The 119,937-nt window shown below is 38.8% G+C and overlaps 2 protein-coding genes across 3 annotated transcripts; both read right to left on the reverse strand.

Annotated features, from left to right (window-relative positions):
- Positions 1 to 45,935: 45,935 nt before the first annotated feature.
- MYRFL (myelin regulatory factor like) lies at positions 45,936 to 85,375 on the reverse strand. The gene is made up of 25 exons (XM_018080256.1): positions 85,330 to 85,375; positions 79,832 to 79,922; positions 76,426 to 76,493; positions 76,073 to 76,331; positions 74,854 to 74,945; positions 72,897 to 73,044; positions 69,937 to 70,132; positions 69,081 to 69,157; positions 67,764 to 67,874; positions 67,116 to 67,206; positions 64,128 to 64,328; positions 63,635 to 63,743; positions 63,049 to 63,158; positions 59,640 to 59,803; positions 58,986 to 59,049; positions 57,745 to 57,830; positions 57,319 to 57,390; positions 57,153 to 57,193; positions 56,871 to 57,035; positions 52,452 to 52,526; positions 49,671 to 49,758; positions 49,410 to 49,484; positions 48,349 to 48,457; positions 46,223 to 46,297; positions 45,936 to 46,129 (listed from the first exon to the last, which is right to left on the reverse strand). The coding sequence occupies exons 1-25, from the start codon at positions 85,373 to 85,375 to the stop codon at positions 46,043 to 46,045; spliced, it is 2,700 nt and encodes an 899-aa protein (XP_017935745.1). The 3' UTR covers positions 45,936 to 46,042.
- A 2,150-nt stretch (positions 85,376 to 87,525) lies between these two features.
- On the reverse strand, positions 87,526 to 112,666 carry RAB3IP (RAB3A interacting protein). 2 transcript variants are annotated; one of them, XM_029963451.1, is made up of 10 exons: positions 112,392 to 112,666; positions 111,909 to 112,170; positions 104,888 to 104,983; positions 102,382 to 102,459; positions 101,796 to 101,999; positions 96,947 to 97,075; positions 94,630 to 94,742; positions 91,227 to 91,326; positions 91,051 to 91,120; positions 87,526 to 88,332 (listed from the first exon to the last, which is right to left on the reverse strand). In XM_029963451.1, exons 1-10 carry the CDS (start codon positions 112,640 to 112,642, stop codon positions 88,250 to 88,252), a joined length of 1,386 nt encoding a protein of 461 aa, XP_029819311.1. In that variant the 5' UTR covers positions 112,643 to 112,666; the 3' UTR covers positions 87,526 to 88,249. The 2 variants fall into 2 exon arrangements, with proteins under 2 accessions (XP_029819311.1, XP_029819312.1); XM_029963452.1 differs by lacking the exon at positions 104,888 to 104,983.
- Between the last annotated feature and the right edge of the window lie 7,271 nt (positions 112,667 to 119,937).

A 119,937-nucleotide genomic window follows, 5' to 3' on the forward strand; every position in this document is an offset into this window, starting at 1 on the left:
ACCCAGGACATTGCCCAATATAGAAATCTATTTAAATTCTTTTAATGAGCTTCTTAAAATTCCCCTTAATTTTTAATAATCAAAAGTATTTAGAATCAAAGTTCCTTAGTTCATATAACAGGCACAGCAAGAGGCTATGAGTCTAAGATCTGCTCAGCGTGGGGCCCTAGGTTATTATCTGTGTGGTCATAAAGGGTTATGTGCAACCATATTTCTAATTCTCTAATTCTGATGTACATCAGTGTTTCAAATGGGAGGATATGTGTGAGAAGAAAAGCCTTGCATTTTCAGGAAAAGATGCTTTCAGAGCTTCCTATATGGGTGAAGAGGAGAGAGGAGTTGGGAAGTAGGAAAAAAAGAGAAGTAGGAAGAAAAGTGGGCAGTAGATTTTTCAGATGAGAGAATCTCTTACCTCAATGCCATACTGTGCTCAGATGTGTTAACAGAGGTGGTGGTTAGGACAGTCAGTTTGCTGGGCCAGCGCTGCTCAGAGCAGCAGCCCAGGACACTGCTGCTTCCTGCAGCGTGAGCTGCAAGGCAGGCAGATTTCCTCTTGGGACTGGTTCGTTTTGAGCCCTGCACATCAGCAATTGCCACAACTGCAGACTAACTGGTGGGTGTCCAGTTATTGTGACAGGGTGAAAAAAAAGCCAGGAAACATTCACACTTGGATAGGAACCACCAGAGTGGTTCCCTCCATGCATTCCTCCAGATGACTTTGGATGCACGCACTCAGTAACATATGCTCTCCATCTACACCATATGCCTTTGGGGAAACACAAATACAGACTGACTACAGCCACCTAAAATATGGCCATGAGTCCTACCCTTTAGGTCTTCTCACTGAGTCCTGCTGTGGGCATAGCCAGGCCACACTCTGCAGAATGCTTCACTTCTGCAGCAACCTCAGAAGATGCCAACAGAGGCAGCAAATACTCCTGGTAAGCAGAAAAGAAAGGATTACAGAGGGCAGATGGTCTGAGGCACTTATGTCCTCCCAGGAGCTTCTCAGGGTGCCAGTTTAGGTTTCAGAGTGCTGGGCCATTTCTTGAGTGCCCTCAAGAGTCAATAGCAAGGGAGGCAAATCATCCTCCCCATATATAGGAAGCACCTCTGTTGCAGCACCTACATTTGCTGCCTGACACTGGGTAATGTGAATTCTCTCCCTCTTCATGAACATCCTAATAAGACACCTGACTGCTTACTGTACACAAATTGTCCTCTGCTGTTTAAGCTGTCTCCCCTTATTTCTTTTGTGGTTTTTTTACCTGTGACATTTGTGCCAAGTCCTTCAGATTTATCTTCTTTGAAGAATATGGCCTTGTTGGATTTTACAACACAATTGTGGCACAGGTTATAGGGTTTGAATATGTGTACCCAGGAAGCTAGTGTTGAAAAATTAATTACTTCGTACTGGAAGGAGTTCTGCGCCTCAGGGATCTTCATCAGGATGGATGGAGCAGAGGATTCATTTCAGAAGACAGATGTAACCTGGGTCTTTCAATACAAGTCCTATAGAGCGTCTCTCAAACAGAGGTTTGCCAAATGAACTTCCTTGTGTAAACACCAACTTCATCATATTAATTAAACTGTAAAATTCATATGCACTCACTCAATATTTGCAAATGGTGCTGCAGCAGAATTCTTCTTCTTTTTCTTTCTGAACTGCACATACTCATTTTGTGGCCCATAAGAATGTGTATGCTGAAAAGAAATTTAAATACCAGCTGGCCCAAGCCCATACACAGTTGATGAGAGCACCAGTTTACTCAGCTGAATTCATTTCCCAACAGTATATTTAAGGGTAGAATGTAATTTCAAGGTCTAACAGCTGATAAAGTTAATGTGTACACAGGAGAAACAAAAGGTGCTGTCACTGCTGCAGATGATGCCAGTGCAGATCCACTCACATATATTACTATGCTGAAATGATTCTCCACAAAAACAAGACATACTCAGTCACATTCCACGAGAAGTGCAGGGGCTGCAGGGGGTCCCAGGGGATTCAGTGGAGGGTGGGAAGTACTCAGGGGAGGAGAACAGTGAGTGAAGGAACTGCGAGCCAGTGACAGGGGGACAAGGGGGGCCAATGGGAGAAGAGGGATTTGGGGCAGGAGGTTAAGGCACAGAAAACACACTTTTTACACAACTGGAAAGAGAAGAGACAAGGAGCAGGAGCAGGGGAATGTGAGAAGACAGGGATTAACTGCTGGAGATAGACTGTGGTCCTGTTCCTGCAGTGAGGACAACTCCAGGATGACACACAGTTGACTCTGCTCAGCTTGGAAAGACATGATCACTCAATGGCTTCACTGCACTGAAGCTGTCTTCCCTTCTGAGGGGACCAGTTGGCTCCTCATTGCCAAAACCTGTCTGAAGATCAGTTTAAAAGTGAAGGTCTGAGGTGGTTTGTGTGTGTGTGTGTGTGTGTTTTCTTTCATGAGAACTCCTGTTCTCACTTGTGATTAAAGCTGGGACCTAAGCAGATGTCAAGACAAAACAATGACATTATTACAATATTCTCTTCAAGAGAGCTGGAAAATCACATTTTGGGCTGTTCTAGCCCAAGCATTCCTCATTTTGCTAAGCTGAACTGTGAGAGTTTTCAGAATCGATGGCCAAAGCAAATTTCTTATCTTGGTGTACTTGTCAAGAATGGGAATTTAGTTTATAAAGAGTGGTTCAATTTGGCCTTAGTGCAGAAAATAAGAGCAGCATCGAAACTCCAGGAAAGCCTGCACTTCAGTTTTGAAGAAGCCACAGATGTGAAGGGCCAAACTCATGATGGTATATCAAAACAGATCCTAAAGATCCTGGTGCCTGAAGGGGAATATAGCACCTTAACCCCAAACTCAGATCTGCTCAGCTGAACTCTACAGCACCTTGTCTGCTACCAGAAAGCTCTCCTGCACTCACCATTTATCCCACTGAAGCTATTTCCCCCTATGAAAAAAAATTTTGGTTGCTTACTCTCAGTGGCACAGCCTATGGATGAAAAAGATGCTGTCTGGCTGCCTTCCCCTGCCCAGCCTCCCCAGTGTCCTTGGCAGACATCCCAGTCCCTCCCATAGCCCAGTGCCCACAGTGCCTGGGGGGAGCTTGTAAAGAGACACAAGTTCAGACCCTCTTGGGAGCATGATCAGAGTACCATATGATGAGAGAAGATGCCATCCCATAAAGGAGGAGCATGGCTGTCCCTGCGTGCGAAGAGGGACCACCTCATTGGGAGGGAGCAGCCACTGCAAAGGCATCACCACAGAGCCACCCTTCGCTGCAAATACTCAGTGCTGAGCCTGCAACAGCCTCAGTCAGGGAGCAGGAATGTACAAAAGCTGTGCTGTGCTGCACATCCTCTGCACAGCTCTCTGAGGGAGAAAGTCTCCAAGACCTGCAAAGGTTGTGCTGTACATGCCCCAGGCCAGAGTGGCTGTGTGAAGAGCCTGTCAGAGCCATGAACCATCACATCAGAGAAAAGAATGTTAATCTGTGCTCAGAGAGGGTTTCAAGTGCTGTCAAACAGGCTGGAGGTGGCAGAGCTCCTGTTTAACCTGGGCAGAGAGCAGCTAAGGGGTGGGCTGCTGAGCAAAGAAAGCAGCAGATGCAGACAAAAACACTGGACCAGCAAAATCACAGCAAAATACTGAATGTTTTCTGTGCTGAGCCAGCCACAAAGCCTTGTACTGAAGAAACAAATCAGATCTAAGTAAGAGGAGAAATAAAACACAAAAAGCCAGTGCTACTGATACATAAAGAAAAGTCAGGGTCTGGAACTGTTGGCAGCAAATTCACCTCAGGACCTCCCGATGGGACTGAGAGGTGGAGGTGAATGGGAGTGCTGTCAGCAAGTGCCCTGCACCCAGCAGCACAGACAGGGCTGCCCTGGGCCAAATGGTCAGGTCTAGAGCTGAGAGAGCCCCTTTGCCCTGCCCTCTTGGGGCCCACGGGGAGATGTTTCTAAGCAATTGTCTGTCCCATCAAGAGCCAGAGCTTAAGTCTGGCTGCTCAGCCTCCCAAAGCAGTCCCCTGCAAATCTGGGCTAGTACAACCAGGCACCAGTAACCTGCAGTGTCTGGAAACAGTCACGGAGACAGTGACCTGAGGTCCCCCTCCGAGCACAGGATTTTGGGTAGAGGTCGTGGGGCAGATGACCTGAAGAAAAATGAGCAAAGATTCATTTTTCTCTGCAGAAGCATTTATCATTCATGTAAAAAAGGTTGTGATTAAAATCACATTCATAAATGGGAAAGTGGACAACTTGCTAATCCTCACTCTGAGAGGGAGGGAAAGCAACTGCCAGGGGAAAAAAAAGAAATTAAGTTATAAAACAAGATAGCGGCAGCTGGTGATGGCTTAGGACAGTCTGGAAGTTCATCCGCTCAAAATCCTTCTGTGTAACAGAGATGTCTGCTCGAGCACTCTGGCCTTGATGCTGCACTCAGAGCCACAGGCTGGGTGACAGTGCAGAGACCTTTTTTGCCTGCCTCCCCTCAGGTGCCAGGGGTCTATCTGCTACAGAAGTGAAGTCTTCTCTACCGGGCAGTGTAACTCCTTATTTTTTGAACTCTCCCTTGCACAACCCTGCCTTTGTCTTTCATGGGGTTTCTAACTGCTACAGTCTAAAGAGGAAAAGCACTTATTCTCCACTACTGAGATGCACGATTAGACACTATAATACTACAAACAGTCTAACAGTTGGGGGAGACTGCCTGATTATGCCATAAAAAATGTCATTAAAATGCTAGATTTAAAGGAAAACTCCTTAGCTCTGGAAAAACTCATTAAAAAGTCATTATTAGGTAGGACCACCATAGCAGAAAGAGGTGGGTGTTTGGGTAATGGACCTTGCATATGCACAGAAGGACCTCCTGGTGATGCCATTATGATGCAAGATTACAGTGGCTAAACAATTTCAAAGCCAATCTATGGAGACCCCATTGAGTTACAGAAATGAAGAAAGATTCTGCTGTGCAGAAGTCCCGTTACTTATTACAAAAGAAAAGAAATAGATATATATTGCTATGGTTTTATTTTGCACCGGAGGTAGTCTCATAAAGCAAACCTCCCACCTTTTGCAGAGTTCCTATGTCCCAGCTGTAAGAGGATGTTGCAAATCAGCATGCACGATCAAAGCACACAAAAGCAGCACACCCTGAGCAGGATGGCTGGTTTCAGTAAGGTAAAATACACCTAAATACACCAAGGCATTTTTAGCCTACCATCAGCAAATGAGTAGGTACATAGAAGAAAAACATGTAACATCATATTTTGCTAATAAAAAATGCTTGCCAAATAAATTGATCTGGCTTCACTAGCAAACACTTTTTCTGAGTGTTTGCTGTGGCCTTTACCCTGTCATCACGAGGAGGCATGTACACCTGTTGCACTGCAAGGAGCCTGACTGTAATTCGCCAAAGCAAGGTGGCCCCAAACCCCCACATTTCTTTGCATTGGCCACGGTAGCTCACATCCATCAGAGCCCTGTTGCCAAAGAATGTGCTAAATCTGTTAACTTTTTTTTTTTAAACAAATTGTTCATTGCACACAAAGTCACAGTTGTATTTAGTGTATGTAAAGCCTTTTGGTTTCTCAGCTGAACAACACCATTCAGCTGTGGAGGTTGCTGAAGGGAACGGAGGGCCCTGGAGACCTGCAGTTACGAGGTCAGAATCTCAACCAGTGCGTGATGCTCCCAGCTGTGACCCTGCTGCCTGCTCTGAAAATGCTCTCATTTAAATGAAATAAAACATCTTTGATGAAGGGGTGCAAGTACCTGGTCTCAAAAATTCTCAAATCATTAAAAAATATAACCCTTTTCTTTCCTGCCCTGTGACTGAGGGTGCCCCACTCCATGCAGATGTGGCAGTCCTGGCACAGCAGCGGGAAGCCTGGTGTTGCATGCTGTGTGCACCTGGGATTTTTTTCTGGACAACATCTGCTTCCCATTAGCCTGTAACTTACAGTTTACATCTATTTTACAGGAAACCAGTAACCATACCATTGTGGAAGCTGGAGTAGAGTCTTGTAAGTAATATCCACTTTCAGGTCAAACAGACTGTAGCTTCTTTTGTTTTCTATTTCCATCCAGCTGCAGTCATCAGGAATAAAACTGTGCAAAAGCTCAGGCAGATTTACTATTACATACAGGGGAACTCAGGAAGCCATCCTGAAGTTCACAGGGATATTTTCCTACCCATTTCTAAACCTTCTGACATATTCACAGAAGGGGTTGCCATAAACGGGTTGCTCACCCACCTGGTTGCAGTGACTCTAATCTCTAAGCCCACTGGCAGCCAAGCTGCTGTACTTCTGTGTACACCAGTAACAATTTAGGGTAAAGAACCTCACCTTTTGCTGTGTTTGTATGAGAGAAGCTCCCTCCAGGCTTCAGAAGTGTTTTATGTGGTCACGGAGGCAAACATTGGCTGAGGTAGGAGCTACTAAACTGCACATATACTGCAGGCTGTTGTTCCACTTTTAAACATATTTCTAATACTCCAATAATGGTGTAACTAAATATGTAATTAGAGTGGAGCCAAGTTTCTCAGAGTATAATTTTCCAATTTAGCTTTGACCACAGCCTGAAATAGCTACAAGCAGGCAAAGCACCATTTGAGGAGAAAACCCTTGCTAAGAGCACGTCTGAGAACCGCCCCAACCCAGGTGGCTCAAAGGGAGGGCTGGCCATTTGTCAGGACTTGTCCTATTCTTTGGATTAATTCCCAGAGTAACTTCCTGGACCTTCTGCATTAAAAAAATACCCTTTGCTATAGAAGGTTAAGCCTTAAAATACCCACTGGGGAACAAATCTTGGAGGCAAATGGCATTACAGACCAGCCATCAGTGGAGGAAGAACACTGAATGGCAGTAAGAAATAAAACATCTCCTTGCATTTCCTTGGGCCCCTTTCTTTCCACTTACAATAAACGAACTCATGGTGCTACGTTAAGACAGATCACCTGGGATTTCTCTGCAACATGCATGTTATTTTAGTAAAGTGGCAAGCAAAGGTGTGAACTCAGGTAAAGTTATCAATATGGACAAGCTTTTGACTGACAGCTCTGTGGAGAAGCTATGCTTGGATCTGCAGGGAAGCTAGTTCATATACCACATCTGTAGTGTGAAGCTGGTTGTGTGACCCTGACTGCTGTATCCAGACTAGAAGTACTATGGACTTAAGCTTTTCACCCTGATTTCTTCAGGGAGTGGAGCATCACTGCAGGAAGGCTTTCACTAGGTATGTTAAGACCAATGCCCATCTGTCAAATGAGTCTAATAACACGACTGAGTTGTGTGTATATCCCCACACCTAGAAACTTCAATTACAGCTTCAACTCCCACTGTAATATTTAGCTGCATTAGCTGTTGTTGCTGTTAAACGTTAAAAGAAAATGGAATAAATGGGAACTGCCTTCATGCCCTTAGGGATTCAGGTGTGGAATGGACATGATTAGCACATAAAGCAGATTCAAGATGCAAATGCAGGCCTGTATTTACTTACTGTTATTGTGGAATCCTATATGCCATATGCTATACTTAAAATTGCTAATTTTAAGGATTCAGAAAATCATGCCAGGCATAAAAATATCAGGACACTCTCTTAGAATTAATTACATTGTGGATAAAATTAATTGGTTAAGGGTTTGGTTATTCTCAACTCACGTTTTTAGGCCGTTTTTTGATCCTCTTAATGCAATCCAAGTTGGAGGTCAGGGTGGTGGCTGTAGAGGATGGCTCATGCAGAAACATTGCAGTTATCAGGCGAGAGAAAAAATGTGGATGACAGAGGCCAGGCTTGTGTGCTCAGCACCTCCCATCCAGCATCACTTTCACATGCTCAGGACAGGATTTGGGGCTTGTAGTTTCCGTCAAAGTAGAAAAAAGAAAGTACATTTACATGACAACAAATGCAGGATTCAGCACTTGAAGCCACTCTCTTGTGTCCACACAATCAGGTCCCAGTGACATCAAGGCAGATATACCTGCTGTGAAATAAAACTCTAGTGACACAAAACAATTATATTAGTGGTAAATGAATATCTGGCATATGAACACTCACCATCAGACACTACACAGGAAATAGGCAGTTTAAGCAAGGTTAAAGAGTTTATCAAGACAACCATAACCTGAAGACTAACATTTTCTTTATTCTATTTTTCCCATATTAAAATTATACACGGAATAGGCATGATTTCCACATGTATTCTATTGGTTTGCAAACAGGGGGTCTTGCAGTGCTCTCAACCCCCTTCCTTGCAAAGGCACCTTTTCCAGTTCAGGGTAATTTCACTAAGCTGATGTAGAAGGTGGAACTGTGGTGCTGCAAAATATCATTCTTTAGGGCCAGGCACTGATCCAGCTCTGAGTGAGTGCCACAATCACAGTGATGGGCATTTAATTTTCTTCTGCTGTGAGTAAATCTAGGTGTTCAGAAAAAAGGTTCCTAATTGTTGATTGGTTTTGCTGCATTTGTGGGGTTTGTACCTCTGCTGAAAATTAAAGTCCATCCTCTCAAATACAGTCAACTCCATTGTCATCAATATTGGGCTCAATGCCTGAAAATTTACAAACTAGGGTAATGACAGACTGGAGCATAATACCTTGGTACGTCATTTACCATCACTTGGTTCTTACAGGCCACAAGTGCCTGTCTTATTAGTCCAACAGTTTTATGGGTTTATGCAGTCCTCTATGAGCTGCTAATTATTTGATTGTACTGAATGATTGCAGGCTATGATATTTTGTATAGCACTGCCCAGCAGTGCACTGCTGTGAGCTTTGCAGCACAGCAAAGCCAGGCACCCAGCCACAGCTCATCAGAGCTGCTTGACCAGGTGGCTGCAGCACGAGGTGCCCCCTGGATGCATGCTTTCCATGCAGGGCTCCCACGTACACTGCAGTGCACCGGCGGGAGGCCAGGGCATCTATCATGTCCCTGCTCCAGCATCCATCGATCACAGCCTTCCCCATAAGCCCAATGCAGTCAGAGCAGAGATCTGGCAACTTGCTCTGCCCAGTATGGGGGACAGCATAGAGGCTGTGGTGCTACCAGAGTGCATATCATGACCCTTGCACACACAGGTGGTACATCTGGTTTGCTCAATAGCAGGAGTGCTGCTGGATCCGTGAGGAGGACACGCACACTGATGTGGAGCTGGGCCAGGGCAGGGAGACAGCCAGAGTGGGAAGGATGTGTCCTGGAGAGGAAGGGATTTCTGGGAAAGGTGGGTGGGAGATGCCACAGCACTTGAGTGAGGGTGTCCAACCCGTCCCTATGTACTTGCCCAGCACTGCCTTGTGAGATGTTGATACTATTTCTTTTTGACAGGTTGCATCAATACTGGTAACATCCCAAGGCTATTTCTTACATATATAGTGCTGATCACTCCCCAAACACGTCATACATACACATGAGGTGCCGAACTCAGCATCAAATCTATGACTGCCAATACCTCACCTTCACATGGAGAGGATAGTGGAGAGCCCAGCCCTTCAAATTATATAAAAGCTGCATGGAAAGTTATGATTTTTGATCACCGTTTGCTTTAACCACAGAAACTACTAATAATAAAGAGTTTGTGTTAATGTTACTACTTTCTGGAAAGTGGAAGGCAGAGGTATATTGTCTACACACCAAACTCAGGATTGCTGCTGCGATGCTGCGGCAGAGATAACACCAATAAACTTTGTGCCACCAAGCAAAGTAAAATCAGGGAGACCATCCCATAGAGCAGTTAATGGAATAGAGGGAGTGACAGCCATGCCACTTCTTGGAGGTTTGCATACAACCCATGACTCTTCAGGTGATAGTTTTCAACTTTACTCTCCACCATCTTTCTGATGGAGCTCAGCATGGAGAAATAAGGTTTGGCACACCTCCAGGATCAGCAGGCACCTAGAAATTTTATCTTGCATAGCTCATTGCAGGGGGAAAGTTCCTCAAGAAGAGTAGCAAGGAGTTGCTCCTGCCTCTCACAGAACTGGGGCCTCCCAGAGCATTGGGACCCTTACCAGAGCTAGGGAGGAAGAGGAAGAGTTTCCTTCCATGAGTTCTCCAAGCTCCAGGAGGGACCCAGACCCTCCTGTCCCTACTAGAGGCAAAGCATCGAGGACATCTTGTCCCAGAAAATGCAATAACTTCTAAAACAGTCTGCTCCACAGTGCTGAGGAGGGGTACACACTCCCAATGAATGCCTTATCCCAAATGCAATGCATGACCCCAGACCTGACAGTATATTCTTTTTCAGATTTAAAATAAAGCAGCATCATACTGTGCCACATCCAGACCTCCCTGGAACACTGAACCCTATTCCAGTGAATGCTGGCCCTGTCTGTACAGACATCAACCTCTACAGAAATCAGTTGCAGAAGTTGCATTCTGGGAGGGAAGTAGTAATGAGACAAAAGATGTCTAAAAGGATTGATCCCCTCTGGTCTGTAAACTGACCAAAGATGGTTGCTTAACCCGTAAGACAAGAAGAAAAACTCCATTATTTGGATGACATTTCCTGGAGGCAATTTGCCGTTTTAGGACATGCTTGTGATGTTTACTTAACTTCAGAGTTGCTCAGAATGTGTAATAAGATGCCAGAATACCACAGTCATATGCTAGCTGTTCATGCCACACAGTACAGGACCACAAAGGAAAAGCAGCAAAGCAGCAGTCAAAAAAAAATTGTGTTTGGACCACCATATCCAAGCCTTTGTGCAACCCACGGCTCTTCATGAACATCCTCAAGATTAGGAGAGGATCTACCCATCTATACATCATGAGACATTAATATAAAATGACATTACATGAATTACTTGAAAATAACCTGCTCCTACAGACCTCAAAGCAAGGTGAGCTGCACTTATCATCTATGATTTGTACTTTCATGTTTGGCAACAAGACCCCAGCAGCACTGGCTCCCACTGGAAAACTCCATAGAAAATTCTAACAAACAGCCCAGGAAAATTGTTGTTTGCTGTTTTCCATCGCCACTTGGACACATCCATGGTTATATCAGGCTGTACTGAGGCAGCATGCTATTGCAATATGGAATGCATAAAAACAGCACCAAATGTTTCACTCAAAGGCAGTATGCTGGTTTGTCAACTGCCAACCAAGCACCACCCAGCCCTCATTTAGACCCCTCCATGGGGTGGGTGAGTCAGAAGAGTGAGAGTGAAAAACCTTGCTGGTTGAGAAAAGACAGTTTATTAGGACAGAAAAGGAAGAAAATAATATTTTAATAATAATAAAATGATCAGAATATATAAAATAAGTGCTGCACAATACAATTGCTCATCACCTGCTGACCGATGCTCAGCCAGTCCCTACGCAGTAGCCCCCGGCCAGCTTTGCCCCCAGTTTATATATTATGCATGACGTCTCATGGTCTGGAATATCCCTTTGGCCAGTCTGGGTCAGCTGTCCTAGCTGTGTCCCCTGCCAGTTTCTTGTGCCTCTCCAGCCTTCTTGCAGGCAGGGCATGAGAAACTGAAAAGTCCTTGGTTTAGTACAAGCACTACTTGGCAACAACTAGAAACATCAGTGTGTTATCAGCATTATTCTCATACTAAATCCTAAGCACAGCACTATATCAGTTACTAGAAAGAAAATTAACTCTATCCCACCCTAAAACTACAACAGGCAGTCATTTATAGTATTCTCTTTGAGACAAACAGCTATTTTCTCATTATTTAAATAGGATCCAAACCCTGTAAGAGAAGCTGCAAGTAACAGTCTCCTTATGTCTCTACAAAGGAGGCCTCCCCAGTTGCTGGCACTAAACCAGCTCTTATTATACAGCCACACTATAATTACATCTGGGTCAGGAGGCATAAACTGGCAAGTTTTATTTGGAAACAATAATTGGGAAAAGATGCAATAACTAAGCAGAGCTAATAATCTGGGTCCCATTTGCCCTCCTGAAAATGCTTTTCACAATTCTTATTATCACAGGAATTAATACAAAATGTATTAATACATCCTGACGAGTATTCAAAAGAAACTGTGTTAATAAAATAGGCATAACCAGAAAAATATGTAATGAGTTCTGGATTCCCAGCTGAACATACTGGAGTGGGGATGTGAAGCAGTAGCCTGAGAGCTGCTGTAACAGCTGGGGGATTTGGCCGGTCTGGTAGAAAAGTCAAAGTTCCCTTTTCCAGATCTCTGGGAGACAAGACACCAACCTCATAATCCGTTTTTTGTTGCATTAAGTGCTGATTTCTGAACTGTTTCAAGTTACATTGACTAAGTTATTATACCTTTAAAGTAGCCCATAGTGAAATGCAGTGAGGTGTCCAAGCACTGGCTATCTCACTGCAGACCAGAAGATACTTGTGGAAGGCAGTTTTTCTTCCATGTTTTTGGAACTTCTGTTAGTTCAAGCAGATGCCTGACTGAATTAGATCATCAGTGACTGAGTTGCAGTGACACACATTTATAAAAGCAGTGCCAAGAGGCCAGAAATTATCAGGAAAGATGGTTATAATGATATTACCAACTGTTTGGCTCGACTTCCTGTGTGATGGATGCCAGCCAGTCATTTCAGTGTACAAGCTACTTCTGATACTTGTGCTACAAGATATAAATTTGGTCTAATGAGTAACAAACAGACATGGAACTGAGACCTTCAAGGGAAAAGCTTCAGACTGCCAAGCTTCTCATTCATGCTGGCCATCTGAGCTCTGCACGTGCCTGCTGCAGACCAAGTGTTCTTCCGGTTTTTTTCAGACACGCAACTTGGGGAGAGTGGGCGGTCACACCAGATATGTAAAGCTGAGCAGCGTGATACCTCCTATGTGACCCTGTGGAAAAAAATGTGTCCCAAATAAGTGAGTATGAAGATTGGGTCATCCTGAGTGTGCCACGGAGACCAAGTGCTTCGGTAGATCATATCAGCGAGAAGCCATTCAACATTTGATAAACTGCTAGAAGGTCATGGTGAACACATCCCTGGCTCTGCCCCAGAAGCAAAGTAAGAAACCTTCAAATTCCATGATAAGGAGAGAATATTTACAGAAAATGATGAAGTCTACCATTTCTGAGACCGGTTAGCTTCAGATGTGCTTTGAGAGTTTCCTTTCTGGAGGGGTGTTGCAACACCAGGCATAAGATCCTCTTCCCACTTTGTTAGGGAAGTAGACAAGACATCAGCAGATCAAGAGGGAAGTGGTTGCTCTGTTTCCTTTTGCTGTGGATGTTAAGCTATGCAGTACAGGTTGTATCTGTGAGCCGCAGAGTGGGGTAGCAGCCACTCACCCATGCTGGCTCCTTGCCTGGAAATAGGTCAAGTACCATCACAACAGGGATGGTACTGGGATCAGACAGCAAAGAGCAGAGGAGACTTTTCTCCCCCGTGCTTTCACAAACCCAAGGATAAGGCTCAGCTTGAGGAGAGGCTATCTGGGGAAGGAATAAGAGGAGAGAGGGGATGGGGCTGAGAGGAGAGGAGGTGAACTTGCCTAGGAATGAGGAAGAAGCTATAGATGTATAAAATGTGGAGGGTCATGTAAAGAAAAGGAGAAAGCAGGAAAAGTCTGGACATGGGTGGGCCTGGGGAAGTCAGGGAGAAGAAGCATTTAAGAGCACAAATCAAGTTTATTCCTAGTACAGTCTATTAATGGCAGGTACATTTTGTCTAATGGATTTTAGGTTAAGCAAGATATGTCTAAAACCCATTAAGCAGATGGCATCAGGTGAGCAAACTGCTCTGATACTGCAGCGAAGGTTTAACATCTTTCTAGCATTTGGTCTTGTGTCTCATGAGCAGTTCTTTCGTCTGTTCAGTTCTCCTCCTCTGGGCAGGGCAGGCAAAGATCCTATGAGACTGTGGCCTTGGGGTCTTTCAGATGGGCCATGCTCGGTGCAGAGATGTGTTGAATTTTCAGCTGCTGATACTATTTGGATGCAATTGCCTATGAAATAAGGTAAAGAAACGTATATGTGCATATTTAACAGCCCACATGGAGGAAAACCTTCCCAGGGGAAGAGGACAGCACTTCCAACCATTTGTGATCATATTAAATAAAAAGAAGGTTCATTAATCACCTGTATAATTGGGATTATGAAACCAGATAACATTATTTAAGATCAGTGAGCTAGACTTGGCATCCTTCTCCCATTTTTAAGAGGTTCACAGAGCACTGTGTTCATAGCAAAGCTCTGACACATGCAAAACACCCAGATGTTCCTGAGATGAGAAGGAAACTTCTCATGGTCACAAGTGTGAAGTCAGATCCTGGTACACTGCAGCCTTTTTCACCCTTCCCAATGTTCCTTTCAAAATACTGATATCACTGTGTTCCTAGAAAATATCAAATGGTCAAAACATAAATGCTGCAACAAACAATACCTCTTGTTCCCACACAGTTCTTCCCCCTCCAGAGCTAAAGATAATTTAGTGGGAGAATTGGTTATTTCAAAATGAACTGTTCATTACCATATTTTCATTGACAGTTCAGTGAAACTGTCAGCTCTTCTCTGTCTAATTGCTTTTGATCAACAAAAGAAAAACATGCACTCTTAAAAGAAAAACTATTTTGGCACAGCTGGAACAGCTCCTTGTTTAAAGAGACTGACGTGGAAAAGAGCAAGCAACAGATAATGATGAGAAGAGAAAGGAGAGAAAAATTTGACACATTTTCCCAAACAATCACTTGTTACTTCAGTATTTCTGCAGACAAATGCAGTTACTCCACAGGAAAACTTTCCATGCCTTCCACAACCTCTGTCAGAAGAAGAATTTATTTGAATTGGCTACTGCTAGCACTCAAGAAAAAGCCAATTCTTGAGTATTTATAGAGGAACAAGTTGTTAGCTTGTGTTGCATGAGTCAGGTTTCTCACTGGTGCCATTCAATCAAGCTACAGAGATTAACTTGGACATACAGTCCATTAGAACCTGCCATGGAATACCCATAATTGAATTTTAGTCTACAACTCTAGTCATAACATAAGTAGCAGCTGCATAATCCTAAACTCTAGTGGAAAGTATGATCTGTCAACACTTGGATTTTAACAGATTTCTGTAAAACACCTTGCATAGAAAAGCTTGGTAGCTCATTGCTTGCCCTTGGTAACTCATTAAGCATTAGTATGTCACACAGAAAACTGACTAATAACATGGTCCTTCAAAAATTGAATAGAAATTTCTGTTTATTTTCAGCCCACTTCTCTTTACCAAATCCTGAAATACGGAAGACAGAAAATCAAATCTTGAATTCCAGTTAGATTCTGGGATCAGATTAAAAGGAAGAATTTGCACATATAGAAAAAGCACAGGAATCCCCCAAACACTAAACAGCCATCAGTTGGCATGTTCATCGGACCCTAGAGTGGTCAGGGCTCTGTTCCCCTGCAGGGTGCCCCCTGCCTAAAGCAGGACGGGGATTCAAGGCCAGGTCTCACTTCTCCTACTCACTGGCAGCATTCGCTGCCCAAACATTGCCAGCCCTTCCTGACTCCCCTCCCGGTGCTGCAACCCCCCCACTCACAGCAGTGCCCTGCGGGAGTCCCACCTCAGCCACCAGCCCCATCCTCCCTCCCGCCTCAAGGCACCAGCTCTCTTTCTAGGGCAGAAACATCAGGCTTTGTCTCCAGGAAAAGGCTCTGCCAGAGAGCTGGAGGGAGATTTCCAAGAAGGTGATGCTGGTGAGAGTTACCATTTGGTTCCTAGACGGAAAAGTTAGATCTGGTGTATGAGCTCAGGAAAAATGAAGCAGTTAGACCAACTGTTGAGCACATCTGGGTCAGGTGTCAGCATGCTCTATGGGAAAGACATGTCAGGTTACTCAGTGTGATGCTCCTTTCTTCTAACAAGGGCCTTGATTTCTAAACATGTAAGATTAGAATTGATTCGGTTTGTTTTAAAAAATCCTCTGTGTATGGCATACATTATCTGCTAGCCAAAATGGGCACCCTTGGGATTTCACCAGAATATGTGAACACTCAGCTCTTCCAGGAACTGAATCACTCATATTTATGTACCTAATCATAGACTTAAAAGCTTAACTTCTAACATGCCAGTTTGAAAAGACCAGCCTCCTCCTTCCTGGTTATACAGAGCAGCTGTAGAAAAATCAAAATGACAAAAGATCGTCTCCTAAACTGAAGAAGCTTGTTTTAGCAGCCAAAATAGCATCTCCTGGGAACACAAGAAAGCTATCTGTGTTTAGCTGCAAAAGATGAACTGATTGAAGATCAGATGGAGAGGAAAGGAAGATACCTTGATTTGTCTCGTCAAATCCAAGCTTCATGTGAAATTTCAGTCCCAGTGTAATCCATTGTTTCAAATAGCTGGTACTCAGGCACACCAAAGCTTTTGAAGTTGAACTGCAGACTCCAGGATAGCAGAGGGAAAGCAAGAGTATCTATCACCTCCCTGATAGCCTCTGCCAGCTCCACCTACCTATTTTCATAAAACATCTTCTTCTGGAGAAACGTGCAATTTAGGAAATCACATATTTTCTTCACGACCTTGAAGAAGACAAGATGAAGAACCAGAGGTTACACTGTACCTCTGCAGAACTGCCTTTGCCCAGCCTATAATGATCAAATCAAGAAAGGTTTAGATTGGATATTAAGAAAAATCTCTTCACTGAAAGGGCTGTCAAGAACAGGCTGCCCATGGAATTGGTTGACTTACCATCCCTGGAAGCATTTAAAAGATTTGTGGACATGGTACATGACGACATGGTTCAGTGCTGGACTTGGCCATGCTGGGTTTATCATTGGACTAGATAATCTTAAAAGCCTTTTCCAACCTAAACAGGTCTATGATTCTACAAGCGTAAGACCTGCAGGAACCCACAGAGCCCACATGCTGTATGTAATCCTGCCACAATATGAAACTTTTTTGCTTTCTGATAGTTTAAGGCTTTTTTCCTCCCTCATCTATAAATCCCCTTAGAAACTTCCCAGTCAAGTTTATTCTAATTTTGCCCTTTTTTCTATCAGGTTATTTTTACCCCTGCATTCCTAATGTAGCTTGAAATTAATGCAGCCTTTTTATTTATATATCAGCCTCCTCAATGATGTATGCAGAGTTTGAGGAGAGATATAATAACAGGCTGTTGTGGAAGAGCACAATAGGCTGGTGTCACTACATTCCAGGCAAACTTCAGCTTTGTTTGGAATTTGTGGCATATGGGATTTTATTTTTTTTAAGATGTTTGATCTGAATGTCATTCCTCTAGACCCCATAACAATTTAAATCAGAGCAAGACACAGGCAGTTTCTACTGTTCCAAAATAGTGTATGCAGTGCCTTGGGCAGCATCAGAAATCACAGAAAAAGGGGCTGAGAGAACATGTCCATGCTCCCGAGTGGACAGGGGATTTTGAGCCCAAATAAGGAATAGAAATATTTTGACTAATACTTTAATTAAAAGCACTTCAGACAAACACACCTAAAACCAAGCAATGAAGATACAAAATTAATGAGAAAAACCTAATCCCCTTTGTGGTGACACCACTCTTGGATCTGTAATGTGTTACCAAACCGTGGATAATTCACTTCTTCTCAGAAGAAAATGGTAAACCTTGCACTGATATTTGAGAGAAGAGGTTTGGCTGTGACCCACTGGGACCAGCCATAGCTGAGTATTTCATATAGCGAGGATTGCAAATGAGGAGAAAGCCATGGGACATTTTACCTGGAGGCTCAGACCTGAAGCAGCTGCTAAACAACAATAAAAAGAGGATAAAAAGGTAAGGATTAAAACTTTCTAGTGCCTTTGTAATGGCTTTTTCTGGGGTATCTTACTGTAGGCCATTAATATTTAGATAGAAAAAGCAGTGCTAATAAAATGAATACCCTTTCTTTAAAAAAAAAAAAAAAAGCTCACTTCACCTAATCGAATCCTTTGAGGGCACTGTGATTGAGCTTAATTCTGGCTGGGAAATGTTTTTCTCATGCTATGAAACCCCAGAGTTTCTTAATCTCAGGGTCTTTCCACCACTAAAGAGAAGGTGAATGGAAGCCCACAGCAGGTACCACAGGACAAGGTAGAAGAGCAAAAAAATGCTCAAACTTTCAAAACCTACATTTTATACTAAATAGAGCTCCATCCAGAGATGCCATATATCTTCTCTTTATCAGAGGCACACAGCTGAGGTTTACCCTATGGATCTGTCATTTCTATTCTTGGCTATTTCCCTTGAAGAACACTTGTTGAATCTCCTTAATTCACTCACTGGACAAATGGCATATATAACTGGAATAAAGGCAGGGAAAAATTAAACAATTGCTTATGAAAATGAGATATTTTAATTAAATTTAAATACCATGGCACTTAGTATTATTTAAATAAGGCAGCACTTTTTGTTTAACAATGTTATGAGACTTTTTTTTCCTTAAATAAATTTTGCATTTCAGTCCAGGTACCAAACCAGGACTATTCTGACCATTTTAAGTGAACGGTCTGGTTAGTGGGATATTGCACAACCTTGTGGTCTAAAGACCTTTGCAAGTGTTTAAGTAAATTGGTGAATTGGGATGGCACTTGTCTTACTTAGGTGTAGGCTAGATTAATCTAATCTAATCTAATCTAATCTAATCATGTAGGCTTCCTCCTCCAGCAGAGGGGAAAGAGAGCACCTCCAAATGGCAGATCATCTCCTTAAGTGTTTTAGATTTGCAGGTCAAATAGCCTTCTGTGGGTGCCTCTCTGGCTGCTCTGAGCATGGAGCAGGAACCAGAACAGTACTTTTGACAACTGTACTTACTTCTACATGAACAAAAATAGAGAGATGAGCTCATTCTTCAGTAACCTAATGAAATTAAAGTCAAGCCTTTAATTTATTTGCTTTGGCATGAACTGTTGCACTAATTACTAGGCATATTGCCATATTTCAGAAAAAAAAAACCAGCCAAACAAACATGGAAATAGAACATGCAGCACTTCAAAGAATTACTGTTCCAGGTAAGCACTTTTGTATAAAATGGTAGATCAGAAACCAATTTAAAATGAAAGAGAGGGAAAAAAGTAATGTCTGCAGTCTGTACAATTTCAATCTGATAAGAAGCCAAGTGTATTTGGTTTGGTTCTACTGTGAAGGGTACATAAAAACAACTCAGAGGGAAATCTCATTACACTACAACAACAACAAAAACACTTTTTAGTTGACCAGCAGAGTAATTTTAGAGAAATACCTATGAAGTACTGAAAATAAAAAAAGTGAATGGATTTTGCTTACTTTTACACAAAAACATCACTGGATAAGTTGGGTCAGAAACATAGGGAGCTCTGCAGACCTCTCCATTTATCAGAAGGACCTGTGTCAGCCTGTGTGCTCTCCCACATATTCACCAGTCACCTAGAAAAAACAAAAAAGGTTGGAGATGGACTTTGCTGGATGGCATTGAGAGGCACTGGAAACTGCAGTAACCAAGGGGACACACAGTAAAATGCTTGAGAGTAAAAACCAGGGGTGAGTGACCTCAGATTTGACCCATTCTGCTGATGATGCCAAAACAAGTGCTTCTCAGGTCTGAAGCAAGACTTAGTCCTTTCATATCGCTGCAAAGATCCAAACAATTTCTCTGGTGAATATAAAGAAGAAATGGCCACTGCTTATCAGCCACAGAAACATGAGGGCTGTATCCCTACCCCTGCCATTGCCTTGGCAGATTGGTGGTGTGCCCCATAGCCACTTGTATAAAGTCCCTTTGTTTCTTGAGAGCTGTGTTGCATTTCACCCACATCTCAACCCAAAATCTCTCTGACATGTTTTATTTCTTTTCACTTATAAGGCAGGACAAAAAAAATCTGCTGTGTTCACCCCAAGCTAGCTATCAAACAAATGCAAAATTACATATTTGAAGTGGAGATGGTGAACATTAGGGTATTCTGACTTCAAAACCACCCTACTCTTTACTGAAACCAGTAGTCACCACAACAAAAAAAGCTGTATTTCAATGTGATGTTTTGTAAAATGGTAATACTGTCATGGAGATATGATTACTGCAAAGGCTGTATAATTGGATGATTTAGGATATGCAGAGCTTTTGAAATACATTGGGTTTGTTCCTTTCTGTAAGATTGCTAACAGTTTCCTTTAAGTCACTTTACATTAATGCATTCATTTGACAAAATCCCCTCTTATGCTAGTACTAGAAGGAAATTCAGTTGTGCCAATTTGCTTTCTCTGTTCTGTTTGTTAATGTACATCCTCCCACTCTGCTCTAGCTCTAGCTCTGTATTTCCCAGAGATCTTTTCCTGCTCTTATTAACTTCTATTGTCTGGTCCAGAGCACTCTCTGCTCTGCTAAACAACATGCAAACAACACAGAAAGAAGCCATGTTTCTAGTAAGGTGGACAGCAAATTCCTTGAAAGGAAAAACAATAACCCATGTAACTTTTTTCCACTCAGTCCCTTACACAATCTGGCACTTCAGATGTTATTTTTAAATCACTAAGTACATTGGCTGGAAGTATTTTGTGTTCTGTTGTCAGTCACATCTAGCTTTTTCCCTCCACCTTGCCCGCAAATTAATCAAGCAACCCCTGGGGTAAATTCATTGTTCAAATCATTCCTGTCAGCAGCTTGTGAAGGTCTTGGCTGGCTCACCAGTGCAAATACTGATCCCAGAACTTGTCACTAGGGTGGGGACACAGCTGCTTGGTGCCATGCCAGGCTGAGTCCTGTCCCACAGCGAGGGCCAGGCCACCCCATGGCACAAAGCCACTGTGAATTCTGTCTCTCAGCAAGAGGCAGGCTCAGGGCTTGCTCTCGTTTATCACCCCAGAGGGACAGAAATACTTTTTGACTCCACTGTGTGCTGTAGCCTGAAAGGGTTGTGCTCCCCCTCGCACACAACAAAATGCAAGACCATTAGTTAATTGTGCTTCCCAATCTGCCTGCTCTAAGGGGAAATAGCTCGTGCCAATGAATAATAAATAGATAATTTGCATATTTTCTTTTTTCCTAGTCTTACTTAAATATTTGATGTTGTTTGCCAGCTATGGATTTATTTTTTTACCACTCCTTTTTAAGATTATTAATGTGTTGAGCAAATAACTCCATGGCTCACCTACAGCAGGTGGAAGTGCTGGTCTGCTGAATGGTGCCAGTTTCAAAACCAATTATTTTCTTTCTGTCTTGATTAGGAGAAAAAGGTGGCAAAAGTCTGTTTGCTTTGCCTACTGCCTCCCTGCTTTATTTGAGGTAAGTTATTTCCATAATCCATTCTAGGCATCAGAGCTACTCCATTTAGTGGAGACCCTTCCCTCTGAGCTCACAGCAAGGACACAGCCACAGCTCCTGAGGCTGTGGCTTCAAGCCTTCCCTTGGAAGACTTGAGACTTGGTGACCACTGAGAGATTGGACTCGTTTCAAGCCTCAAAGCACTGACTTTGTGTGACAGAGCCTCAGCGTCCTCACGGGGAAAGCAATCCTGCCAGGCTGGTTGAGTGTAAAACCTGACAGAAAAAACATCCTGGTCAATTTTTTTTTTAGCTGAATACCACTGAGGAAAAGCTCAACTAAACAACATATAGGATTGGCCTCAAGTAACTATGTAGAAAAATTTTCTTTACTGGGATTTTTAGGTTCCAGGAGCTATTTCAGTGCTTTTAGAAGATTGTAAGATACTCCCACCCCACAGGAGACAGCTACCCTTCCTTGCAAGGCTTACAACTTATTTTCTTCTCTCTTAAAAGCTTCTTAAAGGATAATATTTGAGAGTAATTCATTTTCTAGTTTATCTGCAGAGTGCTTCAGTAAAGATAATTGTGTTTTACGGTGCTTAAGAGAATTCAGACAGTAGTTCAATGTCAACTTTTCTGCTGAGGCAATCCAGCCTCACAGATTAAATATCGATAAGCATAAAGAAGGTGCATAGCTCTTGGTAAATGCTAAAGCTCATCATAGTGTAAGTCTAATTTTGATGATGACTACTTTGCCACTAATTCAAAACAATACCTGTCATTGTGTTTGAAGGAGGCGAAGTGCTGAAACGACAGTGCTGGAAGCTGTACTCCTTTATTCAGAGACACCTTACAGAGACACAAGTGCATCATCAACTCCTGCGAACTGGCTCATCTTCATATTTCCACATCTTACTGGAAAGGCTGCGGCTTTCAGAGCATGAAAAGATCCCTCCTTGCTTGTCCCTGGTCACTCTGACAAAAATAGGGACCAGCAGAGTGCTTCTGCAATACCAGCTTTTGCAAGGGGTTCCCTTGACTGGTGGTTGAATAACACAAAGAATAACATCCACGATCCCGTGTCCCATGATTGTGCCAGCTATGGGTGAAAACTTGAACAGGGCAGCAACTTTTGCCCCTAACCTATGCACAGGAAGGTCCATTCACTGCCCTTTCATGCTCTGCCTCTCCAAAATCCTGCTGCTGGACATCCTTGTATCACCTGACACCTTCCTTACCGATACAACTAATTTCTGTTCCTGTTTATAATGTATCAGCCACTGCATGCCTGTCATATTCATCTTGTAATAGACCAATGAGAAGAAAACCAAAAAGTTAACTGTTAACTTGCCTAAGAAAGACATGTCAAAACACATGCACAAAGAACCAGTGGGGTACAGCACCAACTTCCACTGTTTTTCCATTCACACCAAATCAGCCATGGGTTTGCCATGTTCCTTAATGCCACAGTTGATCCTTGTTACAGCCCTGGAAAGAGATGCTCTGGAAGGGTGAGCACAGGAGGGTTCCCCATCTCACACTCATACCCCAAGCATCTGCCCCAGGTAGGGCTCGTGGAGCTATGCACACCCTCGGCTGTCAGCTGGAAGCAGTGTCACTGCACACACCAGCAAACTGCTACGGAGATTTCATTGCTCATGCGATCAACAGTAATTTACTGCTTTATTACATCTCAGCGAGCAGCAGTCTTTCTCCCAACAGAAAATATTACTGATGTCAGATGGGGCCAGCACTGGCAGGGGTGCAGGGAGAGCAGCAGAAATCTATGCTTCAAGTATGACATTAGCAGAGCCAATGGTTTTCCCCTCTTCTATTTTAAGTCATAAATTGTTCTTTAATTAGAATTTAGCAATCACAATACAAGTTTAAATAAAAAGCAACAACCGTTGACTAATTAAAACACCCTTAATTAAAAACATTTGAAGATTGATAACTTTGCAAGTGTTTTATGTTTAATAATTCCTGTTCTACAATATTGTTTGCAAAAATCAATTGGCACTTAATTAACCTTATACGGTAGTCACATTTCAATCAAAACTAAAAGAACTTTGTACATTTGATTCCATCTGTTAACAACCCTATTAAACAAAATAGCCAAGGCCCCAACTATATCTTTGTAATAAAATTTCTTGAGGACAGTTTCTGTCTTCAGCTTCTTGTAAAATGAGAATGAGTTAAAAGAAGACAGATTTATCCTGAGAAATAAAGGATAACCTCTGTCACATGAAACTGCTCCAGGATAGTATGAAGAGATGCTGGTCATCTTTGCTGGCCAGCTATGGTCTCTCTAGAGGTGAACAATGCTCCCCCCAGCCTCTACTGCAGAAAATTAATTCCCTATGGGCCATTATACTCTGTGCACTGAGATGCAAAGCCAAATAACTCCATTTTTAAAAGAAAAACAAACAAACAAACAAAAAACCCAAACAAAAAAAAAGAAATCTGAAGTCAAACAGAAGACGGCCATGACAAGGATATGGCAACTAAGACTGTCTTAGTCTTAGAACTTTGAAATAGCAAATTAAAAATATCTCTGCAACACAAGCAGGCAAACGTAATACCACCTAACAATAATGAAAGATGTAACACCTGAGGCATAATCCCAACACATAAGATCTGGCAATCCTCTGACCTCGTACTTACCTTTGTCTGCTAAAGCACCTGATGGACAATTGAGGTGGTTGGGGGGTCATGACTGAGCTGCTGGTCTGGAGATCTCCTTCATGGCAGACCTCACATTCTTCCCATTCACAGCAGCTGGGGCTGCAGTCTCACCAGAAGCATCTGAAGATGAGGATGTGCAGACCCTCTGCCCACCAGTCAGAAATTGCCCCTCACCCACATGTGAAGGACATTGAGAGTGCTGAGAACCAAGTATCAAGCAATAAGCCTAGTAATAAATGTATGTGGGAAAACAACTTTAAAAAGCACTGTCGGATTTCCAACAAAATGCTAGATGTCAGCCTCGGCTGATTAGCATTACAACTGAAATGTACTTACAGGTATGTCATATTTTCGTAGCGCTCAGAAACCTTAAGAGCATTAGAGTGTCCTCAGAACACCTTCCCTAAAATGCAGCCTACAAAAATGTTCTCAATTTTCTCAACACACAGGAGAAAAAGATGAAAGCTTTATTGGTATTCAGGCATCACACATAAGGTCAAGGGGAATGCATGGGCAACATCATATTATAGAGTTTATGGGCATTTTTCCCAGCAACATTGACCAGCACGGAACATAGGACACTGACCTAGGTGTGGACCAGGGATTATCCTGGAAGGCAGTTCCTATATGTAAAAAACAGTGGCAACAACCCATTACTGAGAATCACTCACAGACATCTGTTAATTATTTTATGACACATGAAGCTGAGGGAGAACAAATACCAGGGCAAGCACTTCCCCAGTGGCCACTTTCAGGTCAGTCTGGGAATGCTGCTGCAATATAGGTCTGACCAGGTGTAGTGGGCTGACCTTGGCTGTATGCCACATGCCCACCAAGGTGCATCACTCCCCTTTGCAGCCAGACAGAGGAGAGAGAATAAGATAGAAAACGACTCGGAGGTCGAGATAAGGCACTTTACTAAAGCAAAAGTCAAAGTTTGCGTGTGCACAAGCATAGAGGAAGATAACAAGGTTTATTCTATACTTCCCATCAGCAAGCAGTCTTCGGCTACTTCCTGGGAAGCAGTGCTTCAGCACGTGTAGCAGTTGGTCTGGAAGGCAATAATGAATGCCCATCCACCCCCCTTTCCTTAGCTTTTATACTTGAGCTGATATCACATGGTATGGAATATCCCTTTGGTTAGTTTGGGTCAGCTGGCCCACTTGTGTCCCCTCCCAGGATCTTGACCAACCCCAGCCCCCTGATTGGGGAGAATGTTGGAGACAGAACAGATGCTGTGCCAGCTCTGCTCAGCAACAGCCAAAACACTGGTGTGTTATCAACACCTTTCTAGCTACCAATGCAATGCACAGCACTGTGAGGGCTGCTGTGGGAAAATGAACTCCAGCTCAGATGGATGCAATACCCCAGGCATTAACCTTGGCCTATTCATTTGATGTATTAGATTTCAGTGTGTTCCTCATCCTGAAGCCAATGTACTGCACAGTGGCACTGAAGTGTAGCTACTGACACCCACGCAGAGGGGAGATGGGAGCACCAAGGCAGAAAGGGCAGACTCAGCCCTCCCCAGGCAGCACGCTCTTATATCTGCTTAAGCACATCAAGGTAGACTTGGAGAAGATGGTTATTCTGAGACTTTGGATGTAAAGGAAAACATGTAGCATTCTCCACACCGATCCGAGCAACCAACTGAATGTGACTTCATTGCTTTTATGATGAAAATTCAACATTACATGAACTTGAAACAAAAGAAATACCATTAAATCACTAAGGACAAGCAGCAAACAAGGGCAGTTGGCTGAGACTTAAATGCCTTGGCTGCCAATGACTTTCAGTGTGTGACTGTGTATACATATTGTCATGTTTTTGTATATAAAGTATATGAGGATACCTGGAGGCAATATTATAAGCAGAGGGAACAAAGCATGCTCAGAAGTCAGACTTGAAAATAGATTTAGTTGTATTTTTCAACTTATTTAATTATCTCATCATCAAAGGTCAAGGTTGGGATGGCTTAGGTTAACTGATCTAAACATTTTCTTCAGTGTGATCCTGTATTTTAAGGACATACTAAGGAAGAACCATCATTAGTGAAGGTTTGGGTAATACATATGATCTAATTATTTATTGAGTCAAAATACGTCTTAAATAACAGTGATTAGGATATCTTTTCCAATTCTTGTTTTCTCTCATCCACAAAATGAGTATAAACACATATCTGTCTCATCTCTGGGGGGGGAGATAAATCTTAATATTTCTCACATGATTCTACCTTTTGAATATCATCTATATTATATATATATAAATAGTCTGTAGCACTATTTATATTATGATTTCTCACCTGACTATTTGTTATTCTTTCAGAGTTATCAAACTCTGCCTGGATGCATGTTTGGTAGTCTCCCTTTTCAAGGGTATACAGATGATTAAAAGTTTATTTCCACAAAATATATGGAGTGGTTATCTCTGCTAAATACCAAAACAGTATTCAATCAGGAGAATTAAGCTTATGAAAGAGATGTTAAGCCAATGTCAAAGATCTTTTAGGAAGACAGAACTTCTGTGCAATAACAACATGGTTGGATTAACTTTACAACAAAAGGAAATTAGACTGGATTTCTACAGAGTCAGTTTTGTTATTCTAACTAACAATATGATTAACATTGAATGAATAGTAAAGGCCTCATTCATGCTTCGCTTAGCCCAAATTAATGTGACTGATTACCCAGCCTCTGTGTACTGGCACAAATTCCTCTGCCTCCTAGGCTCATTTATCCAGAAAGTCTCACTTCTAAGGGGGTTGACCCTAGGCAAAAAAGAACAGTAGCTGAAGCCTTTGAAGTTTTTGCACTTCATTGCCTCTTCCTCTGGACAACCAACTTCATGTTTAAGGTGGTAAAAGTCTACAGCCCTAGGTGTTGTAGAAGTTCAATTGGGCTCCTTTGCAGATATGCAAGTGTTTAACATATAACTACAGTAACCTCAGGAATTGTTCCTTCCTCAGGGTGGTTCATTTTTTCTTAAATTATTCCCATGCTCCACATTGCCAATGACGAGACCATCTTAGACACAGGCTAGTGCTAGGCTTGGGATTAGCTGCTTGCCCTCCTTGAGGAGCATCCCCGACTCCCCAGGGCACCATGAATTAAAGCTGTTGATGAATAACCCCTTTCTGCCAAGCACCTTAGGAACCTGAGAAGACCATATGGGCTGTGAAAACGACAATATGCACATCAAGCGCTGTTTGTGTTTGTGGTGAAAAAACAAGTCAGTGCAGACTGACATCAATGTCAGCATGATAAAGGCTGAAGAAAAAAATGTAAGCTGTAAATTTATCCTAAGAGGCAGCAAACCAGCCAGGAGCAGGTAACTCCCATCCTTCCCACTGCCCCAGCCCCATCATATCAGTAAGAGTGGAGCAACCCACTGCCAAAATGTAATCAACATGAAGAGCCTTGACTTTGCTTTCTCCTCATCCTTACCTAGGTACAACACAGATGAAAATCAGAGGCAGTGGGAACAGTGCCTGTGCAGATGCAGAAGCAGGCAGTTGACTTTCCAAGAGCTGACATGCTCTTTGTGTTAACCCTTGAAACACCTTCCACATTCCACCAGAGAAGCCTGACTTTCATAAATGCACAGGAAGCACCCACAAGACTGAGTGCCTTTTGCGGTTTCAAGGCCTGGTGATGCCTAAACCCAACACCCACCCCCCGCACCAAAAAAGTCTTCAGCTGGATTTATGGAACTAGACTGAATGGTAGACTGAGTCCTGCCTTTATCCTTACACGTTCATGGCTGACTCAAAGAAAAGCCACTAAGGATGTAGTGGCACTGCCAGGGTGCTCCCCAGGGTACTGGCACTGACTAATGGGAATCTTACTGACCACGCTTCAACTTCTGTCTCTTCAATCACCAGAAAAATGACCATACTCTATTAAATGGCATTAATTCTCCAGCTGAACCAAGTGCAAGTCAGACATGGGCTGCACTACTATGAGCACCTTGTGCTTATCACTTAAATGAAAGCCAGTGTGTAAGCCCTGGGAAGACCAGCAGTGCTGCATTAGGGGCAAAGCAGGAGAAGCAGCTGACCTGAGCACAACCTGGAGGGCACAAAATGGGAACAAATGCACTGAGTCAAACCAGCTGCAGCTTACTTCCCTTCTGCTACTACTGGCAAAGTACTGGGAGAGTGGCACTGGAGATGGCTATTGGGAGCCAGAGGAGGACAGGGAAATGTGGGAGGAGGAGGAGGACTGAAGAAGGCTCTGACGGTCTGTGGGTGGGGGAGGAGGACAGCAGGTTGCTCAGAGTGAATATCCAGAGGGAACACTGACATAGATAGTGATGGCCAAATATTGTCACATTGCTTCCATTTTTAAAGGCACTCAAAGAAGGTGAATGCCCTACATAGTATAAGGAAGTTTATCCAAGCTAAAGGATAGTGTATGGATCCTACCATTGATATGCTGCCTTCATCTCCTTTTTCAGTGAAGAAGAGTGCCTGAAAGAAACTAACTCAGGAAACTAATTCAGGTCATTAGGCAAATTACTTCAAATACAATTATTAACACTATATGCTAGGTAAATCTTAACCGCTCTGTTACTTCAGATGGACAAAATCCAAACCCAATCTCATAGCAAAGCTCGACAATAAACCAATTACTGCTGACTGTGAAACATATGCACATCTTGGAGGCCTTTGATCTTTAAGAATGGATGACAGAAGCTTCTCCTTGCTACACACTTCATACTGAAATGATCTGGCTATGGTGCTGTGACTCTGAACACTGGTCCAGACAATTTGACTCAGAAAAAAAAGCTTTATTTCTTCACACTGGTCACTGGTTTGAGCAGTGGAAACCACTATTTTGTTCTGTTTTCACCAACTCGTGTGAGAAAGGAATTAGTGAATGCCTTCTCTAAACTGCATGCAGTCGTCACTACCAGTAGCTCCTACATGACAGTGTTTGAGTCTCCCAAAGGTCTTTCTAGCATCTGCAATGCACATATCAGTGGAAACCAAAACCAAACCAAATCCCCCCTGAGTCCTCTAAGACAAACAAGAGAAGAACAGGAAAGCATCCTAATATTCTTCCCAACAGAACTCTATAGAGGCTTAATTTTTATCACTATCATGTAGACTATGTCTGCAAAAGAAAACAAAAAAAGGAAAGGAAAAAGAAAAAGTTTCTCCAAGAATATGCATGTAATTTTCATAGCAGAGTAAGTCCTTGAGTCCTGCAAAGGACAAAGCTGTGATCAAGCTAAAGTAGTAGCACCACATTTTTCAGCCCTACAAGCTCTTAACATTTCACATCTATCAACACTTGTGTGTACTTCCAAAGGCAAAAATAATGAATTCTTACAGAAATGAGCATTCATACATACACCTAGTACATGTTTGACTCTTGACTAGAAGAAAAAAAGGTTTATACATCAAATTTGAAAGCCCTATAGCACAGAATACGGTTCCAGAATGAAAACAATAAAAGAAAATTTCATTCCAATTGTCATAGTTTGTCCTTAGCTAAAAGTGAATCCATGTTTACTTTTAACAATTTGTCAGTGGGACATACCTATGTAGTAGTCTGAGCAAGAGACAGGAAAAGTGATCAGATTTTGTTACTTGTTCTGTTGTTGCTTTGTTTTCATGGTACTTAATTCATCTACAAATTTAACTATTTGTACAAAAGGTTTTGTTAAGCTTAATGACTTCATGTTTTTGAAGACAATCCTTATACAGCCAGTAATGCAAATCTTTGTTTTGATGATGGCAATGGTGTCGAAAACTAGCAAGATAGCCATTGCCCTTCCTGAAAAAGTACATAGCTTTTATGAACACTTCTAGAAGCAACATATATAACTATAGTAATATGGCATTTCAGCACCAAAAAGGATTTGGGTTTTGGGAGAACAAAGAAAGGACTCAACTCCCGGCAGGACAAACATGGTACCAGAATCCAGGGCAGGATACATATGGGATTGATTATACAACAGGACAAACATCTATAATCATTGATGTCAATGAAATACTATATACACAAATACACATAAGACATCTGCACACTGTGCTGCATACTATCTTTTTTCTAAATCTAGCAAGTTTCCTTGCTCCATCATGCACATACACTTTTCCAGGCCGGCTATTACAAGGACAGAAGTTATTTACGCAAGGTAACTCTGCCAGCAAATCCCTTGGGATGGATGAAAAGCAGGAGCTCTCCAGGTCCTGGAGCCCTTTGATCTCAGCTGCATGTCTCTGCTTGGCAGCAGGCAGGTACGGCACATGACGGCCCTGTGCCAGCCACACTGTGCATCCATGGCTCCTGGCAGAGAAAGTGTGTAATTCCTGGGAAGGAAAACCTCCTCAGGATGCCAGTGGAACAAAATGAAATTACTCCTGGCAGGATGCAGAACAGGGATTTTTCATGCACGGCAGATCTGGGTATCGGTTTGCAGAATGAGAGATTGAAAAACTGACAAGGCAAACACAACTGGTAGGAGTAGGAGGGACAGACAGACAGAGAGATCTCCCCCCTTCTGAGCCAAAGATAAAGCTTTTGGCAAAAACACGATTAAGATTTAATTACTAGATAAGAACAATATTAGAATCCCCAAAGGAAAATCCTCTGTTGCTCACAGCAGGAATAAACCACCAAATTAATTTTTGTCAGCGCGTGCATAATCCAGGCCAAGGTAGAAATAACATTTGACTTAAAATTCCTTGTAGAGCACATCTTTGCCTTATCCTGGCAAGGGTTAAATATCAATGAATATGCTCAGTTGTGGTATCACAAACCGATAGGTTTTCTGGTAAAATAAACACATGGAATAGGTTTTATTGAGCTGATTTCATAAACCAGACCAGGCAGCAAACTCAGAAGGGCTGCCAGTGAACCCAACTTTGCAGCTTCACTCTAAGATGGACAGGGAGACACACTGAATTCCAACTGGGAACATCTGGCTGCCATGATGAGCAAACTCTTCTCCCCAGAGCCTCAATTTCTCCTCCAGAAAGATCTAAGTTAGTACGTTTTCACAGAAGACAAAACAACAGAGTAAGGTAAGTTTGCCAGCTGAACATCTTCTTGGATATCATCACCCAACAACCACTTCATGCTCTATAAGCCCTGGGGTGCAATCACTGAACTTGGGTGAAGTGGTACCACGAGCTGACTTCAAGCTCTGCACTGCTTGAATCTTGAATACCGAGCTGAATGACTAGTCAGACATCTGCTATAACATGCTTGGTTGGTTTCCAAGAAGCAGATAGTTGAGCACAAACACAGTAGACTAAGCAGCAGGAAGACAATCCCATCTTCCTTTAAAACCATGGCACTTTTCTCAACCTCCACTCTTCTACTGTAAAACCAGAAATTATTGCCAGCTTACAGACTGATTTTGAGAAACACAGAGGCTTTCATACAATACTCATGACTAGTGGAAACTTTTGCTGCAGTGCAGTTAAAATATTATTATGAATATCAGCCAGCCTGTTGTCAATGCCAGTAAACTTTCTCAACATATGGTGTGGAGGGCTGGTTTTTAATGCCTTTTTTTCCCTTAGCAGGAGAAACTGAAGTCAGTATAAGAGTAGAAAGCTCGTCACTGGTGAAAACCAATGTGTAAATCCAAAGAAACTAATATCTGGTTATGGGTTTGGAAATTGATTGCAGCAAATTTCCATTATTCACTTAGAGAAGAGAATGCTTGGGAACTCTGGAAGTCTAGGAAATTAGAGATAGTCAAAGTAACTCCTCTGAAAAATTATTTCTTCAGTAACAGCACAGTAAGTTTTGGTGATCATTTTGGCAGCAAATGTCTCATGAAGTCTTACACCATTATTTATTTCTTTTATTCACAAGCAAGCCTTCAGTCCTTCCCTGCATGCAAGTTTTTAGGGCAAGCCAGTTGGTAAAGAGAATCAAGGGAAATGAAGCATTCACTGAAAGTTTGGGAACTGAGTGTTTCTTGTTGGTCTCAGGAGAGGATCATGAAAAAAACTGTAAGCAGGAGCATGAATTGTTCAAAGATCTCAGACTTTCATTAATGAGAACTTCCAGTCAGGACCCCACAACATGTCGAGGATGGAGTAACCAATAATAAGATAATAAGATAATAAGAAAGAAGATATGAAAGCTTCCTCCACCAAGATGCTGTCTTTAGCTGATTGTAATGGCAGCTGGTTCAAACCAAAAACTTCCAACACACTTAAAAGGCAGACAAACTCAGTTGAGGGGCATGCGCCTTCCAAACTCAGGCAAGAGGGACACTGTTCCTGTGCTTCACCATCCCCATCATAAAAAACCTCTTCATTATATCTGAACTAAAGCTCCCCTCTCTTCGTTTAAAACCATTACCACTTGCTCCATCACAACAGGCCCTACTAAACAGTTTGTCCCCATCTTCCCTATAAGCCCCTTTTAAGTATTGAAGAGTCACAGGAAGGCCTCCCCAGAGCCTTCTTTCATCCCAGCTGAACAGCCTCAACTCTCTCAGCCTTTCCTCATAGAAGAGGTGTTTCATCCCTCTAACCATTTTCATTGCCTTGCTCTGGACCTCCTCTAACAGGTCCATATCTAACAGGTCTTGTGCTGGAAGCACCAGAGTTGGATGCAGCACTTCAGGTGGGGTCTCACCAGAGCAGAGTAGAGGGGCAGAATCACCTCCCTCTACCTGCTGGCCACACTCACAGCTTTTGATGCAGCCCAAGGTACAACTGGCTTTCTGGGCTGTGAGTGCACATTGCTGGTTCGTGTTCAGCCTCTCATGCACCAGCATCCCCAAGCCCTTCTCCACAGGGCTGCTCTCAACCCTTCATCGCTCAGCCTGCATTGGTACCCGGGTAATCATGGTAGTCAAATAAATGCGAGCAGCAAAGAATGGAGAAATTTTACAACACTCTGCACACAGATGTAAGCAGGAAGGGACAAAGAAACTTGGGACACCTCATAGTACAAATCTATAAATATTTCACCAGCTGATGCAAGTGAAGCTGCACAATTTTGGCTTGTTTAAGAGCAAAACTGGTTGCCACTGCTTCCAGCCTGGGAATACAAATCCACATCCGTTAGATCAGTTGATACAACTGGAAAATACAGACAATACCTGCCCCAGGCTCCAAGCCTCACCTTGCTCACATTCACCATGACCAAGCCCAACATAGCTCCAAGAACTGGGTACATAGTCCTGCCAGCACTTGCAGAGGAGCCATGGGACCTGGGCAATCCTCACAGCCCACAGTCCTGTGTCTCAGATACCCCACTCCAGAGACAAAATAGCCATGCTAGACTGAGGGTAGCTCTGGACCAAAGCACCATAGCCATTTCTGAGGACCAGGCTCAAAGGATGTGTGTTGGCACACCCCTCCCCAGGACCACACCAGGTTGCTCAGCAGCAGCTTGTCTAGCTCAAGCCTGCTATCTGCACCCTGTGCATGCAAATATGCCCTTTGCAGCTGTGCAGCCCCTCTGGATGTTTCACTGACCTATATTGCCATGTGTACACATCACAGAGCAGCAATGGCGAGTGCGATTTCTTCTGCACATCTCAGCAGTTTTCCACTGTGCCCACCAATCACCTTGTGCACTGCAGAAAGGACCACTTCCAGCATATCCTCAAGCCTCAGATGAAAAAAAAGACCTTTGGCTGAGTATTTAGGCATCACCACAGCTCTGACACGCTCACCAACGGGGTGCGAGAGATTGAGCAGTGCAGCTCGAATCACCAGAGGTACAACTATGTCTGAACAGCAGCAGGGCCAGTATGTCAGACGCAGCAGGAGCTCACTAAACAGGCCTATTAGCCAGAAAAATAGGGCACACTGCCAATTAAATTATTAACCCCCAGGCACATTTACACGCATTGGACATATTTGGCTTTTCCAGCTTTACTTCTTTTGCTCCACTCAGTGACCCATACATGTCACAGCACTATACATGGCTAGGAAAACATCTTTATATCATTTTGTAAGTGAAGAATAGCAGACACTAAGTCCTGCAGAAAATCATGACAGAAGTCAAGGGGAGAGCCAGAAGATACATCTCCTGACTCACCATACAATGTTCCGTTCATCACATCACATTTCAGTGTAGGGACATTGCTGTGTCTGCAACATGTTGATTAAGTTGTGCAAGCGCAAACAAAGGTGGTAAGTACGTAAATTTAAAGTATGTGGGATTTTTACCTAACTGAACAGTCTCTTTGTTTTCAGTTCAACTTCTTACATGGATGAAGTTATATGAACCTTAAAGTCTTTGTGAGCCACGCTATAAAAAGTGCCAAGATCTTGCATTTTGAAATCAGTAAGTATAAAAATAAAAAAGAAGAATCATTCAATTTGCATGGTACTATTTCTCTTTCCTCTCTGCTCTGAACTAAATGCATGCTTCCAATCAATGGCACTCTGAGCTCTGTTGCATGGCGTACATTGCCCTGAAGTCCTATCAAAATGCACAGCAGCAGCAGTAGGACCTGCAGCTGGCTAGATCCCAAAGGCATTGGATCCTCTGACTACATTTACAGTCACAAATTTTTGACGAATTAAAGCTGAAGGAGTGACATTCTTTCATTCCTCAGGTTCAAATAATTCGTTTTTTAAGCATGTCAAAACTTCTAAAAATCACAGTCATGGGTGCTTTTTCCTGAGTCTGAACAGGGAAAGTACTGACATAAGCATGCTGGGGGAAGCTCTGCAGCATAGGAAACTCCTAAGTATAGCTCCCACTGGTTTTCAATGGGAATTACGCCCTTCAGTCTCACAAATGCTTTTCAACATTTACTCCACAACGCACATCTTTCTTTGTAAGCTCCATGCTGAGCAGCTCTGCCTTTTGGCAATGGGAAATGCCTGACTGCTCTCCTGATGCAATTCAAATAGAGAAGTGAAAGAAAGAGACAAAACTGACCTTACTTCAAATCACAGAGCAGGGTTGTCTATAATAATCAGTTCACAATAAGAATACCAAAGAGAGGTTTCCATAAGTTAACATATTTGACAGGGCATTTTGAAAGGCTCAGGGAAGTAGAAACCACTTTTACGTAGCCAGAACAAAAGCAGCAGGCAAAACCAGGTGTTAAAAAGCCTCTAACACTATGGAGTTTCCCTCAGTAGTCTGTTTTGAGTCATATTTTAATTTCACACAGCTGTTAGGTGAACATCATCTTACTCGTATGCTCTAGCACCATCTAGCTTGCGCCTAAGGTAACTAAGGTCCATTACTTTCTTCTCAAGTAGGGAAATCCTTAATTGTGTCATTTCCTCTGAGTGTCAGCGTTTTGGTTATTTTAGTTACTTGGACATAATAATCCAAATGAAAATAAAAACAGTGAGAACAAAGCAGCCTCACTTGTTAAAGAGGCCCCTTTATGGAGCAATTCCTGCAGCTGTATCTTTTTCCATCTTTTGGTTTCTCTGTTCCTTCTTTTCCATGCTTGAATCCTACCAAAAATATGTTATGCGCATTAAACTTTTCTGAAGTTTACATTTCAAATTTTGTTTGCTTAAAAAAGGTTCCTTAGAGGAACTCATTAAGTAAAACAACAAAGAATGGGTCAAAATAATACACCACCGATTATTATTCTTAAGGAAAAATCACCAAACAGTATGGAAAACAGAGTTGCTGCTCCTCACAGTCAAGGCTAATGGTCAGTATTGGGAATGACCTTGCTCACGGGGGATTGAGGTGGCTCCTGGTGTCCCTCATGCCCACAGAAGCCATCTTGATGCACCCTCTGGCTCATAGCTCAGATGCAGGCAAAGCAAGTGAGAAAAAAAAGCCTTCAGCAAACCACTCAGCAATGTGAGAATTCATGTTTAACCTGGATCACCCAGCAAAGTATACAACATGATTCCATTCAATACCTGAGCTGACAAGCTCTCCTGCCCAGATTTCCTAAAGCAAAATCCATAGTTACAGAAACTGTGATAAGAACCTGTGGCAGATGTCAGAAGACCCCTCCTGAGGAGTCAAGAGGGCTGTTCCTCTTCCCCTAATCTTTGGCAGAAATGCCAGGAGCGCTTTTACAAGTTGTGAGGGTTTTCTAGTTATGCCACTGCAGGGTTCATCAGCATTACTTGTAGAGACCTCACCTACATTTTTGGGATGAGCTTCCAGCTGGCTTGCCCACTTCTCCCTGAAAAGCACCACAGAGCTGAACACTCACTCATATGGCACAGGTCTACACTGCAGCAGAGTGTAACAGAGGAGGAAGCTTGCAAACCAACTGTGTGCAATGCCACTGGGGGAGATCACACTGAAGTAGTACTCATGTTGTCTCCATCCTGAACGAGAGCAGACAGGTCTGAAGGCCATGGTGTCTGCAATGCTGGCTCTGGCAGCCCTGGGGTACAGCCTTAGCTCCTCCACTGCAAAGGAGTTTGGCAAAAAGGAGCTGGGGCAGGCAGTGATTTGGGGATTGTTCCCATTTTTTGCTGAGCTGAAGCTCTAGGGAGGAACTCAACTGGTTTGTTTTCCTGACAGCAGCTTCCTGACTAAATCAGCCAGTGATTACAAAGTGGTGCTGCCAAAAGCACAGTAATGCAGGGAGCCTGGTCACAATCAGGTGTATCTAGGCAAAAAGCAAAAACCTATCCTTCTGCCTAAGCTGCAGTATAGCTTTATGTGTTTATGGGAAAAGCCCTTAAGGCTGTCAGTCAGAAGCTTTCAACGTAATTTTGCAAATATGGTAAGTCTCCACGATTTGAGCCTTTTTTATACAAGGTGATGAAAAACACAGAAGCCAGGCTCAGCAGGGACAGTGCCCTTCAGAGCAATTTAGAGATCCTCAGCTCAGCACTAAGCCGGGGTAAACCATTTTCAAAAACCGCATTTTCCTGCCTGCAGGTTACAATATGCTCACAGAGGTAGAAAGCTCATTACTGGCCCTAATCTAAAGGCTGTCCTCCCTGACTTGGTGTCCGCTCGACATGTCCGTGCCACCGTTCCCTGCACAGGGGGCTGGCCCCTCGGAGCGCTCCCACCCCCGGGAGCTCCCGGGGCGGGCAGCCAGGGCCGTGCGCGGTGACAGACCGCGCGTCCACCGGCGGCGTTTGGCAGCACGGCGGGATTTCACAGAGGACGCTCCATCTGTCACTGTGTTCTGCAGCAGAGCTTGACCCCGCTAGCACTAAGGAAGCCCCAGCAGATTAACATTTAATGATGCTTTCAGTTTCAGCCCTTGTAGTTTTTCAGCTCTCAGAGGGCAGACACGAAAAAGAAAAAAAAATCATATATTATGTACAGCATATGGGTCTTCTTGCAACTGTGCCCTTTACTCTGTTTGACAGATTCAGATTTTTTTAATTCTTTCTGCATTGAAAAACAAAATCTACATATATTTTACTCCATCAATTGCCTCTTGTATACAAAGACCATTTTTGTTTTGATTTGTGTAACCATCATACCTAATTCAGTTTAAGTAAATAAACACAAGGGGATATGGGGTTTGGTAGTTGTCTGAACAGAAGCAAGGAAACTAAACCTTGCCAAGACAGATGGATTAAGCAAGATCCTTCGTGTCACTCTTTGTTGCCTTGAAAAACACATCTAACCACATAACTTAATGCAAAAACAAATCCTTAAGGGACAAGTAAGTGAAGCAGAAACACAGAGTTTCCATTCTATTTGTTAAGCACTTCTATCCATCTTTTTTCATTTTCTGCTTGTGAAGCATTCAGTTTGTGCTCCACGCCGAGGAGCATATGTGGACAAAGCACCTGGACATCTACTGTATATTCCCAGAGGAACATCAGTGCTACCTGGAGCATCAGCTGACGTCAGTAAGATTATCTACAAGCACAGAAGACGTTGAAGAAACAACATTATGGTATGAACGTTCATGAAATATATATATGGTGTCGTGGCTGAGCCTCTGATGATTTAGATTAGTATTTGTAGGAAATAGTGACCTGGAAGACAGACTTACATGAGAAAGTAAAGGGACAAATGTGATGGCCCAGAAGGAGGGAGAAACACAAAAGTCAGCAGAGAGATCCCAAGCTGTTGAACATTTCTGGAAGATAAGGATAAGAATTTTAATTTTGGGATAATATTTACCAAAAGACAAGGCAATAGTCAGATCCTTAAAGCAAGTAGATCACAAAGTGGTAAGACAACTCCCAAGAGGATAATTTGTGCTGCTTCAGCAATGGGGCTGTTGGGGGAAGCTAGATGGGAATGCATGGGGGAAAGCATCAACTCAGTACTGGTACTGGTCACTTCAGCAGCCAGAGCCCAGCTGCTATGTGCACAATATTAAGGAAAATACCTGAGATGGTAAAAGTCCAATGAAAGTAAGAGCTGTGCAGTCATGAGGGAAAAAACAAGGCAATTAACCTGTCCACCCAGTAGCCTTTTGGAGTTTGTTTTTTTAAGTAGTGCCCATGAGCCTTCAGCTGCCAGCCACACAATGCTCACTCGTACCCTACCAGCAATGAGGTTACCACAGCAAGCTGCTAGTACAAGCTTCTTTGCCTGAAGAAATCAGAGCTTCAAAAACTATTATCATTGCCTAAAAAACTGACAAAAGTAAATTGGGAAGAGGGTAAGTCAGGACTTTTTTTTGCAGCCAAGATCCTCCAAAGTAAGAAAAAGAAGTTGCTTTTTAAGGATTAAAATTGCAAAATCTTAAGGTTGCAGTAGATTCCAAACCAGCCTAGAAACTGAGAATCATGACTTTTGAGGAAAGGGTGTAAGACCCCAGCACTTGAGCTACGAGCCCACCAAAGGGGTTCTACTTTAAAATATACAAGGCTCCAAAAATACGCCCACTGAATTTCTTAGAAGAGTCTTCAGTTCTTCTAAAACCTTAAGAGAGATCACAAAAGAGAAGACGCTGCACACATTTTCTCAGGAGGTACTTTTACTGATAAACTTTAGAAAATAAGGGAACTTGGCAAAAGTTTAAAGGGCAACATTCGACCAAAATAAAGCATTCCACAAAGCATTGACTTAGCACATGGTAACCCATACAACTTAGCATAATCCAACCCATCCAGTCTCAAGCTACCCAAAATACTAAGAAAGAAGATTAGGAGAAGAAGTAAAGAAAGAGAGAGAAAAAGAGGAAAATTATAGCTACCACCCCTAGATCCAGCATAGATCCAGCTACTGGAATCCAGGAAGGTGGCAGGGTTCAAACAGCATGGACACCACATGTTGCTGCTTTTACTTGCTTTGTCCCCCTGTGGCCATCTGCCCTCTTGCCCCCAGGCAGGACTTCTGGCTCACTGGCCACTCTGGAACTCTGGGGTGGGGTGAGGGGCAGTGCTCCCAGTGTGCCAGCCATTCTGGAGTTGGGTTAGGGAGAAAAGGGGGAGTACTCCCTCGGTTGCTTTTGATTGACAGCTGCCCTGGGGTTGCCCATGGAGGCTCCAACAGGCTGGGGTATGGGACAGGGCATTACCCCACCTTCATGAAATTCAACCTGTCTATTCCCCACACACACATACACACTTGAGTTGGTCTGACTCAGTAATTAATATAATACTTTAGTGTCTCACAAACGGCCCCCTATAAAGGCTTACAACACCCACAGTAAGATAGAGAACAACTCCATTCACAGATAGTCAGAGCTTGTGCTCAACAGTCCAAGTCAGAGCAGATCTGGCTTATAGGAAACTTTCTTCATCTTAGTGTTGCACAAGGCCATGGGTTTAATGCTGCAGGTATTTCACATCTTCATGACCATCTCTGTTCTACTGTGCTGTAGTTAATGCTTCATTTTGTTAACAAGAGAGAACTGAAAAAATACATACTAAGTGATTGCCTAATCATCACATCAAATTAATTTAAAATAAAATTCACTGTGATCAAATAGTTATTTACAAAAAAGCAACACACAGAGCACATTACTTGTTTGGGGTGAATCTCACCCAGTCTGAACAGATAGCCTTTGTGCAAGGAAGGTTTACAGAGGAAGAAAGATCAGAGCTGTGTCCCAGCAGCCTTTGGACTAATTTTAGGAATCAGAGCATCCTTCCTGCTGCTCCATCACATTCCATTTGAGAATTATTCTTGTCCCGTTGCTGTGCATCCTGAGGAACCTCTGATGCCTGAGTCAGTGCTTTCCCTTGCAGAAATACCCTGACCCCCTCCATTCTCCCTTTACCATCAAGGTAAAGGCCATGAGAGTCCACACGAAGACCTTGCACACTCTGTGCCTCCAAAACACAGGATTGACAACAAAAGTCCTCTGTCACCCCCATCCCCTAATGACATCTCTTAATCTAGGTTTTCAGTGAGGAAATGTGCCAGCCAAATGCATAATGCATTATTTGTAAGTAATTTAACCCAAAGAGCTTTGTTCCAAACTCATGTAAAGCTCTGCAGATATAACAAAGCACTCAGGACACAACTTATTTTAGGAGTCAGCAATATGCTTTAAGCAGAAATCTCAACCTGTAAATACTGCGTTCTGGCCCAGCAGATTTCCCTCCTGATAGACCATGACCACTTCATAATTCTAAGGCAAAACCATGAAGATTAATAAAAAGCAGAAAAAGGATTTTAATCAACACAGCCAGCTGGCCTGTGTTTTGGATTATGTTGTGGAAGGCAAAGTGTAACATTGAAATTGAATGAAAAATGCAAAGCACTGATTACCCTGCAGACTATCTACCAGCTAAATTAACATTAAACTCAAATTTGCAAATCCCATGTTTGTATTACTGTGTTATATTTAACATTGTGATATATTTAACATCAACTAGAAATTAAAACATCTGCTTTTAAAATAATGAGTTGTGTTTCAAATCCTGTTCATAAAAGTCATTTTCTGTCTGTTACTAAGAAGATGACCTATTTTAGATCTCATCCTTTAAAAGTAAAGTATTGTGATGAGTTCCTTTTCTGGAAGGAGTAAAGCAGGACACAGGACATCTGGAAAGCAGCTAGTGAGGGATGAGGAGAGGGAGCCTGCTCAAAGCCTGGGAGCAGGAAGATGAAGGCTTTTCCTATATAGGGGCATGCAGCCAAAGGATGCATGCAGCCAAAGGATGGGAGTTATGGTCTGCAGAGGAACAGCTCTGGGTGCCTGGAAGAAGGTGTCTCCTCCAAGACACAGACCCAGAGAGGTGTCGGAGGCTGCAGCCTGGCTGCTGCTCCTGGTCAGCAGATGTAGGCTGCTGCCAGCTGCTGTGGGGTGAAGGGAGAAGGAGGGAAACAAGCTGGTTGGATCCAGGCCAAGGAGCAACAAAAGGCTTGTGTGCCATTGCCACATCACCCTGCCCCGCCAGCCGCCCAGCCTGCAGAGCACCATAGCAACCAGGGTTAAAATTGGGTCAGGATTGCCAGTGCAAAACTTGTTAGGTTTGCACTGAAAATGTTCATTCATGTGCTGTTTTGACAGAAAACATGCTATTTGGTGAAGCTGAAGAGGGGAGAGGAGACTGTGTTTATGTAGAAATCAGTGAGCGAAGTGCTGTGAGTGCATGAATTTTTCTTTTTTTAACCTACACTGTACCTGGACAAGATGCAGTAGTACTAACTAAAGTGCCATAGCATGTCTTGAACCTTACTGAGGTTCCAGGCAGCACCCATAGTGCCCTGGGTGCATCAGCCAGGCTGCTGATACCTGCTACTGACCACCTGCTGGCACTCCCCAAGGCTTGACAGGAGAGGAAGCAAGTCAGTGGACAAATATATGTAATCTAGGACTGGGACATGCTTATGCCTTGGTCTTTCCTTAGAAAGCACTGTCCTTTCAGCTAAACAATTTTAAAGAGCGGGGGTTATAGCCAGCAACTGCCGCTCCAGGTACTATGTGACGGGTTGCAGATGTTATTTCAGTCCATATTAGAAGAATTTAACAAATACTATGCATGCATAAGAGCAGGGGAGGGAGCATGGAATGTAACAGTGAAAACCATTTCTTCCAATTACTTGATTACCACTGTCCAGAAAAAGAAATCATTCATGTTTTTTCTGAAGAAATATTTCTGTAGCCTAACAAGGATTTTGAGTTAATATGCCAAGATAAAAGCATTCAAACTGAAAAGCTAAATCTAGACTTATACTATATACTCCTCACTGGGCCAGCCACCCTGCTCAATGGGACCCAGTGGCGTCGCCCACGCATTTTGAAAGCTGTTTGCCTCGACTTCTCTGTGAGGTCCCTGCTAGTAGCAATGTGCTCAGGGGTTCAAGAAGGCCAATGGCATCCTGGCTCGTATCAGAAATAGTGTGGCCAACAGGACCAGGGAAGTGATTGTCCCTCTGGACTCGGCACTGGTGAGGCTGCACCTCGGGTCCTGTGTTCAGTTTTTGGGCCCCTCACCACAAGGAAGACATTGAGGTGCTGGAGCATGTCCAGAGAAGGGCAACAGAGCTGGGAAAGGGTCTGGAGCACAAGTCATATGAGGACTGGCTGAGGGAGCTGGGGGTGTTTAGCCTGGAGAAAGGAGGCTCAGGGGGGACCTTATCACTCTTTACAAGTACCTGAAAGGAGGTTGTAGCCAGGTGGGGATCGTGCTCTTCTCCCAGACAACTAACAATAGGACAAGAGTTGTACCAGGGAAGGTTCAGGTTGGACACCAGGAAGAATTTCTTCATGGAAAAGATGGGTAAGCATTGGAATGGGTGCCCAGGGAGGTGGTGGAGTCACCAACCCTGGAAGTGTCCAAGACAAGGTGGTGTTCAGTCAAAGGTTGGACTCCATGATCTCAGAGGTCTTTTCCAACCTAAACGATTCTGTGTTTCTGATTTTTCAAAAGTGCTGAGCACACTGCTTTACTAAAACAGGACCTGTTTGATTAGTCCCAAACATATATAATCCTGAAATATCTGAGTATCTCAGTGTGTCTAATACATTTACCCTTATAACACTGACCCATTTCCAGATCCTTTTCTCCTTCATGAAGTATAACAATTAGTGAGGTTTTATTAGTGAGCAATGGAGGCATGAAGGCTTCATCAGTGGCCCCAGGTCCACAGAGGACCGAGAGTGCATGCCAGCCTCCTTGTGTCGCAGATGTTACCCAAAGCTCTGGATCTACAAATTAAAACTTCCCAAACATCCTGTTTCAAAAAGCACCATCTCCCCCAAGAAATCTGGGAGACATTCTTTTGTCTGGAATGAACTAAATCCTGGCTTTAAACAGAACATAAAATTTACAAGGTGATACGATCAGCCTCCCTGTTCTGCTTACTAATATTTTTTAAGGTGTTGACCAATTAGAATCAAATTTGATAGAGGCCCAGTCTTATTATATTTTTACAAGATTCGAGAAAATCTAAAGCCAAGAAATGGAAAAGTTCCAAAACTGGTGCCCATAGAAAGAAACAGACAGGAACAATTTAATGTTTCCAAAGGCAGGTAGGAAATCCCTGTGTGAGAGAGTAGCCAGCTATTCCCCATCAGTATGAGAACAGCTCAAATTAGAGCCAGTCCTGCCTTTTGCCTTGTCCAACGGGTAGGGAACATGGGAGGAAGTAAACATCTTTGGAGGAGCAATCCACAAAAGCCAGCAGAGCAGCTGGGACTTTTGTAGTGGCAGACTGTTAGGACACAAATCTGAAGAAAGTTTTTTCTTTGTAGCACAGTTTAGCTGTGACATTAATAGAATTATTCCAGGATGAAGGTAAGATCAGTAAACGATTCCTATGAGTTTCCATCAGTTGTGTTCAGTGCTTCCAAGTGTACTATAAAAGCATGTCTCCATATAAAGCAACATATCATATAAAGGTTTTACAGCACTGCAATAAATTATGATTAATTTTGTGTATCTTGAAACTAGTTTCTATACCTACAATGAACTGGCTTATTTTAAACACAGTGCAGCACTCAGATCATCAGAAAGAGTAAACCTGACATAAATCAGGTTTTCATTTTGCAGCTGAATTGACTTAGGTTCTATGCAAGAAGTTTGTAATTTAAGAAGTCAGTGACTACTGACTGAGCAAATTCTTGGCCCGTGAGCAGAACAGCAACAGCAAACCTTAATGAAAGTCTTTTTCTGATTCTATAAAGCAAGCTAAAATCCTAGAAAAATGTAGATAAGCAGGACTTAATCAAAAGCTCACCTCCAGATCTCACTTCAGACCTGTGCTGTGCAGGACTCCAAATTCAGCTTTGGGATTGCTAACTTCTCAGGGTGGGCTCACATCATCTCACCAGACAGCCTCCTCACTACCTACCAGGCTTCTGAACTAGAGTCATTTGAACTGAGCTGCAGTCAGAGACCAAAATTCCTGTTTGCTCACAGCTGTCTACAGCCTCAGCTGGGGCTGTGCCTGAAGGCTATCAGCAATTCCGGATGCAGATTCACACCTCAGAACCACTCGTTCTGCTCTTCTGCCTTGTCCTTGGTTTTCATGGGGTGACCATGCAAGATTTTCAGCCTTTAGAGCCTCCTTGCTTAGTGCACTAGCCTTTGAAGTGATCTCAGGCTCTTACTTAAAATGGCGCTGTCACCTCTAGATCAAACTTAGTGAAAGCAAGGTGAGATAATTTGTGTTACAGTCAAGTAAAAATATGAATTGCCACATCATGTTCTTGGTATGTGCAGCATGGTTGAGACCCAGATCACATGGTACTAGATTGCCCTGTTCTATCCCTGCCTTTGCTTCTTTAACAAAGAAAATAGTTGCTATCCCACATGCATCTCATCCAAACTCTTAACTGCAGAAAGCTTTTTGATGACAGGAAGCACTTGGAGCTTATATTCTCCTGCTGCAGTGCTCTGTGCCACTGGAAAGAGTATTACAATCCAGAACAGTGATGAAAACGAGGTGGATCTACAAAGGTACAATTTTTGTTCAAAATGGGATATTACAGAACATGTGGTTTATCCCATAAACACCTCCCAGGAAAAAAATAAAACCAAAACACACACACACACAAAAATCTCGTGTTTAAGATCAAACTAGTGAGTCATTTAAGGAAAAAAAAGCCAGACATTGCAATTAACCCCAACTGAAGCACATACATCTAAAAAAAAATCAGTGAGAAGGATATCCTTAAAGGAAATCCCAAAATAGTGACAAAAGAAATGCCAAATGAAGGCACAGAAACAAATTAAACTCTCTCATCACACTGTCAGACAATAAATATACAAATAAGACACACTGGTGTTTACAAAGACTTTTTTAGACAAGAATTTTTCTTCCTAATGTTTCCCTTTCACTGCTAAATAATTTCAGTCAGAAAACAGTTGTTCAAATGTAACTTTTACATTAAAGATCTTTAAAAGCCTGTAGTCTCCCCATTATATTTACTTTCTCTAATCTATACAAAATGAAGGATTGATCTAAACATACCCCACAACACTATTTATACTGTACTTGATTATTACATCTGATTTCCTTTTGAGCAACGTGAAATTTCATTCAAATAGCTTTTCCTTACAAATGTGTTTCCTAAATATAAACAGAAAGGCTTTTCCCATGCAAGCATGTATCCATATGCAACTTAGAAAGCTATGCAGACAAGCCATTATTCTTTTCAAAATTTCTATTCTTTGATCACACTAACACAAATCACAAACATCAAGAAAAAAAATAACCTGAATTGAAGAATAAATAGTTCATTCCTGCTGTACAGTTTCAGGGGGAAAAAATGTAGCTGAAACAGCTGAAACATACCTCATTCAAACAGCAGTAGCATCATTAAATCACACAACTGTGACAGTAATGATGGGTCTGCTTTCTGAAATGGAAACACACAGACCACTGAATTGACCTGTTGTTCCCTAACTTACAACACTTATTTCGAGGGCATTTGCACAGTGCTACGTTTCTCTTTCAGAGTTTTGGTTGGTTTTGGTTTTGTTAGTGAAAAAGAAATAGATTTATATACATACAAAAGGGCAGCTACTAAAAGAAGGCATATGCCTGTAGGACAGCAGCAGTCTCCTGACTGCAACCAACATTTTATCATCTTCCCATCTTGTGACAACTGGAGTGTATTCTAGCTGAGCAGAGCTCCTACCCATTTGTTCTTGTGTCTATATGTCTGCTATATGTACAATATCATATAACTTCAGTATGATCAATAGGATTATTTTATTTACACATCATGTACCCCATTGCCTCATATCCTTTTAGACACTGTTCCTGGAAATGCAGAGCTGTGGTTGTTGCCAAACGCTTTATTTTTCTACTTTTTCTTTTATTATTTAAAAGTGAAACAAACAAGAAAATGCCATACAACTCAGCAAGAGGTTTAAAAAAATATCCAGGGTCATTCACAAGTCTTTTTTTCATATCAAGAATTTCCTCATCTTTTCCCCAAAGAACAGAATGTTTGGAAACATTTTAGTTACACTGCCGATAAAAGTAGAAGTAGTAATCAGTAAAAAATATTCCAGCAAAATAAGAGTCTGTTGAGCAGCCAGCAAAACCCTGCAGAAGAAAAATGAAGGAGATTCATATAAGATATTCTTTCAGTTGAAATGCTATTTGTCTTTTGCTGTGTTGCCATTTGAAAAGGCTTACCGGTACAGCTACACGGAAATAGTATGCGCTGTCATACAACTTAGCTACAGGGAGAGACCAAATATGGTGACGCCCCTAGAAGATAAATGAGAGAGAGATTAGATAACCTTATTTCCTGAGAAACTGGAGAGAAGGTTAGGCTCTGGAAACATTTCATTGACAAATGCAGTGCCAAGTAATTATGATAACAAGCCTTGGTAGCTATAGTCAAAGTATTTAAAGAGCAAGTGCTGACTTCAAACCCTGCAAATGTGGGTTTGCTCTGATCACCTCTGCACAGGAACTGACAGGCATCTAATTCCCACTGGCACTCAGCTGGCTCTGAATAACTGAACTCCCTCATTTGTTTTCTAAGCAAATCCCAAAATAAATAGGGATTGTTCCTGATTTACCAGGTGGTCTGAGAGCTTCAAGTTGTAACAGCAACAAGTGGCAGTTCTGCTGATTTTGGAATAGCAACTTTAGTAGTCCTCAGAAACAGGAAAGTTCCTCTATAAATTCTAAAGATATAGGTAGTGTCTTCACTCAGTATTTCAAAAACAGATACAGGCAAGGCTTCATGCTGTCTTTCATTACAGGGTTCTGCCATGTACAAATTAAACAATATATTTTGTATCTGAAATGTTTATGATACATTGAATTAAAAAAATTCAATCCTCAGCTCTCCTTAACCTAATGATCCATGGTAACTTCTATTTCATCAGTTTCTAGTGTCTCAACTCCTTCATCTTTCTCTCCTCCCTTCACTTTCTGACACATCCTCTCTGCTGGAGATCATATGTTCATATGATAAAACTTACATGAGACTGCTGAGTCCAAATGACTGCTGTCCTGCCTTTTGGTAGGGAATAAGCCTTCCAATCCCTATGAAAATCCTCTTGAAAGAAACCTCTTCAACTAGGCAGCATTTCTAGTCTGAGCCACGTCAAATCTGAATGCTCACTGCTGGAGATTTGTTAGCTTCAGTCTTTTGAAGTGGATTTCAGGTTGACACAGGAAATCTCTTTGACCAGTTTTGTCACTTAGCTTCAAGGACATTTATGCATGGCAAAACTCTCTATGTCTGACTTAATTTCGGTTCTGTTGGAATTACAGCAAACTTGGTCAAAATGGAAAATTTTGGTTTTCTGATGGTTTTGCCACAGTTGCAGAGAAGCCTGTAACTTTTTGCAAGGGTATATGAAAAGCTGATCAGAACATCAGCTGAAGATTGGAGGTATCTCAACTGCTCTAATTTGACAAAGCACCAAAAAATATTTTAAATCAATTAAGAGTATATTATATATGGCACCATAGATCAGAAAGCTAAAGAAGACTCAGAAATTACTTCCAAATTCAGGGATGTTTCTCTTACAATGTGTTCAGAAATGCTATTATCCTTGCTTATGCCTTTCCTAGTGTTTTAGCCAGAATAAACATTCCCAAGCAAACACTGACAAATGGGGACCTTGAAAGAGTCTTGTATTTCCAGGGAATTGAAGAGAGTTTAAAGCCTTCATCAATTTACTGGAGATGCTCAAAAGTTTGCAAGAGCTGGTCACTAAATATTTTTTTTTTACTGGTAAAAGCTAACATGTTTTAACAGGCTTTATTCCCATTGAAGCAATCCAGAGAATGACATGTAAACTCTTGCTTTTAAAATGAAGAGTTTTCCCTAGAGGGATTTATTGGTAAACTCGTGTTCACACAGAAATAGAGGGGAATACTACCATTGTTTCCAGTAAATTGAAGACTTTAAAAGTGGAATTCATTACCCATAAGATAATAACGGAAACCTAAATTAGATGAGAGTTTGGAGGACTCTGTCTCCTAAAGTTCTGAGTGGTAAGTTATTCCCATTTTTTAAATACCTCTGGAGTTATAATGAGTTATAGTGGTGACTTAGGCTGAAGGAGACTAAAAACTCTCCTTCCAGAGAAACGCTGGATAGATTTTAATAAAAGTCAGTAGAAAAGTGACTCCAACAAAAAGATTTCATGTCATTATGGCCATGCCAAAGCCAGCTATGACTGACAGACTCAAAGCACCACTGGATATCTACTACCTTAACCAAGACCAGAATTTTGCAGCCATTAATTTTATAAAAATGATCCCCACAAGCCAGAGTATTGCTGCAGAAATCTTACCTGTGTGGTTTCTAGGAAATCCTTCCTACTGTTTTGGCTTGAAGAATAATGGGAGCAATAATTTCCAAATGTGACTTTGCAGAGAAATATAATTAATGGCTCTGTGGTGCTTCAAGAAACAGAGAAAAATAAGGATAAAAATTATTTTATTAAAAATAAAATCAGTTCCCCCAAACCACAAACCAATATTCAAAATAAATTTATACTCAGTGAAACTCTGAGTATGATGTATTAATCCCTACATGGGAGGGCTGTACCATTAGTTTATAATGGCATACATTTAAAAGGCAAATCTTCAGCTGTAGAAAACAAGCAGATGCTTCAGGAGTACTGTTATATTTCCTCTTATCTGAAAAAGGCAGATGTTTGCAAGGATAACATTCAAGATCAAAAGACTGGACAAGCCATTCCTTGGAAAGACAGAAGTCATGAAGTGTCAAGGAGATTGTATGGCAGCTGTTCTGGCTATCACTGGCTTTTCTCAGAGAACTCCAAAAGAAAGGACTTGTTACTTTTGGGAGAACCCAGTGGATTTGGGCTTTTGAGGAGAAAATACCTGCTGAGAGGATTAAGTCTGCTACTTGTTCCTGCAGTAAGTCACAATTTTATGTGTTACCACATGTTCCTGCACAAGAATCCCCTTTTACAGGGCTTGGTACAACAGGCCCAAAAAAGGTACTCTCTGGAGGTAATGATGTATGTGCCTAATAATATTTCTCTACACCAAAAAAAAAACCCCAAATCCCTAGGCCAAAGGCCACAATCCTGCCAATATATGCATACACGTCTGCTCAAATGATTATTAGGAAAAAACTTTAAGACTTCTGGATTTTAATATTTGTAACAATGGGTGAAATTGTCATTGGGCTGAGAATGGTATTGGGCCTATGCTACAGCAAGGGATCTACCCAGACATCTACATTAAGAACTTAGTTGTGCATAGATTTATCCCACTCCTCTGAAAAGGACAAATTTGTGTCACAATAAACATCAGGCAAGAATTTCTATCAAATGAGGAACTACTGTTGCTTTTTGTATGTGTTGTCTTTAATTGTACTTACTTTATTTCCAGTGAGATTTCTACATCCATGGGTGTGTATTTGTTAACAGGAATAACAAAGCTGTAATTTCCAGAGCTAAAAAAGGTTGCATTAATACACTTAGGATTTGCATTTAAATTTAAACAGAAAAAAAAAAACACAAAAAGATAGCAAAGACTCCTGCATGCTAGAGTAAGCAACTGTGAGCAGGAGCCAGCAAAGTAACTATGCCACATTAATGGTATTTTATTCCACCACAGCATAATAAAACAATTTACCTACCTGCACTGCAGATTTTTACTGCAATAGCGATTGTCAATCCTTTGCTGAGTTTCCAAAATCTGTATGGAACTGATTGTTGTATCAATCCCTAAAAATATTAACAATAATGGTTTATTCTTGATTATTTCAATAAATAATTTCAAGAAATCTTAGATAAGAGCATAATAAAACTGCAGTTAATACGGTGGCATCTACCCTCTTGATTGCTGCTACAGGACTTGCTGCAGGTCTAAATTAGGACTCATTTAAAAGCCTGTGATTGATTACCGTCATTCTGCCATTATAGGGGAGATAAGATTCTTGCTCAGTTTGCAAGGAAAAATATCCTGGGAACCTAAGATTGTACCATTTTCTTTTGGGCAGACATTGAAGGCAATTTTGATGGCAGCCCAAGTAGAACACAGATGTGTCAATATTCATTTTAATGTACTAGAAACCATGCTCATGCAAGTAATCATTACTTTGAAAAACATTATCTTTGTTGAGAGAAACAATATGGAATGGAAAAAAACTTGTTTCTATTCCTATGTGCAAGAAGACTACCCAACTTTAATGAATATTATAATTGCTTCATAAAATGTTGGCTTGAACTTGCAAAAACTTTTGCTTTTTCAAGAACTTTGTAATATGCTACATATAGGTGAAGAGTATAGCCACAATGATACTGTTTTTTGCCAAGGCAGATTAGCCCTGCAGAGAGTTAGGCAGCAAGTACCAATGTTCTTGCTAACACAGGGGCACAGCTTCTGCTTTCACATCTGGCCCAGGAATCGCTGCAGTGAGCTGCATCCTGAAGGGCTTGTTTCTTCTGAATACATCTATGGCATCCAATCGGTGAATGTCCACAGTTAAACCTGAAGCATCTCAGATCTCTAAGCCAGCCCATTTCAGTTTGAATTTTGGAGGGCCCTTAAACAGAAGGGGCTGAACAGGTTTTATCCCTTTGAGTGGAACTAGGCTGACATGCCAGTGGTTTGGGGAAGGCCCAGGTGTGGAGGGAGAGTGGGAGTCATCAGCAGATCACTGCACTCCAGTTATAGCCTATAGCATCAAGCTGCTGGTATTTTAAATCCTAGAATTATAGAAAATCCTGAGCAGGAAGTGACCCACAAGAATCACAGAGTCCAACTCTAAGCCATGCACAGGACACCATGTGTCTGAGAGTGCTGTCCAAATTCTTCTTGAACTCTGTGAGCCTTGGTGTCATGATCACTTCTCTGGGGAGCCCGTTCCACTGCCTGACCACCCTCTGGGTGAAGAACCTTTTCCTAGTATCTAGCATAAACCTCTCCTGACACAGCTTCAAGCTACTCCCTCAAGTCCTATCTCTGGTCACCGGAGCAAAGAGATCAGTGCCTGCCTCTCCACTTCCCATTGTGAGGAAGCTGTAGACCACTAGGAGGTCTCCCCTCAGTATCCTCTTCTCTAGGCTGAACAAACAAAGTGACCTCAGCCACTCCTTGTAAGGCTTCCCCTCCAGACCCTTCACCAAGTCTTGCAATAGGGTGCAGAAAGCACAAGGAGGACCAGGTTTAGCAGGGCCAAGCCTGTTCTTCACATCACACTGTGCACACTAGTTTTGTGTTTCTGTTCCTCTGTTCTACAGCAATCATTCCCTACTTTGCAGACAAACTTGATGATTAGGCTGACCTATTCTCTGATTATAAAACATTTGTGTGGTAGTATATACTTAACTTGCAGCATGCAAAAATCCACACATATGCTTAAGTGACAAAGGGAAATCGAACATATTCATCTCAAAGAACTAGCACAGAAGAGCATTCCCCTATGACACAACATCTTATTACAACATGTATCATAGTGATGCCTCAGAGGACTTTTTCTGAAGTGTGTACCCATGTAAAAAAAATTAGAAGGGGAATGATTTTTCCCAGATCATCCCACTGGGGCACACCTTTCTTCTGTTCCTCATATGGCCCTGGGTAGCAACCTGCTTTAAGTGCATGCTAGTGTATAGATGTCTTCTCAATTCAAATATTGCCTAATCTTTAATCAAATATTTATTAAAAAAAACCCAATCCTTAAAATGGAGGATACAGATAAACAGAAAAGACATAAGGCATACTCCTGCTCATACTGAATGAATGCCAGAGCATGCTGTTATAACATATGTAATTAGCAGATACTCATTTTTACATAAAAGAATCAATATTTTCAGCCCAGATTGGCACTGACAGCAGTGCAAAGTCACTAAAAGAGGAGCCTGAAATCAAGCTGAAAGTCTTGTGTCTAGGAACTTCATTTCATCTCCTCTGAGGAAGGCAGTGTCAGGATCCTAAGGCAGAGATCGCCCCTTTCAGTAGCTGACACTTTAATCCCTTAAGTGAGATGAGCCAAACTCCAAACACTTCCTTTACACTGTATTATGCATTTCATGCACACAAATATCACACTCATATCCTTAAGCATTTTGCTGTTAAAGGGTTAGCACAGTTGAGCACCTTGTAACTTTTTAGCCCCTGTCAAAGAAATGTCACTTATCATTTTATTGTGTCTGAAGCCAAGCCAACCCTCTAGAGAGGGCAGTCAGAATGTCTATAAAAACCAAATGAAGACATAAGAATAAACTGAAAATTACAGTGAATCACAGGTTTCCTGTGGTTCCCAGGGAACAGCTTCCCAAGTGCTAATTCTCTATAATGATCAGTTATAAATAAAACTCCTCTAAATTCCAGAAGCAGAATTTCAAGCCTAAAAGTAGCTCTTGAAAGTTATACAAGTATACATTTTTACTGCATTTACTTTAAATATAAGACTTACAGTCATTTCCAAGATCAGGTCTTCCGTTACGTTTTTTGACTGGATCTTGTTCAGGTAGTATGCCACTTTTGTTTCCTGTGAAAGGAGGTATGTACAAACATCTCCCAAATTAGCCTTGCACAGTTGTAACAGCAAAGTATGAATACAACACCAGAAGATGTTTTGTTAATTATCTCTTAGATAAAGGTATGCATAACCACAAGAGAAATCTTTAAAATACCAAGCCCCTCTATTCAGAAGATATATACAGTCAAAATAAGTTTGCAGATAACAAGATACAAGCTTTCAAAATCGACAAGATATCTAAAACATTTCCAAAAAATAGTCGCAGAGAAAAGATTTCATCACACACACAGAACATCACCAATTTTTATAATAGAGAGACAAAGTGAAAGTCAGTATGCAGTCAGGTACTTCAGCACAAATCTGATCACAAAGCCACATCTTTTTTATCAGTGAGAAAATTGCATTAGTAATAACAGGCATCTGGCACACAAACATGAACTGATACAACAACTGGTAGAACAACTAAGGTTTTTGAATGAGATGTTAAGATATGGAGGACTGACCCAGTACTTCGGAGAGAGATGCCTAAACAAATTAAATAAACTGATAAACAGCTCTGACAACACAATTACCATGTTCATTGATGTCACCTCTGTAACTTCAAACATTGAACTAGTCTGGGTAATATAAGCTGATGATTTTTTTTAATTGTTATTCTATTAATTTTCTCAAAACTTCTCTAGAAAAGTGAACTTTAAAGGTCTTCTGAATAATCATCACAAAGTACAACCTGGGGAAGGCAAAAAGCCCTTCAAGCGCATGGAAATGGTTCAATGCCATTCCTATGCTTTTACACTAACTGCCAGTCAAGAATCTGTTCAGAGACATGTAGCCAATAAGATGGCACTTGGAAATGTTGATCTTGCCTAAACTAACATGTTTCATCAAATACCATTTCTCAAATACCAAAATACTCCATTCTCCTGTTTTCCAAAGGAAACATTCTGATTTCACAATGGCTGTTTAGAACAAAAATTTCTGTTTCATTATATAAAAATTTATTTTACAGAAAGAAGGATCAGAATGCATTATTACTGAGACAGAAACAAGACAGCTGGATTGACTTTACTGTTTTCTTATTCATGCCAGATTTGGTTTCCATTTCAGTATTGGGAAATAAGAAAATCCAGACTTTTCTCATGCTGTAGGTGACCAAAAGCATGGAAAAATATTAACAACTGGAATCCAAGGGCCCAGAAACAATGTAACACAAAATCATCTTCGGGATTTTAATCTGTTTTGTGTCTTGTTATGATTTTGTCACTGCTGCCAGTTATTCCTTGAATCCATTTTCTATTTACCAGCTCATCGTACAGATCTTCTGGTTCTGCAAGTTTTGGTGGTTACTGCTGCATTTAGTAGTTGCCTGCTGTCCCATTTCATTATACTGTTCCACACACTTGGAAAAATAGCTACTGAACAATCACTTTTACATGTACAATGAGCCTTGAGGCAGATACAGAAAAAGCCTGTTCATTCTCTCATTCCTCCTCCATTTTCTTCTGATTTCTCTTAATAGTCTAGATATGCTAGCAATGCATTAAACGCTGTCATTTTGCATTTTCATTAGCAGAGAACTACTCGGTAGGAAAACCTATATCCCCTCGTAAAGGAAAAATATTGCTCCTTCTAGATAAAATATTTCAGCCATGCAAGTGTTGGTGGGAATATTTATTAAATACTCTGAATTACTAAACTCTTAAAACTGTGATTCTTTTGCAGATGATGGAAGAAAGCATTAAGCGGGCAGCAGAATTTTGTACAAAAACCAGGATAAAGACGGATTTACTTCACTAAGATTTCAACTATTATACTGAGTCAGTAACCAGTATAGAACTTTATTTTTACTTGAGTTTTCACTCGTCATAAAATCACCATTTCATTGCTTCCTTTAAGCTGAAGCAATCTAAATCTGGAGTGCAAGGTGCCAACTGAGATCACCAAGAACCACCAAAATGCACCACAGCAGCCTTCAATAAATTGTGGTAAACTTCCACTCTTTCACATACAGTAACTCTGAGGACTTTCTCAAAGGCCTGTGTGGGGTGTGAGGATCCAATTCAATAACAAATATAAAAGTAAAAGCATACAAGAATGTAATTATCTTCAAATAAGCTTGAGATAAACTCATCCATTAAACATGATATCCATTTTTTTCCCCTCAAACACTTTCTGGTTTTAATTCATGTGAGTGGTAATATTCTATAAGCAGTATGGAAAAAATCTGCTGATGTTTTCTTGTGGTGGTGGTACCTTACTATGAATAAATGTGAATGCATGAGGTTGATCAAAATCCAAGAGGAGCCCTCAGCAACCTTTAATTGTGACAGAAAAGACACTGGGGAGAAACAACACTGTAAGAGAAGGTAAGGACAGCCCCTGGTTATTGGTGACACTTAACTTTAAGGGGAGAGCAATGAGCACTAATGGCATGGAAGTAGAGGGCAGAAAAGGCCCAAATGCTGCAGGGTGTTCACACTCCTTAGTTCCACTGAAATCAAGGGGAGTTTGAAAGCCTAAATCTTCAAGAGAAACTAGTCAAAACAAATAATGTGTAGGGGAGAAAGGTCACATTAAGCTAGACTACATAAGGATATGCTGATTTTTTGTTTGATAAATTTTGTCTTGCTTATGAATGCTTTTATTTCTACATGAACTTTCCTAAACAGCCTTCTTAAGAAATCTGAGATACAAGGGATTAGGAGCTACAATGGATGCACTCACTAGCAGTCTGCAACTACAGAATGCAGCTATCACATTGTAGAACAGCAAAAGGTCTGTTAAATGTGAACTCCTAAAGTAGTATTTAATTCAACTGTAATTTAAAATAGTTTTACCTTTCCACAAATCAGACTAATCAGATGCTTCTAAAATATCCAGTGTTTATCTTGCTTATTCCCCATATTTAACTCTTGGCTTTTTGTGTTGAAAACATTTTCCTTTTCATTTATCTTGGCTGCAGCTACATTAAACAGATTGTTGGTTTTCCCTCTGTTTGGATTTCATATTGACATTGTTACCTTCCATCTGGGGATACATTCAGCTTCATTAAACTCATGCAGAACTGAAATCTTTCAGTTGCTTGTGTACTGTGCTGATTTTTCGCTCTTTGATCCACACTTAATGCTATTTGGAACATAAGACCTTGAGAAGGTAATGCTTTGTGTTTATTCTTATCTTCTTTTTCCACCTAATACCAAAAGCAGTCAGCTAGGGACAGAAGGTTTTCATATTTCATTTTCATCCATCTACAATTCCCTCACTTATAAATGAGATTAATGTCTTTTTGATTAATCAACACTTTCAGGCTTCAGAGCAATACAAATTACTCAGGTATGAGCTCTTGAAAGCACTGTATTGAGATGTATCTGCCACAGGCTTACTGCAGCACTAATCACAAGAATCACAAGGACCACTTACATGCAGCTTGTCTGCTGAATGGCCAGTGGGTGAGTCCCACTGCAACAGTTCATACTAAGTGTCACAGCAATTGGTAATGCCAGCTCTGGCAGACATTTTAACTTCAGAAGCTGAACTGCATCCATCCCCAATTTCACCTCAGTTTGTCAACTGTGGTGCAAGAAATTGTTCCCAAGGCCAAGAAAGGAAGAGTACAATTACTGGTCTAGTAATACTAACATACGCTTCCAGACATTGACAATTTTAAGGACTGGCATAGAGGAACACAGATTCCAACAACTTATGCATACCTCTATGCATTAACTCTTTCTTATAAATATTATAAAAGTTGAAAATGGCACCTTCTCACACATTACACATATAACATCTGGCAGACAATAGCTGAAAGAGAATTTATTTCAGTAAAAGTATTTTATTTTATAGAGCTCTGCCTTCAAATAATGCCACTCAAAAACCCTGCATGAACAATCAGAGTTTTAATTGTAACTTTTATGTTTTCAGGTAGTTGGAATTCTGTCTCTGCCCACAGAAAAGATATCATCATACTGTGATACAATTAAGTATTTTATTTAACATCTGTTAATTCACTCTCTACTACCCTCAATCTACTCCTGTCTAACTGTAGCCAAAGGTTAATTAAAGGGATTAGTGACTTTCCAGTTCACATGAAATCATTTACTATAAATGGCCAGGAAGAACAGTGACACCTGACAAAACATTTTAGGACCCCAAATCTTAAAGGTAACCAGGCCAGATTATTCAAAAACATATTGACTGCAGTGATGATTAGTTATATCAGGATTTTTAAAATCCTCTGGACTAGGCTCTTTTGTAGGAAGCTAACTACCTTTAAAGATTCTTGCCCCTTCCCCCACACTCTCCATACAGTTTCTACTAAAATTGTAAATAACAGAAATTAATTTTTCAACTTACGTTTCTCCTTTGCATTGCTTTTTTCATAACTTAGAGATTTGACTTTTGGTTGATGAATTGGACAACAATAGACCTTGTCACAAGGCAAAATGTCACAGAAGTTCACTTCAGGGATCCTGCTGATGGGCTGTGTGCTCTGAGGAATTGTGCTTTCCATCTGAAACGCTAAAGCAAAAAAAAAAAAAAAAGATTATCAAAAATGCTGTGTGTCTATTGACATTTTATAACAGCACAGGAATTGAAAGTCTGTTACGTGTATGCAGACCAGTAGAGACACAGTACCTGTTGTAGGGGTGGAGGAGAGTAAAACAGAACTTGAGGTACTGCAGATGAAGAAAAATAATTCATTAAGAAATGGACATCAGAGTTGAGGACCAAAACAAATTGGTCCACAACCTATTACTAATTCTACTAATTCGAATTCACTAATGCTAATTTAATTACTTGCCTGTAAACCGGATGTTTTTCAAAACGTCTGTCATGAATGCTAAGTAAATATAGGCTCCATATTGTCAAAGCACTGTAGAAAGAGAATTATTCTGTAGATTTACATCCATCTCTTATGTAACATAATATGAATAATACCTTGGCAGCACCTTGTCCAAATGTCCACTTTCCCTTTTGATGCGCATTCAAGGTGCACCACACAGTGTGACATGGACAGAGATTAGCTGCATATGCAACTAATGCATATTTCACTTTTACAAAATTATTTCAACTCTCCAATATCACCAGGCATATTCACTGTTAATTTTAATACATTGTGTTCTTTGAGCAGGAAGGGTGAAAAGAAGAAAAAGAAGTGCTATCTTCTTTCTGATAAGTAGAAAGGGGAAGGGAGAAACAAGTCAACTTGTTGATAAATAATTGTTACCATAGTGCCATAATAGCAATCAAAGCTACAATAGTCACCCGGAAAATCTTCATGGAGCAAGATTCTTTGGTCTTTGACAAACAAACCTAGAAAAAAAAATAGTTTGCTTAATTTAAGTGGCACACAACTAAGCTACTACTAGTAGATTAAGAAATACTACACTAGTCTGACTTTAAGTCACCTTTCTTTCTTTCATAGGAACATACAAGTCGTCCTTATAGAGTGGTACTCATCTAAGGAGAAAAACTTCAGTAATGAAAGGCTGCCTGAGACTGTGAGTGCACTGTGAACTGTTGATAGTGTGGGGACACAAACATTACAAAGGAAGAAAGATAGTTAAAAATGACAGCTCCTTATCCATTCTTCCTGCCATTTTTCATACTCTTGAAGAATTTCAGAATCAAATTAAGAACTCAGTAAGCAGTGGCCAAAAGTAAAAGCTCAGCAGCTTTCAGTGTGTATTCAGACCATGTTAAATCAGGGCTGGTGTAAATAGAGAAGAAAGGCACTTTACAAACAAGTAAGATGATCTTAGATGATGAAGCATTTGACTGTCATTATGTAACAAAGAATATTTGACCTATTATTTTCTCTTGCTCTTTGGCACTGGCAAAAGCAAGTGCCAAATGAGCATTGGTTCATCTTAAAGAACAGGACTTGGCAGACTAGGAAGATTGTCTTTTAAAAGGTCAACATATATTTCCTAACTCAGCCAATCCCTGTGAAAAGGGGTGTTGTGCTTCTATACCATATGAGCAAGAGGAAGTAATTCAGCAATAGCAATATCATCTTAGCGGGGTCTTAACCACCTGAAAGACATCGTTATCCAGTACAAAACAGGAGCTGATAACTGCAAACCACAGTGAAAAAAACACTCAAGGATGAAAGCTGAGGAAGAATCAGCATCACTGTGCAGAATTCCAAATCAAACTGAGCACTTCTATGTAAGGCTGCACTACACCATATAAGCACAACTACAGGCTGAACATTCCTGTCCTGTTGGTCTCCCTCCTCCTTCACACCATTATGCAGCACGGATCTACTCTCACACAGACTATGTATAGACAAGAAGTGTCTCATTCATAATATCTATCTCAGTACAGTTAATTTTTAAGCTTCTAGCATGACACTAAATAATCCTGGATAAAGAATTTGATTATATTTACAAATATGAAAGCTTTCACCAATATTTCAGCACTTACTTTCTAATAAACATATTTTGTATATTTAATTTCACTCACCTTGCTGGATTTTAGCGGGACTGATTTTTTTGATGGTAAAAAACTAGTAGCTCGACTATACCTGCTGTAAGAGACAAGATCTGTTTAACATTCAAATCCATCAGCAACTAATAAATGAAAATAAGACATTTTCAACAGAGTGTTAATGTCACTTGCTTTTGCAATTTTAACATTTACAAAGAGAAAGGCAGAAGTGTCATCAGACATTTTCAAGCACAAAGGTCTCTAGTTAACTCATTCAGGTGAATGCTATTAAATGCTACATTTGATTTCAAAGAAAAGTTGGGGAAATAGCTTAGAAACAGGAAATGCTCATCATTTCCACTAAAGCACTAATGAAGTTTCTTTCTAGCAGAAGCTCTGCAGATTTGTCTTAGAAGCAATTTCCATATCCAGACCTGTAACTGGATATAGTCTACCCTTGCTTTATGCAACTGCAGCAATTACAAAAATTACTGCAATTTAACAGCTGTTTCGAATATTAATTTTGTCAGTGAGTTAAAAAAATATGAGAAATTCGGGGGGGTTGCACAACTTAAATGTTGGAAATGAGATGAACTCCACTGTCAAGCAAAATTGGTTTTCACTTCTATCACAGAGATCACTTTACCAATTTGTGTGACAGCTATCAGAGAACATCCTAGACAGAGGTACCTGACTTTGCTCTCTTCACTGACTGTTGATTTTAAGCTGCTCATCCGTTTCAGCCTGGCCAGTTTCCTGTTCCACTGTTCCAGTTCTTCTATTCTGACTTCAAGATTGTTCGTTACTTTACAAAGTTGCTTTACAGCACCAACATTCTCCATAAAGATCTGATCCTAAGAAACAAAACAATGACAAAAGTAGACAGAGTATATTCATCAATCAGATATAACAAGCAGAAATGAGTACAGAATTCACATATGTAAGGACACACTGAATACTTAAAATGCAAACACAAGTTCTCACTGTAAATGGGATGCACTATAAAACTCTTTTTCCAGATGTTCAATTGGCAGTAAATTGAAAATGAGAACTTGCAAAAAAATTTGAAGAATATAAAGGGCTTTTTAGACTAAGAATTTAAGCTATATTATACCTTCACACTGTGTTGACTTTTAAACTTTGACACTGTCACAACAGGCATCTGCTATTTGATTTTCAGTGCTGCAGCTGAACAAAGATTTCAGAATCCCCTAGTAAAATGTACATCCAACCATCTACCTACAGGTATTAAGTAGGATCAGACAAGCCAGAGTTTCTATCCATGTTGTATGCATAATGCTAATCACACAGGGATCAATGAGAAGGGAAAAAACCAAAACAGAGCTCAAGACGTGATGGCATAATATTTTGCTCTCCCCTTAAGCCACTCCAGTCTCCTACAGGAGTCCTGTAAGTTTTATTATCACAATTAGCTCTGCAACACAGTTCAAATACCTTCTGAATATTTTACCCAAAAAGTAAAATATTTTACCCGCTCCTGAATATTTTACCCAAAAAGACCGTTCTGTTCTCCTACCCCTGCTTATCATCTAGATATCAATCTGCTGCTAGAGAAGCCCTCAGTACAATCATCCACACAGTTAATATTTTATCCATTTCTGATACAAAAATGGGTACTGACCCACTATAAGAGCATGGTAGCAGCGTACTTTCTCTGCTGTGTTTGAAAGAATGGCTTTCTTATACAAATACACAACCAGACTGATGCCATTAAACCTTGGATGAAGCTATTAGTGCAGCTAATGTTACTAAGTGTTCCAGTCCAGTCAAGTTATGCAGAAGAATGGCAAAAGCAGTTTTGCCTTTCACGTTGCAAATGCCACACACACCTTTTTTTAAAGGTGACTGCATTCCACAAAACCAGACAGTATTTTGTACAAGCAGAATCAGAACACAGTTATAAGTGGTAAGTTGCAAACTTCCCTACTGCCAGAAGACTAACAGCCTGTTAAACTAAAAAGTGATTTCAAAATAATCTTTTGTGCCTAGAACTGTGAAATCATTTATATGGTCACTTGTCCTCATATCAATGATATGCAGAAGCTGCCCTTTCCATTCTCTTCAAACCATGCATGAATCACTTCTAGGTGGCCTCAACTAGCTGAGAAAATAGCTCATATGGTACAATGAAGCAATACTTTCTTGGGGAGAAAAAGGACTGATTAGAGTTTTACTGCCTCACTGGTGACAAAGTACTGAGCACAGCAAGACTGAGAAGAAAAGAAAACATTGTCTCAAAATAGCAAATTTCACACAGTTGAGACATTTCTCTAGAAAGCAGCAGAGCCTGCTACCAATGTGCAATGCAATCAAATAATTTTACAGAGTTCAACAGCTCCAGACAGGTGACTGACAAAGAGACACAACAACAGTAGCCAATATCCCGCTTATCTGGAACTAAACCTGGAATACAAGATAATAAAGTTCAAGGCCTCATCACCTGTCAAACTGAAAGCAAAGATATGGGGCACTATCCATTTGCTACTCAAGGTGTTCAGCTATTCTGGAGTTCGGAGCTCCGGAAATTTAAATCAGATGTTCAACCTGGACAACAGATGTTCCAAATCTCTGAATTCAATATACCTCTTAAAGTGTTAGACACAGATCTCTCCTGCCCCTGTCACCCCAAAGGTCACAGAATTGACATTCACATGCTGTGCCACAGGTGTCAGGAGAAAGAGGACCGAACCATAATAAAACACTGAAGTGTTTGTCAAGTAATTCCAGCTCTGGACAAGTAGTCAAGAAAATGCTAAGCAGCAAATAAGCCACTGCTGTAACAACCCATTCCTGCTTGGGCCACATACACAGCAGAATAACACTCTGCAGGTGTGAAGTAGAAAGTAGGCTCTCTTCATTTGCTAGGTCACATCCCTGGAAGACATCCTGGCAAGCATTATCTAGAGACCCAAGGTACAGAGGAGAAAGGGAACATGATAGGCCCAAACAGCAGCGCTGTGAGGCACTGTTTGAGATGATATTTTGTGTGATATTTCAGAAAAAAAGAGATATAAATCAAAAGCTCAATTATCCAACCTAATATTTTGTCAGAAAAAAAAACAAACTGAGTACCCCAAAGCAATTTTGCGGGGGTTTAAAACTGCAAATGATGCTGCAGCTGTCACACAGTGTAACAGGAAGGGCTAAAGAGCAAAATTAACTTAGTGTCATGATCTGACAGCACTGCTCTTCTCTGACCATCTAGAAATTGTTGGAACCTTGACCAAATTCAGCAATTTTCTAAGTCTCCTTTTCAATAGTATCTCCGGAAAGTGCTCTTTCCACAACTTTATTCAAGGTTATCTTATTCATGCTTCTTTTATATGGAATACAACCTAGAAGCTTTAAGCTATGAATTTAATTTATTTATAGACTGTCAAAAGAAGACTAGTGAAATACAAAATTTTTAATAGGTATTTTCTCCAAGTTTGGTGGTGTAAACTTGTGTTTTCTAGAGAATAATGAAAGAATGCATTATGACAATTAATGCAGGATTGTGTTCATGATATCATCCAGACAAGATAAGGTTACCAATTTTTAAAACTTCCCTCTTCTCACTATCAGCTGTAAGTGGGGAAAAGCTGGGAAGTGGTCCTTGGCCTGCAGTGAACCAGCACTCAACAGAGGGGCCGCTCTGTTCTGGACAAGCACTGTCTGCAGTCCTGTGTGACTAAGGCATTGTTTCCAACCTATGAGCATGGTAATTGCTTTGCGTGCCATAAACATTTCATAGTATATGATTTTGAAGCTATAATAAGGACTTCAGATTGCCAAAAAAACGTGCACACAGAGGTAGCATTTGTATTTGCTATGTAGAGGTTATATCAGGATTAGAGTATGGAAGTTTTTATATAACAAATAGAATGCCATCATTCTTCTGGAAGAAGAATGCTCACTTCTGGAACGCTTTATTAACTGAAACACTTAAACACAAAAAAATATTTTGGAGTCCCACCTGTTGAACTAATGCTATGAAATCGCTCTCCACTTTTATTCAGAAAACTTGGGTTTTTTCCTTTTCTCTTTTATTGTGTGTTTATATAGTATTGTAATCAAGTTTTTTTCTTCAAGACCATACCTTGTCAACCATGAGGAAGTTTTCTATTTTTTCTCCATCATCACAAGCAACATCTCCAACTTCTCTAACAGCTTCAGGTAAAAGCTCCTTCACTTCCTGGGCTATTATTCCTGTTCACGAGATAACAAAAACTTAAGTCAGGAAGCACAGTGGCCTGCCATTGAGTATGATTATATGCTTTCTGTTGACCATCCTAAAAGTTAAAGGCAGAGCCAAAGATGATCTAGAATTTCTCTCTGGTAGAAAAATCCAGGATTTCACTTTTTTTTCTCTGTTCCACAGAAAAAAAACCAGAAACCTTCAGAATTTTTATTATTCTGCAATAAGAACAAAATTGTTCGTAATCACGTACTTCATTCTCATTAAACCTATGGGAAAATAACCTCCTATCTTTAAAAAGTTGAAACAGAAGTTGTAAAATTACCAGAAATACTTGATTTTGGCATTTTTATATCACAAGAGATACACAGCAAAGCATGCAATTGCAGTGTCATAGGAAATGAGGATGAAATAGCGGAGTGTTAAAAGGCACTATGGCACAGTGGATGGACACTAATGAAAAATGGGAACACAGCGGACTGAATACCTGTTTCATGGGTATCTTTTATTCCCATAACAGATGCAAATTCAGGTTTGTAGTCATATTCCACCAGCCTCATTTGTGTTATTCTTCTCAACTGCTCATTTGTATCGACCTAGTTGGACAAAACCAAGATTTATATGTTGAAACACTAAGAATGGCATCTAGGACACCACTGAGATAGCCACTAGCCTGACACAATCATTTGGCTGATCTTCACATTGAAAAATATGGACAATCTTCCCCCTCCCCATTATCAAAGTGCTGTTTGTAGTTGTATTGCCAGTTACCCTTCAGTTTGACAACTCCCAGCTTCCACGCACAGCCTCTTCCCAAGACCATAGGCAGTGGTTCTACAGAGCACAGTGGTACATCTGATTTCTTTAGGCCAGCATTTCAGCACACCCAGGATAAAGAATCTGCTTCACGTGTCAGAACAATGATCCACACATGTGCTGTGGTGCAAACATAAATGCCCTAAATACTCCACAGCCCTCACCTCCCGGATATTCTGTTTTGCTCGGCTGTCAGATGGATGCATGACTCTGCCCATAACTTTTGCATTTCCACAGACAACCAGTGCTTCGTCTGGTGCATCTGTGTTAATTCCTACTCGACCATGATAGACTATCGTCTCTGGAACGTGTCCTCGCTGCCACAGTACATCACTGTCATTCTCAAACTGCCCTGGATTAGATGCCTGGAAGAAAAATTTGTGTTTACAGATATAGTATAGCATGGATGTACTATTGCTTATTCCATTAGAAATTCAGGGAAAACGAAATGCCAAATCTTTAATATTCAAATTGTATTCAAGAGCTTTTCTAACACACCAACATTAAAAAACAGTGAAGTTACTTTTAAGTGTTTCTGCTCACACAGCATTGGCCTCATTGCTTTTTCCTTTGCATTCTACTTTATTATCACCTGAAGCGAAATTGTCAATATCCAAAGCTTTCCAAATTTTATCTTTGACCTTATGCCACATAACCATTCTTTATTTACCAGTAAATTTAGCTGAGACTGGAAATCAGAAAATAGCAAACGAGATAGATATTAAATACATGTGGTTTACAAAATCCCCTGTAATGTTCTAAATTTACTCATATTAGAAATTTAATGTTAAGGAAATGGGGTCTTTCAAAGAACACCAATAAAACAACAGAATGTGTATAACTAGAAAGGGCATTTGATTTCCATAATTAGTTTTGGGTTGGTTTTGATTTTTTTTTTAACTTTGAATTCAGGCTTTAAAATCTGAGTCTGAACAAAAGTATGATCATGATAAAAAGTTTGCAGTCATTTAAAGAAGGGAGGCTTTCACAAGGCTTTGCCATCTACAAGGCATAATGCTGTGAACTCACCACTGTTTGTCACAATCAGAGCATGATCTGATATGCCTGACAACCACTACTCAGCTGATAGTTTTATTGTGTTTTAGTGTATAAAGGGCCAGAACATGAGTTGCTTTCTTTTACAGTGCATTTGTACAGCTTTGCCACTTTAAGGCAGAGCTGACTCACTTTACCCTCCACTGAAGCCCTGTCAGACATCTGGAAAATTACTTTTCTTTCTTTCTAGCTTTCCTGTTGATATTTTCACCACCTCAGATCACAGCCACTTGATCTTCCTGCTTTTCTGCCTTCTCTTTCCTTTGCCATGTTTGCAAAATCTCATTCCATGGATTCCTATTAAAAAACTGTCTCACACACATTGAAGGAGCCCTCTTCCTTGAAATTTCAAAAGAACCTAATATTAAAAATGACAGGAAAATGTAAATTTCTAAATCTTACTTAAAAATATTTATCTTGTAAGGCAAAAAGAATGAGTCAAATGTGAAAATGGAACAGCTTTCTCAAATTAGTAAAGAGGTGATATCTGTGACACTGTAGATCCAGAAAGAGAAATTCGGATCAAAGCAGTATTGTGGAAATTAATGGACAAAAAAAAGGAAAAAAACTATATATGTAGGAATGATGCAAACACAGTGTTTCAGTTTCCTGAAATAAAAAGAACCCAAAGCAATGGCCAGGATGATAAAACTTCTCAGCAGGGTAGAGAACTGCTGAACTCCAGACACTGCTTTCAAAGTCCTTTCACAACTCTGCCCAGAAAGGAGTTCTCAGCCTTATTGCCCTCCAAAAACCTAACCATAACTGCAGATAGAGTGTTCATGGCACAAGAGAATGCTGAGACAAAAAAGGAGCTAGGACTGAAACCATCTGAAAGCCCTCTTCTTCCTTTGGAAATCCCTGTGCAACACCCCACATGCTGGAAATTTGCCCTTTCGCTCTCTCCAAACCCAAATGCTAAACCAGGCCATAATCATAAGCCTAGGGAGATGATGGGCCAAGTAATGGCCTGCAAAAACTGATGCAAGGACTAATAGCTTTTGACAGCCCTCACCTTTCTTTAGGAGCCCCTTCCTAGCCCCACTTAATACACTAGAGCTCTTGGTCTTACTTGACTCTAGAACAAAATGCTTAACCTATTCCACTCTATAACCCAAGGACTAGAAAAAGCCAACACAAAAAGAAGCAGCTTCTCAACTGATCCACAAGAAAAAGTTCACTGAAATGTGATCTTCCAGAGGCCCTCTCCATCCTTTGCAGCCCACCACATGGCACCTACACATTTCCCAGCTTTCTAAGCCCTAAGCGTAATATTCACCCTAGAAATAACCAAACCCCTAGACCATGCCCAGTTCAAATGTTAACACCAGTTACTGATCACATGAAAAAGGGGCTGGGACTGAAAGCTTTCAGCAGCCCCCACCCTTCCTTGGCAGTCCCCTAGCAATCCCACTCATGCTGGGGATCTGTGCTTTCTCTCTCTCCTAACCCTGATCTTCCATTGCTCCCGTTACACCCCAGCTTTGCATTTTTTCTCTTTTCCAGGTCTAACTGTAGACTAAAGCTGAGTACTAAAAGGAAAACTTTATGTGGATCAGGGGACTGAAAAGTAATGGTTATGAGGAAAAGAGACTAATTCTTCCTGTTTCTAATCTGAAACTTATATTACTACCACCAAATTAAGAGGTGGGACTCTCTGGAAGCACACTGGAAAGGGACAGCTGTGCGTCTTAATCTGCCTAGAGCTAGTTGGCCTTCTTTCCTTATATTTTTCTTCCTTATCCTCCTTTGAAAATGAAGCCTCTAGCCAATGAAAGCATTTACCAGATTCCTGGCAAGTGCAGGAAATTGTTTCACCTCAAATAAAAAAAAAATCTGGAAAAATCAACATATTTTGTATTGGAACACAAAACAAGCTTTCTTTTTAAATTCTTCTATAGCTCTACTTTTAACATTTTTAAACTCTGATAATTAAAAAATAAAATACTCATACAACATACAATTTTAATTTTTTTCCCTCGATCTTTTTGAGTCAGTGGTAATTTTATACCCAATAATCATGCCCCCTCAAAATCTCCTGTGAATAGGAAAACAGTTAATACTTTTATATGAAAGCAATATAAATTTATACCTACCCTCACAATGATCTTTTCAGAGACATTTGCAGATAGTAGGTAAAGTTGGTCCTGAGAGACAGCATACAGTCCAACTACCAGCATGAAATATCTAATTTGAAATTGATTTATTGAAGACAATAATTAAAGTAATGCCTTCTCACAGAAAAAAAAATTGTTTTAAATACAGCTGTTATTATAGATACATAAAAAGAGAGTCAGAATGTTTTTTAAAGTGTGTATGTTATAATAGAAAATAAAAAGGTTTTTTTTCACTCTCAAGAAATAATGCTCTTACAATCCCCACAATCACTGAAAATTAACAAAGTTACAGTAATTTTGACAAATTTAAGTAATGAAGATTCAAGGAGGAAAACCTTTCTTTCCTCAGAAGAAAATGATCATTTTTTGGCCTCCTGACTTTGTCACCCATTATTCTGCCTATGATTTCCTGAAACGATCTCTAACCATGAGGATGAGGTTTGGGGGTCTTTTATTCTCAATAATTCTGTAACTCTAGAGAATGAGGCCTTTAAGCAGATACCAAGTAGCACAGAATTTGAAACAAAATTTTATAATACTGAGATTTTTCATAACCATTAGCTTCATTCTAAAGCAGACCTTCTCTTTTCCACTTCCAACACACAGATCAACTAGCTACAGCCATACCTCTGATCAGGATTAGGTTTCCCCTTTTTTCTCATATTATTTGCTGTTGTTTCACTGAAGTGCAGCCTTCCCAGTGTTACTTTAGTCACCTGGTCCCCTGGCAGATCAACTCTAAAATAGAAAAGGAGACAAGATCATGGAGGTAAGCATTTGGACATCTACCTGCTCAAGCCAGATTTCCTCAAACTTATTAAAACAGGTCTAAGAAAAACTGACAAATGAAAAAAAGAGAGGAACCCCAGTAAAAAAGCAGTTTGGTTTCTAAAAACATTAAAAAGAGTGACTACATCTAGGAGATAAGATGAAGCACTAGCAGTGGCAAACTGTTCTTATTACTAAGAGTTTTGTGTTTCTTGGTCTGTTTGTCTTGAATGAAATAAATGTATGTGTTCCATATGATGGCTATTTACTGTTTGCCAAGGTTAATGGCTGCTTGCTTATTATTGGACCTGACTTTCCACATTAAAATTAATAGATTTTACTCCTTGTCCTTTTTCTCATCTGCACCTAATTTGTGTATCTGGAAGTATAAAATACGTAGTGGTGCTGCTCCTGTTAAGTGATAAATAATACAAATAAAGAGTTTGCATGGATAAAACTACAGTCCACCAAACAGTCACATATGAAACAATTTACATACATATTTGTCAGTAAGCAAAAGGAAGAAAAATGTCATGATAGTGATAATTGAGCGAAAATCGAGCTCTTCTCCCAAGCTCAAAGTTGAGCTTCACTAATATTATAGGGCAGCCTTTATCCCAGCACTGTCCTGTCTAACTTGACACTGTTTTATCTCTTTGTGTTATAAGGCTGATTTAATTATTTATAGAGAACAGAACAGCTCCAACAGAAGACGCTTATGCCAGAAGAATAAACATTGATTTTGCCAGTGAGTTAAGATGCTGAAGAATGGTAGAATTCCAGGACGATGCTGCATGAATGTTTCTAGCAGAGCCATTCCCCCTTAAAAGCAGTGCAAATATATCTCATGCCCCTGTAGGACAGGAACGTTACTGACATTTTTTAAGATTCAAAATGCATCTGCCATATAGCTCTAAGCAGCATACAAGAGTGTGCTAGCTGAATATAAACATTTTTGATAGACATACTTAACACATTTGTAAAGCTGCTGAAAATTTTTCTTACTGAAGGGCAACCAGGTATATGCTGTACCCTATCTCTGTACCCAGAATTGAATTTGGATAAAAATCAGAAAACTGGCTTAGAGCTACTATAAGTTTTCAAGAAACAACTACTTCACATTTCAAACCGACCACATACTGAAATAAAATGGAATAATTTCCTCAAAATTCTTACTTAACAGGATGGAAAGTTTTTTTGCTTCGATCTGACTGAGACTGTTCAATAGTAATTGTTTGATTTGGAGCTTCCACCTATAAAGGAAAAATAATTTTCAAAAATTACAAGAATGTTAAATTTTCAAACACATAAAAATGGAAATAGAAATTAATAGGTAAATTTTGTCAGAAATGGTGAAATCTCTCTTGTTTCTAATGGAACTACATAGAAATTAATACAGGAACTGACTCAGGATTGATTGATAATTGACAGCTAGTCTGAAGATCCAAGTCTTTCTGTGTATGTAATTTGAAAGGGAAAAAAAAAAGGAAAGTCATGCATAATTTGCAAAAGAAAAATTGCTTTCTGAATCTGGGCTGTTATTGGCTCATTCTATGCCAAAGCATAAATGCAGATATTCAGCACGAGAACTAAACCTACGTAAGGTAGTTCCATGTTCCATAAGTTATTTTAACATCTATTGCTGTACCTTTCTGGAATGGTGCCAAACAGCACTTTGCTTCAGATGGGAACAGATGACAGAAATATTCGCTAATTTCCTCTGCGTTAGAATGAATTAAGCAAAACTGGGAGTAACTGCCGTGAAAAACAACTACATGAATTTTTTTACTGAATGTTGGTAGTAAGTAAAAAAAAAAACTGGTAAAATCTTTCAGACATTACAATTTCTTACTACTTTCGTATATGCAGGTTTGTGGACCCATACTGGAAATTCTGTTCCACATAGGAGACACTAGTAGCATGAAAGAGTTCTCCTTTGTCAGATCTTGGTCAAAAATTACTCAGAAAACAGTCTTTTACCTCATTATATGGATAACTAAAAGTAATAATCTCAAAGAGGATAAACACTCACCTTAATTCCATAAGCTTTCAAGTAAAACTTTTCTATTGGTTTTCCCCCCAGCTGAGTTTTGACATATTTTGGATGTCCAGTGATTCTAATATGGACTGTGATTTGGAAATGATTCTTCTTCTGGCACACAAAGGCATCATCTGCTGTTGAAAAATTAAATCCTTTATCTGTGACAATGTGATATCCTACAGCAGGTCTACAAAAACAAGAAGAAAGAATAGCAACTTTAAGTACCGACATATTTGAGTCACATCTCGAGTTTCTATTTTTTTATGTGGTCTGAAAATCCATCTGATTTTTAGAGGCAAAATGGGAGCTGAAACACATCCTTACAATCACCAGTTCTACCAGAATTTTCTTCATAGCCTCTCATAGGTGTAAAAATGAAAATGCATATAATGCGTCCTTTAATTCTAATCTGACACATGAAATGTTTGCAAACCAGAGGTGGAGAGGCTTACACAATCCTCACTTACAAATCTGATATAAAGGAAGTCTATGCATCTAAAATCTCAACAAAATCTTTTAGCATATTTAATCATTCATTGTAACACTGCTATAAACAACAGTCTGCAGTCAGTGCTAATGAGCCAGCAAGACTCCTCATTTTGTTCACAGATTCCCACACCAGGCTCTTCTGCAGAAGCTACTGGGATTCAAATAAGGCTTTACTCAAGCCAAAGGAAAGTATCGGTACTGACCCTCTGGCCAGATGACTAAAAAACTCTCCTTTATATGTTGGCCTTCCTACTCAAGTAAGCCTATTTTATTTATTCAAAGGGTTAATTTGTCACTCAAAGAGCAAGAGTACTCTGTCCTTATGACTCACAGTAAACAAGGAAAGGTATCAAAAGATCCTTCTAGAAGAGACAGTGAACTCACCATCCCACAATGTTTCCGGTGCTTTGATTTAAGTGATGGATAATCCTGAAATAACAGGACTACATGGCAAGGTTACTTTATAAAGGCTCTGAGTTTTCTTGCTAATGAAAGTTTGATAATGATGATCTTGTCTTATGCTACTGAGAACCTCTCATTAACTCAATTAGTGAAGACGGCTTTTCATAACTCTTCCTTTCATTTGCATATTATTTGTTGGAAAAAGCAAAAGGTACAGACTTCATAAGAAACATACAGACTTTATTATGTTTTTATAAATTATGAACAAAGTTCCCCTTTCAAACAATCCCTGACTATCTGGGACAAGGGAAAAAGGGAACTATTTCAAAACTACTAAGTCGTATGTTACTTCATATTTAAAATTATAATGAAGTGTCCACCATCTACTCAAACCATTGTTATTAAGGAAGTAAAACTTCTCCAGTTCCTTCCTACAGTGGGTAATTTTTTTATTGATGTAGGAAATGTATGTACTTCATAGTAGGGAAAGGAGTAATTTTTCAGATTTAGGTGTGTAGCAAGTTCATTAACTCATATTCTTAAAGCAATTTCAGACTATTTGCTTGCATGCAGACAAACAGTTTGAGAAGCAAAAATTAAACATTTCCATGGCTCCAAGTTGAAGTGTTTGGAACAATGACTCCCAAAGAGCAATTCTGTGTTATAATTTTCTGAGTATGTCATTTACAGTAATTAAGAGCAAACACATAATTTGTTCTTAGTGCACAAAGAATGGTGAGTCTTACAGTAAATAACTTTTAGGTAGCAAGGGATATCCCTGTCACACAAGCATCCCCTGTTGGAAATATGCTTCGAATTCCTTTTTCTATTCAGAATTTAAGTCTTCAGACAACATCTTTGGAACAGAGCCTCACCGATATGGGGCAAGGGGCCAAGACAGTGCCATCAGACAAAATGCAGGGCATAACTAACGGCAGAGTAACCTTTTCTAATGAATCCACCTTAGCTAATAGCATTTTTGTTGTGAAAATTAAATTACCAAAAGGTTAAAATACTGTATGAATAAAATGGAAAATAATGATTAACCTGAGAAATGCCCCTAAAGAAGGCACAGCAGTTTGAAGGCATAGGATCAATCCATCTACAATGAATAATGATAAGCACATGAGTCTTTTGAGGCTAACAGAATACAGGACCACTACTCAAAAAATCTGTGCAATGTGTTGTAATTACAGTGCATCTTGGAACAATGGCACTGCTGTTGACCTCACACAGTAAAATGTGTTCTGCTCCCATCACAGTGTGCAAACAGGGAACATCAGTGTCCACTAATGACACTGATACAACCTCAACTCCCATGAGAGTTTTCGGCAGGCTAGGCTAGAGGAACATTAAAATTTACTATGCAATATAATTCCTGTGGAGACAGTGACAAATTTTGTGTACCAATCCTGAAGAACTAACCAGATGCTGTAGAAAAGGCTTAATTTGTTAAAAGGGTTCATTCACTAAATATTAGAATGAAGAAAATCAGGGATGTAAAGTGAACTTGGAATGACCTTTCCCAGATCATGTGGCCAAAAAAAGAAAAATATTTACAGTTTGATTTACACAGGAAAACTCTAAACCTTTAACTAAAACAGTTGCATGCCATACATAGGTGTCTATAGTTTTTAAGACTTAGGTTATATGAGCTCAGAAGTAATACAGTTATCTTCTAATTCCATTTTTCTTTAATGTTTTAGGCCTCTAGAAGGAAAGGTGCCAAATGCTTGGTAATTACTTGCCCCAATGAGCTTGACAAAATAAACAAAAAGTTAACTGGTATTTTAACTCACTTTTCTTTAGTCCCTAAATCCCAGAAGGGAAATCAGAAAACCTGCCATGAATTTCAACCAGTGTTTAAAGATCTACTTATCTGATACATCTGCAAGGTCATACTTCATCATGCCTGTTATATTTGCTTCTCTGATCTTATGTCCAGTAAGAACAAAGGATGCCAAATGTATTGTTTATTCCTACAAAACTATGATAACAGGGAAAAAAAAAAGAAAAAACCACAAGGAACCACGTTTTCAGATGCAAACATCAGTGCTTACAATTTTTCGTAATTAGAGTTAAACAAGCTGTTCCACTGAGACGTTTGATATGGTTGCCATGTTAGAGCTTGACAGCATTTTTCCAAAGCTGCATTCTGTCCATCACTGTCATATTCTTGCAGTTCAGCAGCACAGTCCTTAAGAGTTGCTGTAGAGACATAGTGACAATTCAGTTATCACTTTTGGAACTAGCCAAAAGTCCTACATAAACATTTTTATAAATATATTTACATATATACACATACATATAAATCATAAATGCATTGCATAGATATTTTAATCTGATTGTCCTTTGCAGTCATTCCAGAAGATTGCTCTAGAAAATAAATTTTTCAGCTTTCCTGATTTGCAAAATATTACTAGGAAATATTGCAATATTTGCAAAATATTATTAGAAGTAGCACTTCCTATTTTTTATTCTCTCCTTTGGGGAGGGGGAAAAAGGAAAGCTAAGCATTTTACTGTACATCTGCAACACTGCAAGAACCAATTAAGCAAAATAATTACATTTGTTTCTCATTCTCTCTACTACAGATTTAAACTGAAGAACATACAGCAGGAAGCACAGTTTTCCAATAGCAAGCACATTCACCACTACCTCTGGTTGATCTGGTTACTGCTATGATACTATAAATTATAAATTTCTGAGATAGACAGGGTTAACCACAATTCTCTGATACTTACATTTTATGAAGACAGAGGAGAATGTGATGAGACAGATAAATAGAGTGCAGTAAGGATAGGACAAAATATGTCATTGAGCATATAAACTAAGATTTACCCACAGCCAGCAATAGCATAGTAAGATAGAGCCTATAGAATCATTTCAAGCCCAAGCTTCTTTTGCAAGTCCTTGCTTCTGACACACAGCCAAGTAAAGATATATATAGATATATATATAGAGAGAGATATACATAAAATGCCACAGTAAAGAAATTTACACCTTATTTCTACATGATCCCCAAGCCACTTTTACCAATGTCTGTGTTCTTTTTCCAATGCACATGTGAGATTTTATTAACAGTGACACCTAAAGAAAGCCTATTTCAAAGCTATGTCTTTAAGCATTAAAAACAGCAATAGCAATTTTAGATACAGAAGTGTCTGTTTGTCTTCTCTTTCCAGCAGTGGTTGACTGAGAGGACTAGTCACAATCAAGAAACACTGATCAAATAATAGATGCCAAAGGAAAAGTAACCTGCTAAATCCAGTTGCTACTCATTAAAAGTATTCTAAAAGATCGATTTAATGCTGAAAAATAACTTACTCTGAAGGAATAACAAGCAACTCTCAAAATTTTCACTAACAGACATGGGTGAAAATTCCTCAGATAAACTGTTCATTACAAACTGTTCATTTGTAGAGAGCTTCACACTTCACAGAAGCTGATTCATTTCTGTACATGCCTGATAAGCCTTTGTGTATCAATTGCTATAAATTTAGCATTCTTATCTTGATAAAACAATGAACCAAATTAATTTGGGGAAGAGGTGGGAAAGAACATACAGCTTTCACCCAGTTTGTGCATGGATACACTTCATGGAAAAAATATGGAGTGGAGGTGATAAAGGGAAACTGAAATCTCTTTAGTCATTTACCACATTAATTCCTTGTAAAGCTGACCCAAAATGGTTTCTTTGCCCAGTCAATTTAGTGACAGGCAAAGTCAGCAGAGTACGGTATCATCTGTGTATTTCAGGTTCACTCACGCATAGAAAAGGGCAGAATACTCTGTCCAGAGAATCCTCAGGAAACATGAACCTCTAATGCTTCTCCACCAAATATAAATAGGTCCTGGTTTTCCAAATCACTGAAAAGGTAAATTCCTCCAAACCTGGTAGTGGAGTACAGACCAGTAATACCACTACCTTTTCAGAGCCAGCAGGAGCTATGCTCTTAAAAGTATTCAATTGTCTATGGCATAAAACGTTAAATTTCATCTTCACGAATTTCTTACCTTGTCTGGAGTCCTGAGACTGCAGTGGAGAATCAGTGACATCACCCAGTAATTGGGAAAGCTTCCTTTTTTTGCCTGATTCTGCAGAAATACTTTTTTAAAAACACGTTGTATTACTTCTTTATAAGTTTAAATACAGATATTACAGAATCATAACAAGAGAACACCCATGTATTTATGATCCTGTTTTAACTACATTGTCATCCAAATTCTGATTTGCTAAGGGGAGGAAATTATTACTGGCTTTTTAAAACTGAATTATCCCATTTTTTGCTTCCAAAACACAATTTATTTATTTATTATTTCATATGAATAAATAAATTGATCTCTTTTAAAAAATATACACAGTGCATAAGTGGCAGGACTTACTGTTTCCTGGCATCTGCATTAAAATCACAGCTTTTATCTTGAATAATTGTACTGCACTGAGCACGAATGTATTTTTGTTCTTGTACACCAGAAAACACCAGTAGCAGGTAACAGTCTTCCCCTTCCCCAGGGAGTGAGATTTCAAAAAATGCATCCTTGTGCAAAAGGAAAAAAAACTTATTCCAAAGTTTTGATACTAAAGAATGTAAACTAGAATATCCTAACAGATCATTCCTTCTGGATGGGGGATAAAAACAAGCCAAATTCCAAGTCTCAGTCAGGGCCAGTAGGAACTCAAACTAAGGTTTCTCCATGTCAATGCATTCTTACTGGGTATCATGGTTGTATGCCTGCACTGGTAAGTGTATTTTAACAGTTAATGTTAAAATACTGGTGTATTTTAAATAATTAGGCATCCAAAACATACAGGTGAGTTAATATGGCAGATGTTATATGAATACCATTTCACTTGCTTCCATAGGTATGACTTTTTCTTTTCTCTTATGTCACTTGCTAGAATACTTACAAGATACTTATGGACAAATCCCTAAAATGGGTACTGCAAAACACATGAGTATTTCTATCATCCAGTTATAAAGCACACGTCGAACCCTCCTTAGCCTTCTAATGTTTTAAAAATTGAAATCCATTCCTACTTCCAATTCGAACTGCAATCAAGATGTTTTAAAGAACCCTCAACCACAAGCACCTCAAAAATGTCTAAACACTGCCATCCTGTGGAAAACCCTACACCCACAGGGATTTACAACCAGTCTTAAACCATGTCTTCTACCAGCCCTACTTTTTTTCGTATCTGTCTCATCCTTTGCATAAAAGTTTTATCATTTACCCAGAAATATGAGATGCATTAGGTTGAAAGTATGAATAATTAAAACCCAAACAGCTGGAGGATGTAGAATGATTCCAAGGAGTCACAGGATTTTCCATCTTCAGACTGCAGCCTTGGGAGATGGTGCAAGGATGCCCAGTGGCACTGGGGTCAGAGTAAGCCTCCATGAACCTGCAGGGAAGCTTGCTGGGTGCCACAGCAGATGGGCATGGGAGCGGAGGCTGCAGCCCACTGGGCCATGTCGTATCATACCATGGGGCTGCAGGAAATAAATGGACAAGAAAATAAGAACATGGGAGAGGAGCTGGAGACCTTGGTACAAGCTTGGGGGAAACTGAATTCACGTCACCTACTCTGTAGCTGTGGTGGAGAACATGGTTCCGATCCAGAGTCCGGTGGGGAGTCTGGCAGCTGGCTTTGCCTAGGGATGAAAAAGAGATTTTAATTTCTACTGGAGCAAGACGTGGAGGATGACAACAGCCAATGCTGAAAGCAGATGGGTGACCACCAGGCTTCTGACAAGAGTCTTCAGAAAGCACTGCCCACCATCTTATGCTTCAACATCACTTATGCTTCATCAGACCATCTCCTATGGCCCTCCCACCTCCCTGCCATGCCAGGAGGCCCCATCCTTACCTGTTCTTCCCCAAACCCCACCTTCACAGCCTGCTGACTTCAATCCTCCTTCCTCCCCATAAGCAGTTCTTCAGCTACCTCCAGGCTACCAGTAACTCTGAATATCCCTCACAAGGGATTTAAGGCCCATTCTCCTAGACTAAAGGTGAGAGATCTGTCTCCAACAGTCCACTCACCTGCCTGAGATTTGAAAGGTTCTTGATTATTTACTCTCTGGTATATATGCTTGATTATATTGTATCATATGTCCTTGTGATACTTTATTTTGCTTTTACAATGTTTCTCTTATTAGACATTGGTAAAGGATTTCTTTCTTAAAGTGAGACCTGGAACTACACCATAGTTTAAACTAGACCAAGTCCACTGGTCTAGCAACAAGCAGAGGTTCCCACAGTGTGTAGCAAAACCACTTCATTCCTTCTGCAATGAAAACAGGAGCATCCTAAGCCCAACAGCAGACCAGTAGAGCGAACCAGTGGTTCTGTCTTCAGTCAGCTGAGGGCACAGGTCTGTCACACATATTTATTTCAAGTTTTTCAGTCAACAGTGGTGCCTTCATAGCAGCTTAAGGTAGAGAAAATCCTATGCCATCTTGCTGACATTTAAAAAACTACAGAGGATTCCTGTGTTACATTAGAAATAGATGGAGGTTCAAGAAATGGACTGGGTTCTCAACTCTTTCAGGTATTTCTATGAAATGTCAGCTCAAACACTGCTTTGAAGTGCCTGAAAGGCAAGTGCTCAAGATGCATGTTAGGCTAAAAATGCTAAAGCAAAGGAAGGGTGACAGAAATTTACTGAGACACACCTCCTTGGCTAAGGCCCAGTGTTCTGGTAAAAGCTGAAAAAAATAAAATTCCTTAAAGAGAACACTCATATTCATAAAACACATGTTCCCACATACATAGCAAATATTTTCAAGCATCAGTGAAAAATTTGTATCACCCAATTTTTGTCCTACTGTTTCTACTTCAGGTTTTGTATTCCTGAGTTTGGATGACATCAGAGAGAGGCAGTTGCATTTTTGGTTACAGTCTATTACTTTTGACACATGCTTGCATATGTCATAATGGTATTTCTAGTGGTTTTCTAACACATCACATCCACAACCCTGCATTTCGGGTTAGCTTCAACTACATGATTCCTCTTTAAAAATTAATTTTAAAATTCCTTGTTAGAATATTCTTTTATTTCCTTCAAAATAGATTTTCTGGTGCTTTTAAATACCATGACTACACTCTAAACCTTGTTTTCAACTTTGAATAGAGTTAGTAAACATGTAATTCTTTTTTCCTATGGGATACTTGATCCAGAGATACTGAATTCCAATTGTGCCTTTTAAAATTTAAAAAAAGTACACTTATAAAAGTCTAAAACTTCACTTCCACAGACTTCCTGTTCTGGTTTCAAATGCTGTCTTAGGTGCTTGATTTCTGCTTTAAGTTAATGTTTCAGTAAAATACAGACACTTTCTAGGAGAAAGAAAGTATTTATGAAGTACAGCAGTAGTCGGGATATGTCTCCAAGTTAGAACTTTACTGAAACTGATACTGTGCTTTTTTGAGGAAAAAAAATAATCTGTAGTTTAAATTATTGTGTATTACAGCCACAGTGTATCAATTAAATACCTACTTAGGAAAGGACACAGCAACCCTTTTGCTCCTTTCGCTGATGAAGAGGAAGTTATTACTGTAGGAAAAGATGAGGAAATCACATGGTACTTCACATGTGATGCAAGAGAACAATAAATGTAACGCTGATGGTCTGTCTGATGCAAGATGACCTTTAATGGAAATTTCCAGGTGTCCCCAAGACTGTGGTGGTAACAGCACCCTTTTCATTGCACTCTCCATTCAGTATTGTACATGCCAATATGGAGATGTGCATTTTATATGTATATATGAAGGTTTTTAGTATTTTTCTCCTTTGACATGTTTTGGCAAGTTCCCTTATGAGATTCTATTCTGTTTATGCACAAACAGTCTGTAATAGAGACAAATACTTAACAATTTGACTTGTAGAGATCTAACAATTCAGAAAATGTTCTTAATCCCAGAAATAACAAAGTATGACTGTACTATTAGTGTAAACTTCTGTTCAGCCTTCAAACCTATAACAGCTTTACAAATGGTTTTCTTGCATGTAAATACTTTGTAGCTCTGTAACTATAATATCTCACTTACCTAAGCTACATAATAGCATATATATACACATTCATAGCTCTGCTATATTTTGTGTATAAAAGTCAAATAATAACATTTTAAAATTGTCAGACAGGAGTTCAATAATCCAGTTAACCTAAAACATGTTTAGTGACTCTAAAAATAAAGGTTATGGATATTTACACATAAACTCCTCTTCATTCTTTATTTTTATAGCTTGGGCAGAGAGAATAAATTCATTATTCATGATTTAGCACAGGCATAAGCCTATTTAGCCCACTGTAAGTAAACATGTGTACTGCTGAGTGTGTCTAGAATGAAAAATCTCATTTAATTATTTTTAAAACATCTCCTCTTGCTCTGCTTCTTGGCAAATGCAAGTGTCAGTCCATTAGTACATTCACAACAGTCATCTGACCATTGTCTAGATGAAAGATTTGGGTTTTAAGTCTTTGATAGATCATAATCTTTCCACTCTTGACCATAAACCTCTGCACTATGCCTCTTTGAATCTCTTAGTCTCAAAAGAGATTAATTGACAGTTTCTGTCCTGAATTAAGTATCAGGATGAAAACAGTAGCTCTGCTTCCCGCAAACTGGGAGATTTCCATTATTCTCTCAGTGTATTTATACACTAGTCTCACTTTTATCACTTATTCTGTTCACAAACAGTAAACTGGCATTTACAGGGATGTTAAAGTAACAGCTTTGTATTTAATGCCACAATTAGCTTAACAGTTTTGAATCAACTCAGACTTTTATCATTCGTTCTGTTGAACAAGACAACCGTATTTCTATTACTGTCTGTACTTCATTTTTTCCAAATCTTCTTACAGAGCTTCAAGAAACAGTATCAAGAGAGCCACAATCCTCTTGAAACTCAGATTTAATCATGGCACTAATCAAAACAATTTCAGAGATGTGGCTAAGGAGGGGAAGTATCTGTTGCTATAATACTTACAAGGTACCAAACTCTATGTCACTACTAATGAATTCTTCCAACATGCTTGTATCCACCATGGGATTCTCCAAGGCTCCATGGACATCTTGCCCTAAAATTAAAGAAGACAGAAATTCAGAGGGAATCATGTTTCATACTAATTAATGCTGCCCATACTCCTACACAAAGGAAAATCAAATCCATCCTGCCTTATATCTAACAGGTGGGTTTCACTCCTGGTTTAGTCACTCTGGGAAAAAGGATGATGAGAAATGCAGGGGCAGATGCAGATGACAGGGCAGCACCAGGCAAACAGCAGTGCATGTATGGCATTAAGGCTTCAGTGAACTACTACAGCAGGAGGATGAAGGACTCCAATCTGCAACTGGGAAAAGAGGTTTAGAAGATAATTTCCAACTCCTTTACACTGGGGTCAAAACAGTTTGTTGCGCTGAAGCTCAGACATTGTCTCAGATCCACTTTCTGGATTAGTACTGCAAGTGAATTTCTGAAACACTCAATTTAAATATCCACCATCTGAGTTTAAAGAAAGCACAAATAAAGCTTTAGAAATGTTTGGTGGTTTCCTTTTCTCCTACTCAAAAAAACCCCAGCCCACTACCATGTTAAATGTATTAACAAATAGAAAGGTTCAGTACTTTGCCCTTTGTTGCTTGGTAACTGAAGGCTATAAACAGATTTTATGATTATAAAGTTTCCGCACTTCATGACAACTTTCACAGAAAGTCAACCAGAGATCTCTAAAAAACCCAACCAAGCAGTCCTCCTCTGCAGGCTCCACACCTCTCCAGCAAGCCTTCCGCAAATACAGGTGTGCCCAGTCACAGAGGAAACAAGATAAGGACCTTGACATTCCTGCTTGCACTACATGTGGCTCTGTTCCACTTCTGTGCAAGATAAAATGGATCAGCCCACACACGCAGAGCTGTGTGGCTCAGCCCCGTGTCTGACACCAACCCTGTCCCCTCAGCTCTGTGGCAGCATGGGAGAACACAAAAGGTTAATCGCTGCCATTGAGCAGAGGAGCAGTGACTGCCTTTGTTGTGTTTGTTGTCTTCTCACTGTACTAGCTTGTACAGTAAAAAGTCATATCATAATGTATCTTCAGTTGTTTTCTGATGTCTCTGACTGATACAGTTCCTTCAGTGTTTAGAAAAGGACTTAACAAGAAGCAGCACCTAAATATCCACCACCTTGCACAGGAATTTCCTCATGTGTCTGTCAATACATAAATTTACATTGCTAATGAACATTTCCTGAATTGCTTTGTGATCACTGATTAATCTAGGTACTGTTTAGTTATTGCTGCTGCAGGCTTAATTTTTACTGCCTTTCACGGAGGGATAGCAACTTGCAGGTGTGCTACTGATAGATCTCAATATATTGACATTGTATATAAACCTGTCTGCCACACACTAGAGAAGAACAGATTCAATAGGTGCAGCACACCAACTTGCCTCAGAAAAATTGTTAATATGGCAAGTTGTGAAGCAGCAGCACAGCACTTTGCAAAACCAGTTTGAGTATAAAAGAGCCTGGCTTTCCTTAGCAGCCTTCCTCAAACTTGTTGGAGACTCATCTTTTCATTCTTCGTGTCTGAATGCAGGACACTCCCACCCTGAACCACAAACACCTCTCCTTTTACTTATATAGTCCTTGGGAAAATTATTCCATCACCTTCTCCTTATTTTACCCACCTGTTTTCCTGTTCAAATTGCCTAGCCTTCATACCTTTATTACTAACATGAGGCCAGAGGTCATATACAAAGTGTCTTTCCTGTACCACAAAACCGAGAATCTTTTATTTTGACCAAGGTCAGAGACAGGCTCTTCTGAATCAAGGAATACAGCTATGAATCAAACAAGGATAAGGCCTTTCAAATGGGCATCCCACAGTCCAGAGATTAGCTCTGTTGCAAAGTGATGACAACAGCAATATATATTAGTCCTTCTTAATCTCTCCACTTTGCATGAACGGTTAAATAAGAAGAAGGAAAGAACAAGTAATTCAGTGCTGGGAGAAGAAGGAAGCACACCAGGAAGATGATAGTAATGAATGTTCGTGATCCAGGTGCATGGAAGAGCTAGTACATTTTGCTGCCCTGTACAACTTCATTCTTTCTTTCCAAATGTACTTTCCAGGTCATTGGCATTGTGCTTGCACTGGGATCTGTTTCAGCAGAGGAGGAGTTGTCTAAAAATTGTCAGCTCTTCCACTGACTTCTGTTTCTTTGTCCATTCTGGCCTAGCCTGTCCCTAATGCCCAGCTGCAGGCCCCAAAGGAGCAATATGAACGCCAGTCTCCTAATCCGGCAGTTGCTCTTTGGCAGTCATTCCTTCCTTTACTCCAGCCATGAGCCTCTGATCACCTGGCTCCTGAGCTTCACTCTATGGTCCTGTAACCAACAGTCACATCCCCAAAAAACCTGCCATGATTAATTCTCCCAACACTTCTGTGTAGTGCCTTATGTATATCTGCATTTAAATCCATTGCCTCCTTTTCAGTGGTATCTAAATGCAAAGTGAAGGATGGGAGACAGAGAAATAGTATTGACTAAAAACCAATGCTACAATGCTAAACTGATCATTTCCCAACATTAAAAGAGGATGCCAGGAAGTTTCCAGCCATCTGTAGTTAGATTTGTGTAGTAGTATCAGCTACTCTACACAGGGAAGAATCGTTAAATACAGCTCAAGGTGTAAAAATGGCACACAGAACATGGTCAGTGTTCAGTAATACCTGCTTGCTGAACAGACAGGAGCTCTAAATTATGCTCCTGTATGGGTAACATGGAATATAAGTATACAGAGAGGTAGTGATTCCACCAAGAGATTTCTTTAGATCGTGGAGAGTCTGAGACCAAGCACATGCATTTCAGACACCTCAGTGTACCTCACAAGAAGAAAAAAAGAAAAGATTGAGTTTAACACTGTAACTAGGTTGACCTTCCATCAGGTTTCTCAACCCATTGATAACATCAGCAAGGACTACTCTACCACACACAGGCAGAAGAGCTAATCAGGAGCTCTGACCTTCCTTTGACAAATAGGAATTTATTGATTCTAAAATGCAAAATGTTTTAAATACTCATTTCAACAGAAATAATAGAAAAAACCTGCATCAAAGATGAAACCTCTAGTGTGCAAGTGAAACGAAACAGAAAAAAAGAAAAGAACTTCCCAAAACAGCCACATGGCAAGAGAAAAGCCATTTACTTGAATGAGAAAAGGCCAAGGTCAAATCCCAGAGTCATATCAAATCTAAGAGGTCTATGACCTACTGAAAGAAGTGATATCAGGAAAACAATTATCTCACTTTCCTTGAAAAAAAATCTTGCTTCAGACTGTCCCCTCAATATTGCAGATGCACATTTACATTACTAATGAGTGTCAAAACAAACATGCCCTGTAAGGAATTAAAGCAACAGGGTAAATGGGATCCTTTTTGCTCATGAATTTCAAATCATCTTACAAAGCAGATCTATAAATGAGCTTAGCTGCCAGCTACGTTTGTAAGCCAAAACTGAACCACCGATCACCATTCCCCACTTGATACTGCAGGATTCAGCTTTTTCATAGCCTGGAAAGACAGTATTCTAACACTGTTATGACCACTCGCAGAGGTCACCAAATTAGCACTAGCAGTCTGACTCTTGCGTCCTGAGGTGGTGTTATAAAGCCAGCACACAAACTGTAGTGCTAAACTGGAGAGAGGCCATAAGTTAGAGCTGGCTTTGTATTTAGTAAACGTAACCCCTGCTTGAAAAGAGAGCTAACACCACTTTAATTCAGTTTTCTCCCTTTTCAGATTTACCTATGGTTTAACAGCAAGAGTAGTCTATCCCATACTGAATGAATGATTACCTCTTGTAGCCTTGACACATATCTGCGTTCAGAAAACGAACTTCAGCCATCCAACGGCATCCCTGCACACTGTATGGCATTAGCAGGCCTTTGCCACGTTCTAGTGTGACACAGCAGAACCACACGACATCACCAAAGGAACATGACATCCCAAGATGTTTCATTTTTCCTGCAATTAATTGGAATCAACAGGGTTTCTTCCTTTCACACTGGCACAGACTACCAAGCTATCTTCTTAAAAGAGTTAAACTATTAATTATAGAATTAAAAGTAGTAATTCTAGTTAAAGAGCTCATACAGGTAAAATTTCTGCAATACTACCATCGCAGTATCAGTGTCATAAAAGCCAACAGAACCTAGACTACTCCCTAGAAAATCATGTTTTCCAAGTAGGTTCCTAAAAAAAAAATTCTGAGATTTTCTTATATAATTCATGTCCAACACTATTTTGAGCATTTATCAGCTATGCAATGCAGTGGTTGAACAAACAGCCTGGTAAAAAGTATGTTGCTGAAAGCAAACCCAAGAAAGTTTCTTAGTTTTTAACCTCCACAACTTAAACTGAACTTAAGGAACATGGTATGAACTTCCTAACATCTATAAACAACACATTTGCAAGCTAGCAGCCCTAGTTCGTGATTCACTGATTCAAATTTCTTCTCTTAAATACATTTTCTTGATCAATGTTGGAGAATCTTCAATTTCTTAGTTTGAAAATAAAACTTAAAAGTTACAATTGCCATCTCTCACCAAGGCCAACAGAGGGGCAGGGAAAAAAAAAGAAACAAAATCACAACAAGGTAAAGTTTGCCAAGTTACTTTGAGATTAGGATCACATGAATACCCGTACAGGTAACAGAAGAACAAATACAGAAAAAGTTTAGTATAAAAAGGTTAATAAAAAATAAATAAGGGCAAAGTGCAAATGGGAGAAAGGGAAAGAAAATTCTTGATAAAAAATAAAAAGTAAAAGGACTTTGAACAGCCATTTTGGATCACATTATTGCAGAGCCTAAGAAATGCAGTTTTATCATGGAATCCATTAGAAAGTAAATTATGCAGTAACAAAAAGTCAGGAAATTAATGCAACCTACTTGAACAGAAAATGTCTTTGGGAAAAAGTCAGAATGACAGCTGATCCCAGGAAAAAGACAAAAATATCCAAGTTTACCTTCTCAGAAGGATCCTGATACTGCCACAATTACCATTTTACCAATTTCTATAAGGCCATTTCAGAAGAAGGGGAAAGAAAACCCTCTTTAACCTGACAAGACTGAGCAGGGAGCAAGATCTCTAACCTCATGAAAATCACGAAGATTTCAGAAGTGATAACTTGCAAGAAGACCTCATTTACTTCCCAGTTTTTCTTCAAGGCAATTACCATGGCAGTACTGCAGGCTCTGCTGAGTCCACCTGTCTTTTGGTTTCCTGGCCGGAGTACAAAGAAGAAGGCACTGCTGCACATCTGTACCACTTGTACTATTTCATTGCCTTACACAATAGCTTTGTGTAAACAGAGTTTTGGGTTTCAGGGTTCATCTTCCTCCTTCCTTCCTCAGTTACCCCCAAACAATTACTGTGTTTTTGTTGCCACCAAAAATTTTTAAGACTTCCTCTTGAAACTAGACTCTTACCTTCAAAGAACTGCTGTAAGGCCTCATTTTCTCCCACCACATCCATGAAAATCCAGTAGAACTGTTTTGCTTTCCTACCGCTTGAAGAGTTCCCGCTGAGAAAAATGCACTGTTTCTTCTCCAGATGATTACCAACATGCCAAGGAACACTTCATGTTTTTTTCAGAGGTTTCAATGAATTTGTTCCAGCTGATTTCATTCCTCCATAACTAGAGCCACAGTTATACTTAAGCTTTATGTAAAGGACTTAAACTACACGTAAAGGAAAATCTGACAAGCCTTTTGAGGCAAGGTGAAGGTGATGTGTATTCTATCCGGTAAGTAAGTCTAATGTTCTTGCTTCAAGGACCTTTGGTCCCAGTACTAACTATAATTACACATGCGCAAAAAATGCAGCAATAAAAATTACTTATCTTGTCTTTGTACTTTCACACAGGTCATATAATTAATACTACTGACGAAATCAATAGTAATCAAAAATGCAAGAGCAAAGCCATCATTAGTAGGGAAGTAAAATTTCTAATTGTTACTAACAAAATTAAATTACAGAATTACCTGTTTATCTGAGGTAGCATTGAAAAACATATGGGAAAGCTAAACATGGAACAAAGCTCTTTGCTCTTGCTAAGCAGCAAATCCTATTTTCTATTTTCTATTTCATTTTCTCTGATTTCATCTTTGAACACTAAAAATGGCCCATTTTGTCACCCCTAAGCAAACAGGACAAAAATATTCAGATGTTTTGAGTAGGCAACTGAAAGAGGCATTTGGTTATGAACAAAAGTTTCAATGAAGTCAACTCTGGAATTAGGCTATTTTCTGAAGTAATTACATTCACCACACAAGTAACTGTTGTGCAGTTTTTACAAGCCCTGAGCACTCACGGTGACACAGGCTTCTCATGATAAACAGCTCATATTAAAAATATAGAAAAGAATTTCAGAGTAGGGACTTGAAGACAGAAGCAAGCCAGTCAGCATTTACAAGATGTTGATGTAATTGAGCCAAACAGTCATTACCACTGAGATACACAGGGTACATCTTTGTTATCCCTAATACAAGAAAATCACCTCAGCATAATACATTTTAGATACTACCATGTATAGAAAGAACCCTTCTCTCTGCTTGAATGAGCAACAGGACTTAGTTGTTGTAAAGGATATTAAGTCAGAATAGCAACAGCTACTGGCTACCATTTGCCTACTGTCAGTTAATCATGGACACAGTTGCACCTCATTATGTAAACTCAGGATTAACAATCATTTAGGAAGCATTTATGAGTCTAGCATAAAACATAATACCAACAAACACAGCTTGTTTTCTAAGAGTCAGCAAAACCAGACTTCCTTAGCATTATTGAAAGAATAAACAACCCTTTAACAATTTATGGTAGAATTTTTCCAGGTGTCTCCATCAGCAAGTAGTACCCAGGGAGAGGAGATAAATAAAAATATTTCTTCAGTACTGAAACAGCCCAGGTTGGACATACATACTCCATTACTTGTAAAATGTTTAGGTTCAGCTGTTTGTTTTAATTTTAACATTAAAATGCCAGGTTGAAGCCAACACTAGCAAAGTGTTTTCAGGTACATACAAGCAACACAAATATGGTATTAAATTTCACTGCTCATTCTATTACTTTTGTGAAAACGGAGAACATTCCAGTAAGACAGTGATGAATAGCGCTGGTTTTGTTCAGCATCAAAGAGATCTGTATCCACTGACATGCTTCTTGTTAAAAAAACAACTATATAAACTCTCCTTCTAATCTTTGTCTGTTTACTTGCCAGTGCTTTAATCTTAAGTGCAATTGATAAATGGCTGTCAGGATCAAGATCTAACGTTTTTCCTAAAGGGCAAGTCTAGTACATATCCACAACTATGCTCCTGTAACCTCATCAGCTGTCTGCTTTCAGCTTAGACAATGTCCAGGAAAAAAAGGACCACTTGAACTTCAAGTCCTAAAGTAACACTTTAAAATGCATATTTAAGAGGCCATGATCCTTTTTAGGGTTGTCTGACACAATCTGTACATGTGAAAAAACTGATAACATTATGTGGAAGTTATCATCAACATGTTAAAAGAAATCACATCATGGAAATTTCCCACTTTCAAGGGCAGTTGTGGGAAAAATTATGTATAAAGCACTGAAACCCAAAAAAAGGGCAGGATTAAAAAAAAACCAAACAAAAACATTTAAAGGAATGAAAACATTTTAATGACAGAAAATCAGAGGGAATGAGAAAGTTTTTAGCAGTCAGATAGGGGTCAGGACAGATTTCTAACCAAAGTGTCAACAAGATAATTTTATTGTTCCTTGATATTCAAAAAGCATCCTACTTTAAAGAGAAGATACTCAGGTTTATTATGCTGTATATGTTTCTCTTCTTACATGTTTTTAAAAATTAAAAGCATAGGAAAGCAGCACTTCAAAGAATTCCAAGTTCTCTAATTGTCTGTTAACTGTATTGGCATGTATGCAGAGAGAGCTACATATATGTATCTGAACACTACAATGAATAACATGTCAGGCATTTATTCTGTCTTCACAAAATCATCTCATTTTTACATTTTAGAATGTCTTCTCAGGGAGATTCACATTATTCTGCATCACAAACAACAGAAGACAGAGGCTGTTTCAGATTAACACTTTAATCAGAATTTCTGTTTTTAAATGTAAATTACAATCACTAATACACCTGCAAGTGTTTGCCACATTTGTTCAACTAAATATTATATGTACGCATATACAGCATAGGTCAGTTTAAAACAATCACAGTACTTCTTAGTGCCATCTGCAAAAGGAGAAAGATCTTGGACCCACTTTGTGGAAATAAATATCAAGTGACAAAAAAAAGATTCAGCCATTCTAGTTATGTATATTCAATGAAGTTCATGCACGCACACGAGTAATAAGACTTAGAGCTCTTCCTTGTAATAGCCAAGTTTTGCTAGTGACATCTCTCGTCTCAGCTGCATAACTTCCCAGAACATCTGATCCACTAAAAAAAAAACCAGAAATATCATTAAACATACCTAATTCATATTTTATTTCAACTGATGTATTCAGGCTGCTTTACTCTACATGAGTTATGGGGAACTTTGTAACAAACATCCAGTAAAGCCAAAATTAATGTGTAAAGGCTAATTGTGCTTGGTTATGATAAAATCTATTCAAGTATATATTCTAAAAATTGTAAGTGATAGTCCTATAAAAAAATTCCTCAAATTTAGATTTCTTTTTAAAATTGAGAACAACAATACATCAGTATTTCTTATCAGCTTCAATTAATTGCAGTGCCTCATTTTAATTGCCCTGCCCCTTGACTCACCTGTAAAACTAAATAACTACAAAAAGAAAAAAGTAGAACTTGTTGAATAAGAATTGCCTAATCAAATAATCTGTAATTTTGTTATATTTTTTCCATTTATAATCTTCCTTCCTCCCTCTTTTTTTCTACAGGAATCTGCAGCAACAATAAGCTGGGTAGGAAAGGCCTTTTTTTCTTATTTCATCTGTATTTTCCTAAACTTGATGACTCTAGTGCATACTGTAAACTTCTGGACGCCACAAATCAAAATTGAGTATATAATTACAAGACAAAAATAATTTCCATGTAGTCAAGATCCTAACACAGAATGTCTACTAATATAATTAACCTGAACAAAAAGTACAAGGTCTTCCTTACCATATTTCAAAAACCACTTTTGTAAAAGTGAGTTCTGTCTCAAAAATTACATGGTGCATTAGTAGAAATGCACACAGCACATTATGTAGACAATTATTATGAGTGCCTACATTCTTGCAACGGTATTGTTGAAATACTTACACAAAGCTACAAATGCAAATTTCGTATTTTAGTACTAAAGATGATAATGGAGCTGAAACACCAAACTCAATTTTTGTCTGAACTTCTTGTGAAGAATAAATAAATCTGATAATGCTGAAAATATTTCATTATTTGATGTAAAAAAATATTAACTTAGCTTTTCTATCTCAATAGTAAATAAACAATTTTTAGTTGAAACCTCATAGATTCTTTTGGTCAAAGTAAAAGCCTTTTAATTATACATCATATTAAATTTTAAATAAGACATTTTCAAGATCTTTAGCGATGCTGGTACATCAGTAAAAATTACCACCATCTGAAGGTATTGTTAAACATAATTTAGTGTATGAAATAGGTGAATTTCTGGTAAATTCCATGGCCCTTTGACAGTGAAACTAAATAGCATTATTTTTGTAAGGAACAGTCTAGCACTTCAGAAGTACTCAAGGTTAGAGACGGAAACAAAATATTTCGATGTAGCTAAAATCCTGAGCTCTAGAAATTTAGAAACATCAGAAGAGATGACTAGAGGTCAGATAGGAAAGTGGGGCTAATTCCAGCCAAATTCTTGATGAAGCAAATCCACAGAGACTCGAAAACTGGAATAATGAAATGCACAGACATACATAAATATTGCAATGCTGTTTTATTCTACTTTCAAAAATGCAACTGAGCTAAAAAAATTATATTTTCACAGTGAAAGCAAAATTTTTAATTAACTATTGACACAAGGCTAATGACACTTTTTCCGCTATCTGTGCTCAGCATATCTGGGAGCCTAAGTGATATGACCTGTTTCAAAAAAACCTTGGACTGAAGGCTGTTGGGCAATATTCTTTGACCTGGACAGGAAAGACAATTAAATCAACTGTGTGCAGTTTAAACACAATCAAATTATCTTCATTTTCTTTTCTAGTGATAAACAGGTAAAAGGGTCTTGAAAATGAAGACCAGTAACTACAACTCCAACACGCAATATATGTTTAAATTCCAGAATTAAGTAACTAAGTGTACAATCCATACATTTTCACAAACATCCTTTAAATGGACATACTGAAACCAGGTAGCACAGTTAGGCAAATTTCTGCATTGCTCTGCAGACATGGTTTAAATAGAGTTGTTGGGTATGCTATTCTGACAAGAACAAAGAAGCTGGGTAACAATGGTAGAAAAAACTCAAACCCACAGCCTGAAGCAACAGCAGTAAAAAACACATTTCTCTTTTGGGGTGGACAGTAATCAAGCCTTACATTTATAACCAGAGTCCTAATCAAGAGATTTTGTCATGCTACTGCAATGACCTTTCACCTGCACTCAGATGAATCATTACAGTATACAGGTTTTCTGTATATATATAACAGGCTTCCTGTTTACTTTTTACAATTGAACCTAAATATTGTCACTCTTGCCAGCTCCCCCTGAAAAAACAGTATGGCAAGAATTGCTCTCTCAATTCTTAATGTACAAAATGAAAAGACACATAAAAACACCAAGCAAAAGGAAAAAATGGCTCAGATCAAACCAAACTGAAGGTATTTTGGTCTAAAATATCTCCATATTCTGTGAAAGACTTGATTTTTGACTACTTTGTGGAAAAACTGTGACTAACTCCTCTTGTTACAGACTTTTTCATAACATTTCCTACCGAATAATATATAAGGATTTTTTAGATGGACTAAAAATCAATGTGGTTTAATTTGTTGTTGTTGAAAAAAATAACTTTATTGGAAAGTGAAATATCACCACATTCTCAAAATTACAACAATGACTACAAACTGATAGCTTTCCAGTAATGTCAGGTCACAGCTATTGTGCATAGATAAGCAACTCTTAGGCACAGGCACTATTTAAATTTCTGTTCATATACACCAAACACAATTTCCTACTCACCATCTTGCTGCTTCAACAGTCCTTGCTGGATGTATCGAATATATGTAAAGAAGTTACACACAGAAGTGATCTGAACTCATAAAAAAATAATGGTGGTTAATATAATTTTGCATAACGGTATGGAAAAAAAATAAGTAAATAACTACGCAAAATGAAATCACAGTAAACCTACTCACCCTGTAACGACAGAAAGGAGAAATGTAGTAATAACTGCTTGAATCTCCTAATTTGATCCTATGCTTGCATGACTTACTTTGTCCACTGAGAGCACATTTCCTACAAATATAAAGGTCACGTGATTTAATAAACAAATCTGACATTAATGTCAAACACCTGCATGTGTTTACAGTATTAATGGAACTGCTTCACACTGGTGCAGATACACGAGTCTCTATCTTCATTTTACATTACTTTGGCAATTATTTTAATTCCACAAGGACTAATTTCATTCCAGTACTGGTGCATTTTGATGCTTTTTTGAATTTTAAAACTTTCTTCAGCTCTGGGCATGTACTTCATATTCACTAATTCAAGTTTGGCTTGACAATTCTGGAGCATTGGATTTCTTTAACTCTTGATATGTTAAATAAGCATTATTTAAATTATCAGTTGATGTCAACATTTAAACAGATATTTTAAAAATTCCACTCAATATTGTATTTCATCATAAAAAATATCAGCCCTACAGAAGAGCATTCAATTCTCTGAAGCCTCTCTTAAATGCATTCTAAGGCCAGCTTTGCATTTATGGCTAAACTGAAATCATATTTTATATTCAGAGTGTAAAATAATTTGGAACAAAGGAAAATAAGCTGTCTGGCAATAATTCTTTATGTTACCGCTACAAAAAGCAATGGTAAAATAATTAAATTTACTTCTGGTATACTGCAAATATGCAGTATTCTGGAAAGGTCAGTAGTCACCACAAATTCTTCCCCCCAGAAAAAAAAAATTAGGAAAAGACAATGAATTTTTAAAAATTAGGAGAACGTGATTTATTCGGAATGTCTGTACTACAGCATCTCAGATTAACTAGCTTGTCATGGCAACCACTGTTTCATTAATTTTAAAAGCTGCTGACTCTTCTCCCTCCCATTTCTACCTCATGAAATTAGGGAGTCTAAGAACAAACAGCCTTTCAAAAGTGGAACAAAAATTATTAAGTTTTTGTGGTTCTAAACAGTGGCTCACAAGCCTTTTAAACAGCCTGCAGCAGGTCCACAGAACCATGTAAGACAGGAGAAAACTGAAGTGTGTATATGACTTGCCATAACAGTTTATGAGGACTGACAGCAGTGCATTGATATAAGAAATCCTAGAGCAGCTGAAGCAAGCTGATCACAATTTCAGTCTGGCCATTGTCAGAAGACAGACAAACTTTCAGTGCTAGGAAAATAAAACCTTTTTTTCCTTCTGGCTACATAATTACCTTCTATATGTTGTCTTCCATCACACAGGGTTAAATGCTGGCACAATGGTTACTACTGATGACTCAGTTCTGTGCTGTATGGTCCACATGCAGCTTAGTGCTTTTTTACCCATGGGGACAATTATTTGAGTCTTGTGGGGAAACCCAGCTGTCTTTTGTTAAGGCAGCACTTACTGCACACCATCACAGGCACCACTCAGTACCTTCTGTATAGCAAGAACCTTTCTTTACTACTATCATGGCTCTTCACCCTCTACTCCTTACTTTGCTATTGGGCTACTGCCCACTATTTTATGCATCTGTTTCCCCCTGCAACTGTACAACAAAATAACCTTTAAAAACATTACTCTAGTTTTTGTTATTATTTGTCTATATTATGTATTAAAGATGTTTCAATAAAAACAGTGCTATGCACTGTATAATAATAAAAACCTGAAACTGCTACTCTGATTCAATGAAAATTGGAACACCTTTTCCCATACAGTGCCAGTGATCATATACAAGGCAAAGCCCATTTGCTGTCAAACTACACTTAAATACTGCACATTCCTCACCTATTACTTATTTACAAGCAACACCACAGAAGTTTTTGTTGATACATAGGAGCTGGAAAACTGAGAAAGGAATATGCCCAACCTTTTGATATAGCTAAAATAACTACATTACAACTTGTGCACTGTCATATCAAAATGTTAATCTATATATCTAGCCAACTATTTAAGGATTTCATAAGTTCTAATTAAAAAACTATATTACACTGGAGAAAACAGATTAAAAATATGAAGAAATTTCTGAATGATGCAACTGAGTCTCCTGAGTAAGTATTTCATCATGTCAAGATACAGCGAAGTTGTTTGAACCACAGTGACTTTAAATCAATTTGCCAATTGGTTTCTGACACATGACTTGTTTCAGCAGTTTCTGGCTGTCCAGATTCTCTACTGCACTCATGGAACACAGCTCGCTGTGGCAGCTCTTGGACATGAGTTCACTTGAGTAGCTCCATTATTGGTGCGGGCCCTTCTAACGAGGAGCTGTTACAGCTCAAAAAGTGTGTTTTCTAGTAACAGGAATAAGTTGAGGAATATATATGAATGCTTGAATTTTGTAGGCTAGAAAGGATCAAAGACTGTCACAAAAAACAATTTTCATTTTATACAGTTTCTTTAAAGAGAAAGAATTTTGAGATATGTTAATTGTAGTTTCTCTTCCACTCAAAAATAGAGGAAAAACAAGGACTAAAAAGCAATAGCAATGACAAAGAAAAAAATCTTAAAGAGTCAGATGAAACATTTTCATGCAAGACTTCTATCATAAAATTGAGCTCTCTCAAATCAAATATTAGAGAAAAGTCATGTCTTTCTCAAGATCTGGAAGGCTCCGAATTAACACTGACCTTGTTTGCTTACTCTGACATATGCTGAAGCACGCTACAAATCCCTTCCTTCACATCCATCAAAGTCTCAGTGTCTCAGGGCAAGTCCCTCCCACCTAACTTCAACAGCTGTATCAGTACCTGACAACAAGTCTTGCTTCAGATTCCTCTAGGACCACTCCAGAATTTCTAAAACAACCTTACTGTCATTCAAGCATACTTCCTAATTTAGGTTCAAACTCCCACTCACCTTCATTCCTACTTCATTACATTCCTCCTGCTCAAACTCAGAGGATTTACTCTGTATATCTGTCTTCAAATCCTTCAGCTACCTTTGTCAGTGTCTTACATATATCCTAAATTTCTTATGCCACAAATCCTCCAGATGTCAGATATTCAGCCTGTACTACTCCAACACCTATTTCTTTCATGATGCTTTCCAGCTGAGAGCCCCTAGGTCAAAAGCATCTGTTTTAAGTATCAGGATGGTCTTCTCCAAAGAGGCGAATGTTACTTTTGGGGTCAATGCATTGTAAGTGAAGCACACAGCTCTCCCCAAAAGGCACGGTTTGTTTTATGTTAGTCTCTTTTAAAGTTCCATTTCTTAATTGCCTACTTTCCCATAAAATTTTGTAACAACCATCTCGAAGTCTTAGATTTTAGGAAATTAAATTTAAGATACAAATTTGACTGAGGTCATCAGTTGATAGCAGTTTTCTCAAGGCAAGAGATATCTCAAATGAGTCAAGATTACCCCTCTTGTTAGTTTACATACTTTGGTCCCCCACATTCAACTGCAGAAGCTTTCACAAATCGAACAGGTTGCAAACCAACAGGTTCAATGCTCAGAGTGTTGTTTTCAACAGCTTCCAGGACAGCTGAGGCCAACTGCAAGAGAAATTGAGAAAACGGTTAAAAACAGCTCTTCTTTATCCATTGCCTAAAAGCAGTGACATAGTTCTTCTTCTGGAAAGTCAACATAGAAAAAAAAATCAACTCACCAAACAAAAATTCTATTACAAATGAGATTTCGCTTTCATCATTGAACAGGAGGTCCCATTTCCAAGCTCCTGCTTAAATTCTGCCCTCCAAATAACCCTGCCTTCCCTGAGGCAAGGTAACTTCTTTACAGCCAGGAATGTAGTCAAGCATGATTAAAAAGCTAACAGTATCTTCAGCCATTCTTCATATGCCCAAATTGCACATACGTTTGTACACGCCGTGTTCTTGTCAGAGACTTAATATGGCACAAACTTTATTTTAAAAATTGGTCTAATTTTATTGTGTTATATGAAAAATACAAAATTATGCAGCATGTTTCTTTAGCTTGAATAAAACAAGTAAATATGCAACTTTTTCAGCTTTTAGAAAGGTGTACAAACAAGTAAGACTGAAAAATATACAGAAAAGCCAACCTAATATATAGAAAAGCCAGTTGCAACTTTCAAACACTAGTCTAGTTAAAACAAAGTGCAACTTTGCTCAGGTTTTTTTATGTTAATTTTTTATAAACACACAATCACAAGACACTAGAAATGTGATCATTTTGCTTGATTGGACTAAACACTCGCCCAAGACCATTGTTTTAAGTAATAGCTATTACCTGATTTTAAAAAAGGTGCAATTTATGTTATTAATGAAATGATTTTGTACTAAGGCTCCTTCCTACTCAATAATAAAGATGTTTTTTCTATTGTACTTTAAATATTTTTTAAAACAGAATGTTAGTATTAAAGTAGTTCATATGAAATGCTCCTTCTCTGTCATCTCCCCAAAGAAAAACACTATACATATACACAGGAGGCTACTAACAGTTGATGTAATACTTCAACCATTCAGATAACTGCATTTCCAATTATTCAGAAACACAGTACATGTATAATTTATTGTTTGGTTAACTGCACATTAGCCTATCAACAGCCAAGTGAAAACAGAAGTCGGTCACTACACACAGCATCTGAAAACAATAAATTCTGTAACTGACAAGTGCAAGAAGCCTCATGCTTCCCTTAAGAGGCAATATACATCTACAGTCATTATATTACCACTGAAGCACAAAACCAAAATTAAGCTGCTGGGAAAGACAACAGAATGACCTACTTACATATACTGAAGAAGTAATTTAATTCCTATAGTAACCAAGTAAACTTTTTTGTGGGAGAGGTTCATATGATGGTGTACACCAACAATAACAAACCAGTATACAATTAACTAAAAGATTGTGCATGCTTATGGCCAGAAAGTAACCACAGATGAAAAGCATGGGACAAGAACATAACACCTCCTGAAAATAACAGATAAAAATTATGAAGAAAATGCAGGATTTTCTATGCAAAGGGTTTAATTTTACTGAGAAAAAAATATCAATACTTATGGCTTTAAAATTTCTTATTTTAATAAAGATCTAAGAATATGCTTCCTTTCCTTACTGATACCCCAACTACAGCCTGTAAATGCTGCTTAAGAACAAAACCAAAGTAAAGCAGTTGGAACTGCAATCCCAAGACAGATAAAACTCCAGTCTTTCCTCTGTATGGGAGAACGTGTGGGAATAGCACAAGGAAAAAAGTCTCATAATTCAATTCTTCTAAAATCCTATTTCCAAACTGCCCCTGTTGAATTGAAAATCCCAAAGTCCAATTCTTGTAACTCAAAGCTCTCTTCAAGAAAACTCACAGACTTGCTTGCAGTCTCCTTCGACCGATGTGAGAGAAAACTGGTCTACAAAATTAAATATATTAGTCTCTACTGTCCCCTGTATTAACAAGACACTGGGACAGGACACTGTTTTTACAGTCTTTGAAGTAGTAGGAATAAAACCTCCACCCATTCTTACAAACATCAGATTCTGACAAAGAGGAGTAACATCTACAAGAAGTAGCCCTAAAACGGCCATATCTGGAACAGTGTAAACAAAAGAAAAAAATGGTTAATACTCCAGACTAAACTTCAGCACTTCACTGGAAACTGTCATACACTAATGAAACAAAAATGGTTAAACTTCATATTAAAAACAATTCAATAGTCTACTGGGTTCTTGTAATACATTTAAAGGGAAGTGTCAGTTACCACATTTAGAACATTTCCATTACCTCACTTTTTGAGAAGGTTAAACATGGAAAAATATCTTCCCGATAAATTTTGTCCAAGAAAGGACATGTTCTGTCCATAGTAGGTTCATCCTTCCAAGATCTAAATTCATTGTACAAAGACAGGTCAGCCTAGAACACACAAAGATTCACATATTTTAGTACTGCAGTTATCACACCATTGTCTATCATTTGCAAATATCCACAGGTAAATAACGAGTATTAAAATGCTTTCCATTGCCCTGTGAAAGGATGTTATCATGGTCCAGCTATGAACACCTTCTTAAATCCACTCTCTTGAGACTGTAAATATAAGCAAATTAAAATATATAATTTTCAAGACACAGAGATAATTCATTTACTGGTCACCACTACACCAGGGACAAGCTAATTACTTCTCCCTCATTTCCTAAGCTTTCAGGATAGCTTTGAAAAACTTAACTGAATGTTTAAAAAAAAAAAGCCAAAAAATAGTTTCCTTCTTGATGCATCTTCATTACAGTATTTTAGTCCACCTCCACTTCTGTGAGTTACAGAAAAGCAAAGAAATTCAAAGAAAACAACTTCAACTGACTGTAACATGCTGCTGTCCAAATACTTAAAGAAAATAGACTAAACACACTAAATATACCAAAAGAAGTAAACGGGAAGTCAATGTACAAATCAATTAAAAGTATACTTCATTTTTCATCTTTATGCCCAAACTCTCTCCTTTACCACCCAACAGAAAGGCAAGGATATTCACTGGGAATGATTTATGAGCCTGCTCCCCCGCAGCTCCTCTAGTCCAAGAGGAAATGCTAAAACAACCCATTAAATCATGCTGGGAGTAACCATGCTCTGCATTAGGAAAAGATAATTTTACCTGCTTTGAAAACATTTTGTTTTGTCATCTCCACACTGAGATCCCTTAGCAGTAGGACGGCAGCTATCCAGTCTGGTGTTCCGGAGATCGGTACTAGACTGCTATTAAAAATCTACATTCACATTATCAGACAGCCTGTCCGATGGGCTGGCTACCCATAACAGCTGGAGTACACTGAGGTGCTCCCAAAACACATCTCTGGTTTAGGGTTACTTGAGAAGAATCTTGTTCATGGGCTCCAGGACACAAACCAAGCAGAATGGGGATGAGTGTTTGTGACACATGCTCCTAATCCAACATAAAAGACTACTGCCAGTCCCCACTGGGATATGAAACACCATCCTGCTCCCCAGATGCAACACCATCCTCACATTGGTTCTGACATTCTGCTTCAGCATCTTTTCCCCTCCAACTGGTTAAATCCCTTTCTTGTACTACAACAGACCTATACTCCTAAAACTATGAGAATGATGCACACTGCAGGCAAAAGGCAAGCCAGGATGTGAACTTAAAGTTTTGTATTATTAAAAACAAATAATATAGGTAAAATAATGAAAGAGGAAAATATATAACGTATGCTAAAAATTGATTTTTAATCCTATTAAAAAGATCAGTGTGCTGCTTTGAACCAACCTCATTCAGCCTTTTTTATTTTCCCCATGCACTACCTCTCCTCTGAGTCCCCAGCAATTTGCCATTCTTTTACATATATGTTTGGGGGATTTCTTTTGTCACTTTCAGAGTTTTTTGGTTTAACTTTATTTTTTTTTCTTTTCTTTTTTTTTTCCTTGAAAAATTAGGCTGGAAAATCTGTTTTCCATTGGAGTTACTTGCTTTTATACTCATGTACAATCAGGAACAACCATCTTAATTAAGCTAGTCCATAAATGTTCTGGTTGGTAAGCCACCAACTTCATTGTACAAGTTAAATTCAATAGGTGTAACTTGTTCCCTCAAGGAACATTTCCCATACCTTAAAATCCATCTCAGGTCTGGCTTTAAAATTAATATAATCAAGAGATACCAGCAGAAAAACATTTCTTTTTGATTTGTACTATAGGATTCTAAAAATTGAGATGCATTTCTTATTAACTTTGTTATTTTCTAGATTTAACTCAATTTTACCCAAACCTGCAGTTTATAAAGAAGCTGCCTTGAAAAAACTGTTCAGTGAACATAGCTTGATGTTCTTCCTTTCCATTCTACAATGTCATACATTTGTATCTCCTCCCTGTCTTTACTTATATTTTCATTAGGTCAGTTTTGATTACTACAAATTAAATATACAGCCAAATGCAAAAATAATTTTAGTTAAATTTTTTATGTTTTTGTTTACAACATCAGTGAAACATTTTAGCTCTCTGAATGACACTGAAGTATTTGTCAGCATTTACAGTGAGTGGATGCTATCTGTTTGCTTAAGATCCAGGTAGCTATTCAGCTTATCTCAATCTTTTTAATATGTAAAATCATTAGACATGTCAATTTATCCTAGGAGGTTACTACCACATGCTAGGATGTATTTCTCTGGGATGCTGGCACCTTTCTAGTTCCACTGCAACTTAGGGTGGACAGCCAGCCACTCCTGACTCTGTCTACATTCTACACAGAAACCTGAGAGTTGATGTATTTCCACCCAGCTCCATCCAACATCTCTAGGTGGTAGACTCTCCATAAGAGTCTAAAGCTATATTCCCCACATCAAAAGGCCACTGCATGGCCCCAGGCAAGGGAACTCTCAGACTCCCTTTTGAAGTTGAGTCACTCAACGTTAGAAGAATGACATGCAAAGGGTAATTTAACTCAGTGGCAAGAACATTTAGCAAGAAGGGGACAGAACTGGGGACAGCTCCCAGAAATGCAAAAACATTTACCTTAGACCAACTATAATCAAAAGCAGGAAACAAAACCACAAAGCACTGGATAACAAAAGCAGCTGGGAAGGCATGTCTCTCCTGCTTAAAACCATGATCTAACCACCATGCCAAAGGCAGTCTTGCTTTCTTCACCCCATGCTACATTCCATTAAATACTCCTGCTCAGATGAGAAATAGAAAGACTCAAGTCCCAGTGGGTGGAAAATCCATGTGTTTCTTAGTGATCCCCTGTGCTGTCACTGGAAGAACAGTCACCGGTTTGAGCAGCCTTGAGCAGCCTCAAAGCGTCTCCTTATGCAGCCAACAAAAAGGAGACTGAACTAAAGAAAAATGTCAGGCAGACTGGTTCTTCTGCAGCATATCCCTCACATTCCCCACCTTCTCTCCACAAGAAATTGAGGCAAAACAGATTTCTCCCCTCTCTCGCTCTTGCCCAACACTTAAAAAATTCATTGAGTCACGACCTCAGTGTGATGTTTACAAAGTAATGGGATTCCATCCCAGCTCTCCCCTTTTCTCAAGGGTAACAAGGATTCAGTTTTAGTAAGGAAAATATACTGGATACCACTGAAAGTGGGCAGGTAGGTTGTAAATCTTCTGATTTATTTTTTTTTTAAAGTTTGAGTATGAAAACAAAACTGAAAGATGCCTTTATTTTCTAGGTTTATTGTAAAAACGTGTCCAGTACAAATGAACCACTTTGAACCACATTAGATATCCAGTTGGCCTGTTTCCCCTCTGACAATGGTCAGCAGCCACAGAGTTGGCTAAAGAGACATATGAGAGGAAGTGATATGGATTCATTTCACAGCCTCAAAACTCCTAGCAATCTGTAGTTAAAGAAGCTTCCTAAGCCAAATGTCATATCTGTCTTCTATATACCTTGAGAGGCTTTTGTCACTTTGCATGACTATATTTTGAACACATTTATATTTTTAATCTTGCTACCTCGTGACAATGAGTAAAGTTTCATTATGTGACTGAAAATTATTTTCCTTTTAGCTTCCAGAGTTTTCTTATTACAAGAATTCATTAATAATTGTTCATCATTCATCTTCCACATGTCACCTGAGATTGCAGAGATTTTTCTTCTACCTCAAGTATCTCTCTCTACACAGAAATCCTTCCATAGGTTTGACCATTTATGTCACACTTCCTCACATTTTCATTATGTCCTGTGATGAAGATGATATAGCTGCATGCATAGAAACACACATTTACTATATGTTTATACAGCAGTATAATGCTTTTTCTTTGGCTATTTATTCCTTTCCTAAGAATTCCTAAGTGTCTGTTGGTCTTTGACCACCACTGAGCACTGAGATGGTGTCTGCAGACAATGATCAACAAGGACGCTACCTTTTTTTTTTTTCAGCACAATGTAGCTCTTTCCAAGTTCACAACTGCAAGCTTGCTAGTTGCATTTTTTCCCTAGATGCCTCATTTCTCAAACTTATTTAGAATTTCATCTGCTGTAAAATAATCTCCTTCTCAACTCTTTGGTCAGTTTTTGTTACTACCATTCCAAGGACTCAAGTACCAACCTCTCCCCTCATTATTTCCCCATTTTCAGATACATAAGTACATTCTTTAAAAAAAAAAAAAAATTTTAAAAAAATCACACAGGCCCCTGCAATTCCAGTGGTAATTCTCCTCCTGTTCTCTAATAAGTCATTGATTATGTCTTTTCCCTGGCCTCTTTCACTCATTATTTATCTATAAAATTACTCTTCTTCTTTTCTATGACAATTTATACAACATTTATGAAAGTTTATGAATTTTCAGCAAAGGACTTCGTAAAAAGTCACCAGGACTTATCATTCTGTTTTATTGCTTCGGTTTATTGTTTGTTTTTTTTAATTACCATCTTTAAATTACTAATTCCAATATTTGAAATCTTATTTCATTTTCCCTTAATGATTTAAAGGTAAACGAGACTTGGAAGAACCACCATCTATTGGTATGTAAGTAAAGTTCTTTCACTAATGAAAAACACCTCTAAAATAGTCAGCATTACATGAAGAGTTAATATATACTAAATTTAGTGTGAGTAAAACAAAACAATAAAGCCAGCTTATCAGCAAATATAGAACAATCCTTATACTGTTACCTCTTTACAGTCTTTTACAATTGGTTGCATCATGGTAAGGTCCTGATGACTGCCACCCATAGCACTGCTTGTACTCTTGTTTCTCGCATGGCCTTTCTTAAAAGGAGTTTTTCCACCAGACTGAAACTCCTTAGTTGGAGACGTTGGTGAAGTAGACAGTACCAGTGTTTTCAATGCTGCTACTTCAGCCTGGAGGACATCAATCTTCGGGGGGGGATGGAGGGGGATAAAGTCATTAACAAACAAAAAAAATATATTAGGCTAAGAACATGTTGAATCAATTAACAAAATCTTCAGCTATCTTGGCTCAAAACAAGATGCCATCTTCCAACAATACTAGCACACAGATGTCTATGCCATTGCATACCATAGTAACACTCACTTCCTATGCACCATGCTGGCTATCTGACATGATGCTAAAACACCCTGTCCATGTGTGTTAGCCAAGAATATGTCAAGTAACACCAAACAACTTTGTATATATTCTAATATAATGTATACAGGTAATGTTTTATCTATATCTTTATGATTCATACTTTAAAACCATGTGAAAAGACAAAGCAAGCAAGCTAGAAAAAAAGCTCACCTTTCCTTGTGCTTCTTTTAACTGTTTTTCTGCTGCAGCTTGTTTGACATTTGCTTCTTTAACCATTTTGTGTGCTTCCTATAAAAAAAATGTTTATCTAGTGTAAATGCCTCACACAAATTTATGAAAAATCCAACAACTAAGGACATACTTTTGCTTCACAGAGACTACTTGTGAATATTAAGTTGTGCAATAGTCTGAAATGAAATAGTTACATTAAAAAAAAAAAACTACAAATCTATCATTTGGATTCATCACTGGCCCACCAAGTTTCTTCCCCTTGGTCCTGAATCCAGATTCAGAAATTCAGCAACTCCACCCACCCCCCTCCAGCAGGAACAATACCTGTCATGAACACCAGGCTCCAGTCACGCTTCAGTGGCTGACAAGTCAAGTTCCTTGACCGCCAGGGAAAGACTGAACCAGTAGCAACAAAAGCAACATGGGCACAGTAGAACATTCAAAAGAACTTCTACCTTCTTCTAACCAGAATAACCAGTTTTAGACAACTGTAAACTTCTGCATGAAGGAACCAGTCAAACAGCTATGAAGTCTAAATTCTTGCCATTAGCAAAACAGACAAAGCAACAGCATAAAAACAGTTTGTCATTTAATAAGCATTTCTTAAGTAGAACAGAAAAAGCACTAAAAAAACAATCCAAGTAAAGAAACAAGGCTAAGCCAATAAAGAAAAAAAGCATAAAAGGACAGAGTTTTTTAAACATCCTTTTACCTCATACCTTTAAGCCTTTTGTCTGTATAATGTATTTGCTTAGGCTCTGATCCAGCAATTTGCACCTGTGATCAGATTACTGTTCTCATGCGATACTTACTGAAGGTAACAAAAATTGAAATATCAGAGCCGCCAACTAAATTACTTGGGATAGGATGATTTTCATATCTGTAAAGCGCCTAGCACATCTGGACGCTATATAAATAAAACAAAAAAGTTTGTACATCATCATACCAAGAGATCTGGCTCCCACTGGCATACAACACAGCTGTGTAATATGGGTTTGTAAAAGTTTCTTAAGTAACAAGACACATGCAGGAATGGGAACATACACATTTATACAATGTGTACAAATACATTTAACATTGATCATGCAGTTTCTGCTTAGTGATGTACCTTTGAAAGCAAAGCATGTTACTGTGCTATTACAGTGTAATAAGCTATTATATGAATCCAGCTGTGCAAAACAAGTCTTGATCCTCCACTGGGATGCATTAATATAAGCTCTAGCATAACCACTGACATGGTTGCTGAAATTAGTGGGATTCAGAATAAAACATGATTTCAAGGGCTGTAGATCCCAGTGCAAAAAAAAAAAAAAAATCAATAAACCTCACCACTGCGTCTTGTTAGGGTCTCTTAGTGACATCAAATCACAAAATAGAACTCAATTAACATAGTTTTAACAAACTGACACATTGTTCTAAGTTATGAAATGTCATAAAAATAAAATTTTACTGATAATTTTATTTTTATTCCTCTACAATTAAAATATCTGCCCAATATTTTTCTCTCCCCCAAAATACACAGGTATTTATGCTAAAAAGTACCCTTCCAGTCTACCATTTGTTTTTTACACATAGGAACTGTTTAATATTTTAAGTAAACTTGTCCTGCCAGGATGATGAAACAAAACCCATAGAGCAGTTTTTAATTTGATTTTTGCATGGCAGTATTTTCAAGCTTCTTAATAGCACTCTTATACCAATACAACATCACTGCTTCTAAAACATATCTAATGTGGTATCTTTATGCATATGCTGAAAGCCAATACTTAGGATTTAGTAAACATATAAATCATCCACAGATTATGAAATTTATTCTGACAATTAAAGATACCACAATTTAGGCCTGAGGCATTCCTACATATATTCCTAAGATATGAGAACTGATTGTTCTTCAAGTATGGATTTAGGATTTTTTTCTGTATAACGCAATCTCACAATCTCTGCTAGTACTACTGCTGGTCCTACTTAAAGTTCAGGCTTCTCACTTGGTAATCAGGTTTCACCCTGGTTCATCACTCAGTACTAATGTTTCTTTTCAAGTCTGTGGGTGTAGCATGCTGCCAGACCCAAAATTCAGAAGCTGAAAACATGGTTAAGTTATGTACTTGCAACCTCCATTGATCTGGAACTACGTTATTTTTTTATTTAGTTACCATAGCAACCCCAAATTTAGCTCTTATCTAGATAGCCTTGTTGTCAGACAGAGAAGCTGTCTCAAAATAGTTATGCCAAAAAATAAGCTGATATATTTTCCTTATTTTCTTCATTTTGTGTCTAGGCGGATTGACAAGCTCAATAAGATATCTCTCATCTAAGTGAAAAGTCTGCTGCTTGCTCTTAAGCCTCTACTTCAACACCCAGGTCTTCAGGACACAAATCCCTTTAAAAGCTTTTGCAGAAAAATTCAGCATACAATACACTGGTTCTACATAAAACATCTGGCTCAGCTTCCTTATAGTATATCACATTGAAGACTCCAACAAACCTCAAACAGACTAGCTGTAAGTTCTTCCAATTCCTGTCCAAGTTGATCTCGTACTTTAGAAAGCCTTTCACATTCTTCATCTTTTAACTTCAGCTCCTATGGAAAATTGAAAGTTATTTATTCTGACTTAAGAGTAGTAATTTGGCCTTTTAAAGCTAATACCAAAAGAGAGGGGGGACAAAAAGAAAAAAAAAACAAATAATCAGAGGAGCATAAAACCTTTGCTAAACAAAGTCTTTCAAAATATTCATCTTAACACTAAAAACAATTAAGTTAATGCTATGCATATACAGCTATTTCTTCCTGCTGTACAGAAATATACCAGGCCAATCTAAAGTATCCCTTAGCTAAACATCAACATTTCCAAAATTCTCCAAAGTAAAAAAAGCATTTTTTCCTGAAAGTATGAAAGACTAAATTCACTTAAAATATAGATCAAAATCATTATAGAGGCAGACAGAACATCAGTTCTGTCTAGTCATTCCTTAATCCTTTTTAAAAAATAAAAAACCCCCAAATTTAAAAAAAAAATCAAAAAGCACTGTCTCAAGACAATCCCCAATTCTAAATAAATTTTAAAATATATTTTACTATAAATAGTCTATCCTGAATATCTCCTTACAATGAATACAATTCCAAAATCATACTGTAATTATATCCTTGCTCTTGTTTATGCAGATATATAAATAAAACTAAATCAACATAATGAAATTCAAAATGCTGTCTACACCACTAAAATTTGAGCAAAGGTCTGACCATTACCACTTTTACAGTAAGATTTTAACACAGATTTGGCAATATAAGGGTTACACATGCCCAATCTTATCTGTATTGAGGAGAAAATGGGGTAATTTACAGAGAAGTACAAAAAGGTTGACAAGAAATTTGAAAGAAAAGCTCTTCTCCCCTTCCCCAACCATTAAACCCTGGAAACTCTTGCAGAAAGAAAGGATGTAGAGAAAAAGTACAAGAAAGAAAAGCAGCAGACAGCCAATTCTGACCTTTCGAACTTTTTTTTTGCCTTAACTCCCTTCCCACTCTCATTCAGTTCTTCCTCCTCTTCCCCCTGCCAAGATAGCTATTACACTGCTGTCACTCTTGAAATGCAAGACCCTGTCACTGACAGGTTAAAGACTTCAAATACAATCTAGCAATGATTTGCTCTGAAAACCTCCACAAGACAGCCAAGAAAACATCTGCCTTCAGAAAACTCTGGAAGGCCAGTCACTATAGAGTCACAAAAAAAGGCTGAAATGGCAGCTTCCCATGTGTTTTAGGGAGGTGGTTAGTATTTCTCCTAAAGTCTTCATGACTGAAGTAATGTTGCACACAACACTGTGGGAAACTGCATCTTGCCTTGGAGCATGCCAATACTAGGTCTTGCTCTCCATTTCTGCAGTGAAATGGGCAATTGATCTTTCTGTAATGTGAAGGGTCCTTTTTGACTTCAGCTCCTAGATTTGACAAGCGCTTAAGGACTCTGCTAGGTTCATTTAGTACCAAATGTATTATTTCACCCTTCTATTATTTGGTTTTAACTTCAGACATTTTGATTGATTTTTAGTCTAGTTTGTTTGTCATTTGGATTTTTTGCTTTCCATTATGCAACCTTTTAACTATTTTGAAAGGCATCACTTAATTGATGGGTTTTTTTCCAAACAAGATATTTCTCAAATAGTACTCAACTCTTACTCACTTGCTACAATTCTGTGCAGTGACCTATCCCTTTCTTCTTCAAAAAGAAAAAAAAGGCAGCAGGAAAATAGCTACAGAAGGAGGCATGAATACAAAAAACCAAAGATTAAAAAATGGGAAAAAAAAAAAAAGATGTAAAAGAAAGAAAGAGGGAAACAAAATTTAATTTTGTGTTGGTTTAAAGCATTTCCCATATAAAGTATGGTTCTTAATTAGGAAATGAAAGATTCTGATGAAAAATGCTTAAAGCTCAAGTTTCAACTTTTCCTACAAATGCAGAGAAAACACCAATACATTTCCTTTGGCTTACTTCACTGAATTGTAAGGATGATGCTATGTACACATCAGTATGTCTTAAAAGGAGGTTATCTTAATATTCAGGTCAAGAGTTGCCAAACTCACAATGAAAGTAAAACTACCTCAGGTTCACTTTTGGGCTATCACTCCCAATACACTATTTACATAAAACAGTTACCATTTTGCCTGCAACCAGAAAGATTAGGAGGAAATAGATTAAAATTTAAGCAGACGAGTAAAGTTACTTAACAAAAACAAAAAGGAGACAACACCAAGTAGTCTATTACACACAGCTACTTAGTTGGATTTGCCACATACTGGGTAAGTTCCCATGACGTGATTCAAGAGAACCATAATATAATACATTATTTTTGTCAAGCAAGTTTAAGCTCACGTCTTTTAGGCAGGGCTAAGCACAAAGCTTAGCAGTCATTGGAAACTTCACTACTGCCTGTGCCAGAGTCATTACTGAAGACTTCTCAGCCATACCCAAAAAAGCAGCAGAAAAGACAACTCTGTGTGCAAGACTAACCATTAATGCTGCAGTCCTTTCACACAATACTGTTTTGAAAAAACATGATGAACTATTATAAAGCACACTACAACTATTCTCACTGAAGTAGGCAATAAAAAAATTTAACTAGCATGGAAAAAAAAATCTGTATCAAAGAGTCATTTTGTTGTTTATTTCACTTTGATCTTCTCAAACAGACTACAGGATAGGTCTTTAAAAAGAAGCAGTGAGATAAAAAATGCAAATTACTGCTTCAAAGCCATTCACACTTTAAATTCTAGAAAGAAGATCATCCTACATCTAATTCAGCAATTTAACCAAGTCAGAACCAGATGCATAATATCAAGGAAAGAACATTTTCTACAGATAGCACCTAAATTCTGAACTGTGGGGTACTGCTGAATTCTGAAATTGTCAAAAAAATAGAATGCATTCCTATCTGACTCGTCTTCACTCAGCACACAAGTTAAACGAGCTACATAAAAACCAGTCCATTGCAACCACATTCACAAGGGTATTAAATGGGACAGAAAGTCCAGCATATCTTTCCAGAGTTAGTAGAATTTCACAAACAATGGAATTATCATTTTATGGCATGGGTAAAATTGCTTGCATGTAGCCTTCTACTCGGCTGAGAAAATTTCTATGCCTACAATACACTTCAACAGCATCAGAGGTGTGGAAACCAAAAACTTTCATCACTCAAAGACAGACAAGAACTGCTCAAACACCTTCAGAGAACCAAGACATCTTTAACAATCACAAGCCTGTAGCCTTACAATTCAACTACAATTGGATTTTTAGAAAAGCTTGAAAGCATACTCTTAAGTGGAGTTCTAGAGCATTCTCATTTTTATTGTTTGTTAATTTATAAGCAAATAACAAGGAAAAAAATTAAAATGCTGAATGTACTGTATAGTACATGGAATTCCTGGGTAGTTATTGTGAACCTGTTTATTGATTAATCCATGCAAAGTTTTAAAAATGTCAGGTTTTACTGCAGATCTGAAGACATAAGATCAAACTGTAACACTCTGTTTCTGAGATGAAGAAAGCATACAGAAATCGAAGCCTTTGAAGGAAAAATCTTGATCTGAAAATCAAGTTCTCAAAGCATTGACTGAAATCGACAATACCACATTCTATCCTGTCACCTCTTTAACAAGAATCACTGGATCAGTGGGGAAAAAAACCCTCAATTTAACTCTGTTAGGAAAATACCAGTAATTCACATTTCCATTACAAAGAGTCAAACTTGTTTTACTTGTTACCAACAAGTGTACAGATCTTACTCTAAAGACCGTGGGCAGCATGAAAACCAAATACACTGTTTGCAACCAGCATGTCCAGAAGAGTGCTCTTTCCTCATCAAAGAGCACTAACCACCAGTGACACCCAAATCTCAACTCTCCAAGAGAAAACATATCAACACAGAAAGCCAAGTTTCTTTCTGTAGTCATGGATGACATCAATGTATTGACAGTAATAACTTTGGGACTAATCACACAAAAATTCACAGAAAACATGACTACAAACTGCTACAAAAACTGCAAGCAAGCTGTCCAAAATGCATGCAACGTGTTGGTTAAACCAGACGAAAAGCAAAAGGTATTCCTTTGCTGGGACTCAAGAGAGTCTGTACATAAAGAAATACCATATACCAAAATACCATCCCTATTCTCTCTGAGGCTATTTACATGTGGTTGACCTATCTTCAGTAACCACAGTGACATAGCTCAATCCAAACATGGCAGAAAAAATGCAAATGCATAGAGACATGAGGAGATAAAGTTCCAGGCATTGAATCACTAAGCCTTTTGACAGCTTCTCAATTTCCCTGATGCTCTTTAAAAAGGCAGTGAAACAAGGAGAAAAGTCCAGATCATCTAAAGCAAAGACTATTCAGTTCTGCTTTCAGAACACGGCCAGAAATTAAGACTTCAGTGAGAAAATAAGCAAAAAGTTATCTGAATTGCCTCAAAGATTGAAAATAGCTACATTGTTTTAATTAAGGGAAAAATTTAAAGGCAAAATTATGTAAACTGTTATATGTTCCACTAGTACAGAATACTGCCCTGCTCTTACCTCTGACAACCCTTCTCCCAATCTTATTATATGATGTGATGTTGCAACTGATCTAGATTGAAGCAGAAAGTATAGTTTTCTCTAATCAAGAAACAAATTTTTGAAAGTCTTTTTTAATTAACAATTTTGCTAGCAATGCTGTTTATTTTGAAAAGTCTGTAGTCTTAAGAAATACAAGGTATACACAAAGGAGAAAAAAAAGAGTATTTATTCTATTCCTGAATAATATATTCGAGAACCGTATTTAAATGCCTAACAATTATATGTCATACATACATTATCTAACATAAAAAAAAGAGAGCACATTAAGAAAAAAGTTGCACTCCAAGAAGAGACATGAAAAAAAAAAAATCTTCAAAATTTCCGTTTCCTTTCTAGTTCCCTTTCTGATCACAACTGCAACAATTTAAAACCAATCTTTGATGTATATTACAATCATATAAAGTTAGGGTAGAAAATTCAGAACAAATGAAAATTGCAAAATAGCAAATCTGCATTTACTTTGTTTACTCCTGGGAAATCTGCAGCCTGCAAAGTTTCCAGGCTCAATAAGCTCAACAAAATTCAAGTGCAAATTGTAAATCTCATTTTTCTTACTGTTCCTAATAAACAGCATGGAGAATTACAGAGAATTTAAAGCCATTAAGCAAAAGACAATCAGCTACATAGAGACACTACCTATTAATTACATCCCTACAGGTTTTGAACTGAGTGCTCATCGATGAAAGTGAATATACTTCAAAATAAAACTTTAAAGATTTCACGACACTGAGTATCACAGGGCGGGTACTGCACTATGTGAACAGCCACAACTTTTGAAAGAAAGAAACCAGAGATGAATTAGGGATAGAAAAAATTAGTCCTCACATAGGAAGGGGAAGAAAGTAGATATAACAGAAGGAATAGAGTTTATTGTTGTACAGTCTGTACAGACTCCTGTTGTGATTGTGCAGTTCTGAAACAGTGCAAGTTTAGAAACACAAGCAGACAAAATGTAAGTTAACCATCCAGCATAACAATGTTAAGAATCACATGAGGAGTTGAGAATTAGCAAGAACTTTGACATCCAGTCTCAAGTTAGCGCTGAATTGCTTTTGTTAAGACCACCCAAAGTCTGAAAATACCTAACATGCAGTTAGTATGTCCTAGCAGCCTTCAAGCCATTTCCTTCAAAACAGCCTCAGCAAATTTCAGTGTGAAATAGGCAACATTTCAATCTCTAAGAGACAATGTGGTATACACTGTAATAGGATTTTCAGATAATTCCAAGGTAATAGTAGCAGGTTTGTAACCAGTTGTGGTTTTCAAGTACACGAGCTGTAATTTCGTATAATGCAAGGAGCTAGAAGAGCTTTTCTAAAGTTTAAACATTAATTTGTTCTTACTTTTTAAGGTTCCAAGTTTAACTGCTAGGATTATATGTTCACATGCAAGGTCCTCAAATTTAGCTCATGTTAATGTTTTCTTTCAGTGGTCAAAAGCTAACCAACACACATATTAGCAAAGGAAGCCACTATTCAGCAATAAAACAATCAACAGAAGAAGTGATGTCAGAACCCATATTTGAGATTCACATTAACAAGGGCAAATGCAACTATGACAGAAATGATGACTGCATCCAACGAGATGAGGTAACAGAGGAAAACAAGGTCAAACACAAGATAAGACGAGCTTAAATCTAAGCAAGGATGGAATCCCTTAGAGGAGACGAAGGGGCACAGATACAAATAGCACACATACAAACAGCACTAAATCTACTTAAAAGTTTAAGAATGGAGGAATGTTAAAGTGATAAATAATGGCTTTGCATTTATATAGCACCATCCAACCAAACAAGACAAAGCGCTTTACAAATATTAATGAATTGAGCCACAGTGTCTTCAAAGGTATCCATATTCAATTTCAGGTGTGGTGTAACAGTACTCTAAAGAACACCAGTGACATCTTTATTGCTTCTTTCCTATGCAGGCATTCCCCTCTGAAACATCCCTGTTTCTGAAGCATTTATAAATTCCATTAAACATGCTAACTTTTATACTTTAGGAGAAAGAAGACTCAAAAGGTATATAATCAGCCAGTGAATACTTATTCACTAACAGCAGAATGACAGAAAATTACTCCTGTTCTCAAATGTCAGAATGAAGGAATGGCCTACATTTCAAAGAGAAAGTGTGTTTAATATGATATTACAGGAAAATTCTCCATGGCTAAGTAGCAGCAGCAGCACTAGAAAAACAACATTATCAAGGAATAATTCTAAGTCATCAGCACTGCACACATTAAGAAAACTTTATGTAAAATAATTACATCATAATAAATCTATAAGAAATGAGTAGACTTCAAGTGTACCTTCTGGCCCACCTATCATTCTGCAGTATTAGAAACACTTTGAAGAGAGAAAAAGCAGGAGGAAAAGACAACAAACCTTACCCTCTGAGCTTTCGCAAGTTCTTCTTTCAATCGCTCATAGCCCTTTTCTCTTACTTCCAGTACAGATGGGCTCCGTAAGTGAGATAAACTGTCTGTACTCAACCCAAAAATATCTTCGTTTCCTTCAGCAACATCTGCTACTGTAGCACCCTGCAAAAACTCTCTCTCTACGTTATTGCTCTCCTTCCTGGTATTATTGTGATTGAATGACCCGCTCTGGGGTCCAGAGGTAGAACAAAGTACTGCGTCGGTAACATTGATGCTGTAAAGAGAGCAATATATTTTTTTATTTATATAATACATTAAGAATAAATATTTTAGAAATGGCAGTAGTGGTGCTGAATGTATAATTATGGGCACAATTTAATATTACATAATTGTAAGTAATCTTACAATTAATCTTAAAATTTTATCTTTAATAAAGCAAACATCTTATATGCAACAAACATCAGCAATTTAAATAAAAAGACACACGGAATTTACCTGACACCTGATAATTCTCCACAATTCAGTTGTCTGGGAGATGAATAAACAGGTTGTGTGGGGAGGTCAGAAACACTTAATGCATTGGGTTGGATTGGCGTGGAGGACACAACAGAAGGATGTGGTCGGTAGATGACACTGGGTGAGGTAGTTTGTTCCTGAGTCCCTGGCTCATTTACTCCGAGAAGATCTGGTGTAGTAGGCGAAGCAAGGTTCACTTCATGAAAGCCTTCCAAGGGATCACTGGCCATAATAAAAGCCTCATCATATGAAATCCTAAATGAAAGAATCACATTATCAGAATGCAAACAGGAAATAACTATATCCAACAGTTATCTGAATTAAAAAAAACACTCAAATATGTTCAGAATACTTCATGATAGAAAGGAAACTGTGGACTGTTCTTGCAAAAGTACGAACTTCAAACACCAAAAATGTTTTTTTCTACACATTGCACTGTTGATCTAAAAGCAGACTGCATCTAAATGGGATGATAAAATCAAGAACACATTCTACACCAAAAAACAAAGTAATCTTTAATATAGCCTAGAGCTGTTTTGTATCAAAACATATTTCATTCATGAAAGCAGGAGAGACCTAGGAATTAGTGAAGAAAAAAAAAATTCAAACCTAAAGCTTCCATTTTTAATCTCAATGAAGCAAATAATCTAGGACAGAAATCAGTGAACCTTTAAATAAATTACAGTCCATAGTAGTCTTGTTTCAATTACTCATCTGATCTTGTAACCGTTCACTGAAATGACAGACTTTGCCAATAAGACTTCTTGTGAAGTATGATGATGTATATTTAATACATCACATAATTAAGTGATCATGAAAATTGTGAAGAAGTATCATACCAAAAATATATTATAGGCAAAAAAGTACTACGAATTGGCAATTTAACTGACAATATCTTTCAATTTATTTTTTAATTACATATGCTTTTCATAAGATCAACAGAAAACAAGTACAGCACATGGATATTACAAGCCCTATTTTCCATCAGTTTATCAGAGATGACAAAAGTCTTTGCATAATTCGAAACTTAAGTTGGAAGTAGTATGGAGAAATCTGTGAAGCAATTACTTATCAGTGCTTGTACACTGCAAAAAAACCCAGAACATTTTCCATGTTATTGAAATACAGAAGAGAGAAAATTCAGGCTTCAAAAAGGTACTTAACATGCAAAAAAAGAACCATGCATCGAAACAAAATAATACATTGCATTTTACAGAAAAAGTAGTTTGGATCTTATATTGGAAAACACAAGGCAGGGAGAAGATCTAGAAAGCTGACAGTCATAACCATGAAGAGACTATAACATCAACTTACATGTACATTCAGTTCATGAGCTACTTCATAAAACACACAGAAAACACCATGAATGGAATCCCCAAATTACATATGAAGTAGTGTTTTAATCACATTAATACTTTCTGGTCATCTTAAGCTTAAAGAACACTGTTCAAAACTGTTGAGAATCTCAAGGATTGCAGTGTGTATTTACCAGTGCTAAACAAGTAACTTTACCACATTGGCAGGCATGAAATTCAATTGTTCAGATAGCAAGAATATGTTATTAATTTTTCTTTCTGTTAATTCCTCCCAGGAAAAAAAAAAGGCCCCCTCTAAGAAACTGCCCAGACTTACGGGACAAAAAGGATGTTACATGAATAAAAAGGGACATTTTGGGTCAGGTTTTTTTTCTGCAGAAAATTTTATGCAGAAATTCGTTTTATTTTGAACTATCAGGACCAGTTGTACAAACATGATTCACACATAAAAACATTGTCGCAGTTTTGCGCTTTGGAGCTTTTCTACTGTAACACAGAAATTAAAAGCTTACTTTTGAGTTTAAGTAACTCTGGCAAATATTGCTGTTTGTTTTCATTATAGTTCTTAACTATTAGAAGCACTATAATTGCATGTTCTACATGATGATATGGCTTGTTGAGTCAACAAATTAAAATGAAGGGACTGACAGAGCTACAGGACATTTTTTCAAAGTTAAATTTCAAGAATAGTGCAACTATTACATGTCATTATTTTACATTTAATAAGCTAAAATACTGCCATCTTGAAAAAATAAAAACTACAGAAACAGTTCATCATCCCAGTTGAAAAATATCCATCTTGCAGGTCTCAAAGTCAGGTTCATATCCACACAAACATATTCCCTTTCTATGTTTCTACCACTCTCCTCTTTTTTGACCATCAATTAAGCTGTACCCAACACCACCATACCAGCAACAACACCAAAATGTCACTTCCAATTCCTGATTCTTTGGATTCCGGTCCTCACCATTAACAAAAGACACAGGCTTCTGAACAGGGATGTGGAAAGGCTGCCTGGATAAATGCCTTGCCTTTTTTAAGTCTACAGCACCTGGGAAAGTGCACCCAAATCCACACAACAGAAGTAAAGATTAAGATCCAGTTGAGAGCAAAACAGGAACAGCTCTTCTGCCACATATTCCACTCTGATGACTAGTTTCTATTTCAAGTTTGAAAGACATATTCCTAGCTGCCTGAAAACTCACAATCTCCCTTGATATTCAATACAGGTACCATAGAATTTCATATCACTAATACCACTGATTGTTTTCAGCTGCATGTTGGGCTGAACTTTGCCATGCAATTTTTTTTTTTCCAAAAAATTGTTTTTTAGAAAACACTTTTTCCAAGTTAAAAAAAAAGGCTCAGGAAAAGCTTATTTGCTGGTTTTTAATGTATTTTACTATTTCTGTACAAACCTTAGGGCTATCTGTTTGGAGCAAACACTTTAAGTACATTGAGTAAGCAACAGGCTAAAAGATGCACCATTCCATATATTTGTGATAACAGACACAAATTCAGCTAAATTATGAAGTGCAGGAGGTCATGCTGGCTCACACAGAGAAAAAACCTTTGGAAGCCTGCTTACTGTCTTGCAAATGTTCAAATGCATTTCTAGTTGTCCCTCTAGACCATCACATCAATTTATGATAAGCAAAATATCCTGCAGTATTTTTAACAGGCGGAAAAAAAATAGCTTAAACCAAAAAGATTATGGAATTTTATTCACACGACTATCACTCTGCTTGTACATTAAAGATCTATATCACCCTAAACAGGCAAGAGATTTATGAGTAATTAAATCCATGCATAATTTCTCAGCTACCAAAAAACAAGCTCTTTCTGATACAGTAAGTAAAAAAGTTATTAAAGTTATTCCTGGAGGAGCTGAAAACAAAGTCCCTCAGTTAAGCTTTTCCCACAGCCAGTCAAATGGGCAGTCATAAGCAAACCATCTATGTAAAACATTTCCACTCACAACTTTCTTCTTTCCTAGCATTACTTCTCACTAGGCAGTGAGCAGGCAGAACCCTGTACACCACCCAGACAAGACAAAGGAGCCCATATCAAATATCTCAGTTTCAACACCATGAGGCTGTTACCAAGGCACCAGCTGAAGACACATTACACCTTAATGAAACCAAACATACATACAAAAAGCCAAGTGGTTCTAAAAATGATAGCTCTCTTTTGGGAAAAGAATTTTTCAAAGTTATGGTAAGCAAAAGAAGGGGAGAGAAGGCACATTAAATTTCAGTGTCATTAAACATTAGAGGCTTCCTTAAGACTTTGTGGGGTGGGGATTCCTATTATAGATTAAGGCAGCAATGAACAGCCTTGCTGTGAAGGAACATAAAGCAAATGGTAAGTGGAGAGCTTTACTGGGAGCCAAGCTGACAGTGTGTAAAAAAAGCACAGTGTTGACACAGCACTCTTTGGTAGTAGTTCTGTGCTACTGTGAACAAGAGCTGATATTCTGATATTTCAGGGCAGCCCACTTATTAAATAAAATAATGAATTTTCTTAATACCTTTTCTATCAGGTTAATATGAGGTGAAAGCTTGGATTTGCATTAGTGCCTACCAAACATATGATTATTTTCATCTTTGTTCATATTATAATTTGGATCACATTAAAAAAAATCAAGTACCATAATAAAGCAGGATGGAACAACAAAATAAATTAATTTCCTTATGCTTTTATCTAGAAATAATGCAAATTTGGTGGGAGCTGTCAAATGTTGTAGCTTTTTATTACTTCCACTGCCGACTAACCACATAACTTCATGAGGAAACTATACTCAAATCTGTTATTTTATCTAATAGTAAACAAAAACATACTACAAAGAAATCAATTTATCAACAGTCAGCTTAACACTTCCTGTAGCTTCTAACAGGAATCAAGAACCATAAACATTTTCAACAGCAGTGAAAACAAAATGCTTAATCTATTTTTTCTATTATTATTCTAAGAGGGGTTTAGCTACTTGACTGAATCAAACCACTCGATAACTAAATACTAAAAAGCTCCCTAAAAAGTAGTAATTTGTTGTGGTTTGTTTCCTTTTTAAAAAAAAGAAAAAACTGTTGAAAACCACTTACTACAAACTCTGGAGTTGGTCTTTCACAGATTGCTTTTAAATATGAGACATCTTGAAGATGACAGCTCTGAACAATCTGGTAACTGTTACAGTCTATTTAAAAGCAATGCCAACACCAAACATTTCAGGCATCAGAAATCTCATTTTTAGTTTTGATGGTAAAATGTACCATCACAACAGAATGACTACCTGCTCAAGTGAAAAAAAATCCCATAAGGAAAAAGTTAATGTTTCTAAACATTTTGATGAAGAGTAAATTGTAGTTGGCATTTATAAAAAAAGGTGCCTATTAGCTACAGTGGTTTAATCTCCATGCAACAGGCCTTTTTAAAAAGTAATAGTCCCAAAGACTTCATTTGTTAGACTCCTATGTCTGCTTCAGTTAATTTGGGAAGGGTCAGGAAAGTGGATTTTTTTGTAGCAGTTTCTCAAACAGACTGGCATTAGCCCACCACTGGGTCTGCATTCTTCTCAGTGGGTTTAGAAAAAAATATTTCGAAATATTTGGCATTACAGACTCTCAAATGTAATATGTTTTAAGCTCTAAAGAACTCAGTAGGGAATTACAGTCATGGACTAATGAATACCTTTTAAAGAAGCAGTTCAGTTAAGCACAGTTACTTCATACCTATCAGATGCAAACAGGCAGTTTAAAATTAAAATTGTCGTAAGGCATATATAGGTGTTAATTTGAAGTTCAAAACCAATTCAATCACATCCATCCAGTATGAAATACTCATCAGATGTAGGCACAGGACAAAGAAGTTTGGCGGATTTTTTTTTTCCTAAACTGCTCAGCCACAGAATTAAAGCAAGTTTAAACACCATTATTGATGCCAGTTGACTGCATGAACACAATTCAAGATTTGGCATAGGAATTTCCTCAAGGTTTGCAAAAAGTAATTCCCACCCTTACGATTTTGCAATTATGACAGAAGTTTCTGCTTCAGGAGCCAAAATATACCTTTTTTTTTTTTGAGCTGGTAAGATATGAGAGAAAAGAAAACCATGAACCACTCTTTATATATTCTATTTTTATTTACAAGTGACCTTACACCACATATTTACCAACTTGATAAATTAGGCAAGATGGTCAATAGAAGGTAAATTTTAAGTTAGGCAAATCTACAGAATTTAACAGCTAGCAAAACTACACTTGTTTCAATGTAAGAATATTTTTCTATGGCATTCCCTCCAGTTTTGTCATATAATGCTATAATGTGGGTCTTTTTCCTATTTTTTACTCTCACGTTAGGCATTCAAAACACTATTTCACACTGTTTTTAAAAAAAACCACATAGTCCACTTGATAGCAAGATTTTATAAAGTTAAAGGGATTTTTGGTTTGATGAACTGATGACTAAAAAAAATCTTTTAAAAACTTTATTATAGATTTATCTTCAGTTAGAAAAATTGACAGGTGCAGACAACAACTGTCTGTCTTCCAGAAACAAGCAGCACACAAGATTCAATGATCTACATTTATGAAGTGCTTGTGAAACCTATAAATAAACATGGTTTAGAGTCTAGTTGATAGTACACCTCTTACTAGGGAGAAAAGTCAGTGCTTTGCAAAGTAGAATGTTGCAAACTTTTATTGTAACCTAACATTCAAAGAATGCTGTTCTGTTCACAAAGACTCTCTAAACCAAGTTAATTAAACTGAAAATACGATTCTCTTTGCAGATGCTGTTCTTTTTAAAGCAGAGCCTTATCTTGCAAACAACTTCACAATCTCATCTCAGGTTTAAGCCTGACCACAGTGACTGTAGTGTCATTCTTGCCAAGACTTGGACCTGAAGACTGATTTTCATTTAACACTGAAAATATTCAGTAAATAAACTCAAGTAAAAGTTATCATTATTTTCATGATGTTGTATCTGCAAATGCATTTCAAGAAATATTTTCTTAATTCATGAAAAAATGGTTAGCGTATTATTAAGTGCAATAAAGTCTCTAATACAAGTCTTAACAATCAAGTTACAGTACTACTATATTTTAAGTTCCACAGTAAAAAGGGTCTTAAAAATAAAAATCCAATGTACACATTTCTTTTCTGGGAAAATCCATAAACCTAAGCGGAACACTGAGCAACAAGCTCATTGGTATTTTACATCAATTTTTAAATCAAGTCAGTAAAAGCTATGAAGATAGGTACAAGTCTATAATCAAAAGGCTTATTGGGACTCTTCTACAGAAAAAATTCCCCTTTTTAAACATAGTGTAACAAGATAGATATTCCAGTCACAGTTGTAAGGTGCACTCCCATTTGTTATTTATTAAAAGCATAATGAGAACAGTAAATTATTTATTCTTTGCTCACTAGGTAACATTAACCAAGCACAGCAGATGAATGACTGCCAAGACACAAATACAGAAGGTCTAACTTTAACGCTTCCCAGAACTCATTAAACAGATCTATAATAAAAACAACAATAAAAATGTTAAAGCAACAAGATTTCAGGTTTTGCCCTATAGTGAGGAATACAAATATTTGAACACATGGTAGCTGCCAATACATGCTTCTAGTCTGAATAACCTTACATCTGCTTCAAAAGAGAAGCTGATAATTTCAGAGTTACAGGAAGTCTGTGGAAAATTAATTGTTTTATCTGTCTATATCACTGTTTTTGAGACTTCCTAAGAACATGCTTACAAATGAACACAGCGAACAAAACAAGCAACACAAAACTTAATACACTATCTGCAAACAGAACAGTCAACACTCTCAAACTGATGAAAATACTATTGCTTTCTTTCAGCAACACGAACACCGAGGGCATCATTAAGGCTTTGGCCACTCGGTGTTCTCCTGCTTCCAGAGCCCTGCGACTCTCGGGGAGTTAGTGGAGCATCAGCACCTCGGGGGCACGAATTTCCACACAGCTCATCACTCGAAATCAACTTGTAACGAGAATTTACTTTCTGAGCCTTACTCTCTAAAGTAGCTGCATTAAAAATTAAGGCTAACTGAGATCTGCTACTTGACTACCAGTGCTTACAAAACCACTTATCGGCGACCAGGTATGACCCTCAGTATTGCTCGACAGACTATAAAGCAACCAGAAGCGCTACAGGCGAGCGCAGGTCCACCGCCCCACACTTCTG

The sequence above is a fragment of the Manacus vitellinus genome, unplaced genomic scaffold (genome assembly GCF_001715985.3).
Source record: "Manacus vitellinus isolate BGI_N305 unplaced genomic scaffold, ASM171598v3 scaffold_5_pilon, whole genome shotgun sequence".
NCBI classification, from domain to species: domain Eukaryota; kingdom Metazoa; phylum Chordata; class Aves; order Passeriformes; family Pipridae; genus Manacus; species Manacus vitellinus.

Excerpts from the sequence above, each read along its gene's own strand:
- MYRFL (XM_018080256.1), bottom strand. The coding sequence starts at position 85,375 with ATGGATGTGGTGGGAGAAAATGAGGCCTTACAGCAGTTCTTTGAAG. Across the intron at positions 69,158-69,936 it reads TGAAAGCTTATGGAATTAAG|GTGGAAGCTCCAAATCAAAC; the intron begins GTGAGTGTTTAT and ends TTTCCTTTATAG. Across the intron at positions 48,458-49,409 it reads GAAATCTCACTGGAAATAAA|CACCACAGAGCCATTAATTA; the intron begins GTAAGTACAATT and ends TGTTTCTTGAAG.
- RAB3IP (XM_029963451.1), bottom strand. The coding sequence starts at position 112,642 with ATGGCCAGTGATCCCTTGGAAGGCTTTCATGAAGTGAACCTTGCTTCG. Across the intron at positions 94,743-96,946 it reads TAACCTTCTCAAAAAGTGAG|TTGGCCTCAGCTGTCCTGGA; the intron begins GTAATGGAAATG and ends TTTCTCTTGCAG. Across the intron at positions 91,327-94,629 it reads GTTGAATGTGGGGGACCAAA|GAAATGTGCTCTCAGTGGAC; the intron begins GTATGTAAACTA and ends TTATATTTGTAG.